Consider the following 143,191-nt stretch of genomic DNA (forward strand, 5'->3'; position numbering starts at 1 on the left):
AAGGAGGACGCGGTCGTAAATATTCGGGCGCCAAATAATGCCGGTTCCGAGCGAGAGCAAGCGACCACGACTGCTGCTCGACCCGTAATGAAGGACATCCTCGTTAATTAGTCAATAAATTATCCTTCGCGCTCACGACGCCCGTGATCTCTCTCTCTCTCTCTCCCTTTCTTTACGCTCTCCGTCTTCCCTGCTCGTTCTCGTCCTTTTTGCCCGAGAGAACTCAAGGGCCGCATACTTTACGACACCTATCTCGCGCGACAGCACGATGCATTTCTCACAATCAGGACCCTCGAAGACGGAAACGCGTCTTGTAAGACGATCCACGAGGTGGTCCGCCGCTGGCTTTCAGCCACGATGAATTTTTCAACGACCGTTTCGACCCCGTCCTCCTCGCCCCTCCGTTTCCTCCGCTTCTTTGCCATCCCCTGCCCTTGCTTGTCCGCGTTTCCGATATCGCGTCGAGTAACGGGAAACGAAGGATAGGAAAATACACTCGAACGGATTAACGCTACTTTATTTGTTCGTTCGTTCGGAGACGTCGATAGAGTACAAAGACATCGTGGACGATGCGGCGATCCACCGACTTTCTGATCATACGAATTACTCGTGAACGTACGCGCGCGAACGGTTTTCGGCAAACTTTTTCTTCGGCGACGACGCCGCGCACAAGTATCGAGCAATAATCCGCGGTACCTCGTTGCGTCGCGTTCTCGACGTTCTCGAGCATAAAGATTCGATCGTATACGCGGTAACGTGCCACGTGACCGTACATCAGTTTAACTATTTCCTGGCGTAGTACGGGTGTACCGGTTCGCGCGACCGCGGACGAGTCGCGGCGCGACCTGTACAACTAACGCGAGTCCGTGCGCTATGTCCGTGACTGGATGCATCGGCGATAATTCATGAACAGCGATCCGTACGATATATTCGAGAGACGCCGTTACTCTTCCGATCGAAACGCTGCGCGTCGTCCGTCGACGATTTTAAGAGTTACACGCTTCGTAAATTCCTGTTCTTCGACCGGCAGACGTTGCTCGCGGTTCGGACTTACGAGGTACACGCGCGTATAGCGTTATGGCGGGAGAAACGGTCGGACGAGTTAAGTCGATTCGTCGTTGGAACCGGAACCTCGACGGGTCTCGAAAATCCGTAGAACGTAGTCGTTCGCGTGACCGGGCGTCGGAAAATCGTCGTTGTGCGCCTCCTGCAGATGAGCCCGTAACTCTTTCACGAAATTCGTCCGAAACGGTTCGACGTTTTCTCCCTTGCACGCGTCGCACTCGTAGATGGTCTTGCCTGGATGTAGACTTGTAGAGAGCACGTGTTTTCGCAGATTTTCCTGCAACGATCAAACGAACGGATTAAAGGCGCGAACAGTTCGGTCGACGCGGAGAAGATCGACTCGTTAGTCGAAACAAAGTCGAAGCAAGTAGCGTCGAAACGGTCGTTCGTATCGGTCCACGGTGAATACCTGCGAGCAGAATCGGTCTGCCGCAAACCGGCCGCGTTCATTGGCTACGCCATGGAGCATTTAAAGGCGCTTTACCCTCTTCGGGCTAAGTAGCCGGCCGTAGTCGTAAACATCTTCCTACCAGGCGGGCTTATACGAGCCGTTGATGGCAACGGCAACATCAAATTTAATTTCCCATAAGTAAATCTTTCTGCACGGCCAGTGCTCCGTGACGGTCTCGGATAAAGACCCGTTCACACCGTGATGGGCGGTCGTCCACCTTTACGCGGAACGCTCCGATCGCGGAAAGCGCGCATCGTCACGCGAATCGCTCGCATGCACCTTCGATTAATCCGATCGATTCCGATTTCTTCTTTGGATATAATTTTCTGTTACATCGGAACTATATTACGCTACCGTATGTACGCTACCGCTCGTAGAACATATCGTTTTACGAGGCCTTCGTTCGAAGATTTCAAATCGTGCCGCTTTATCTTCTTTCTTCTTTATTTCTTTCGAGATTCCTGCAGCTCCGGGTTCATATTAATTTCTCTCTATCCGTAGACTACCGTACCGTAACTCGAACGCGAACGTTCTCGTAACGCGTACGCCCGTAGGAAAATTATCGAACACGGCAATAAGTCTGATGTTCTGTTGCTCGGCCACCGATCGAAGCGGACGGTAAAACTAGAAGCGCTTACGATCGCTATTTTTATTTCGAATCGAGATTTTATCGACGGATTATCGAACGGACGAGCGTTTCCATTTTTCAAGAGAAATTTTCACGCGCGGAGGAAACCGTCTGGTCCAATGGAAAAATAGGTAACTCGGAGATAAAAAGTTGTAACGGCCAGGGAAAGGATGCGTAGAAACGAGAAGCAGATCCGAAAGTAACCGGGGTTGCTTCGGAGAATTAACAGCGCCTTTTCACCGCCACAGCCAGCAGCTACAGCACCCGAAGCAACCGAACCGTAAGTTCTCCGACCGGCAACGAGAGCCAACGGGTATAAAGAAACAGAAGGAAAAGGCAGATGCGTGCGGAAAAACAAACACGAAATGGATCATGGATAAGAACAGTAAAAAAGAGCGAGTAACCGTTGGTGGTTAATCATAAACTGGATGTAAGGAAGGAAGGAAGGAAGGAAGGAAGGAAGGAAGGAAGGAAGGAAGGAAGGTGGAAAAGTGGCGCGCGTAATCTCGTTGACGCGAAGCAAGCCGTTCGCTACGTGCGAGAGAATTTCGTCGTTAAATCGTTTCGCGCACCGATCTCCCGTACCTTCCTTATTAAAGTCTTTCCGAGTAAAACTCGATATTCTGTTGGTACTTAAACGATCCTATCTGCCGACGGTCGACTTACCCTTGACCAACGGACTTTCCTCGTCCTTGAGATACGATTACGCCGTCGTAACTCAGTGTCGCGCACCCGAGTAGGGTATTTTTATCGGGCGCCGAATTTGCGATCGTAATCGTTATCTCGGCCAATCGTTCGGTCGAGCTCGCCAAAAGGAAGCGAAAAAGAAGAACGATTAAAACGAGTACGCGCAAGGTAGGAGGTTTCTCGTATCGTAGCTACTGCTCGGTACAGTTGAAAAGTGCTTACCGTTGTATCATTACCGATGCAAGACGTAACATTCGCAATTCTCCGTACCGCGAGATTACCTTGGCCCGAGTTATCCCGGGCTGAGAGCCACTGGAATGAGTTTATGTCGCTATCAAAGAGACACGGAGCCCTCGTATGCGAGTCGCATCCTAACTAAAGCTTCAAAGGGCATTAGCATACCGGCCGCTCGGTATGACTGGGCCGTGCGTGTGTGGGCATCCAGTGAGCACAATTAACTCGTTATCTTATCGCGTCTCGGTGGCGGCAGAAGCGGCGGCATGGTCCAAACGTTAAGGTGTACTTTGCTTAATTTACGCCACACAGGCTACAAAAATTGAACCGCGAGTCAACCTCCGCTCTTACCGCTTGCACCACCGTACATTGGAACGTAAGACCGATCTTCTCTTTTCGGCCGTTCGAGAAGTTTGTTCGTTTATCGAACAGCGCGTCAAATTTTCGTGGAAAAAACGAAACGCGAAACGTCGGATAACCGGAACGCTCGATCGCTCCGTTCGAAATCCACCGAACGAACGTTTCGCGATTACGCGTCGACTCTTTTGATCTCGTCGCTTTGCTCGACCGCAATCGAACTTACCAAGTTGTTGCTCGCGTAAGCGCAATGACGGCATTTGTACGGCTTCGTGCCCGTGTGTAATCGTACGTGTCGTTGCAGACGAGATGCGATTTTCGTCTTAAAAGCGCAACCGGAGTACGGACAGGTACGCAGCTCCGATTTCATGGCGCTCGCAGAATCCTCGTGCCGAGAGCGATGCCTGTAACGAACGAATCGCGTCTTTAGATAACGATTCGAATCCGAAACGTTAATCCGACAAGTAGAGATTATTAAGAAATATCTTCCTCTAGGAAAGGAAACAGCTCGAGAGGTAAAAGTGACGGAGGGTGTCTTTCCGGTAACTTCATCGTCGCGGCATGGCGCGGTATGGCACGCCGCGGCGAACCTAGTGATCATCAACGATACGATATGCGTGCACGATATTACGAGGGAGCCACTGGCCATGGCTACGTGTATATCAGCTTCGAAATGCGTGACACGTTTAATTAAAATCCCGTGTGATTTACTCCGCCGCACAGAGCGAAACCGAAAGAGACGGACAGAGACAGCCGCGTGTCGAGAACGGAGAAAGAAAGAGAGGAAGGTGACGCGCGGTAGAGGGGATCAACGAAAAAGAGAACGAAGGAGAAACGAGTAAAGCGTTAAAAGGGTAGAGCGAGTTAGGAGGAGGAGGCAGCGGTGGATGGAGAGAGAAACGCGAGGAAGAGAATAAGAGAAAAGTCGGGAGAAGAGACAGAGGGACGCGGTGTGGAGAAGGCGGAGGTGGAAAAGAGCCCGTGACACTCCGTGGCTGCGTTGAGTTCGGCTCGCGTAGTAAGTACTCAATTCGCGATGAAATATCGCGCCGACCATCGCCATGCGGACGATCATAACGGGTTGCCCGCACTTGGCCGACTGCTGCACGCAACTTCCGCTTTCGTGGTTCGCTCTCTGTTCCCCTTTTATCCTCCGTCTCTCCGCCGCACGGTTCGGTTATGTCTCTTTCGTTCGGTTACTCTTCTCGCGTCTCTCTTCTTTCAGCTCGTTTGATTACTCACGGCACGAAATGGGAAAAAGCGAAAGAGGGAGGGACGGAGAAAAGTAGCGAACGAAACGAGACGAAATTTATTAGCGGTGGTCCGCGATACAATACCTTCGATAAGACTTCGTTTAAACCGAATCGCTCGTTTTCGCGCGCGCCCGCGCGCGACCTACGATAAACGCGAGTCGCACGGTTCCCGGTATTCGTGTCTCCGCGGACGATTAAGAATCAATCGATTCCGCGGATAAGACGATCGATCTCTGACCGCGATCGTTGCTCGAAGGGATCCGCGGAGAAATCGCGTAAACGCGTTTCCATTAATTACGAGCAGAGATTTATAACCGAGACGAAACAAATCGTGTCGGAGATACTTACTCGAGATTTTTCATCGGCGATACACGCACTAGCACGCGCGTCTATCTTTGCACGGAGTACCTCGACTCGATGCAATTAGTTCTCTGCTTCCTCGAACGCATCGATCATGTATCGCGCACGTTACGCGAACCGCGAGTGCAATTAACGCGGCGTAGGTTCCCGACGGGAATCTTCGTTAAAATTAACGTCAACCAAAGCGGTAGCGGCAGAATCCGTTTCTTGCCGACGAGAAGCGACGAGAAGCGACGAGAAGCGACGCGAGCGTACGAAATCCTGCGCGGAATCGAATCGTTCCAAGGACGTTCGTTTCGCATTGTTTTAGTCGCCGAGAGAAACGAAGATACCGATACCCACCTACGCAACTGTGTGTTCGTTTTAGCCGCGTAACAGCAGTCCGAGCACTTGTATCGCCTGTCGGACGGCGTGCTGTGGTGCACCAAGTTTCTGTGCGATCTCAATTCGGAGGCTGTTCGAAGCACCGTCGGACAGCCCGGAAGTCCACACTTGTACTTTTTCCCTGCGTGCCGTAACATGTGCTGTCGGAGAGCGTGTCTGAAAGACGGAAAAAAAATAAACGATGAACGAGCATCGCGCAGACAGTAGGTTAACTGGAACGAACAAAGGGATCCTCGGTATCGCGTGCCACGCGTTCGGTTATATCCTGAAAATATTTCGCGAAACGCTAATAATTTTTCGAATACCGGTAGTCGCGAGTGCACCGAGAATAACGATTTGGCCAGTTAAAGGGACGCGTTTTCGTTAAATTCAGCGCGTAATAAGACAGCACAATGGTCCGACGAATGCACGGTACGCGTGTGACCATCGACTGTTCGCACGCCGTACGATCCGATCGCAGCTGTTGCATCCTACATCAACCTGCCGGCGAGCGCACAGAAGAGCTGCGCTTGAAATACTTTCTGTCAAGAGGTGACGATCTATACGGTTACTGAACTTACTGCCAGCTCGTCGACCAACTTTGCGTCGCGCGTCCTTCTCCTTACTCCTGTGTCTCTGCTCGTTCGCGAATTTTTTGCGCCTCGCGTTATCCTTTTCTCGACGTCATCGGCACGCGGAAACGAGCAGAAGAAGAAGAAGAAGAAGAAGAAGCAGAAGGAGAAGAGCGCGAAACAGTCCCGGCAACCTCCTCGCTAATAGCGGCATTCTTCGAGACGTACAAAAGTAAGCGAAAGCTCGTCGATCTTATCGAAATCGGCAGCAAATTTCCGAACGTGGTAGCCACGATCTTCGCGCGCGTATCTCCCGCTCCTGTCTCGAGATCTTTGCGAACGAACCTGGTCACCGTGAGGGAAACCTACCGCGGTAGCAGAACGAAGGACACGGATTTTTCGAGATGGCAGCTCGACGATACCGGCAGCGAACTCCGCGAGCCCGCAACGGATCGAACGCTATACAAGTCGAGCAACAACGAAGGACAGGGAATCGAGAAAGAAAATCGAAGCAACAGAAAGGGAAAGAGGTAAAAGGAGAAAGAGCGGAGCATGGAAGCGAAACGAAGCGTAAAGAAGAGAAGAGAAAAGAAATAAGGACGAAGCAAGGGACAGAAAGAAGGAACGCCAAGAGCAGAAGAGGCTACGAGATCTGGGCCGTCCTAGAGGGAGCCTCGGCCTACCCAATTGGCTACGCAAGTGTAACGGCAACTTTTACAATGTCAGAGTATACACGCCCTCGCACGAGCTTAGGACGTACCTTTCTTACACCTGCATTCGAGTAGTCCCTGCAACCGCGTTCCCGTGTCACCCGCTAGTCTCGTATCGTGCACCCACCACCGGCTACTTCGCTACTCTTCCCCCGCGCTGCTCGCGCTCCGTCTCCGTACACTTTTTCAGCGTAAACCGGCTACCGGCACGCGTGAACCGAAATCGAGGCGAACCGAGCGATCGTTCCCGCGAGAAAAGCGTCTTCCCTCTTCGGCTTTTTTCGCAAAGAAACCTGGCCGGTTCAGCGTTCCAGCGAGTCGACGAAAAAGAGCAAGCGCTAACGACGATATGGTCGTGACGCGCGATGTCCGAGCATGGTATATGCGCCGCGTAATTCTCTTGAATTATAACATCCCGAGGTATTCAGCGACAACGGTTTTCCGCTGGATTCGAGTTTCGATAAAAAAGACATTAATACGCGATCGCGGTTCTCCCTCGACTTCTCGGTCGAGCGACGATGCCTCTACCTACATCCTACGCTCTAACTAGAGACACTCGCGTCGCGACGAAACGATTCGAGACATCGATCCGATCTGACACGTAGTCGACGACCAGAGCGTTAATTTGCCTAAAAATCTATCGGAAATAGGTACGCCGCGCCGTGCCGGTGTCGAGACGACAACGACGAACGTGACGCTCGGTGAATTATGGCATTGGGAAATCTCGTGTTGCCGAGCCATTCCGGGGGATTGGAATTCCGATAGAACAATATTAATATGGTGGCCGACAAAAGCGCGTCTCGCGGCAACGACGTTGACGAAAGAGGGACGAAGACGCGGATAGAGCAGAAGAAGACGAAGAAGAAGAAACGTTCTCGGCGTGTGTGTTTCGGTGGAATGTCGCAGGCGTGACAAGAGGCCGTTAAGAAGAGTCTCGGCTCGATTGGGTAAGCGGATGCGGTCACTCCGGATGATTTAGCGCGACGTCCAGCGTCATCTCGTGAAATATGTGCCGGCCCGACTCGAGGTCATTTAAAAGTCTAATCCGCGTCGATACGATCGTCCTTCTACTCGTCAATAACGCTCGCGATATGTCGCGATTCGCGAAAACGATCTAAGCTAGGCAGTTACGAATCGATCGCGAAACGAACGAAGAAGGGTACGCGTTCGTTCGCGAAGGCAAAGTCAGACAGGATACGGCGACGTACAGGTTAATATAGCCTCGATCGTTCTGGGATGGGAATGGCGGAGCCGGTGAAGCGATCGTGTACTATCCGGGAGGAGGGAAGCGGATGAGAGTGAGCGAGCACGGGCATTAATTAAAAAGGTTGCGCATTAAAATGATTTGTTTTAATTGGCTGAACGCGCTGAGGTATTTATGGCCTCGCGGTCCTTCGCTCGGTCTGTCGGTCTGCGGCCTCTACAACGAACGTCGACTCGGACTTCTTCTCCTCCTCCTTATCCTTCTGTATCTTCTTCGTCTCTTTCTCCTCCCTATTTCCCCTTCCACGATTTTCTCCTTTCGTTTCGTCTCGTCTCGACTCGTCTCGTCTTATCCTGTCTCGAGTTCTCTTCTCTTCGCACCTTCGTTCGCCGACATCTTTCCTGCCGTTCGTGCCAAGTCTTCCGCGGCCTAGTCCCCTCCGCCCCTGACCTCTTCGATTATCTCGAAATCGGACGGACGATCGTTCATTCCGACTAGCCACGAGAGCTAACGGCCGATTCTCTTCTGTTGCGGAGGAGAACCGAGGGCGATTCATAAATATCGAGCCACGACAAGTGGATCTTTATTACCGCCAATGATTTATACGAGACTTCGCCTCGCTCTTTCTTCGACTCTGTCACCGACCTATTCCCCCGGTTAGACGTCGTTCCCGAAAGAGCTAACCCGTGATTTTACCAATACTTTTTCTGACTCGCCGGGAGAACACCGAGGTCCGTATCGAAATTCTCGGCGAGGTTATTTTCGTCGAACAGTTTTTGGACGAGGGACAGCTCGTGGTTCGCGGTTTCGTCTAGCGACCGTCGAGGTCGATGAGGCGAACGCGACAGCAAACTCGAACGGGGATTCTTGACTCGAGCGGAAACGGTTAAAAAGGTAAATACTCTCTCGAGCCTCGGGCTCGAGTACGAACTGCCACGGTGGGTGGAATCAGCGTTTCCAGCGAACGATGGCTAAGGTGGGATCGTGATGGGCCGTGATGGTGGTGTGGCCGTGGAACGATGCCGAAGAGGAGGCTGGACCAAAGTGAACCGAAGGTGATGCATGGCCGACGGTTTCTACGGCGGGGCCGCAGACGAAGAAATAAAGAATAAGAAGAATATCTGCTTCGCCGGGTCCAGAGCCGGCCCCCTGGAGCAAACGCTGTCATAACTCAATCCCACCTTCGTCCGTTCGTACGTCTGTACGTCTGTAAGTTCGTCCCGCACCGGTGCAGGTTGCACCTGCGTCTATCTCGCTCTCTCTTTCTTTGCCTCCACGCCTTTCTTTTTTTTCTCTATTCGTCTTTCTCGGAGTCCGATCTTGATCATGGCCAAGTACCCTCTCGATGCGGAGTCATCGTGATCGCCTTCCTCCGCTCGTTAGATTCCATCGAGATTTCGTTGTTGCAACTTTTTCGTCTTTCCGACGCGAGGACAACCGACCGTACGCGAGTATCGCCTAACCTATACGCGCATCGCGTCGAAACGTAACGGACTCGCGAGATGGTTGCCCCCGATACACGTTATTGCCTTCGAACAGGATTGTTCTCGTAAACGGTTGTACGTTTCGCGTATCGAGACGCGAACATCGCTTCTTGACGCGTTTCTTCGGATGTCGCGATGTCGCGTCGTTGAGTCAACGTCGATTTCGGACAAAACGAATTTCGTCCACGGCTCGTATCGTCGACGTCGTTACCGGCCTCGAGTCCGAAACCGGTTTAACGAATGATTCACGCGTTATTTAAACGCTATAAATTGTCCGATTTCGACCGAGATAAAAACTCGTAAGACGGATCGCGCCTTTAATTATAGATTCCTTAAATTTATGTAAACAAGAGGATAAATCTACGGAGCCATTATTCGATTGGTTCGCGAAGAGATTTGACGGGAGTAGAAATCCTGGAGCCTTTCAACCGTTTCGTCGATAAATCTGTTTGGTCGAAAATACCGCGGCAAACGAGTTCGATCTCGGAGTGGCGGCGTATCGGTTGGATTTGGCAGAAACGGGAACGCAAATCGGGACAAACGATCGTACGAGCAAACGTCGGATTCTCGACGAGCGAAAAAGTCAGCTTCATTAGCGCGTACGTGACCGCGCGTCAAAATAAGTTGAAATTAACGCGCGAATCCCAATCAAAGGCGACCCTACGCCGGCAAACAAAACGGAATTTCGTCTCCAACGACCACCGGGGAGTGGTTTGTTGGTCTCGCGTTTGGCGCTGATGCTGTAAGTTGGCGAGAGTAAAAGAGAGAAAAGCTGGAGGGTGGTGAGCGAGCAAAGTTGCGGAAGAGAGAAACGTACGAACACGATAGAGACAGAGAGAGAGAGGGAGAGAGAGAGAGAAGAGGGAAGGGTAGAAACAGGGGAAGGAAATGGGATAGAGCGAGAGATTCTAGCTGCCGCGTCAGGGAGATTAGGGGATCGTAGGGTTGGTTGTTGCCGGTACAGCGAACGCGGGCAGGGAGAGGAGGGGTGGTTAACGCTTCGCAGCCGAGGCTCAGAATAAACAACAATATTATAACGCGAGCTTAATTGCGCCAGAGGGCTCGGTAACGGGCGCATAAATCGGAGCAGCGAGCGCGCGCGCCCTCGAAACTACCCTCTCCGCGTCTTTCTCTCTCTTTGCCTTCGTCTTCGTCCCGCAGATTCGCCACCCCTACAACGTGTACCAGTCTTCCACGAGCCGCTCTCGGAGTAGGATTCATTTACAATAAACATGTCCTCCGCTAATTTCGTCGGCGGAAAAGGAGGAATCTCCAGAACGGAGGAGCGTCTTAACCGTAACGTACGTCGACGTTTCTACCTTCTCGTTCAGAGGAGACGATCATTCGTTAGAGGGAGATCGCGAGTTGTTCGTTATCGGGGATAACCTTAGCGGAACCATCGAGTTTCCGAATTTCTACGCGGATACCGCGTACTTCTCGACCATTCGTTACCGTTCCGCGCCGAGCCGTGCCGCGCCGCGCCATCCTCGGAGCACGGAAAAAATTTTAATTAAATAAACCAACTCGTTGCTCGACCGGCTCGTTCCTTTTATTTCCTTTCCCCGATTCGGTTTCTTCCCTCGTTACCGTGGTACGGAACGCGCTAGTTACCCCGCTTTCGCCAAGTATTCGCAGACTTATCGAGAAGAACGAGTCGACGCTCGGCGTATCGGACCGCGATTTCGCTCGAACGGACGGATGGACGAGGCAGGGATTGGCCGAGAAAAGGGGCGAGAAAAGCAAGAGTGCGAGGGCGTCGGAGGACGAAAGGTTGGGCTTCGGGGGATGCGGTGTTTCGAAAAGAGTCGGCAAACGGTCGGGAAGGAAAGGAGAGGCAAAAGAGGAGCGGGTTAGGTCTGGGTTACCGGCCGGCGGCTATATCTACGCGTCCTCGACCGCAGGCCTGTTTTATTTTATGAATCGCAATATTTCACGCGACAACTGGACTCGCGGGGCGGTCACCGCTAAACCGTCTGCATACGGGAGCCATGCTTACCGCGTGCCACGCCATACCGAACCGTACCACACCGCGTACCATCGCTACCGACCACCATTGCCACCACGCGGAACGAAGAAAACCCGTGCTTAGTACGCGCGCGTTTCTACACACGCATACGCGCGCCTTTCTGCGCGCATTCTTGCGACACAATGCGCGCACGGCAGACACCTATACGGCGGACACTAATACATTTCGATGCGACGAATGCGGTGCAACAGCGTCGCATTGTTCCTCGGGGGGCATGCAGAAATCTTTCCTCCTTTTTCTTTTCTCCTCGTGGTCCGGCTCGACTCGGCCCGTTGCCCGGTCGAGCCGGTCAGCCCGTTTTGCTCTCGCTAACGCGGACAATCCCCCGCGGTACGCGCCGCACCGCACCAGCCGGATGTTTAAGGGTGCCTACGGGGTGATCCGTAAAGACGACACCGTGCCTCATTAGCAGCGCCGACGGAGGTGAGAGAAAACGATACATGCTCGCGCGAACGCACACTCGCGCACGCATCTACACGGCAGGAAGGAGACAATGGTAGGCCGAGACGGGGACGGTCCTCCTCGGCTCTCGAAATTTACGATGATCGGAGATTTATGTACCGCTTCAAACCGAACATGCTTCACGCTCGAATTAATTGCATCACGATCCCTTACGACGATCGGGTTCGTCGTTATCTCGAATCCGGTAAGTAGTGGTTCGCTCTTTCGTCGAACCAACCGGAGGAGGCGAGACTAGCGAGGATTCGATCGACGACCGATCAAAACATTCTACTCCGATCTCGTGTCCGATCCATCTTTCGCGAGCCATCTCGGCTCGTTCGATTACGCTCGTAAACGGTAAACAGGAGGTATCGAGAGCGTGATCCGACGTAACGTCGACGAGCGGCGAGGTTACGCGAAACTCACCCAGTATGCCTATCTTTACAGCGTTTACCTGACCGGCTACGAACAAGGTGGACGCGCCATTACTGCTACGGAAGATAAAAGATACGCGCGCGCCACGCCGCGGTCCATATATGTAAATACCTCTGGGGAACTCGCGTACACATCGCCGGGCAGAAACGAGAGGGTTGCCGGTGGGTAGAACGCTGGAAAGGACTGACCGGAGCACGACGAACAGCAGAGGCCGTGCTACGAGAGCCGGAGGGCCCGAGGGTAGAACGAACGAAACGTACGGTCAGTAGCTCGCGTATGTAACATACTATCTTGAATATGCGCATACATCGAGAATTGCCCGCTTATTCCGAGAATTGGTTAGCCGATCGAATGCGCGGGAGCTGCCCGTCTTCTCGTAATTATCTCTTTCCTCTTCTTCCTTCCTTCCTTCCTTCCTTCCTTCTTTCCTTCCTTCCTTCCTTCCTTCCTTCGTCTCTATTCTTATTTTTTCCAATCTTGTAGCTTTTACCTGCGTCTATCTTAGTCCGTGTCGTGTCTACCCTTTAATTATCTTCTTTCCGTTCCGAGTGAGCGAACGGCGAATTTCGGCAACAGAAACGATTATTGATAAATCGTCTCGTTTACTCGAAGATACGGAACACAGTCTAAATTCGACGGCGTCGACGATCGACGCGGTATGCTTCTGGCCTCCGTTTTCCACGAAAACGAGGTCGGAGAAAGTCCTAATCAAGGTAACCCGACAGAAGTTTTAACTGCTCGTGGTCGGAAGATGACGCGCCGTTTCAGGTAGGTTACCGAGAAGTCGTCGGGATAGGAAACTGGACCGCGTTCGAGCAGACTTTCGCTTCCGGAAAGTTGCAAGATAGACTGGCCGTCGAATTTACGAGTGAATCGAGATCGGTTAATCTCCGACGAATACGCCGACTATCGAAATAACCGGCACGGTGCAGCTCTTTCCGGCTTTAGATCGAATTTCCAGATCTTGGTCGCGATCGAAATTGCACCGCGAAAATTCGAACGTTTCGTCGTCGAAACGTTATCCACGGAGCGCAGGGAAGGTCGCGAGGGGAAGTCGAAACGAAACGATGGGAACGGAGCCTAATCCCTCGAAATGGACGGAATCGCGATATTAAGCGAAACCCTTGTCGTTTCGGATCGACGCCGAGACTTTTGACCGACCCATTCGCCTCGAAAACTTCCGTGGTTCGACGTCGAATAGGTAGCGTTACGGCGGATAATGCGTGTAAGAGACGGGTGGCACGAGTAGCAAGTGTGGCGGGGATCGGGAGGAAGGTGAAACGGTACAGGAGAGAGCGAAAAAGGGACGAGGAAATCGAGCCGAGCGTACGAGCGAGCATATGTGTTAACGCTTGCTTTATAGCGATCGCTCCGCGCTCGGGCAATGGTTTAATACACTCTCGACGCGCGAGAGAACGGTCCTCGTCCTCGCGTTGTCGTGCCGCATTCGTCTTCGAGCGTATTCGTTGCGAAGAAGAAACGCGCCGATACGACGCGATTTCCTCAGAGTTCGAGCGGCCCTATCGACACGGAAACCCATCGATGCGGGAAAATGTTAACTCTAGCGTGCCTACTTACGCGTACCGTAACGCAAACTCGTTAAGTACCGGAATGAGCCGCGAGCTCGCTACGAGACGTTAACGCGAATCCAACCTCCTTTTCCGACCACCCTGCTCTCTTGCTCCTCGTACGCACCGCGTACCGATGCTAGTTTTCCGTTTCGTCTCGGACACTCGCTGCGAACCGGCTCCTCCCATTGGTTTCCTCACCTCCTCTACCGGACACGGTCCTTTATTTCATAGTTATGCAGCGAGGACACTTTTACTACGACCGCGCGGACGTTTCGTGGTTTCGGTCCGCGACACTAGCTTTTTATCTCCGAACGGTCGAGCTTTCGGCCGGAACCAACCGGGTCTCGTGGCAAATCTCGTGGCAAAACGGTCTCTCCGTTGGAAGATAGAGAACGACCACGCGTAAACGTCGTCGACGAATGCGGTTCTTCTTACCGTTGCTGCGCGTTCACGCACTCGCGGAGGTAACTCGGCCAAAGATAAATAATAGGCCAGTGAAAGGCAGAAAAGACGGCAAAGCTACGAGCACGAAGGCAAGAAAATATTCGTAGCCGGAGTCGGGGGCGGCCACCGCTACTTCGGCGTTACCGATCTACCGTCGATGTCGCATAATTATAGCTAACCGGATACCTCGTGATAAACGAGATCCTTTTCTTGTCGATTATGGCTATACGGGAAATTTTCCGCGCAGAAGCTGTTGTCGACGTAGCGCAACGTTCTCCGCACCCACGACGCGACGCGCGAAATATCGAGAGGTCCCGTACACGTACAAAGTGCTCGAGCAATTACTTTTACGCGGCAGTTTCAGCCGATCGTTTAAAATTATTAATCGGCCGATAAGTTTGCTCGAAAGTTATCGCTAGGGACGCTACGGAGAATAAGAATCACTTACTTGGTGTAAAAGGCGTCGTTGCATTCGGAACAGACGAAGCTGCGTTTGCGAGCCGATTCGTTCGGCCAACCGGACGACGTAGGCCCTGTGCACTCTTTCTGATGGCTGCTCAAATCCGCTCGTCTCGAGAAGGACGCGTGGCATTTCGCGCACGGAAACGGCCGCTCTCCGGTATGACTTCGTATGTGATTTCGCAAGGACACTTTGGCGAACGTTTTGTTGCACACGGGACAGGAATATTTCGGTAACGATTTGCTAGAGTTCGAGCTGCCCTGTTCGTTCTGCACCGTTCCGGCGTGGAGGGCTTCGTGAAAGATAAATTCCGCCCGAGAATCGGTGGAGAAGCTACAGCTGCCGCATTTCCATTCGTCTTCGACGACTGCCGTTTTCGCCTCGTTCAATTTCTTATCGTCGCGACACTTGTTCTCCCTCGTGTGCCTCGTCACGTCTTGCGACAAGGCAAAAAGTGTACCGCATTTAGGACATCTGCGCGGGAAAAACATCGATTACCTTTTCCTCGAGATTCGGAGCTATCGTTCGTCTTACCTGTGGCAAAGCTCGGGATGATTTTCCAATAGATGCGTCTTGTGTTCCGACAGATTCGACTGCTTCTCCGCGCAATGGGGACACTCTCGAATCGTGCTGCACGACGAATCTCGATTACGTTTGCGGGCCTTTACGATTTCCTTGTGTCTGGAGGTTCTTCGATGCAACACGGCCTCTTGCGCCGTAACGAAATTCATCGAGCAAAACGAGCAAAAGTACGGAGCCGACTCCGCGTTTTCCTCTTTCTCCTTTTGCTCGTCGTCTTTCGTCGCGTGACGAGTCAAACGATGACGTTGAAGCGCCACCAAAGATCGAACTATTCGCGGACACAGCTCGCACTTGATCCGTTGCTGGTACTCGTCGGTCGCGGTGAAACTCTGTACGTGACCGGTTTCCTCTACGTGCAACCGAAGCTGCAAATTGTATCGAAATCTGCGATCGCAACTGCCGCAGGGTAGCGCTCGTTGACGACCGACCACCACCGGCACCGAACCGTTCATCATCGAAACGACGTCGCGATGACTCGTGCTCAGCAAATGAGATTCCATGGACTCGTTATCTTCGCACCAAAAATCGCACGGTGTGCATTTGTAGCTGCCGCCGATCTGCGAACAACGATCAACCAGCTATCGCGAGAAACCGATCCAGCTTGCAACGGCATAGAAAAGAAAAGAATACCTGTTCGAGCGTGTTCGCGTGAAGCTCGGATCGCCAGTGACGAAGAAACGTCGCCTCCGTGTTGCAGTAAAACCGACAAGACGAACATTGAAAGGGACACTGCCGAACCACGTTTGCCATATTTTCCAGTAAAAACCGACGCGCCCGTGGCCCACGAGGATTTACGCCCGCGACGCGGCAGTGATAATGAGAGAGCAAATGCTTGCCCATTTGTACCCTTCTGACTCGAGCGTGGCATGTCTCGCAACAAACGATCTCTTTCTCCCGTCTTCGCAAACTTTTCTTCGCCTCTTGCGGCTCCGGTGGTATCCCTCGGATTTTCTGTCGATCAAATACGATTCCGCGTCAGCTTTCGATCGAATTCGAGCTACCAATCCTACGAGATTAGCGCGACTGCTCGATCGAAAAAAGCAAATCTGCCGAGATCGAGCGATTTAACGTTAAACGTTACCGCTAGCGTTACCGTTCCTCTGCTAAGTACCGGTATCAGGAAAGCTATTAAGATCGAGGAAACAGCGAAATTAAGGCAAAATTAACGAGCGTCCCGATCGTTACTTGATTACGAGCCGACGTCTTTTTTGCAACGTGCAGGCTCCCGGTACGAGGCAGACAAAGAACCCCATCGATTTCTCGGATGCTCCTTCTAGCGTGCAAATCAGAGAGAAGATGCCTGTTGTAGACCAATCGAGAGGCAAGTTTCCTGCCGCAAGGACTACACCAATATCCTGACTCGATATCCGTCCGTGCACCCGGTACCCATTTCCCTCGCGTGTGTCCCGGCGGTGGTTGTCCGGCGTTGTCCTTACCCTGGTACTCTTCGAGTTTCTGCGAAACGGTTCGATTTTGATAAACGATCCGCTAAAGCGATACGATACGATACGCGTACCTGCGAACTATCCGTGGGTCGCCATTTTCCACCGGTATACGTGGGCGGCGGATGCTCTTGCTGCTCGTCCTCGGCTTCCGGATCGTCGTCCTGAAGTTGAGACATATTTTGAGGGAGATCCTCCAATCCCGGTTTCCACTTGCCGCCGGTATGACCGTGCGGTGGACGTTCTCGATCCTCTCCGTCCTCGGACTCGGAATAAGAGTCGTCCTCTCCCAAATCTTCCTCCAATATATCGTCCTCCGAGTCCTCCTCCTGTTGATATTCGAACTCGTATCTAGCCAGATCTTTGTTCTCGTTGTTGGCTACCAGCTCGGCCAATATCGTGTCTTCCAGCCACGTTTGATGAACTTGTTCCATTCTTTGCGTATCCTCTTGCCGTTTTCTTTCCGTCTGCTTCGACTCGGCGTGAGGAGACGTCATCAGGGTTTCCAAAGAATTGTCCGTCTCGTGCTTCGCCGAGAAGCCGGCGTTCTCGATACTGCCGGAAACGTGACCCATCGATTGATTTAATTTCGTTCGATTTCCCGCGACCGTCGGCTTACCGCCGGTAGAGGAGACGATATCGGGAAACCCGACTAAAGGTGGCATGCAGAGATGTTCGGTCGGATCTTCCAGTTCCGAAACACCGGGCAGCATACCGTGAAGCTTCTCTTTGCTCGTGGATTCCTCCGCTTCCGCCTGCGTTTTTTCACCCTTTCTCCTCTTGTCGTCCTTTTTCAATTTTCTACTCTCCTCCAACAGACCGGTCGTTCTCCGAGGATTCGGTTTCGAGCTACTCCGTAACTCCAACGAGCTGAAGAACGCGTCCGCGTTCAGTATCTCGGGATACGAAACGGTGGTCGGTGTGGTGGGCGACACGCGAACGGCCACGTTTTTGTCGTCCGGCGGTCGACATCCGGACTGACGATGTCGCACGTAATTCTCGAGGCCGTGCATCGTCAGGTGGCACTTGATGCAAAAATGCGTGTCGTCGTCCTCTTCGTAACTCTCCATCGATTATATTCGACTAACCTGGAAACATAGGTGCGCGTTCGCGTACGGTCCGATCGACGTTCGTTCAACTAGAGAGTCGAATTTTTGTCGTCGATCAATCGAGAAGCTTGTCGACGCATGGATAAGGTCGATCGACTTGTCGGCAAAGAAACGTTTTTTCTAAAACGTAAGACGAACGAGAATGTAAGCGGGAATAGGAACAGAACGGGAAAAAGGAACGGGATGAGTATCGGCAAGGGGATGCGGACGAAGACGGGGATGGGAAGGGAATGGGAATGGGAATGGGAATGGGAATGGGAATGGGAACGGGAACGAGAATGGGAATGGGAACGGGAGCAGAAACGGGACCCGATCGAATGGACAAGTGACGGCCGGTGTATGGATTGCGCGTAAAGGGCAGTGCATCGCGCGTTAGCGAACCGCACCGGGCAAATTGAAGGTCCGATATTCGCGGAACAGAAGGGAAACAAGTTGACGCTTCGTACGAGCTAGGGGTAGGAAGATCGGTCGATGCCGCTTGGCCGTTATTCGGACGACGACACTTCGCCTCCCAGTCCTGGCCGACCCTCCGCCGCCCTCTGCCGCCCTCTGCCGCCACCCGAGCCCGTTACCCACCCCTGCTTACTACCAACCGTACACCCTCCCGCCCTTCGTCCACCTCATCCTCCTCCGCCCGCACGGACACCCTCCGCTACCTCTACCCCCGGCCTTGTTGCGCCCTTTCCGTTTCCCCTTTTCGAAGTCTGCGAACCGGCAGCGACCTCGTGGCTCCGTCTCCCTGCACCCTGTCTTTCCTTTCTTCTTTCTCTCTCCCTTTCCCCCTCATTCTCTCTCTCTCTCTCTCTCTCACTAGTCTTCTTCTCTTCTTATTAAACGAACAAAACTACCGAACGAGATTTCCATCCGGCTCGAAACACGCTCCGCTCGCGATCCGATCGCTTAACGCACGGATCTCTATAGGTGGCGCGTTTACCTTTCGCGTGACCAAAATTCGATTCGTAACGGGGTAGCGGAACTCTACCGAATTAGAAGGAAAACTTAACCGTTCGCGACGAACGCTGTTCTTTCTCGGCGTGACTCGCGAACGCGTCGCGCACCGAATCGAGGATTCCAGCGTTCGAAGGTAGATACGCCAGCGGTATAACGAGACATTTCCGAGATACTAATACGGTTGTGCCGAAGGACTACATCGATCGAAAGTCTTTACGCGGCAATGGACGAACGTCGACGCGTCACGTAACCGGAACAGCTACTTGCCAACGAAAGCGAACGAGCCGAAATAAAAGCGTCCCAATTTAGTTTACCACGGAGCAAGGGCAATCTTACGATTTACGATTAAATCGATCGTGTCGTAGAACGCGCGTACGACACGAGCAAAGGTGGATACACGTTGGAATGAACGAGTCGGAAGAACAGGACTGTATCGAGCGGACGGATTCGCCGAGATTTACGAGTGTTGGCCGGAAAAACAAGAAGGCCCGTTAATTGGCTAGCGATCGTGGACAACGTCGGGACGTCGATACGTCAATATAATATCCAACTTTGATACATCGCGCCGAGACAACTAACCGATGGTCGCGTTAACGTTGATCGACGATCGCATCGATCGCTAATCCCTTATTACCCATCGTCGTTCCAGGAAGAAAAAAACGGCAGGACGCGGCGCGGCGCACCTGCTACCGAGGAAAGGTCGCGTTCGATTCGATCGTCGCGCGCGAAAAATAACGTCGCCTTTAGCCGGACGTTCGACTAAAGGACGCGCGAGGCCACTTTGCGATCTAACTGCAGACGCGAGGAAGGAAGGGGAGCCGCCGAAGGAACAGGAGGGACGGATACTTGTTGAACGCACGAACTAGACGAATTCCCCGTGTTACGATGCCGCGCGAGGCTAAATTACACGTGCCGCGCGTACGATTCGAGAATCGCGCGATCTTCGAGGGTTGAAAGTTCGAATCCCCCGTGTCTACGAAATAAGCGGTTTTTTGTCTCGCAACGATTCGACAGCCGAAGGTTTTCGCGAAACGGGATACATATCGCGCGCGTTCTCCTGCACCACGAATCCGATCGGTGTCGTTAATCCGATCGAAATGGTCGAGGGTTTCGCGTCCCCTTCGTTCTTCCGTATCAACCGCAATTAACGATAATCAACGCTCGACCCCACGCATCCGTACTCGTCGCTCTCGTTGTCGTCGTCGTCGTCGTCGTAGTACTCGTTGTCTCTGTCGTTTCGAAAACATAGCAAATTCCAGGTTTCGACGTTATAGAACGCGCAACGTAGGGAAAACCGAAGAGGAAGAGGAGAAAAAGATTCGTAGTTTTTGAGTAGATTTCGATGGAGAATCGGTGAACGAACGACGAGGAAGACAGCGCGAGAGGCGAACGTGCGTGATCGTCGGACGTACGCGAAATCGAAGGGTCCGAAAAGCGTAACAAGGCGAGAGATAGCCACGAACGAGCGTCCGAGATAGGTAGAGCGCAAAGAGACGAAGGTTGGTCTAGAAGGGAGATGGACCGGAGGTAGACGCAGGGGATGCAAGGTCCGGGGAATATTGAGCCGCTCCGTTAATGTTTATAACGACGTTAGACGTTGGTGTCCCCGGTAGCGTATGTATAGGTGGTATAGGATAGCTAGGTGGCTTCGCCTACCCTTACTAGCGTAGCCTCTGCTCTCCTCCCTTCTCTCACCCTTTACATCCGCGCGTCTCTCCTTCCCTCTTATTATCCTTTACTCTCGGCCTCTCGTTTCGTCCTCTCGTATCTTCTCCTACTCGTTCCCTCTTCCTGCCTCGCGAGCGCACACGTTCTCTCCGTGTTCGTGTGTCCGCGCGTCTCCGTCCCTTTCTTTCCCTTCGCATCGGCCACTCTCTTTCTCGGCGGTGGCACACAACGGTGGTAGTAACAGCGGTAGCTGCCGTGGCAGAAGCAGAAGCAAAAGCAGAGTCAGAGTCAGAGACAGAGGCAGAGACAGAGGCAACGGCAGGACAGGAACTGACATAAGCGCACGAGTGTGTATGTAGAGCACGTACTCGGGGGCTCTCCAGTTCGACGGAGTAGGCGGAGGCGGGTGGGTGGGTGGTCGTGGGGACCTCTCGGTCGAGAGTATGGGTTGTGGGTGGTGAACGGGTGGATATAGCGCGGAGGGTGAGTATGTCGGTGGGTCGACGAGGAAGAGGAGAAGGGGAGGGCTGCATCCTAGCAATGGGACGAGGGAGCCTCTGTCTAATCGATGCCGCGGCGGTGCGCGCTCGCCCCGCTGGCTATTACGCACCTTAATGTCCTTTTCCCTCGCCTCCCCCCCGCGCCAACCACCCTCGCCTCGTCCTCCTCTTCCACCTTCGACGCCGCTATCCCCTCGACTGCTTCGCTGCCTCGCCACCACCGGCTTACCTTCCCGCTCGCTCTCGCGTTTCTTCGTTTCTCCCGCTCTCTCTCTCTCTCTCTCTCTCTCTCTCTATCTCTCTCTCTCTCTCCCTCGCACCACGACCCTCTACGCTCGTTTCTCTTTCTCCCTTCCGCCAACCTTTCTCTCGACGACTTCCCTCTTTCTCTCGCTACCTCGCGTTCTCTCGAACACCAAGAGGCGGCCATGACACGTGTCAATCTACCGCAGACGCCCGATCGATACCGACGGACCTCGGCTTCTCTCTGCGCTCCTCCACCTCTTTCTTCGCCCTATCGTCGACAACCGCCCCGTACTCTCGTCCACCTAACCGCCTCATACCACTTCGCCCCTCGTCAACCACCCATCCACCTACCCTCACCCTCCAAACTTACCCTGAGCCCCCCGCACCACCACACCACACTCTCTGTGTGCCGAACCTTTCGCGAACGCTACCGTGCTACACACGCTTACACGCCGACGCTAACCCTCGATCCGTGACCCGTTGTACCACCGTCGTCGTCACCGTCAACGTCAACGTCAACGTCGACGGTGTCTCTTTCGACTACAAAACAGATTTCCTTCTTCGAGACTAGACCGATCGCGCGGCAAATCTCGTCCCGACGAATTTCCTCTCTCGGGCGACGCGCGATCTCGCTCTTCCTAGTTTATCCAGTTCATCCAGAAACCTGTCCTTCCCGTCGTCCCTCGTGCCCCACGAACCTTCCAAACTTTTTCCAACTCGGTCTACCTACCGGTTCCTTTCGGATCGCGCGCTATTACTACGTTCCCTCTCGTCCCGCCGATCCTTTCGACAACCTTACGTTTTCGTTCTTACCTTACGCGAGTGACGCGTGTCAACTTTCATCGGTACGTGGTTTACTTAAGCGTCTGTCCGATTCCTGTTCCGTGCGCTCGAAAATTTGTCTAAAGAAACAAATTTGTCGACCTAATCGATCCCGTATCCTAGGTAAGACAAAAACGGCGTTATATTTGAACGGATATGCAGGCCTATAAAAGGAAAAATTATACGCCTAAACCCGCCTTAGTTCATTTGCTTCGATCGAATCTGACGATAAGAAACGTAGATTCGTCCGTGGCTCTGTAACGGTTTCGATACCCCGATAATTCACGAGTCGGGCCGAGGCCGATTTCGTTAGGTTAGAAACGCGCGGGCAAAGTTTATCGAGCTCGTAAACTTTCAACGAGCGCGAAAATATGCGAGCGCTACGAGGAAGGAACGTTAAAGTACCGTGATCGTGTGCATCCGTTGGCGTGCTCCGTTTCGCAGGACGTTGATGTTTCGGGCCGACGCGACGCGATCGTGTATCTCACGCTCTCGAAATAATGCATCGAAAACTAGAAGCGGGTCTCGTACTTTGATCGCTGTGAAAAAAAACAGGCTTCCAGAACACGCGAATCGTTGGTAATTCGATTGACCGTAGGGGTTCGTCTGCGATCTCTCCACGTTAAAACACGTTAAAATCATTTTGACGCGAGTCGAGTCTGGTCAGCGGATTGCTCGTCCGCTACCGAATTCTAATAGTCGAACTATTTTTAAAATTTCGAAGGTTATCGCGTTCCGAATAGGACTCGAACAACGCGAATCTTTCGTTTATCCGCCTCTCATTAATCGATCCGCGTGTCGAAACGGATCTTCGAATATCTCTTACGAAAGATGATCGAAAAAGGAAATGCCGGCCCTTCGGTTACCGTTCAACGTATTCGTTCGTTCAGGTTCCCTCGCTCGGTTCTATTCGCTACGACTCAAGGAACGCCTCGGTGTCCTTCGATAGTAAAGCGGTTCGCGGTAACGAACGATCCAGCCTGTTGTCTCCTGGATTACGGAAATTTAAATAGCACGCGATGAAAAAATAAACGTCTCGTACCACGCAGAAAAATTGACTCGATACCAACAAGGATCCGTCGATCTTTTTACGCGAATCTTCGGACGTAGAAAATGTTCGCGAGTCTCGATTCGGTTTACCAATAATATCGACGTTGCCGTCGGTCTTACACGTATTTTACACTGATACGAATGTTCGCGTTTGTCGACAACAGGATTTCTGAAATGAAGACGAATAAATTGTTGTCGTTATCATTATTATTACTATAATTATTATTATTCGAATAAAATATTTGTTTCGAAATATTTGTCGTGGATTCGAATCGTCAGAATCTATTGTCGCGGGCGATTTCGTCTGGACGATTCGCGACTCGACCGACACACGGGGCCAACGCGTTCAAAAACGAGAACGGGTTTACGAATGTATTTTGATCACGCTCGATTACACGTTGGAACCGAGCGGTTAGCGGGGACGCGCTGCCGCCGCAAAAGGTGAAACAAACAGGACGGAAAATATGATTTTACAACGCGGGCTTAGTTCGGGCCCCGCGAGCAGCTGACCGTAGAAAACGCGTAAACGAGCGTAATAGACCCGTGCACTGACCCACATTGTCGTTGCATAACGGCACGTCTTTGGGAATATTCACGACTTTAACGCGTTAGGTCTCGTCTGCCGACGACTGCAACGATCGTAAAACGAACCCCCGTCGTCACCGAGAGACACAAACGCGACTAACGCGTACCGTTCGCGCGACAAACCGTTTTTCGATCTCTTCGATTCGCGATTTCTTGCTTTAATCGGCCGCGTTTATCACGAGCACGTTCGTCGATGTTGCTACCAAAAAAAAAAGAAAAAAAAGAAGCATTAATCGATCCGACCGCTGACCGTGAAACCGGCATCGCGAGAATTTCATTCGGGATTTATATCGGACGTAACAACATACAAGATCGGCGCAACCTTCTTTCGAAGCATCAATATTTATTTGTAGCGTTTCGCGATTTTGAAAGATTCCGAGAAGTCTCCGCGATACGCGGCAATAAGTTCGACAAGATGTAGCGGTTAGCGGTAATCCGGTTCGATTTAGAACTCTAGAGAAGAAGAGTAAAGTCGTTGGATGGAAACGTCACCTAATAAACGATCTCGTAAACGTCGGCCCGCGAATCTCGCTGGCATTGAATTGGCCTGACGCGCGTAGAAACGACGCGATCGCTTTGCGACCCCGGAACAAAAACGGCACCGCGATCGTCGAAATACATAAAATATTCTTTACGACGGTCGTCTTCGCCACCACCGCGTTGCTGCGAATCCCTAACGTCATTCGCGTAAAACTGGAGCGTGACGATAGCCACGAATGCTCCGTGCGTCTCCCCGAGATTCGAAAGCAACCTCGAAAATTAAAGTCCACCGTCTCGAGGGTCCTTCGTTCGTCGTATTTATACGGTATTGGTATAATACGATAGCCGACAGGGTTACGTATTAAATTACACGCCGGCGTGATTCGGATATCGCGAACATCGCCGTTAACAAGATGTACGATCTACTAAAAGAACAAACAGGGTTGTCGTTCGCGTTTACGTCGTCGCGACGAAAATCCCGTTTACGCGAGATTAATCCAGCATCGGCTGTCGTCCGGCGAATACCTTGTCTTCGGTAAACAAAGAACCGCTAGAAGCCCAGAGAGAACGAAGTATCTGTTCGTCGAGCTTATAATATCGGAGCTGTAAAATGTAAAACATGGCAGGGAAAGATCTCGAGAAGGACGAACGGCGAACCGTTCGTAAATCGGGTATCGGTGCAGTTTTAATTGACAGAAATGTTTAGCGGTAATGAGCGCAAGGTGGAAGGAGCCGGATAAGTATCGAGTAGGAGCAGGATAGCCACGCTAACCACGATGCCAACGACGACAACGACGACAACGACAACGACAACGGTAACCAACAATGGTAGCGGCGACGATGACGGTGGCGATGTCGGTGGCGGTGGCAATGTCGGGAACGGCAACATCGGCAGGATCAGCAGCATCGGCAGCAACATCGGTAGCAGCAACGGCAGAAGAGGAACAGCGCAGCACCGGGGCCGCGACTAGATAGAGACACAGCGGCAAGAGCATAAACATCCCGGTGGCGGCAGTGGTGGTGGCGACGACGTCGTCGTCGGCGGCGGCGGTGGCGACGGAGGCGGCGGCGGCGGCGGTGGCGGCGGCGGCGGCGGCGGGGGCAGCGCGCACGTTCCACACCGTGGGCGTCGCCATTCAGTTCCTACCACAACGCCAGGGGTGTTCTATGACGCTATAGATCATGCGGGCTCCGCCTGGTAGGCGGGCACAACCTGGTAGTTGGTACGCCAATGCTCTTTTCCCCTCGACTCGGCCAGCCTTGGCAGCGCCACCACCGGTACCCGCCAAAACGATCTCCGCTCACCGACTCTACCCAAAGCCCGAGCAAATCGCATCCTTCGACCTCCTTTCGATTCTTTTCCGACTCGAATCTTCGCTCCAAATTATCGTAAACCAGTCTACCGAGCGTAACGCTCGTCCTTAGCGTCGATGACGCATCGAACACTCTCGAGGAAGCTCGATGTTTTTCGAAAACAACCGATCCTAGCCACGATGCTCTCGTTTACGAACTCGCCATACCGAAGTGTCTCGTACGCGGGAATATATCGTGTCCTGGCAACGCGACGCTAGAACGCTAGCGACATTAATTCGGAATCCTCGATTCCAGGTAAACGACGCAAATTTACCGCGATACGGCTTAAAAACCGTATCGGATCTCGCGTCTCGCGTTCTACCGAGACTACTTTCAGCTCTTTCAGTAGGAGAAACAACGCAGCGATCGACGATCGGAGTCGCGCGTCGTTTTAAGTCGATAAAATATCGTTTCGATATCGTCTTATATCGAATCTTTACCGTATCCATGGTCGATTCCGCTTCGAATCGAATGAAATTTAACGACGCCTTTAGCGCGTTTATTTCGTTCCTTATTTTTTTCGTTCGTTCGCCGTAACGACGAATAAAACTTCGAACGAACCCGAAGAAAATTTGACGAAGAATAAAGCGTTCACGAAACACGAGTATAACTCGTCGGTAAATTTTGAGGTTAGCTTTTAAAACTGCTCGATATCGAGATAATCGTGTTTCCGGATCGAATTTGCGAGGGCACGAGGAGCGCGACGAAATACGACAACGCCGACGATGCACTTACCCAAGCTTCCGGGGGCTCGGTGAAGCTCGAATGCCGCAAAATCTCGAGAAACTCGTAGGTGTGGCTTCGTGACGCCGTAGTACGGTGGTCGACTGTTATCGCGAGGCAGCGCCTCTCGCGTCGAAAAGAAGAGTTACTCGTACCGAGTGGTTCTCCCCTCTCGCGGAATAGTGCGGGGCCGAGGTAGTTAGGGACCCCGCCTCCTTTCTCGATCATCTCTTACGCGCGCAACGTCAGTCCCTCGGGCCCATCGAGCAACTTTCGTCGCGTCTTTTCGTTCTCGTTCTTCGCGCTTCGTTCTTTTCACTAGAGGTCATAGTGCAAAGGGGAATAAAAGAAATGGAAAAGAAAAAAAAAATCGCGCGAATACCACGACGAAATCTCGTTTGAATCAGCAGTGCGTCCAAAGGACACGGAGTGGTTGTCATTGCGCCGCCGCTAACCTTTACACCAGCCCCCTTCGTAGTTACCGTCGCGCCGTTCAACCGGCGTGCAGACGAAGAAAATCGACGCTCACGGAGAACGCTTTCCCTCCGATTTCCTTCGGTTTGCTCTCTTTCCGTCTCTCGCTTTCTCTCGTCGCGTCGTCTTGCTCGCTATCGTTTTTCGTCGTTCGGATTGTTCGCGTTTTCTGTTCGTCCGGTTGTTTTCGCGATTTTCGTGGATTCGCGATCGGTATATCGCGAAGAGGAGAAAACGAGAGGCGACGAGAAAAGCCGAAACAGAGTAGACCAGTGGTAGAAGCGAAACGGAACGGAGCGAAGCAGAAGCGAAGAGAAGAGAACGGAGCAAGGAAGAGCTGGCAAGCGAGGAAACGAGAACGAGCGGAGGAGGCGAGAGGGAAAGAGGACTACTACTCCTGGGGCCCCCCACCACGCGGGCTGCCGCCGCGACGCCAGTCCGTAGTCAGTCAGCGCTGGACCGCCGCCCGCTCGATTTCGCGATCCACGAACGACGGTAGCCACCGCTTCCACCTCCACCTCCTCCTCCACCTCCGCTTCTTTTCTCTCTACCTTGTTCGCGTTCTCACCCTCTTTCTCCTTCCTTCTCCTTCTCTACGTCTATCTCTCACCGTATCGGTATCTATTCCTCCGTTCCACCTCCGTCCGTCTTTATCTTTCTCGATCTTCCCCGTTTTCCCCCTTTCTCCCTCTTTCTTTGTTCCTCTTTTTCACCCTTGCACTTTCAATCGGTCTCCCAGGTATACGCGTAAGAGCACGCACATAGAGGAGCTTCTCCCTCTTTCTTTCCCTCCCTTTGTCTCTCGTTATCTCTCTCCTACTTTCTCGTTATCTTCGTCTCTTGCACTCTTCCATTTTCCTCTGTCGAGCGAGCTTTCGCTAGCTTCGTACGTACGAACGCGGACACGTACGGCGGAGTGTCGTGCGCGCGTCCCGAGTGGATGCAAGGCGTCGTCGCGAGGCACACGTCCCAGAGAGAAGTTATCGCGCGATCATCGGGATCCACGGTCCTCGATCGGAGGATCCTTCGGAGTCCTTGGAAAAAGCGAATCGTTCCTCCGTATCGCGAATCGCGTCGGCTCGCGTCGCGTCGCGTCGCGTCGCGTCGCATCGCGTCCGGATCACTCGCGAAACGGCACGACGGCTTTCTAACCGGCTACTAATCGCCGACACCGATACCGGTCCACCTCGAAGTCGCGAAAAGTGCACTCGCGACACTCAGTGAGGTCTCTATACGCTGGTCGACGAGACACGCGTTCGAGAGTGTCGAAGAAACGAGATCGACGTCCACGGAGGAACGAACGCGGGTCCGAAAACGCGTTGGTGTTTCCCTCGCGACGCGCGAATACCGGAAGACACGGCGCGCGCGTTTCTCGCTCTTATCTTGGATCCTTCGTAGGTGCGGCTTATCCCCGATCGAACGATCAGCCGAGCGGACCTGCGTTTCGATCATCATCGATCCATCCAGTGAACCGTTCGCTAATGTTTTCGAGCAATTTTGCCACGTTGCAAGAGTGATTCGCGCGTTTGTTGGTGAGCACGAGATCGTTTCAAGTGAATTACCTCGCATCGAGAAAGAAAGAGATAAAGAGGAAAACTGGCGGATTTTCGCGGTCGTGGGAGTGCGCGATCAGTGCGCGACGCCATCGTTGGAATTGACCGTCCCGAAAGAATCGTGGAATCGCTCGAAAATTCAGCTCGTACACGATACGGTTGGCGGTCAGGGTGTCGCGATTAAGCAACGTGCCTCGACAGACGTACTCGCGGCTAATCGTCGACGCGAGAAGAATCGAAGAACGATGAAGCCGATCGTCGAAGCACCGATCGTCGCGAGGAAAAATCGATCCGTCGAGGTCACCATGAGGTAGTCCTCGTCGAAAGCGCGCGAGTGGGTGACTAAAGTGCGAACGGGAACACGGGAAACTTTCGAGTTTCCCGCGGAAGATCTGCGTCGGATCTTCGAGCGACATTACCACGCACGACCGTCACATGTTTCGGATCCGATCGGCCGAACTCACGGAGCGAAGACCTGGAGGCCGTACAGATAATCGAACATCCCCTAAGGACGCAGATGCCCCGAAGGAAACAGCACGCTCCGCAACGTATGAAATGTGAGTGAAATTTTCAAACAGTTACTTTTCCCTCCTCGTGTTCGCGTTCGTCGTCGAGGTATGCCGAAACCGTCGTCGAAGCGAGGCGCTCTATAACTAAAAAAATGTTTAATTCGACGTTTACGTTCGACCGGTATGCGACGTCGACGTTCCATTCACGTTACGTCGTTGTTCGATACGCGAGACCACGTGCATCGCGCGGTCTTTCCCTTCTAACGCGTTTCCCTTCATCCACGGATACGGCCAATATGCTGTCGTACTCGTTCGCTGTGTCGATAAGCAATTTTTTTTATTAAGATTATCATCTTCGTTCTTCGGATCGTCTCGGCGATCGACTATCTTCCTTTGTTTACGCGTCAACGAACGCGACCAAACTGTCGCGGCGTATCCGTCGCTAAATTTCGAGCGAAGATCGAGGAAAAACTCGGATTGATCGGCGGAAACGACGCTCTTTAAAATCGTCTCGCAAAGAGATTCTTTCGGTCCGAATCGTTCTCGGATCGTGAAGGTGAACGATAACGAACGAAGATGATCGCAAAGATGCTCGCGTGAGAACCGCGCGTAAAAGGCAAAGTACGATGAACGGAGCGGGGTGGGGGGCAGCGTTGAAAAATTTCGGTGTAAAATGGTAAACGACGGAGGAAAGTTTGTAGGTAACGGTGAAAAAAGCAGTCGTCGAACGGCGAGTGGATTGGTGCGTTTGAAAGGTTGATGCGCGCCATGCTGCTTTTCCCACGTGGGGAGCCATGAGGCGTAAACAAACTCGCCCCTGGTGGAGGACGCCATCTTGGTGAAGTTCTGCCGGAAACATTTACAATTCACTCAACTTGCCCTACCGAAACTCGGCCAAGCGCCGATAAATCTCGTTGTGCGCGCGCGCGGATACCCGCCGCGTACATAAATCCACGGCAGTCTACGGAGTTTCGGCGCCGTAAACGCCGCAGTTTTTCGCCGGCTTCCGTGCTGCCAGAGCTTCCGAACGAATCCACCTTTCGAGCAGATTCCAGCGAAATTTTCTCTCTTTCCCGTCGAGGAATCGAGTTTTCCGTGGCGAGCGTGCGTCGACGTTTAACGGACAACGAGCAGGAACGCGTAAAATAACCGCGTTTCGAACGATACGATTAAGCCGTCAGCGAAAGTAGGCGCGAATAGGTCGGGAAACAACGAAATACGTTTCGCGAATCGTGCCTAGCGATTCGAGGCAATTTCTCCGTTTAATTTATGACGTCTCGGTGAAAGGATTCGAGAAGCACCGTACAAATCGATCTGCCGTCTATCGGTTCGAGCTACGTACGTACAGTGACCGTTACTCGGAGGAAGTTAATTAACGACATACGTAACAGCGAAAAACAAGCGTCGTTGATTCTCGATCTCGTTCCCCGCGCTTAGGACCGAAGGGATCGCCAACATAATCGGAACGCGACGGATTCGGCTTTTCGACTTGTACATGTACTTCTCTTGTCTCCGAGCAAGTTTGTCCGTTAACCGTAAACGTAGTTTTCGAGGTAATCGATTCTAAGAAGGCCGCATTATTTATTACCGGCCTTTTCGTCTCGGGGAACGATGGGTGATTCAGGATCGCGTTAGTTTAACGCGTTGGCTATTTATCAGAAAATTCGTAGCTGGCGCAACAGGTGTAGTTTAAAGGCACCTCTTCCCTTCTTAATGTCCGAAAAAGCAAACTCGTTTGTAATTCGATCTCGTGGCTGTTTCTCGATCGACCGGTAGCGAGTCGCGTTTCCTCGTCGCGTAACCTCGCGGTTAACGAGCAAGCGACCGCGCGTTTTTATTCGATCCTGACTCGTACGTTCGCGACCAATAACGACACCCGCGATAATCGATCGTTTATCGAATTCGATTTCGAGACCGTACGAGTTCGCGTACGAACGGACGACGACGTTATCGCGAGCGAACCGTGTCACTCTCGACGAAAGACGAAACCGAACGCCGTGCGTTAATTAGAAAGTTCCAGCGGTACAACTGGCGAGTACCGAACGATCGAGTTGGCCACCGTTTCGTGCGTTTCGTCGGTTTCTCCGCGGCTCGCTTCGACTCTTCATCCACGGCTCCATTCATAAAGCAGGAAGAACACTTTAAGTCCGCGCACGCGCGTTCCAACGATCGTCGTCCGTCTTCGCTAGCAGATATTTTCGGCGGTCCGGAATTATAAAGGCAACACGACGATACGCTATACCGTTTCGATCCGAGATTCCGCGGGATTGGTCGTGTGATTTGCTGCAACCTGGATAACCGGACGAAAATGATCGATTCGACGACGGACAGAGCTCGCTCGCGTATTCGCTCGCGTATTCGCTCGCGTATTCGACGCTAAACATCGCAGGCTTTGATTATATTTAGAACGCCGCCTCGTCATCCAGCGGAGAATCAATTTTTGCTTCGTACGATTTGCGCGTTCGCGAACGCGGATAGTCGGCCGGATCCGCTTTCGGTTCAACGTGTCGAGCCATCGTTCACGAAAACAGCTTTTTTCCCATGGCCATAGCCGACGCAGGCAGAGCTTAGAAAACGCTGGACAAAAAATTTATGACGATTCTTGACGTCCTTAAAAGGACTCGACAGGACACCCAGTCCCGTAGAGATACCTGCTCCTCCTCGTATAAGGAGAAATTTCACTGGCCGATCGTAGTAAAATCCCTCCGTGACCCGTGGCGAACGGCACCCATTGCGCAAAACTTTCACCTCAAACAATGCCGACACATTTTTGGGTCTCGTAGTCTCGCTCCCCGACGTCGTAAATCCTTCAGCCCCGTGGAAAACGTTACGCAGCCTTTCCGAGCTCTGGCAAGCTTCTCGGCCAGACGCGGAAACAGGAAAGCGTGTAACAACGTTCGACGCTCGACGTCCAAGCGCGCGAGTTTATCGTCGAACGACCTTCGAAGACGTCGCAGGTAGAGAGAGAGAGAGGATCGGTGGGATCGATGAAAAATTTCATGCCGAAAACAAGACGATTCCATTCGTTCGGACGAGATTCGTCGAAACCCGATAATTCTGTGCGATCGCTTTCGATCGGAGCGGACGATTTCGGTCAGCTTTGTGCGCTCGTATTCGATCAGCTTTCTAATCGGCTTCCATTATTTCTTCCGGTGAGCATGATTTACGCGCGATATCGCAACGAGGAGCAACTACGCCAAAAGCGGTGTATACCTCGAGACAAACGAGAACGTGCACCGATGCTTTGTACTTTTTTTTCTTTCATAATCGATCGCGATCGTGTTTCTTCGGAGCAACGTTTAAATTCGTTCGTGCGCGATACAAATATCTTCGATCGTTCGCGTCCTATCGCTACAAAATTCACTGCCGACGAACAATCGTTGTTCGTTTGTTATTTCGTCGAAGCGTCTCGTCGCGTCTCGTCGCGTCTCGTCTCGCTGCACGTCGCACGGTTGACCGTTTACCGCGAAAGAACAAAAGCTTTGCGGTATCGGTACGGCCGAATTCGATCGAGTCGTTCGCGACATGCTCGTGGTTCGATGTTCTCGTTCGGAATGAATCATTTAACGCGAACAGAGTTTTCATCGCGTCGAGAGCGGAGCGGTAAAGACCGCGCTCGCTTCGCGTCCTCTCACCCTATTTTCGATGCTCGTAAACCGGCGTCGCCGTATCCGACTGATCCGTCTCCCAATTTATACCGAGAGACGCAACGACCGTTCGCTGTTCTCGACTCTCGGCTCTAGCGCCTGTGCTACCGGATCTTTCCTCGCGCCATTCTCTAACCGAGCCTCTAAGCGGTGCTAATAAATTAGTCGGAGAAAAAAGCGGCGGTACGACAGATGCCCGATGCCGATGGCTGCCATAAAGGAGCAGTCGGAGCCGCTCGTCGCGGGTGCTGGAAGCACATCAAAGCGTATCCGTACCGTCCCGATGCGTTGTCGAGCTTAACCTCCCGAGAGGTTTTCTCGACCAAAGTCGAACGATCGACGACGAGACGCGCCCCGATGTCGTCGATACGAGCGCCGAAACGAATTCAAGGTACTCGCGCGTATTCTCGTAAACAGGTCGAGCCAACCCGCGCACATATCGTCGAACGATCTCCGAATATCACAGCGCGAGCAAAATAGCTGTACGTGTGGGATTCGAGGAGAAAAAAGAGAGACGAAAGATTCGCGGAACGGCGTTGGACGATCAAAGTCGGGAGGATGGGAGGCCATCTTACGAATTCCTTTTCCAATTCTCTATCCGCTATCCGCTGCGGCCTCCGATCGGCCCGAGAGAACGCACGGCCTGTCCTCAGAGCGACGACACGCCGTGCCATTCGAGGAGGAACTACCGCTGCCGCGATTGGCGTCGAACGTGCCGGCACGCTTAAGTGACTTTCGGTGTTTGCCCTTTGCGCGCGGCAACACTCTTTTGCCTTTGCGACAACGTTCGGTTTGCGACCACGTTCGCGGACGTAGGTTCGAGCCGGCCGCGGAGCGGACTCGCTCCTTTCGAGTCGACACGCAACGCGTCATTCCGCCACCCTCGACTTTTCTTTCGCGATTTCGCCGACTTGCCCGACTTAATCGTCGCATCGCGTCGAGCAACTCGCGAATTTCCTCGATCGAGATGTCGGGCTAGGTCGATGGACGAACTAGCCCGTTGCGAGGTGTGCACGGAAAAACGAACCGGGCTCGGTGAATCCAGAACGTCGTCGATGGCCCTCGAGTAAATTCGTCGCGTTCGCGACCCTTTCGGTTCGTTCGTTTTTCTTTTTTCTTTTTTTTTTTTTCGTATATAGCGTGAAATTTTCAGAAACGTAGAACGCGTTCGATTCGTTTTACGTCGTAATCGGTCGGCACGCTCGATAAAACGGTCGACGCTGAACGAAACCCGTCTCTCATTAAGAAGAGTGATCGCGGTCGTAAAAGTTGGCCAAAGTACCGAGAGTTCCGGATGCGAGACAAGAATTTGCTCGGACTGGTTCGATGGAAGGTCGAGGAAGAGTGGAAAGATCTCGTCGGAGAGCAGCGATCGCGGCATGCCGAGCCAAAACTCGTAAACGCACACGCGTGCAGCACCGCGTTCGTAGGGTGGGACGACCGCGCGTAAAGCGGAAGCTCCACAGACGCGCGCCCCTGTACCTGCACGAGTATACATATACAGGGACGCGGGAAAAGTACGAGGGTAGAAAGGGAAGTACGATATCGCGGCACACTGGCCAAGCTATCCGGCCATGCACGTACAATCTAGCTACTGTTTCGCAACGAGAAGGCCCCGAAGGGGAAGTAAGCGGTATCTCTCGAGTTTCCTTCGCGACCCCTCGATCCGAGCTTCTCCGTCCTCTTTACACGGTCCTCCGCCTTCTTCTTCGTATTTTCTCTGTCCGTCTCTCTTTCTCCGTTCGCCGAATGTACGATTACCGCTCGTCGTTTCGTACACCCCGACACCGCGACTCCCTTCGAATCTTTGTGGCGGAAGGGAAGATCGAAGAAGCGGTGGGGTCTTCTCCGTTCGTCCGTCCGTACTTACGTAGTAGGTACGTCTGTCCGTCCGGCTGTATCGTCTCGACTCGACTCGACTCGTCTCGTCTCGTCTCGTCTCGCGTGACGGCCTCGTCAGCCGTCAGCCAAGCTCCGTCCGGATCGATACGCTTGCCACCCTTACGACCCCAACTTCCTCCACCTTCTCCTGTGAAAAGCAATGCACCTACCATCCGCGCCCCTCACCATCGCCATCACCTACCCACCCTACTCTCTATCCCTGCTCGCGTCTCCTCGCGTCTCCTCCGCGAACCTTCCTTTCCCCCTGGACCCCGCGTACCACCGCCTCCTTCTCCGGCTGCTGCCTCCTGCCAGCAAGCAGAGTCTAGTTGAGTCGAGTTGAGCCACCGGCCGGGTCAGAAGACGTCTGCTGCCCGGGCGAGCGACAGCTACCACCCAACCCATTCAAACACCCACCTCGAACCACCCTCATTTTACCACCTCCTCCTCCACCTCTTCACCTCCTCCACCTTCGACCGTCCACCCACCCCTCGACCTACTCCACGACTCCATTCTACCGCGACGTGCCGCGAGATGGACAGCCTCGCCTCACCGTCGAATCCGCACTCCAAACTCGCTCACCCCTCTGTATCGTTCACGTAAACGCTACGTTCTCGGTAGTGGTGAACGCCACCGTCCTCTTCGTCAACCACTACCAACGTTGCTTCTCTCGCTACTACCACCGATGCCAACTCTCTTCCTCTTTCTCCTCCCTTTTCTCCTCCTGCTCTTTCTCTTCCTTTTTCGCTTCCTCCTTGTCCTCGTTCTCGTCCTGCTGCCGCTACCGCCGCTGCTGCTGCTGCTGCTGCTACTGCATCACGTCCTACCCCTTTGCTATAACGTATCTCGAGTCCATGCTTTTCGCAAGTATTCTCCCACATCCCGTGTCGAACGAATCGAGGGGGGAGGGGGCATATACGACGACGACAGCGGTTCGAGACTCTGCGGCGTACATCGGACAGTTGCGACGTAAGGTTAAGCGTCTGTCAAATCGGTCCTTCCAAATTCTCTTCGTACGCTTCGAGCGAACAGTTCGACGATCGTCCGCGGCATTCGGAGCACGCGAAAACCAAAGAAACGGTGAAAAACGTCCCATAATATTGATTATAGCTCGTTATTAACGTTTGATCGAACCTACGGTATCGAACGTGTTCCGTTCCAAGTTTGCAAAAGTAGATACTCGCGACGATTAGCTGTCCGCGTCTTTCTTCTCTCCTCTCTCTCCCCCTCGTTCATTTCCTATCGTCGACGATCGTAACGGGCAAAGATCGGTCGTAATGAATCATTAGTAGTCGAGAGTCAATCGAAGATTAATTAATCGTTAAGATTCGAGAACCAATTAAAGTTTTCTCGACAACGAATCCTCTGCTCGCGAGCACCGTAAAGATTCCGATTCGTTTGCTTGCCGGTTTCACCGAGCCTCGAGTTTTCGTTCGCGTCATTTCCTTCGTTACCGAATTTTCTTTTATTCTCTCTACGTTCGTTTCGACGATGCGCCGTGATATCAATCGGTCACCTTTAAACGCGGCGAACCCGTAAAGTTCCCGCGCGTTACTGCCAACTTTGATGGCCCGGTGACTCACGATCAACCGGTGAAAGAGAAGGAAACGAATAAGCCAACGAAACGGAGGAAGAGCATGGAAACGGTGGAAACGAAAGAGAATCGACAAAGAAAGAGAGTGACGGAGAGAGGAAGGAACGAAAGATATTTGGCACGGTGACAGCTTGTTCCTCCCGTTGGAAAGAAGCTGGACACAGCGCCGTACGAACGCGCGGACGGACCAACGATCGAACGAACGAAAGAAAGAATCGGAAGGTGGGGATATAGAAAGGGAAAGAAAGCGGAAATAACGAGAGATTTTAACGATACGCGTTAAAAACGCGCGTCGACCACTAAGGCCGTTAGATCGACTTTGATCTTAGATCGGGATCAGGCGAGCGGTTAAAACTGTGTCCGTCGTTCGAAAGGTTCGCGCGTACGCTGATCGCGCGTCGATTCGAATCTCTACGTCTTCGTTCGACTCTGGCCGTAATCAACGTCGCTTGCTCCGAAAACGAAGGAACGGACGATCGATCGATACGTTGAACGTCGAACGTCGGTCACGCGAATGGCACGACGCAACGTCGAGATTTCTTGTCACGACGAAGGAGCAAAGTTTCGTCGCGTCGCAACCTGCCGCGTCCTTTCTCGCGATTTTCCGACGATTTCCCGACGATTTCCCGACGATTTCCCGACGATTTAAGGAGAACGAGCGTTCGTCGTCGAAAGATAGCGAGGATCCGAAGGGATCCGACGATCGCGTTCGCGCGGTCGAATCGAACCCGTAGCCAGTTAACCGTGCGTCTAGAACGCGAACGAAGAGCTGCAGAGGATCAACGAGAATGGTTCGCGCGATCCTGCGGAGCCATGGCCAGTTTTTTCTTCCAGCGGCGTGACATACGGTGAAAATTATTGCCGTCGTCCGTGCTGCTCCCCTACCCGCTCTGTCCTCTCTGACTCCCTCCGTCTCACTCCCCCGCCTTCTTGCGGATCGGACGAGTCGGAGGCGATCCCTGCCTCCCACGATACGGCACTGACGCCATCGTAGATGGGTGCCAGCTATCTAAGGGGTGATTTCTAATTTATGAGACTGGGGCGATGTGATGAACAGACGTCATAAAGCATGTCGCGCCCCGCGTCTGCAGCCTGCCACTCCTCCTCTGCCTCTACCTATGCCCCTGCCTCTGACTCGACTCGACTCTGACTCTGACTCTGACTCTGCTTCTGCCTTCGTCTCTTACTTCGCCCCCGTTCCCAACCCGGTTACGCCACCCTGCCCCGTCACCCGACCACCCGTCCAACCGTCCAACCCGTCCACCCCCCTGTTATCGCTGCCTCCGACCTCTCCGGCCCTCTTCCACCTTCCGACGAACCCTACTTCCAACGCCTCACACCATCGCTTCGTGATTTGTGGCCTCTCGAATTCTCTTCGCGGGCTTCTCCTTCCCGAAACTTTGCTCCCCTTCGCCCTCTGCCTTTCTCTCTTTCCCCTTTTTCTCCTTCGCCCTCTCGCCATTTCGTCCTTTCCCTCCTTCCGTTCTACGCTCCTTTTCTCTTCCTCGGCTTTCGTTTCCCCCACAGGTCTATTATCTCTCCCTCTCCATCCGTCTATCTCTCTATCCGAGGCTCCAGGGTCGCTCGTCTATCCACAACTTGCTTGAATTCTTCATAAAGGTAGGCAACGCGAACGTTCTCGGAAACGATTTCATCCTCCGTGCAGAATAGTCGAGTTATTAATTAGATTCGGTCGCTGTTGCGTCCACTCGATCGAAAGCCACGTAGACGGTGCGGATTCGCGTATCGTCGCCTTTAACGAGGGCCAGATATCGCGCTGTTTCCTTTCCGCTCTTCGTTTGCCACCGATATGCCACGCCATCGACGTGCTTCCACCGATTGACCCGAATACACGGATAAATCGTCGCGTGCCTTGCAAATTCGCTACGGTTGTCGGACAGTGGGCGAACTGTTCCGACTATTCTAATCGGTACATCGAATTTCAATTCTTACTAGGAACAAGCGATTTCGATTTAACCCTTTTCGGTTCGTCGATTAGATTTTGATCAGCCCCGTTTTATGCCTCTATCGGGCAATGTCGCGTTAATACGTCGTAATTCGCGAGAAATTTTTCGGGACTTGCGCATCGTCGTGAGCCGTGTACAGCTCTCCGGCGCGGCGGTAAGAACGTTCGTCGATCGATCGATCGATCGATTCGAACGTATTAACCGGTACGTTCGATTTAGGCAGGCGGTTGCCGATGAACCAGGCGAATACGTTCAAGCAGAGAGCAGCGGTTGAAAACGTAGCACGCGTTGCGACGCGGCCCATAGAACCTTTGTGAAAAATCGTGTTATAACCCTAATTTAATTTTATGGCCAGCATTACGGCGGATTGTGTTGTATATCGGGGCCTGGGCATAATGGCCGTATATGGCGGCCGCGTATAATAATGGAGAAAGAGAAGGAGCGAAGAATAGATGGAGGAGGAAAGACGGGGAACGAGAATGGGAAGAGAGAAAGACGAAAGGCCGGGGAAAGGTAGGAGGAGGGGCGGCTAATAATCAGTTGTAACGCGAACCGTCGTAAACCGCAAAACAACTAGAATCGAGCATCAAACTGGGTACGGAAGAGAGAGAAAAAAAGTCACGACTGGAAGATCAACTCGGAGGAACGAACGATGCGGTCCAGCGAGGGTGCGTGTTTATATTTAAAGGGGTGGAAGCCGGAGTATCATTATCTCGATATCCGAGGGAGGAGGTCTTTTTCATTTCGTTCCGTGGCCTTTCGTCGCTCTTCGTCGCTCTTCGTCGCACTTGGTCGTTTCGAGTTCGGTCAGCCAGTTTCGCCGAGTTTCTCGTCGGCTCTCGCACACTTACAAGCGAATGCACCCTTGGCGCCGCGAGACTCACCGAATCGATCCACCTCGGACTCGATCCTTTTCTCCTCTCCTCCGACTCGCAATTTTTTCCACGCGATCGATCGATTTTCGCCTATCGTTGTTCGCGACAGTTACGTTATCATCCGGTTTCTCGTTCGACTCACGAAATTACCAAAATGCTAACGACGCGCGTCGCCGAATGTCTTTCGGATAAAAGTTCGAGCTGTGCTCCACGATTTCTCGTTTCTTTGAAAATGTATCGCATTTTTCGTAACGTCCCAGCCAGTCAGTGGACCAAAGTATACGGGGCGGAGGAGTAGAAACCGTGGTAGAAAATTACTATAATACGTCGGGTGTATCGAGTCCGGGACAAGAGCCGCGTATTTCGTTATTATTATTGATCGGCGAGGAGCGATATTAAAGTGGCCAGAGGGCTTTCTCTATATTTACGCTGGTTCTTCCGAAAACCGTGAAATTACTGATAATCACCGTGAGCGGAAAGTAACGCGGCTAGACGCACCCTTAACAATAACCGCGACGCTATAATCACCGATCCTCTATACCCTCCTCGACTCATCCCATTTTCCTTTCCTCCGTCTTCCTCTCCTTCTTCGCCTACTTTCGCGCATCCCACTTTCGGAACAAAGACGCGCACGCAGCGTCCGAAACGGTGCGGCAAGTATCGTTCTAAAACGATACGGATACGGAGGATCGATGTACACGGTGTGACGTGGCATGACGCGGCGCGTAAAGCAGCGTAAAGGCGCGTAAGGGCGCGACAAAACGGCGACGGGACCGACACGTTGTTCGATACGCACTCGAGATCGAAGAAACGAGCGTCGAGCGAGCGGGGTCAGTCGTCGAGCGTCGAGCCGGTGGTAGGCAGCGGCTCGACTTCGGCTGCCGGCCGCCGTAAAAACGTCAATTAAAGTGTTTTATTTGATCCTTCGTTAGAACGTTGAAATGGAATTTTGATTTATGACTGTACCGTGCTCGATGTGCGCGTACGCGTGCGTGTGCGAGAGCAGAGTTTGCCCGCGCGCGTACGCGTAAATAAAATAAATAGGAGGTTATAATTAGTCGACGGATACGGTCGCGCGGCGTACGCGACCGGTTCGCGAGCTCGGTCGTCGCACCACTTCCACCGCTAAGACTAGACGATTCGACGAGTCGCGAGAATTTCGCGAGTTGGTCGGTTTCGCGAACCCTCGCCGAGCAATAGATAACGATTTCGTAATCGGTGGATCTGGGCTGCCTTTATCGCGACGGATTTAATAGCATGGTTATCGGGTAGAAAAAAAAAGGGAAAGAGAGAAAGGAAAAGGGGATGGTGGAAAAAAAAAGAAAAGAGGAGAGAAGTTGGGCGACAGGCAGCAGCGAGATGCCCACGCGCTCGTCGATGTCCTCGCGAAGCGATTTATTATCGAGAACCGGTGTGCGTTCGGGAGCGTCGAGGCCGAGGAAATAACACGTGCGATCGGAGCGTGCGCTGGAGCGAGCGAATGACCGAGTTAAGTGAAGAAGAGTCGTACCAGCCGTCCCGCCAGCCGGCCGTCCAAATGTTATTGTTTATTGTGGCCCAACGACAGCTTGATTTATCATGCGAGCCGGCCATAGCCATGCGTGAAATAGTGGCATAATCCCGTTGATTTGTGGCTACCATTGTTCGCGCTACCACTCCGCTGAAAGTATTTTTTTTTGTTTTTCGCTTTTTTGTTTACACCCGATTATTGTCTTTCCCGTTCGATGCGGCGCTTTCTGTTTTTCCGAGCGTCACCGGTGCGATCCGTTTAAAGGACCTGCCAACTCGAATCGAACGTTATCGTTTGTACGCGCGACGCGCGCGCTTGCACGCGGAAACGCGATCTCTAATTTCGCCCCTCGTTCCTGACTCGTTAAACGCGTAACCGTGAACGGGAATAGGGATCACCAGTTTTCCCCCCGAAATCGATCAACGATTCTATATCTTTCGCTCCGACGATTCGCCGTCAATCGCGCGGAAATGCGTGCATCGTTATCCGAATCGCGAAATCGCGAAACGCGTTCTTTGATCTCGCGATCGGCTCCCGACTATCGATACATCGGTCGGGCAAACGGGTACTCGTCGATTACGATGCTTCCGTTTACCGTCGCCGATACACCGGTTCGCGAAAAGCTAGCTCGAATTCGAGTTCGGGATCGGTGTCGAGACATCGTCGAGGGTCGAGTGACAAACAACTCGCGAGACTTTGAACCCGGTAAGTGGCTTGTTCACCGGTGGGTAAGTAGCAGTCCGGTCATCGATAAGCCGACCTACTGTGCTTCTTACGCGGACGCGTATTACGGCGCGAAACGGCGGGCGGTCCCTTCCGTTTGACGAGAGTCATTCATCCTCATCCACCTACGTTGATACCTACACGGCTGGCCAAGCCGGTAACGCACGCACCCAGCCAGGCACGCGTGTTCCTCCATCGTGCATCCATCTATCACGCGTCACGGGTAACGCGGCTTCGCTGACTGCCGCGATCGTAGTCGAGGTCGACGCGTCTTTGAAACCTTCTCGTCTGATCCCCCTGTTCACGAGCGTCTTTCCACTGTCCTTCTATCCTAGCGCGCTTCAGAGTATTCATAGGGAGTGTGTCCGTAAGGTTCGCGAGCTCTCGAAATTCGAAATCTGGACGGACGAGTACTCGATCCGAGTACCTGCGGTGGAAGGGCCTCTAGCGGCTCGAAACACAGGCCCTTTGGCGATGACCTGCCAACGGTTCGCGCATTAGCTCGACAGATAGCGCTGCCTAATCGGGCCTCATAAATTACCAAATTAATATCCCGCGTTGCCGACGCCAGGCTATCCGTCAGGTGTCAGCCGCGGTGCAGATAGCAGCCGCCGCCTCCACCTACCGCTCCCTGTTTCCATCCGTCGCGCCGCTTCCTCCCTCGTCGCGGTCCGCCTCGGACGTTTCGCGGTCCTTCGTCGATTGCCGGTGGTGCGACGCGACGCGCTTTTACGGGAAACACCGCCGCGGAAAATCGCAGAAAAAAAAAAAAAAAACGAGCCAAAGCAAAGAGCGCCGTGGGCCACCCACGGTGTTTCGTAGTTCTAGCAGAGCTAACGACGATCGAGCTTGTAGACGCGCGACGGAGGATTCGTCGGTTAGCCTTCTTTCCTCCCTGCTGCTTTTCTGCCGCCTCCTGACTCTCCTCCTCCCCTACTGCCACGGTCTCTCTTTGTCGTTCGTTTCGACGCGTTCGCTGTCGAGCTGTCCATTCCGTTTAACTCGCCCACGCGCGACGCGTAAACGCATAAAGGGAAACAGGGCCGAAAGGTGTTCGCAGGAGGGACGACGAACGGGGGATGTACGGTCGGTCAGCGGCGTAGGGCGAACACGCGGCGATAACCGAATGCCAAGATATTTGGACGGACGAGGAGCGACTCGCGGGCCGAGAAACGAAAGAGGAAAGAAGAGCGAACGAAGGGAGGATTGGCTCGGGTGGGAGCGTCCACGAAAGAAGGGGCAAGAACCGCTTACGAATTACGCGACGAGCAGCCAGCTACAGAAACCGGCTTCGAGCTACCTTTATGCGACACGGCTGCCAATTAGCGAGCTGACATCGACCTGACTGACCACCGTGCACTGCCAACCACTCGTTTCTTCGGATCCATCCTCGCCTCCTCTTCCCTCGTGCTCTTCTCGTCTTAGCCCTCGTTCTTGGTTCGAGGGCTTGGCTCACTCCTTACGGCGCGTCTCGATCATGCCATACTCGTCATCGATCTTCGCTCCAGTCGCGTACTCGTCATCGAGTTCGAACCGTTTCCCAGTTTTTGTTTGCCCGTTGCGACGGCGACCACGACTCGAACCGTGAACGCGGTCTCGGGACATCTTGGACGAGTTCCGGCGCATCGGTGTTGGTAATTAATTGACCGTTACTCGTATAATTTAGAATGCGCGGCGAGTATCGGGAATCGTTCGTATAAAATCCCAGAAGGGACGGGCGGCAAGTCGGCAAGTCGGACGGCTTAAAATCGTCGATCGATGCCGTTTTCTCGTGGAGTACCGGTCGCGAGAATCGTTCCATGTATTACCGATCGGTAGCTCGAGCGAGGCAATAATTATTACGTATGTCGGCTGGTATTATTCGGGTACCTTTTAAAATGTCAATAAAAAAAACTTGAACGGGGATCCGCTATCTTTGTCGTTTCCTCTTTCACGCTCCCTTGGCCCCGCTGTCGACCCGCAGCCCTCGAGCGTCGCTTTCTTCTACCCTTTTTTTTAATGCCGATGCAGCTGCACTCTTTTCAGAGGAGGCCCCGTCACGTTGCATTACGGAATGATATTTGCTAATTGGGCACGAAGATAAAACGACAACGGCGTGGCAACTAATAACCGTCTCTGCCGCCCCCTCCCCCTCCTCGTACTCGTCCGCCTCCACCGCCTCCTCCGCCTCCTCCGGCCGGTTCGCCTGCCGCGCCGTTGCTCCCCTTCGCGCAACACCACCTCCGCGTAGTTTCTCTTCTGGCGAGTCGGGCCCCAGGGGAGCGGATAATCATACGTTGAACCGCGTCGCAACTAGCCGGAACACTTTGGGACGATGCGCGTCGTTCCCGTATCAGCCGCGTATCTGGCCGTTTTATCGGTTCGCTTCCTCGCCAACTACCGCTCGAACGGCTCGGAGCTAGTTCCGCGGACAAATTCCAGCGTTTCCTCGTCCCTCGACTTTCCGGCAAATTATCGACGATCGAGAGAGTTGCCGCGCAAGAGACTCGATCGTGGTCTATCGAGAGCGAGAGAGTCGGTGGCGAAAACCGGAGCGGTAGTCGCTACGGCCCTGGAACGATAATAAAAATGAGGGGAACGAGAAACGCGTGGCTCGATCTGACGGCTGATGGAGACGTCTTCGTTCCAGACAGACGCTTCGGACGTTCGCGACGTTTGATCGACGGTTCTCTCTTCCTTCGGCATACGTTGCTCCCGATCGTGCTCGCTTAGTCGCTCTCGTCTCTGTTCGCGCGTTTCGTCTCGTTCCCTCTCGTCCCGTCTCGTTCTCCCGCGTCTTTTGCCAGTCGCCTGTTCGCCCGCTCACCAGCACACCTCGGTCCTCTTTGCTCCTCTTCTGGTTCGTCTCGTTCTCGTCTCCTTCCACCGCTTGATCCGCTCGATTCTCCAGTTGCTTGGTCGAGCTTCGGAGAAGGCACTTCGCGCCCCGCCGTCATCGTTCGTGTTTTTGCCGGGCCGCCTATAAATAGTGTAGCCGCGCGAAGCCTCGCTTCTGCTTCGAACCGGACGTTTTCTCGCGTCACGAGCTCGTCATCGTATTCAAGGTCGCTCCGCTGATGAAACCAAATTCGCTCTTTGTCACCTTCGCGTCTCGCGAACCGCCTCCCTCGACCTCGATCGAACGCGGATCGATCCGAAATCTGGTAGAGCCCGTTCCCCTTAGGCAGAGTCGGTCGTTATCGCGTTATCGCCGGAGAGTCGGGTAGCGCGGTGGTAGAGTAGGGTTGAACGGGCACGTTCGTTCCCATAAGCGGAACTCCGAAACGCCGAGTTACGAATAGAGTTGGAACGGGCCGTGTTGCCGCGATGCCGCGATGCCGCGAGACGAGACGGGAGGAAAACAGCGAGCTAACAGGGTACGAGTTTGCCGCGTTATAGCCAAAGATACGGTCGCGCCGGGACGAGGCGAGGGTCCCGAGTGGAAGGAAGTTGGCGCGAAGGGAATCTCGCTACGAGCGAGAAAGAGAAGAAGAGGTCGGCAAGAAGCGAACGCGCGCTTGCACGGCTCGCGCAACTTGATAATAATAAACTGAAAAAGGAGCAAAGGGCGTTATTTTAAAAGGGAAATGCAGCGCCGTATTTTTATGTCTTCGCCAGAACTTTTCATCTCTGGCGGTGCCGGAAAAAGGGGACGCTCGGGGGTTGCGGAGGGTGTCGGGAGACGCGGGGCTATCCGAGGAAAGCTCGCGAAGGTTAAAGCGAACGCGCGAACGACGAAGAAGAGACGCGGACGAAAGAACCGAAGCCGGTCAGGCGAGACGAAGACGGCGAACGGGGGAACACTGTTTTGCTAGGATAGCGGCCGAAGGGAGGGTGAGTAGAAGGCTAAAACGCGGAATGAAACGGCAGACTGCCGCTGATGAAATTCATAATTTAGATCCAATGCGCTCTCTGTACCTCGTTTAGAATACGCTGCTATTTATAGTCGAAATTTTCCTTCGGTACAAACCATCCCTTCCGACCACTGCGCCGCTTCTTTCTCCCCGAACGATCGCGAATCCGTCCCCTTCCGTGTCTATCGCGTTTTCTCTCGTCTTTTCGCTCGCTCGCCTCTCTCGGCTACGTTTCGGCCGTGTCCCGTTGTCGCCAGCCGTACGAAAACCAACGACCGATTATTTCTTCTTAACGACTCGGAATCGTACATCACCGACGAACGAAGCGACGCGACGCGACGCGACGTCTCGTTATTTCTACTTGGACCTCGTGACGATCGACCGACACGCACCGCGAGGAGTCGCCCCTTTCGTTTATCGTCCGTCCTCGCGTTTCCTTCGGCAGTTATTCCTTCCTAATAGGATGTAATATTATACGAAGAGTCGCGTCCACTCGAATTCGCGGGCTTTAACGGCGAGTAAGCACGAGAAGGTGTTCCGCTCGTTCCGTCGTTGTCGTCTTCTTCTTCGTCGTCGCCTGCAGCGTGTTCGGCCAAACACCCTGTTGTCCGGTCCAGAACCCGAATACCAGCGAATTTCGTCGCTCGACGAGACGACTCGCTAGCGTTCTACCTTAGACCGCGACCGCTAAAACGCGGAGGGAAGCGAGATAAAGCAACCGAGAGGCATCGTAAATTGACCGTAATTGCGTTCAATGTTACGCGCGCACGAACGGATCAAAGTCAATTGTTCCAAGTGACCAAGTCGCGAGGAAGACAGCGAAACCAATTGGCTCCGACTTGAGCCGAGTATACGTCACCGCGCGAAAACTCGACGAGCGTTCTATCGGACAACCTGCGCGATTCGATGCTCGTTCGATTACCGCCGGGAACGATAATATTTTGGAAGGAAACGATGTCGTGAATTTCGCCGATAAAACGAATCGCGTTAACGGTAGGACGCGAAACGGCACAGTCGGCGTACGCGGTCGCGCGTTCCGCTCGCTCGCGGTGAATGACGAGGAGGACAAAGACGGGCGCGTGCAAACAATAAACGTTAAACTCGAATGGGTTGGCACACAAAGCCGTGGCTCGTAGAAGAAAATCTAGGATATGGAAAGAGAGAAAGAGAGAGAGAGAGAGACGGTCTCGACAGGGAGACGACGCGTCGATCAAGCGGTCCACAGAATCGGCATTCAAAGCTTCCTTTTTCTCCGACAGGCAGCACCGATCGTTAGGAAGTCGAGTGTCAAACTGTCCGGCTTGTCATCGCGCGCGCGCCGCCGTAGCTATCGCGGCGTTTACACGCTCGAAAGGGGAATGCGAGATTCTCGCTGTCTCCGGAAGATGAACGCGTACTGCTCGTCGACGATAGCAGGTGCTTCTGACGCGAATCAGGGGCTAGAGAACAGGTTCTTCGACTCGCTAACTCTTTGTACGAGTCCGAAACTCTTTCGCGTACGCGTTTCTGTTCTCGAGGGCGGAAACGCACCTCGAGCCCTCGGCAGCGTCCGAAGCGTCGACGAGCCGGCAATCGACTCTCGTCATCGATCGCTTGCTCGTTCGCACTTTCGCTCTTTCGCTCTTTCGCTCTTTCGCTCTTTCGCTCTTTCGTTCGATCGATCGAATCGTGCGCGTCCAAGCGGTCGCGATACCGTGTATCCTTCTAATTATCCTTCCGTTCGACCCTGGAGACCGGTTGGTGCGTCGCCATTGGAGAAACAAGAAAAACTCGACGGGTTTACCCACGATAAATCTCGCGGTACTCAGGTATAAAGAGGGCTGTGCTTCGTTCGACGATAACGTTTTCCTTCTTCGTCGTTCGCTCGAACGATCTTTCCGCTTCTCTATCGTATCCTCCGGGAACGCGAGTCCTCCTCTATCGAATCTACCGAGAACGAAACGGAGCGAACAGGAAGATGGGGGACGAAGAAAGGAGAGCAGAGGGAACGCGAGGTAGAAAGGGTTGAGAGATCGGGCAGAAGATAAGACTCATAATGAAAGGCATTCATTCCACCGCGAACCCGACACGGTGAACTTGAGTGACGTGGTTGCAGACAGCTGCTCAAACCTGATCGCTCCGTACGCATCTCCGTCCGTTCGTCCGTCAGTCCGTCTATCCGTCCATCCATCCGTCCGTCCGTCCGTCCGTCCTTCCGTTATTCCGCTCGTACCCTCGCGTTCCTTCTCGCATCATTTCCTTTGTATAACAATATCGTATAACTAGCAGAACCAGAGGCACGGACATTCCATGAAATCGATTCGACGCGAAAACGATGTACGACATCCGACGAGATCAACGTTTCTTTCTCGATCGCGATTTTCATCGAGAACCCACCAGACGCGCCTACGCGTTAGTTACGCTTCTTTCCGTCTTTCCGTCGCGATTCGGCTTCGGAATTTTAAGAGGTAGTAAATCTCTGTTACGTGGTCGCGACAACTTCGAAACGGTAGTATTCCTTCTCGACTTAATAAAAAACGAACGGTTACGAATAGTAACGTCCAAGGATACTTTAACGGTGTAACATACACCGTCGAACGCGAATATTATTACGACAACGCCGAATCTAGTCGAATCTAGTTCTTTCGAGAATATCGTAATTGGCGAGGTAAAAGGCGAAGGTCGTTTAACATCATTTTTCCATCGACTCGTAATGCGAATCTAAAAAGTTCTCGGCATCGACTCGCTCGTTCGGTTTCGATTCATCGTCGCGAGCAATTAATCCTCGGTCGATCAACGATCGAAAGATAAATCGATTAATTCGAATTATGCGACTAGTCGGTTAGTATCGACGAAAGGAAGCGTCGAATTTTACGAAGACGGTTAGATTAGAAATATACCTGACTACTAACGATCGGTTTTCGAGCAAACAATTTAGCTGTCCTGTACAGTTGTTTGGGCATGCAGGCTAATAAAAGCATAAAACCCGAAGATCCGTCCTCGTCGTATATTCCCGAAGCGATTAACGCTTTACCATGAACGTCGCATTTAAAGAATCGACTACGTTGGTTTCGCCGATTCCACGCACACCGTTTACCACGAAGGTTGACGAAAGATTCGGGCGGTATCCTCCATTCTTCACTTTTTTCGCAAACTCGTTCAGTTTGCTCGGACGAGACGATTCCTGTAACGGTGACGATTCAACGAATTCCCGATAGAGCCTTTCCACGGGAATATCGATCGATTTCCCTGGAGAAAGAACGAAACGTGTTTCGTCGAGTCACCCACGATGCGCAACTCGACTTTTCGTACCTATTATAAGTGGAGGGCGATAAATCTTTCAACTCGGTAGACCTCCTCGAAGCACGAAGCACCGAGCACGGAGCACGTAGCTGGAATACCAGCATTTCGGCAAGACTGCCGGTGTGTTATCTTTGAAGAGAAAACTCGACGAAAGTCCGGTTACCTCGTGTTTCCTGCTTTCGTCATCGCGTATCGGATACCTATGGTTCTAACGCGAAATCTCGTATACTCGAAAGAAGAAGAGGCTTTCGCGATTCGTTGTCCCAACGGAGAACGCGACGTTAACCTTGACCGACGATAGAACGCGAGGAAACGCGTTCGGCATTGCCTGCTCGAAATTGTTTCGGCGTCGGATTTTTCGTTCGCGTCTTGCACCTTCGCTCGTTCGCCGCTGTTCCTTCCGTTACGCTTCTTAGCAGGCTCTCTTTCGAGGTCGAGCTGACTCGAGAGCGTGACGCTGACAGAATTACATCGGAGCCCTGGTCTTCTACCGTTGCCGTGTAGCGAGACCCAGAGAGCTCTTCTCTCTCGCGGTCGAACCCCTCGACTCTATGGCTCTATGGCTCGCCATAAATATCGGCGGTGACGTTTAGGGAGAAAAAAGAATCTGGCGGCTGGGAAGCACGGATGAGACCTCCGTTTACAAAACGACAGCCAGCAACGGTAGGCAAGCTACCGGTCTCCTATGCTCTGTACCTACTAGATGCCACGTTCGTGTTCTCGCGGAACGCGATCGACGCTGTTTTCGCCACGGGACATTTTGCGAAATCTCGTCGCGCAGATTCTTCGAATCGTTAAAACAGCGAAGTCCTCCGCTTCGTCGAACACCACTCTTTTCCGAAATCGATCGTTTCGTCGACGTTACTCGAAGCTACGGGTTTGCTTATTCTAAATCTTGTTCCGGTTAATTTATCGATCAAATAGAGCATCGTTGGACCTACGCTATTCCGAGCATCTTTTAAATCCGGCGAAGCATTCTTTGTACTCGAGTACGTATCGAATGGGAATATGCTTAAAAATTCGATAGCCGACTCGCGTTTGTACCTTCTCGTTCCTCGTGTTGCGGATATCGATAGCGGAACGACGGGCGTATATCTTTCGCTCGTTCAACCCGTGTCTTTTAATCGAATTAGCGGTTATTTTCTTCGAACGATCGACTTATTTGAAAAGGCGAGTTTACCTTTCAGGCTACCGACTCGTAGGTCGTACATCCTCGCTTCGGAATCGTCGTTGAATAAGCGACAATTTGTATGACAATTCCTCTCGATGGTCCGGTGCATTGTGCCGGCACGTGAAAGTACGAACGTGGGCACGTTGTATCGTATCGTGCTCGTTGTCTCTTTACCTCTGCCCCCCCCCCTGTTTCTCTCTCTTTCTCCGTTTCTTCGATCTCTCTTTCGGAATCACAAATGGACGCGCGCAAACTTCCGAAGTACGAAAGAGAGCTGGAAGGACCAACGAAACCGGCGAAATAAAAGGTAAGGAAAAAGCAGAGGTAGGAAAGGGATGGCAAAGATGAGAAGAAGAGTGCGAGAACGCGAGGGAGAAAGACGATAAGAGAATGGTAGAGAGCGAAGGAAAGGGGAGTCGGAGAGAGAGAGAAAGAAAGGTAGAGCGCAGTCGGTCGAGAGATCACGATCCTTGGAGCAAAAGCAAAGGTCGATCCGTGCTGCACGTTGCAGGCTGACTATACCACGACGGTAGGACGAACGTTTATTAGAAGCGGAGGAAGCGCCTCTGTGACAAATGGCGTGGTTTCATTGTTGCACGAGGACCCCCGGGCCCACCGACAGGGCCGCATGGGCCCCTCTGCGTTGCTCGTAAATCCGAGCAACGCTGACGGATAGAAATCAGGACGAATGGTTGCCGCTGTTTCTGAACGAGACCGAGGAAACGCGTAACGCGCGCGACGCTACGCGGTCTCCGAACGGACCGAATTATTCTCTATCGCCTTATTCCCGTTTCGGTCGCATATTTCCAAACGTTCCGCAACGGCTCGTTTCCGACGTTGATACGTATCCTCGGGATAAGCGGCTTCTGCGTTCGATTCGTCGTTCGAGCACGATACTCTCGGAATACGTCGAACCGTGGTGGCTGAGACTATCGCGCGTCTACGATCTCGACAGCGCAACGGGACAAAGAGGAGAAAAAGGAAGAGCGCATAGGCGCGAAAAGGTAAGAAGAAACGATCGAAGCGTCGCTAGAAGAACGAAAGGAGAGTTCGTTAAGCGGCGATCGGAAGGAGGGGGGGGGGGCATAGGTCTGTCAATCGATCCGAGTCCTCGGAGAAACGAAGGGACCCCAAGATGGCTGCCCGAGAACGTACAGACGGGCCCCCGCTTCACCGGCATCAGCGACTTAGCATAAATCACTCCCGCTCCGCTCCACTCCGGTCCATTCGTTCTCTCGCTCGTTCGCTCGCTCGCTCGCTCGCTCGTTCGTTCGTTCTCCTGCTCTCTTGGTCGCTCGCTCGCCCGATATCCGGCTGCAGAAACGCGACCATACTGCGATCACAGCCCCGTCCGTCTTCTTTTTCTTTAAACGCGTTCTGGCTTCTCGCGATCGCGAACCGTTCCACGTCAACGATTTATCAAAGACAACGCGTACTTTTACGGCGCGACGCTTTCCAACGTTCGCGCGTACGCGCCTGCACGTGCACGTACACACGTACGTGTATGTACATATAGACGAACACGACACGATGCTTCGTTAACTCGGTGGACAGAAAATCGGGGACGATAAAGCGAAGGAAAACAATCGATCGAAACGGCGTCGAAGAAGGTTAGAAGAGGGAGCGATAGATCGAAGCAAATGGCTGAGAACCGCCCAGGATTCGTTAGCGATCGTGACGCAGAAAAGGCGAAGGAGGACAAAGAGAAAGGTCCGCGTTTTACCCTTCTCCGTCTTTTCCCGTGGTGGTAGTTCTTTAGGCGACTAGCTTCGTACGCACGACCTCGATATTACGATCTCGAGAAATTCGGGGGTAAGAGGAAGATAGAGAGAGAGAGTGAGAGACGAGGAGAGAGAGAGAGAAATCGAACGAGCAAGAAAGAGAAGGGAAGAAAGATTTGCAAGAGGTTGGGCGAACAGAGCAAACGGACAGGTCGCTTATTTATGGCAGCCATACTTCAGATATATGAACTGGTTCCCGTCGAAAGTTCGGGACGCCGCGTCTTTCCAGTTCAAAATGTATAGAGAGGTGTCCCGCCGCTCGCCTTCGTCGGAAAGATTTGCGAGGGGTCACCCTCGACGAGATATCGCGCGAGTTTAATTCTCCGTCCGTCGATCTCGAGGAAAATTATCAACCGACCCGTGGCCCGACGCGAAAGCTTATCCGCTTATCCGGACACGTCGGGTAACCTTGCTCGTCGACCAGTTACGACAGCGTCACCTTGTTCGAGAAACTTTTCGATATTTGGCGAACGAAGCCGAGCCGCGTTCCCGCGTCGACGAACGAAGAAGCTCGTCGGACGAACGGCGAGAAGAGAGCGGAGAGAGCGAAGGGATGGTACGAACGGGGATCGGGGTCCGGGGAGAAGAGAGGCGATGGAGTAGATAAATAGATGGATGGGCAATATTATAACTCACCGGCTGTCATCCTGTACGGCGAGTCAGGCTGCTAATCAGACCCTGGCTCGCTCTCGCCCCTCGACCGACCCTTCACGAAAAATGGATTTATTGCCGCTCGCTTCGACTTCGGCACGCTATCGAGCTCTCTGATCCGTAGAACGTAACCATCGTCGTACTATTCGCCGCGTCGGGCCTTTTACCGAGTAAAAGTTGGCCCCCTTCTCGCCCTCGTTTTCCTCTCTTCGTCTCCGTTTCCTGCCGTTATCCGTATTTTTCTCGTCGCCTCGAAACGTTTCGGTTCGTCCGCGGCTTCTAGCGCGCGGTGCTCGATAGCCGAAGATTTTCGGAAGCGAGCGCCGACAAAGGACGTCGGTCGTTCGCGCGATTCGCGAATTCGACGAACGCTCGTTGTACAGCATCGGTGGGCACAGCCAAGAAACGTCGCGGTCGAGACATAGTGGGAGGAGGGAGGGGAGAGCTCAGGTGAGAACCGATGCATCAAGCAAACGGTGACACTCGCCTCTGCGCGGCGTGCATAGATCACGTCGACCTCGTTGCCGTCGGGACGCGGCGTTCCGCGACGAAGAGACGAAGGATAGATCCCAAGCTCGGAGGGGTATGACGGTCACCCTTCTTCCATTCTCCCTACCACTTTACGATCCGTTGGCTTTTCTCTTTCTCGCGCTGGTCGCGTTCGGCGAGCACGGATGTACGAACCAAACGAGATAGACGCGAGGAAGAGAACGGAACTGTCTGAGATCCCTGCTCGAGAATACGCGAATGTACGCGCACGAACGCGCGCGTTCCCGTGTACGTGCTTGTACGTGCTTGCACGTGCGCGCGTGTGTTTTTTCAACGAGATTTATTACCGAACTCCTAATGCTTCGGGGCACGAGAAGGGGGTGGTGCCGCGTTTCCCACCCATCGGCTTTCACCCCCCGCTCTACCCTTACTATCGTCGCCAACGTCGTCGTCGTCGTCGTCGTCGTCGTCGTCGTCGTCGTCGACGGCATGGTCGTTGTCGCGTTGCTCGTGTTCGTCGTCTTCGTTGGCCTCTCTGCGCCTCGCCGACACTTCGTATCTTCTCGCCGTACCACGGTTCGTCTTCGCCCGTCGCTTAATCCTCGGCTGCCACGCTATTACCAGTTGATTTACATTCCTGCGTTAACAAGGGCCAGCGAATCGCGCCTCCGATTCCGTATTCCGCGACTCACCGCGTTTCGCCGTCGTCGCTGTTAAGCTCGTTTCCAACCGGCGGAGATTTTCGAAGCCAACGGAACCGGCGCCACCCGACGATCCCGAATTTCGAACGAATCGCAAGGGCTATCCGTAGACGGGCTTTAATCCGTCGCGCTAAGCGCCGCTACGGAACTTTGATTAGCAAACCCGTAAAGACGGAAAGGGTGTGTACGCGTTACACCGACGCGATAAACGTCGTCGCCGAAATATTTACGACTACGAACGGCATCGTGACCGCGCGATAAATCATTATTAAGCAAATCGTATTACCGTTTATAAATTTCACTCTTAAGGAACAGCTACGTTAACGAGATCGTCGTCGAAGGATTACGTAATTCTGACCGTGGCCGCGTTATCCGCGTATCCTTTCGATTTTCGAGATTCTCTCGTTCGCGGACGACGGATCCTCGCGAGCGCACGCGACCATTCGGTAGAATTCGAATCGAAAGTTGGAACGAAACGCGCGAAGGGACGAAAGGTTAGCGTTCGCTCGAGGGACTAAGACTAAACGGTGCGGCGAACGGGCGCGACAGCGAGAAAAAAAGAGCAGCGTGGTCCGAATCGGGGCTTCGGAAAGAAGAGGAAGAGACGAAAGGAGGCTCACCACGAGGGGTGAGCCTGACCGAGAAACAGGGTGGACACGAAGAAGTCGCGAGTCAAGAAAGAGTCTCCTCGATGAAACTAGGAAGAGTGGGATGGGGGCGTGGGTGGAATGGGGCATTAGTGGGGAGAGAGATACGTGGCGTCGGACCGGTGCGTGCTCGGGGGTGGGGATAGGTCAGGGCCGCGGGCAGAGGGATAAGGGCGATTCGCGTGGACGAGGGGCCAGACGGGGAGATACGGTCCGCTCGGCGCGGTGCTCGGAATGGGACGAGCGCGGCAAGGCAAAGGGTAAGAGAGAAAGAGGCGTAGCGCGTGGAGCGAGCGCGACGAGCCGAGCGAGAACGAGACGGAGCACCGGCGACGGGAACAGGAGGGCGGATAGGGGAATAATCGGCGGGGAAGCGTGGCGAGGGACGCGAGGAGAACTGCCGAGCGACGCGGTGGGGATGAAAACGGCCTGGCGGGGGCAGAGAGGGGATGAATCGTCGTCGTCGTTGTCGTGGTCGTCGGTGGCGGCGGTGACGGCGGCGGCAGCGACGGCGGCGGAGGCAGCGGCGAGGTGGAGGGGGCAGAGGTGGGGAAGATGACCGCGGAGCCGTCAGTGCGCCACGTGCTGTCGTCGTGGGAGGGTCTTCGCTTTCGCTCCGTTCCGTCGCCGAGTCATGCTCGACACCGATAAATCGTGACTAGTCCGTTCGAAGTCGTAGTCGTCGCGATCCGCGTAATTCGTGAAATCCGGGAGAATCGCGATCGGTGAGGTGCGCGCGAACCCGATCGACCGACCACGAACAAACGTTTCGAGGAAAGAGTGACAGGCGGCTAGCGAGCGCCAAACCAGTTGAGTGAGTGGTGCGTTGCGTCTTTGTCGTCTTTGCGTGGGTGGAAGATTCGTGAGGATGACGCGGTGACATGGTGTCGAGAGAATCACGGAGTACACGCGCGTCCCGATGCTCGTCGTCCAAGCGTCGCGTTGCTCCGCTCGTACTCGCGGCGAGGATAATCGCTCCTGACGCAGTCACGGAGCCGAGAACTCATCGGGACTGACGTTTCCTGTGCGCTGGAACCACTACTTCACGGTGAGTCCGTTTTCGCGTAGTTCGCGATCGAACGCGTACACGCCTGGCTATCGCTCGATTTCGCGGTCAAACTCGCCGAACGTCTAAGGGTCGCGAACGTTACGTTTTCGCCGGTAATCGACAGCGAAACGCCGCGACGTCCGCGCGACTCGTCGAGAAATCCTCGATCCCGTTCCGTTTCCGACACCGAACGTTCCGTTCGATCGTCACCGGTTCCGTGTCCGCGACGAGATTAACGATTCGAATCGCGTCGCGTTTCGATCTTCTATTTTGGTCCACGCGCTCCGTTCAGATTTTCGCCCCTCTTCCTCGTTCACGCGTATCTCTCTTCCTCCTCGGCTCCCCCTCCCGCTGTTTCGCGCACTCACCCCACCTCTTCTCTTCTCGACACGCATACGCGCATAGAACGTGCACGGGCACGAGTTCATTCGCACGCACGCACGCACGCACCACCGCACGCTCGTACGCGCGCTCATACACACGACTACGCGTTTATTCCTCGCTGATAGACGATAAACGGCACACCGGTTAACGAATGATTCGATTCCGTCTACGTTAGCCGTTCGCGAATTTCTCGTCGAGAACGAAGAGCGCGGATACGAAGGAGAGTACCCCGATCGGTGATCAGACGATCTAATACCGGCCTCTTTCGGATCGTTCGAAGCCCGCGTCGCGCCCTCGTTGTAGGCCGTAACTATGGGACGCTTTGCCACGTGGCACCGACGATGTCACTTTGCTCGTTCGCGCCACGAATCCTCGCGATGTTCGAACGTATTTATCCAAATTGGACGTACCGATCAACGTCCAACGGTAGGATAGAGAGATGAACGGGATAAGGGGATTCTTTCGTTAACGCCGTCCGAGCCTCTGACGAAATTCTTTCCGCTAGCCGTCTAGCGCGTACCTGTACGACGTCGCGTACGCCACGTTCGAACGCGACCTTTCCATCGGTAACGTTCCATTCAATTTTCTTCGACGAGCCGTAAATAGCTATTTACGCGACGTCGATGGATTCGGACAAATACGATTCACCGACGTAAAACCGAACAGGAGCGACGTCATTGGATACGATTAAAAGCGCTCTGTCATCGTGAGACGTCTTCTGCGCGCATCGCGGCTAGTTCAACGAGTTCATAACGTTGTTTGTTCGAAAATTCGCAAGCGCGCGGCGCTCGATCCGCGCGAGCACGCGATTCGGACAGCTTTTGCATTTTTTTAGCGGACGCCAATTATGGCTTCGCGTTTGACGCGCGACCGACATCGTTGACGTCATCGCGTTCGGAAAATCCGGTACGTCGACTTATGTCGCCGGACAGACCTCGCCGTTTTATTACCGAGTCTTCGTTCCTATACGCGTACAAAGTTTTATTCGCGCAACGCTCGTTCGCGTTCGCGAGCGATCTATCAAGACGAAAGTTGTACCGGTACACGCGGAAGCTCTCTTCTCGAAAGTCAGCCGCGGGAGCGCGAGCTCGAACTCCTCTCTGCCGCGTCAATAGCACACACCCCCGCGATTCAGTAGCGCCTATTGAAGTCTGCGATGACGGGCCCCGTCTGTCAGCAGATCAAAGCCGAAGTAAGCTCTCTTTGTGATGCTCCGACGGGTCGGTATTTAATTATGTATGAGATCGATATTCGGGCCTTCGGGGGCTCTCTTTCAACTTCCCAGTCTCTCGGTGCCTCGATCTCCTTTCCTCTTACCTTGCCACCTATCAACGTACGCGTGTTTTCTCCTTTCCTCTTCTTCCATCTCTCTCTCTCTTTATCCCCCTTTACCTCTCTTTGTCGCTCTTTATCGCTGTTTATCGCTCTTTATCGCTCTTTATCTCTCTCGGTTTCGGTACGCGTTCGTTACGGGCACGCTCTCGCCTCTGCCTTCCTTTTGTTCTCGATGCGAATGGAAAACAAACAGGTGCGAAGCTTCGCAGCTACAAAGTTATCGGTAGTTTAGCTTTCGTTGACGTTTCTCGTTTCGATTTATTCCCATCCGGGGATGCGCGGGAGAAAAATTCGTTGGTTCCGCGTCGAGGAAACAATTCGGGGGTTTGTTTACGAGCTCGTACGCGTTTCGCGGGGTTCGAAAGGGCGGCGCTACGAGTCGCGGGCGCGAGCTTTACGCGCGCATTTAAATCTCGCCCGATCGTAAAGATCTCGTAAACGGTGAACGTCCATTCGCCGAAAGATCCGAACGATCTCGAGAAGAAAGACGGGATTATTACCGAGGTAAACGAACGCGGCATCGGTGCCGTTGTAAATTGTCGGGCGACGTCGCTTCCGTAACGTTTCAATGAACGATCGCGAACGTGCAAGCGTTAATAGCGCACCGTTTCGAATCGACCTTCGTTTCCTCGTTCGACCCTCGCCAAGCCGAGTTTCCCGTTCTTTTGCTCGGCGCGTCTCCTTTCCGACCTGCACCGTGTCGTGATTCACCCCAAGTACACGCGTAGCTATAGGTTTGTCACCTGCAACTACGCATTGTACTTTCGAACGCTGGAACCGTTCGCACCGGCAACGCGGATCCAACTTTACTCGAACAGCCGAATAACTTTTTATATCGTCGTTTCTAACGATTATCGTCGCGGATTAAACGAACGATGCTTCTCGACGCGAGAACGCCGTGGGAAACTGGTCGACGAGCGATTCGTTTCGGATATTTATTCGTTAAATTTCACGACGAAAAACTCTTTGATCAAAATCATACCACTCGATGAATGTACCATCGGTTTTATCGTGATACATACGTCATACAAGGAACAAATTCAAACGAAAACAAAAAAAAAAAAAAAGGGAAAAAAGCGTCACCCTTCGTGGACGCAAAAAAATATTAGCCAGCCGTGATGGCGCTAATTTGCCGCGACCCGCGGCGGTTCGGTTGTTCTTGTTCTCTCTCCATTCCCCTTCCTCTCTAGCCGCTGTTGTTTTCCCTCTCCGTTCGCTTGTCTGCCTATCCATCCACGCGTTCTTCTCCGTCTGTCGTTTAGTCGCGCGGTTGCTCGCTCGCTTTTTCGTTCCAACAAATCCATTTCGCTCGATTTCCATTTTTACGCATCGATTGCGCGCCTCTGCAATCGTACCGTACGACGAATCACCGCGAAAGGTTATCGTTGCGCTTCGAATTACGAGCGATGCGCGCACCTTTCGATTAGAGGCGTCTCTCTACGCCCGTAACCCGTCTATCCGTATCGCGAGCGAAGCGTTCCGTCTTCTTGCGCGTATCCTGTCCCGAAAAAGCGACGAAACCTCGTGACCGAAACGGCTGTTGGTTCGCATTTTTCACCGAGGGAAAGGAGAAACACCGGCAGGGATACGAAACGCTGGAGGCTCGTCGACGATGCGGTTACTCGAACGAAACCGGATACAACGAGGGCGAGTTCGACGGGGGTAGAAAGGGGGTCGAAGAGGGGTGAAAAGGGGAGCTCGATAGAGGAAGAGAAGGAGGGAAACGAGCACGTTTTTGATCGGTCGCACAGAAAATTGTGTTTTCGAAATTAATTAATATCCACGAAATAATAATATATACTGGCTAATGATCGCGCAACCGTGTATAGCCAACTTGCGTTCTCTCTCCTCTCCTCTCTCTCTGTCCGTCTCACCGCTTCCCCTACCTCTACTCGTCTCCCTTTCCCTTGGTTTACTCGCGATCACCCTCGGGCTACTTCCAACTGGATTCCGCGCGGCTCGTGACGCTCGTGATTCGACCAAAGTGCGTTTGACAATTTTTAATTATCGGTAACGAGTTTGACCACGAAGACAGGTCGACTGAAAAACGGTGCATCGTCGAACAATCGCAAAGCCGGTTCTGCTCGATCCACGGGCTCCCCGGTATTCTCTTTACTATTCTGTCGTTTCCGTTGTAAGCATCGAGTTCATAAATCGTCCGCTGAACGCGAACTAGTATTCGTCTCTGAGCCCCGTCGCGTCGACGGAAGCGATCGCGGTTAACGGCTTATGGTTTATGGAAAGAGAAACGCGATAATTGCTGCGCGAACTCGTATTCGCGATAATCGTCAACGAGAAAGGGTACGCGCGACGCGTATGGAATCGGTTCGCTCCTGTTCGTGGCCGCGTTTATCGCGAATCTTTGTCGCGAACGACTCCGACGCCGTGCACTCGGACGAAGATACTTTCCGAGAAATTTCTCGCGTGGAAACGCGCGGTAGGATGGTAATGCGACGGTAGCGTTTCGGGCGCCGCATCGATCAAAGAAGCTGCCAGCTTGACGCCGCAGACGGCTCGTAACTTATTCTCCTTACGCGACCGTCCGAATTTCCAGTCTCGTCGCGCCACTCCGCTACATCCCCCCCTTCTTTCTTCCTTTTCCATCGTTCGCGACTCTCGCCAGAAACTCGAAAATTCACCGAGTTTTTCCCGCTTCGGTTGTTCGATCATGGGCCCATCTATCGCGAGATACCTACGTACAGCGAAACTGGGATAGACGATATCTCGCAGTTAGTGCTCGAACAAGTCCAGAAACGCGACCGACGTACTTTATATATTCGCGATAGACGATAAATTTCACCGCCCTTTCCGCCACGGTACGGAGAAAAATTCTTCCGTGAATCATCCGCTAGATTTCACCTTGGATTTCGCGGGACAGAATCGCGTTTCGTTCGCTTCGCCGCGAGAACGCGGCCACGAAAGGCAACGAGTTGGTCGACGCACGATAAGGCTCGCGAGGCGAGAACGATAACGGCGAACGTCCGTCGCGCGTTTCCGAAAGCGTCGCGTTTTCGCGGCCCGGCCCGAAACGACACGCGTAACGGTATCGAAGTCGCGCGTAAACCGGTGAATCACTGGTACTTTGCTCGCGTGGGAAGAAGAAAGCGGAAGGGGCGAAAGCCATTCGAGGACACCGATATTTCGCGACGACTTAACGTCGTCGTAGTCTGTCTCGCTGTCGGCGAACGATCCGGGCCCGTCGCGAACGGCTGAACCGACGCTTCGAGAAACGGATTGCACGGAAATTGGAGGATCGAGCGGAAAAACTTTGCAGCCTTTCGAATCGTGCTCCGAACGCGAAATTGATTTTTCGCCGCGTTTCTCGTTCGTGGCGGCTCGTACGGATCGCGCGTACGTTCCACGATGAAACGAAAATTCGTGACCGATCGGTCCGGCTGGACGTTCGCGTTAACGTGTCCGGTCGGGTTCGTCGACACGGGGGATTTGCTTTAGACTCGTCAAGTCGATCGATTATTTTTGACAAGGTTGATCGATAGGCGGCCGAGCGAGCGGACGAACGTTCGCTGGTTATGGAACGTCGTATCGCGTGAATCACGCTCGTATCGTCTCCGTTGTTACCGGATAATATAATGCCGGCTAGCCAGTGGTGGTCGCGTCTCGAAGCGCGGAAACCTCGCCTCTTTCTTTCGTGGAAACTCGATCTTGGCGCATAAACAATTTTTTCGTCGATCGACGATCGTTTCACGGTTCCGTGGCGTCGACTCGCCGACCGTGTAACCTAATTTCTCGCCGCGAGATTTCGTCGATGGTCTTACGACCTCGTCACGAAATGCCATTCGTCAGAATTTTATCGACCGACGACGGAGAGAAAGAGACGGCGAGAGAGACGGAGAGAGATAGAGGAAGCTGCGAAGAGGGAGGAAAAGAGAAAGGATTAGTCGCGTCGCGTCGTATCATCGTGATCGATTCGCGTCGATCGTCCGCGAATGCGATTCCAATTAACCCGCTTCCACGCATCGCCGACCGAGAACGTTTCAAGGCCTCGGTAAATTCGAACGTATCGAGCAAAAGACTCGCTCGCGATAATTATGATCGGGAGAGAGATCGTTTTCTCTCGCTGGAAGGGAAGAACGAAGAGAAAAGATCTCGGCTCGTTCGGAAAGGAGAGCACGACTCCTGGAAGTTGTGGAATCGTCGGACAAGACCGCTGGCGGCGGACGTTCGATCGCTAGGACGCGCACGGACTCGCGATTACGCGAGAAAGAAAAGGTGATTGGCCGTATAGGAGACGCGGGAACGGTCCAGCGGCGATTAGCCGCGGGCATAGCTCGCCTGGGCTCGAAGAGGAGGCAGCGGGAACGCGTAATCCAGACGTTCGACCACGTGCCGGATATAAAAAGACTCGTTGTTGCCGACGATACATTACATAATAGGTATGCCCGTTCATAAACGGCGCCGCTTAACTATGAATGAAGCGGAGACCCGTACTCGCTCGCCCGATCGCCCACTTTCAGCCGTACCTACTACCACGGCCGTCCGTGTACCCGGTCTTGACCTGCCTCGAATCGCGTAAATCCTAATCCGTCCTTGCACCGATCGGGTTGCCCGGCTGCCCGCTCAACCGCCACGGCCCACGGATTTCGAATAATTCAAATATTAACGAGCAACACCGACGCACCTGCCGCGTTCGGTCAACGGTTAATTATCGATTGTCGATTCGCGTATTACTCCGCGTTAACGATTAACGCCGCGCAACCTGGGATACCGTTTATTTCCATGGGAATCTCGCTCGACATTCGTTACGCGCGTATCCGATCGCGAGTAGCTCGCAAAATTTCTCCACGTCCGATCCGCTTGTTTCCTCGTGAAGAGCGCAGACGACTAACCGACCCGTTCGATTCTCCAAACGGTAAAAGGGACAGAAAAAACGTCTAAGAGGCTCAGGTGCAGGTATGTCCGGCGTCCGGCTCGAAAGATCGAGTTGCTCGCCGTCTTCTCGAATGCCTCGAGAAATTTAAAACGTCTAAGCCGTCAACTTTTCCGCCCCTGTTGCTCGATGCGCCAACCTTTTCCTTCGCGCGTCGCTCTTCGTCTTTCGTCGTCTTAAGGCACGTTCTTTTCTTTTTACCCTAGCCTCTCGCAAACTGCGTCGCGTTAACGTTGCCTCGATTTATTCGCGCGTTACGCTCAACGGAATTACCGAATTTTCCAAAAAAATTTCATAGAAAATTTTTCGCGCCGAAAACGTTGCAGGAGAAAGGAAAGTTTTCGATCGTGATTTTCGTTCGTTCTTCTCGTTCGTTCGCCGACCGCGAACGATCCGGTCGATCGGAACGAAGCACTCGTAACCAGCTCGAAACGGTCCGAGGCTACGGCCAAACCTCGCTCCTCGAAGATTGACAGCTGCGAAGAGTCATCTTCGACCGCGTCATCGTGATCGTCGTCCCGATCGTCGTCCTTACGGACGGCACCACGATGATTGGCTGAAAGAGCATTTGTTTCGTGACGCAGCAGGGGCGAACGAACAGAACGATTCGTCCGGCATCGGTTCGTGTTCGTACTAGCGGTCCGCGAACGTGTTCGTGCCAATAATACCACGCATCGGCCAAGACGAATACCTTTCGAAGAGAGAGCCGCGGCGCGAAAAATCGTGGAAGATTTGCAACTTTTTGCACGTTCGAAATACGCATATTCGGAAGAGAAAGTATCGGTCAGATAGGAAGGAACGAACGAACGATGGAAATCGTTCGCGGCATCGCGCGGTTCGTGGCTGAAAGGCTGCTTCGTCACCTACTAGCCTTTGGAGGTTGCCGATGCATCGGCTTCGAGGCTGGGAGGAACAAACGAGAGGAAGGAATTGGATGTAAGAGAGAAATAGGGTGTACCTGAAACGAAGTATCCGTAACGGCAAGGATAATAAATAATAAAGGTGTAGGTATAGTTCTAGGTATAGGTATAGATATAGGTATTATAGGTATATAGGTATAGGTACGGGAGATTGATGGCTGCACCATGACTGACGTTCCATCAATCACCTCTTCGCCCTTCTCACGAAGGATCGACCAGCTACGACCCACCTCCGGCTTCGTTTTCTTCTTCGTTCCATTCTCCTTCTTCGTTCGCTCGCTCTCTCCGTTAGTCGGAGGTTTTTTCGTACTCGCTATTATCGTACCGGTCCTTATTAGTTCGGTACCTTTCGCGCGCGGTCCTTTCGGTCCTCGGTTCATCGAGAAACGACTACCTACCGCGGCCGATGTTCTTCTCGTCGCGCGGTCCCACCGTGACCACGCTATTTTTGTATTCTCCTCCTATTTGGCGTCCGCCTATTAAAAAGCCGGCTATTCTCCACGGACGTAGACGCTGCGGCTCCTAATTCTTCGGGATCTTTCTCGTTCCTTTTTGTCGGTTTTCCATCGTTTTGCATGGTCATTCGGCCATGCGATTCGAGCGAAAATCGAACACGTTCGGAGGCGGTAGGAAAGCTCGTAGAAGCTCGCGACGAAAGACGCGCGGGCCAACGAACAGAGCCAAGCCCGGTGAGCACGGTTCGGTTAAGTCGCGAACGAGGACGGGCTGGTGCTGGGGCGGTAGAATAGGGAGACCGAGAGTACGAGAAGGCTGCCATCCGCCAACTAATCCGTCCCCTTCGGCGTATGGTGAGTGGCCGAGACGTATCAATCGGAAGGCTGGTATAAGTTTCCGCCGTTGTGGTCCGCCGGTACGGAGGTTAGCTGTCGTGGTCAGTTTCGAATTGCGGCGATGTCAGTGACAGCTGTGCTCGAGGGCCGCGTATTGAACTCACGTCCAGTCACGCTCCTTTATACCTACTTACCTTGCCCCTTCTTGCACCCGTCCTTCTCTTTCTACCTTCCAGCAGCCCCTTCTCCTCTTTCCTCCGAACCGTCTTCCTCTCTTTTCTCTCGCACCACCCTCGATCGCTTCTCCTCCTTCGCGCTCCTTTCGATCGGCTAGCTGTTCGACTCGTTCGATCTTGCCCAAAGGAATGTTTCCGCTTCGAAACGACGCGAAGCGGAGAAAGGATCGTTCGCTTAACGGACGCTACTGACCAGTATTAAACGCGTATAGTCCTCCACGCGCGGTACGTCAACGTCGCGTTTCCCTTCGACGAACAAAATGAACAAAACGAACAAAAAGAACGACGAAAACGCGAATAAGCAGCGAACTTTTCATCGACGCCTTTTCCCACGGAAACAAAAGTAGAAGGCTCGCTGCGCTTTACCATCGGCAGCGAATCTTTCGACGACCGGTCGTTCGCTCGACTTCTTTAATTAAAGCTTTCCATCCCCCGAGAAGATTCTCTCTTAGCCGTAGTATTTCGGTAGTGTCGGGGAGAGGGGCTGCGAGGATACGCAACGATATCGAAGCGTCGTTCGAGAGGCGCTCACCGCCGAAGGGGGATAAGCCGAAAGGAAACGGGGAGAACAGAGAGAAGAAAATGCGACGGAAAGCGAGAGAACGTCGGACGGTGCACGTCGGAAAGCCGTTTAACTTCCCAATTACTAGAAACACTGGGCCATCGAGGCGAGTATTAAATGGGCTTCCACCCACGGATACCGGCGCGGTACGGCGCGGCATGGCGCGGCGTTTCTATTTCCCTTCGCGAACGCTCTCGCGATATCTCGACTCTGCTCCTTTTGTCGGTACGAAGATAGAGAGAAAAACGGAGAAACGCCAAGGAGACGAAGATAGAGAGGGAGAGTAAGCGGAAGGGTAGAAGAAGACGGAAAGAAAAGGGAGGGATTTGGCGCGAGTGCGTTGGCTTCGGAGCTCTCTTACCGTACCGTTCGCCTATGGACGAACTATACTCGGTAGGTGTAACGGCGCGGCGCGGTGGCAGGAAGAACAGGCGCGATATTACGCCGGAGTTTCGACGATGCTCTGGAGAACGAGACCGGTGGTCGTTACGAAGAATAGAGACGGGGGCAAGAGTCGGGCCATCGGAACGTTTCGGGACGTTTCAGGACGTTCCAGGATGTTTCAGGACGGTCGCCCAGGGACGTTTCGACGCAACGAGCCCGCCTTATCTACGCTATATCCGTTGGTCGGTGAGACGCCGAGTCCGACCTACCTATCAACCTTCCACCGGCTACCTATCCGACTCCTTCGAACGGATAGACTTACCTGTCTCTCCCTTTCTCGCCGAATAAATCTCTTTTCGTTTCGACGCTCCGCGTATCGGTAAATACGCGATATTTCGACATTTCGTTTACGACAGATTTCGCGTTTATCAGTCACGGCGAGGCACCGAGAAACGAAAGAATGACCAGACTACGAAGGAGACGCGAACGGAAAGAACGAACGAACGAGCGAGCGAGCGAGCGAACGGACGAACGAACGAGCGACAAAAAATGAGGAAGGGGGACTTGACGATTTATAATCGGTGACGAATGAGCACGATCACAGGGAGCCCTCTCGTCTCTCTGGCGTTTTATAAATGTCGCGGAGCAATAAAGACGCTCGATGGATTAGCCGTGAGCCTGGCATTCCAAAGGCAGAGCGGATTCTATTCTGGTGATTTGAAACCAGGCACGCGCGTCCAATGAATCAATCGAATCCTCGTTCTTTTTCTTTCGCGTCTAGCAGCTTTGATCTCCGCAGAAACCTTTAACTCGGTTCACGAAGGACGAGCGCTCCGGTCGATTCCAGATTTTTTCGCGCTCGTCGTTTTCGCCGCGCGGATTCGTTCGAGATTCGCGTTTCTCCCGGAAAAGCTCGGCTCGTCGAAGAAAAGTTCGATTCGAAAGGTCGTTCGACGCTGCGTCGCGGTACCGGCGAATCGAGCTGAATTTTCCTCCTGTAATTCTTACGATATCGTCACCGTATACGTATACCGAAGTTACCCCCGGTGAGTGGCTCACAGCGAACCTCGATCGTTCTTTTTCTTCGGCGACGGCGTGACACGAACACGCCGCTGTATCCCCGCTGTTCCAAGAATTCACGTACGCGTCATAAATAGTGGCCCTGCTCGCACTCTGCCGGTTCCTCCACCGCCTCACCCTTCCTACCTTCGATTTCTCGCACGTTTCGACGTTTTCCAATATTCCAAACTGCACCGATTCCATCTGGGGTCCCTTCGAAGCTTCTTCAACGTCTCCCCCCTCTTTTCCCTCGTGTCTCTATCTCTCGCTCGTTCGCTCTTTTTCTCTTTGTCTCGCCACTTTTCGAGCATCGATCCACCGTTTCGAGTTCGGCTTGCTCGTAGAACGAGAGTCGTCGAACTCTATCGGTGCTCGACAGGAAGCGACGTTCCTCGACGACCCGAAGATACGTACGCCGAGAACGGTACGAATCGGACGACGCGGTAGAAAAAATCGCGTGGATCGACGCTCGTTCCCCTCGACGACGGACGCACCGATCTATCCCGCCGAATGGAATTGGCGCCAAACGTTTTACGAGCATGCGCTCGTTCCTCGTTCTCGGCGTGGGTTTGTTGTGCGTCGACCTTTACCTAACGGCACCCTCCGCTCCGAGTCGTAGTTATCCCCCTTAGCTCCGCTCGGCTCCCTTGGCCTCCCTCTGTAACTACCGCCGCGCAGCCACCCCCGTCGCCAACCCTGACCTGATTTATGGGATTCTCCAAGTGTCTACCCTGCCGACGCGCGTTTTCGAGCCTCCCTCCCGTCACGCCGTAACCCCCTGCCCCATTCCCTCCGCCGCTTTCTCTCCGCACGGTTCGCGCAGACAGCTGGCCAGCGTTTCCACGAACTCGTGTTCGCTTCGCCGCTTCTCGGCCCGTTTCTAGCTTAACGCCTCTTCTTACCGATCGAGCTTCGACTCGTCGCGGTTTTTACCACTTTCTCCCCTCCCGCGCCCATCCCCCTTTTCCCTTCGTACACTTCTCGCCGCACGGCTTTCTCCTCTTTCCGTTTTCCCGGTAGATACGCTCGAGTAATATACGAGTCTTGCATCTGTTCCTCGAGTGACGCAACGTCCCGCCATAGATCACAGCCAGGCTTTTAGAGAGCGAAGGCTGTTAAGAGGAGGAGCGCGAGAGAAACGGCTTCGGTACACGAGAGAAAGAGAGAAACGAAGAGCGTCGACGAAGAGGAGAGGATCGGCACGGCGCCGCGGACGGGGCTAGAATACGACGGAGAGCGAGAGAGAAACGCGGACGAGTTTTTAGAGACACGGGGAAGAGCGACACGGGGAAAAAGTGGCACAGGGATAGATACGAGCAGCGGTAAAATTTCGAAAAAGGCCAACGAGGAAATTTTTCAACGGCGATCGCGCGCGATCGAGAGGAGAAGAGAAACGCGAGCCGATCGGCGAAATACTCGACGCGTCGTTGGCGAGAGGAACGAGGGGGGACGCGGATGTACGATACGGCGATAGAAGGCAGCGCGCGACGCACGAACCATTCAACCGAGATATACGAGCGAGAGTTTGTTCGCGCTTATGGCTCGCGTCTCGAAAGAGGGTGGTAGGTTCTGCAAGGGCTAACTGCGAGGGGCGGAAGGGCCGAGGGAGGCGCAGGGTTGCCGGTTTATCGGAGCACCCTTATGCCCATTATACTTCCTCGTCCCTCGACGGTAGAGGTTTAACGGCGAGCATCCCCCGGTCTCGTCGCGCTTTTCGTCGCTCGGTTCGCGCGGTTCGACCCTGGCCGAACAACGCCGAGCGATCCCGAGGCCGAGCGACGCGGTCGAGGCTCGGCGACACCGGGTGACGCGGCGCGCGAATTAAAACGCCTCATAAATATCTGAAACAAAGGCGGCCGCTTTCGAGGGCGTACGGTGGAAAGATATACGACCGGTTAGAATGGCTGGTAACCGGTGGATAAGAGAGGGGTCGGGGAATTGGTTGTGGCTGCACGGGGGACGCGACTCTAACCTTTTACCACCGTTCGGAAAAACTGTGTACGCGGCCGAGAAAGAAAACAAGAAAGAGGGACGAAACGGGAATCTATCGTCGGAGGTTAGAGGGTTAGTCGTCGGATCGATCGGTCGGCCGGTCGGCCGGTCGAACGATCGTGGTCGGAAGAGGACAGTTTTCTGACCATTTTCACTTTTTTCTCTTTCAGGTAAGTAGTGGTCTCCGATCGTTTGAAAAGCGAGCGGCCCGCAGCCGCCGCATCGGACGGAAGACATGCGCAGCAAGCAGCAGCCGAGGCCTTCCTTTCGGTGGCCGCAGCAACGCGGTGATAATCTTACCGGTAAATATTTCAAATTCGCAACATATCAATACGCACGAGTACCCAGCCACTCGCTCGAGCATACACGTGTTTTATTCGTAGAATCGTTCAGCTTTTCGTTTACGCGAGTGTCCTCTATTTTTACGAACGCGTTTTTGCATGCGTACCTTAGCCTCGTGGTCGTCTATTCGACTAGATGTAGCGCGTGACACGCACCTTCTGACGTTCGTCGATCGTTTCATCTTTCCCGATTCGCTTCCTTTTTCGCGTGGCAAATAATTCTCCATCTCGACCCTGTGCGTCGTATCCGTTTTTCCGAACGAACGCGACGAATCGGCCGATATTTGGCCACGCGACCACGGCGTGTAACGGATAATCGCCGAACCGTTTTCATGGAAAATCGTTGTTACGTTCGACGCGCGATAGCTGTCGAAACGCAAGAACACGGACGGATTCAGGTGGCATGGCAACGCTTTCACTTTGTCGAGAACACCGAAGTTAACGTTCGGGATTTATGACGCCGGTAAGCGAGTTCGATTCGTCGTTTCGCGAGGAGAAGCAAAACGATCGCTCGAATTATCGGTGAAAACGACGGGAAATGTCGGAAACGGAGTCTTTCGACGTTCGCCTAAGATTCGGTCGGTAATTCGTTAACAAACGAGCTACGTTGGACACGAGAACCTTCGATGACGCTCCAGACAGATCAGAGGTATCGAGCGATCGCGTCGCGTCGCATCGCGTCGGTGGAAACGAATAACGAACGCGGATAAAGAACAAGTTGGCGTGCGTGTGCTGGACAAACGGGGTCGTCGAGGGACACGCGACTCCTCTCTCCGATAGCCTCTAGCAGGGAATCGTACCCCGGTCTCGACGATAACCCGCGAATGACGTGACAAGCGAAATCCTGTATCCACGGTCCGGCTGGCACGGAATATCGGCGGACGTCGTCTAAATGAACCGTTGTACCTTCTGCTTTGATTTCAAAGAGCGGATCCCTAACAGCCGAGGAATATTCATTTAAATATCTGTCGATACTCGAGTCCGACGCGAGGATTGCACCAATGTCACCGATGGACTTATGTGCCCTATCCCCCTATCACCCTACCCCCTTATTCTCCTTCCATTCCCCCTTCTCCGTCTCGTACTCGTTCTCGTTCTCGTTCTCCATTGCGACTACGCGCGCACCTACTACCTGTCTACCTGCTCGAGTTATATCTATACACGCCCACCACCGGCCAACGTCCGATCTCTGTCGCGATGTCGCGAAATCGTTCGATTCCACGCTTTGTTTTCGCCGCTCCTTGTCGTTCTTGCACCCTTCGATCTTTCTTTCCTCTCTCTTTCGATCTCTTTCGCTCTCTTTCCCTCTCTTTCCCTCTCTTTCCCTCTTGGTTCAACGTTTCGTTCTGTCTCGCCACTGTAACTCGTCATCGCGAATCTCTTCGATCACCTTCTTTCGCGACCTGACCTAACCGCGTTTTACGAGTCGAACGCGACCGAACACATGAACGAACGGACGAACTCGTAGGAAGAGCAGCATTCTTCCGAGAGGCGCCAGTAGACGCATCGTGTGCTATAGCGATACACCGAACCGAGTCGGAACGATCGGTCGATCGTCCAACGCTAGCCGGACCAACGCGAAAGGAGAAAGGAACCGAAGAGGAGGAGGAACGTGGAAAGGAGCACTTTGCGTGCGTCGTTCGAGAGAAGCTTAATGCCACCGTAAAACGCGCTAACGACCGACTCTCGGTCCTACTTCGTCTTTCACGAGTTTTCGTCGATCTCTGCCTTCCGAAATCGTTTCTACTATCTCGGTGCAACGCGCGTCCCTTCTTCTTTCGACGTATGTCCTCCGATAACGTATAGCGTATAATGTAACGAGCTTCAACGCGGCCGGTACAATATATGTCTTTTTCCGTTAGTTTTCGAACTCCAACGCCACGTTTCCGCGTGCCGATTATGTTCGAACGAAAAACGACGGAAACACGAATAAACGCTTAAGAAGCGTTCTTTCCCTGTTTCTTCGAAGACGACTATACGACGTAATCGCGATATCCAATAGTCCCGAAATCGCTGGTTGTCCTGCAACGAGTGCTCGAGTAAAGCGTACTCTGTGATACGCAAGAAGGAACGAAGAAATCGGAAGAGATAGAAAGGAAGGAAGGAAGGAAGGAAGGAAGGAAGGAAGGAAGGAAGGAAGGAAGGAAGGAAAAGGGTAGGAAAACTGTACTTTACTCCCCGAGGGTAACGTTCTGCGCATTCCCCACCTCTGTCGTCGGTTCTCTTTCCCTCGCGTTTCCGCGGGTAGTCCTAGTAGCAGCATTTTAATCCGGCAAACCGACGTCACTCCACCGCCCCGAATAATCAGCCTGAAATTCGTTGCGAGCGTAGGCAGGCGAATTGTCGCGAAACGCAACAAAAGAACGAGATATTAGTCGGCTGCGGCTGCTGGCCAAACTGTACGGCTGGGAAGCGACGCAACGGTGGAAGACATTGCCGACTACGGGGAACTGTGCAGAGCTTGACATTCTCGACCGTATTTGATTTTATCCTTCCGGGCTTCTAGTCGACGACTACCACCGAGCGGACGGCGTCGACGACGCGCGATTAGGCTCTGCGTCGGAGGAACTGGATATCCTTGTACTTTGTCGCGACGATCTCGTCGATTATTCCGATCGACATCCGTCGCTTATCGATCGAATAATAATCCCGTCTTCTAGTCGACGCGTTTGCATACGCCACCGCGCCAGCTAGATCAATTACTAATTTATGCCGGTGCACAAAACACTGGTTTTTCCTACGATTTCAATTACGCGTCCTCGACCGATGCGATATTCAAATCGAATCGCGATAAGAATCGAGTTAACGACGAGACTGAGCCGAAAGATAAGGTTAGAAAGAGCGCACGAATTTGAAGGAACGGGGCTCGAGTTAAAGAACGGTAGATAAGATGGAAGGAAACCGCGACGGAAAAGAGGACGCGGCAAAAGCTTGACGCGGACACTCGGACACGTTCGTTCGCGAGGAGCGTCGGTGCATTCGTACCGGTCGATGCGTTCGCTCGACTCGAAGAAGTGGAAAGACCGAGTGGTACACGGGAGTGTAAGGAGAGCGGAATGAATCGCTGCCACTCAAGCAGCAGCGGCAGACGGACGTGCCGGACGGGCTGACAAGGCCGTACTCGTTGCTCGCTCGTAGCTCGACGCCGCGCCACGCCGCACCGACGACCACGAATACGCTTCCAGCCAACCGCGTCGATATGACTGTCCACTACCGATAACTACGACTTACGGTTGCTAAGTGTGCCATCTTTGTCGAGATCGTCCTCTGTCTCTTCGACTCGACGACTTTTCGTCTTTCGCCAGTTCCTCGATCTCTCCTTCGCTTTCGTCCCCCCCTTCTTAATCCTCCTACTCCCCTTTCTTCTACTCGACTACCACCACTTTTGCTCGCTCGCTCGCTCGTTCATCCGTCTACGCGTTTGTCAAGCGTAACGCGTATCCCACACTCTCGAATGCGGCTTAATTATAATACGGAGATATTTATTACTGGCCGTATCGTCTATTTCCGTCGACGACCGTAGGAGGACCGAGCCGAACGATATCGCGAGGAAGGCTGGCATCGAGCTGACGGACGTCGATCCGGAGCTCGCGTTACGTCGTGTTCCTCGTAGACGACGAACGGAGTCGGATCCGTAAGAAAAATTTCCGAGCGGACGGGTGAAAGTAACGCGAGTACGCGAGACCACGCGGGAGACTCGCGAAACGAGTGACAGCGACACGAGGACGATTCGTGGATCCACGGTGCGCCGCTGCCGAGTCGCGTGTTGTTTCCGCTAGAATTTATGCGAGGACGAGTGATAAGACCGTTCCGAATAATACGGTCCACCTCCACCTGCCAGCGGGCGGCAGTAGCCTCTCTCATTTTTAATTCCCCACGGCCGGCCCTCGATCTCGCTAGATGCTATCGCGGCCAGCGATCCCAGCCGAGCCTTTCAAACGAACGCACAATAGGCTTTCCGAGCTTCGCGTCAAAAGCGTCCAGGTGCCTTTGCTTTGCCTTGCTTCGCTTCGTTTCGTTTTGCTTCGTTTCGCTTTGCTTTCGTCTCTGCTCCTGCTCCTGCTCCTGCTTCTGCTCTTGCTCGTGCTTTCGCTAGCGCGCTTCCTACTACTTTTCTCGCTCGGCTACATAACTCGGTTCATCTTTCCCTTCGCGTACCGCTCGATACGCGTCGATCGTTTCGCCGGATCCCCCTTGCTCGTGTTTCGGTCCAACGTCAATTATTTCGATTATACGCAATGCGGTTATGCTTGTCGGAATCAATCGGTGCGACGCGGTAACGAAGACGAAGGAGAAGAAGCCATCGAAAAGACCTCGCTTTCGCCTCTCCCGTACGCGACGCATTGCAATTAATATCCCCGTCGCGACGACCTCGATCTGTCTCGATGCACCTGGCTTTCGTCTCGTCCCGCGCACTCGAACGATGACTCGAAATGACGGGACTGGAATTGATATTCGGAAACGAGACCACCGAACCCGTTTCGGTTTCTCCGTTCGTTCTTTGCTCGCTCGTTTCCGTCTCGAAGTCGGAATTTTTTTCCCCGCCAATGCCGATTTTTCGCCATTTTTCACCCTTCCGAATTGTTCGCGTCTCGAGCGATCGCGAGCCAACGAGAAACGGCCGCGCGACAAGGAGGACGCGAGCACGGCCCGGATGGAAAGGGAGAACGTAAACAGAGTCAGAAAGAAAAGGGAGAGACAAGGAGAGAAAAGAGAAGCGAGTGGACACGAAGTGGACGGTACGACCCGTCCATCACGTAGCTGCCGTCAGATTATCGTTCCGACACTTTCCAAGTTATTCCGACCGTGTGCCTTTTCGCGGCGTACGCTGTTCGCTCCTCTCCCGTTCCCGCCGAGAGAAGATCTGCCTCTTCGGTTACTCGCTTCTCTTCGTATACGTTCCTCTTACATGTGCACGCGCGGTTCGTTGCTCGTCCGACGAACGAACGAACGGACGGACGGACGGACGCGATACCGTTCGCGTAAACGAGCATCGAAGAAGGACAGAAACGGCGCGCTCGAAGGGTAGGCAGGGATGTCGAGAGGAGAACGGAGAACCAAGAACCGCGTACCTGCGTATTTCAAGTCCGGTCGACCCGTTTGACCGGTGTCGATCAAATTTCCGAGGACGAGATTATTCAAGGCCGTCGACGATCGAGACAAAGCTCCTTTCGCGGCCGTACAGCTCTTCTCACCGTCGACTCTTACTTTTTCTTTTCTCGCCTCGCTTCCTCGGCTTCCAAAGCTTCTTTCGTTTTCGGGACGCGTTCGTCTCGATTTCGTCGTCTGGTTCGTGGAAGCTTTCGCTCTATCCTCCTCTCGTCTCGCTACGCCTCGCGTCTCGTCGAATCGAATCGAATCGCTGCGACGCGGTGATCGTTCGCGGTTACGCGTCCGACCGCGTTTTTCACTGGTTCCGTCGGCCGCATCGCGTCGCGAGCCCTTTTTCCAACGGCGGATTAAAAAGCACGCTAGTTGCCGAGTAATTCGCGACGAATAATCGTTTCGGCGCGGCGTGGACGAACGGAACGTGCGCGCGAAAACGCGCTCGCAACCTCGACCACGCGCGCGTCATTCGATTAATAATTCATCGTTCTCGATTCGATTACCTTCCGAACGAAAATAAAAAGAGAAATAAAAATAAATGTAGCCGGGGTGAGGAACGATGCGCGGGAAACAGTACGGGAGGATGACGTTACACGCACGCGCCTATTCGTTTATCAAATTATTTCAGTTTTATACGAGCGTATCGATCGAGCGAAAACGACCACCGTTCGAACGTTGGACTCGTTTCGACCAGATTACCGACGCTTTTCGCCGCGTTTTCCTTCGTGTCGCTCGATACCGAACCCGCTCGAATCGTTCCGCGAATAAAAGCGCGAAAGATGCCTACTCGCGGCCGCGCGAGCCTCGTTGCTGGTCGGCTAATTATCGCTCGTTAATTGACGCAGCGTCGCCCTCGTTACGCGTCTATCATTAGGCAAGGCAAAAGTGTACGCGAACCGAGAACATCAGCACCGCGTATTAAAATGCAAACATTCCAGTCGGTTCGGACAGTTTAATGCCTCGTTCGATTCGAGCGCACCGGCCAGGTAATTAAATCGAATGAAATTACGAACGATTAATGCTCTGGACGCGTTCGTGGGTCACGAATCAGCGCGAAATCATCGAATTTCCGACAAAAAGTGTATCCCGAAAAGAGTTATTTCTGCTCTTTCTTTTTCCCCTCGTCTCTCTCTCTCTCTCTCTCTTCTTTTCTCTTCGTCGAACTACCGCTTACAAAATTCGTCGTCGAAATTTGAAAACACCGTCGATGAGGAGGGGAAGAAGAGCGGCAAACCGGGACCGAGCGAAGAGCGAAAGAGTAGGCGAATCGATGCGATATTTTTGCGGTGTATTAGATTATACGAAGCGGGACGCGTTTCATCCCCAATCTCCAGCATGGACGAAGGCCATTATCGCGAAGTACCGCAGATGCATTCGCGCACACGACGTCGTTTTCGGACATTAGCATATCCGTGCAGCATGTACGAGCGCTGGCCGCGTCCGATGTGCGCGCAAGTTAATGTGACCGCGCGAGAGAACGACGCGACGTTTCTCTGATGAAGTCGAGCCACGACGCGTAATAAGGGTCGCGAGAGACCGCGCGGATGGACGTCGCTAAAAGGAGAGGAAAGCAGCAGCGACAGCGGCGGCGGTAGCCAGCGAGAGAGCGCGGAGACGCGCGTCGAGGGGTTGCATCGAATCAGGGTTCGGATCGGTGCTCGACGTTACGCCGAATGCTCGTTTGTTCGTTCGCTCGTTGACGCTCGTTGACGCTCGTTGATGCCCGTTGACGAAAGTGGCAGCGAATTACAGGGAACTATCGAAAACGGCAAGACGCGAAACCCCCGATTCGAGGCGTAAAAAAAAAAATGTTGGCACGGTTGCGCGCGCTACGAGTATCGAACGTACGGTCGGTAGCTAAACTCAAGGTGGTCCACTACATCCCTGGATGAAGTTGACGCGCGGGGTGGACCTGTCGAGGAGAAGGGTCGAGGCTGGAAGCGGACGTGACACGGCCGTCTTGTGACCCGTACCGTCCCACCGACGCGACACGACGCGACGCGACGCGACGCTCCTTCCTCAACGTTCAACCCTCTCCCAACCCCGACCCACGACCCCTCCAACCCCGCTACTCAGTCCACATGCCACCACGCCGACCGACCGCCGCTAGTCCAGCTCTATTGTTGTTATTATTAAAGGGGGTCGTTGGGGGATGGTTGCCGGTCGGGTGAGAGGGACGATGACGGAAAGGAAGGCGGCGTCTGCAGGTGACAGATGAAACAGCTACCCTCTCCCTCGCACCCTTTTTAGATCCCTCTTGTTCTCTCTTTACGTTCTCTTTCTTTCTCTCTCGTTCTCCCTCTCTCTCTCTCTCTCTCTTGCTCTACTCTCTCGCGTTCTCCTTTTCGTTCTTTCATCGAATGCACTTGTTCGCTCGCACGCACGCGATCGCTCTTACGGGAGGAACCGCGGTAAACAGAGGAAGAGAAACCGAACGAGGAGGACGGAATATTGTAAAGGGAGAAAGGGGGTAGTCGGAGAAAGAGAACCCTCTGTTTCGTTGCTCGAAACTCACGTTCGCCCATCGCGTACCACACCCCACGCGGTCCTTCGACGTGTCTAGCGAACGTACGTCGTCGAGGCCGATGATGCTTTTCTCGGACGGTGCGGCGAAACTTTCGTTGCGCGTACTTTGTCCGATGCTCGAATCGAGCCTTTCGAGTAACGAAAAAGCGAAGGAAAGAAGAGAGAAGAGAGGCGTAGTCGATGGAAAGGATTCGAGACGAAAGGGTACCGTGCGTTGCGTCGTTTGGAACGAACGAAGACGCGAAAAGCGGAAAAGAAGCGCAGAGGGGTGGTTGGTCGAGGTTAATTTGATCACGGTCCGGCATACTCGGATCCGTCGACGGAATGGACAGTGCGGGACACGCGAGGAATGCGCGTTTCGCGTTCTCTCGGTCGTGCCGGCAAAGAAAGGAGGTCGCGTAGCCACGTACGTTTGCTACGAATTCTCTCGTTTCACCGTGAGGACACATCGTCCCGGTCCGTTCCGAAATAACTCGACGTCACGGATCGTCGTCACCCCCCTTTAATCGCACCCGACCAACACCCTACACGGACAGAACGCTCCGGCATTCGGTCCGTTACCCGTTACCCCGTTACCGTCCTCGACAACTCGGCGAGATTCGAGGATCCAACGGAGATCCACCAGAGACGAAACCAATAAACCGCTCCGGGACACGATATTCGGAAGTCTCGTGGAAACGACTCGGACAGACTGGTTCGACCCACCCACCGATTCGTTTCGACTCTCGCACGGTTCGCGTGCCATCTCTGCTTTTTCCAGCTTCTCTGCCTCTTCTCGGCCTTTCGTTCTTTTCTAACGGAGACTCGGAGACAAAATCCTCCCACCAGTCTAGGTCTTTTCTCGCTGAATATGCAATGAAGCTTACGGGTGTGGTTTCGTTCGTCCTCTCGTTTATTTCTCCCGTTCGTTCGTTCGTTCGTTCGTTCGTTTTCCGATTCCGACGAACGATTATCAAAGGAAAGGAACGAGTCGATCTCGTTCGACCAGGAGACGAGGACTCTGGTCGATGCTCGCGCACTTAATACTCGTCGAGAGTTTCGAGAGCGGAGCAGCCAGCCGCCACGTCCGTCAACTGGATTCTGTCCGACGGAGACGACGGTGGACGCCCAGGCGTCGTCGCCGCTCACGGCATTGATCTGTCGGACGGCTGTCTTGATATCGACGGTGGGGGGAGGGTCCGGAAAGACGGCTACGTAGTTAGTCGGCTACCGGACCTCTTGCAATTTCTTCGCATCGGGAAAAAAACCTGCCACCGTCCGATAGCTGTAGGTACTCGAATATCGAAAGGAAGCAACGCCGATAGAAGAAAAGGCGGCATCTCGTAGTTTCGCGTCGCGTCGCGTCGCGTCGATCAGAGTCGTTTCCTCGTCGCGTCAACTCCGATTTCTTCGGGGTTCCTCCCCGGAGAACCGGCGAAGGATCTCGTTTCCTTCTCCCTCCTCTTATTCTCGATTCGGTCGCGCGCTCGACTCGCAGCTCGTCGGCTCGTTCGTTCGCTGTCACCCGGCAAACGTTAATCGAGGCAAATTGAACGCCGTGCGGTTCTCGACGCTCGATTAAGTTCCCCCTCGACAGAATCCTCCTACCCCTTTTACGGCTTTCAGCGTGTCGCTTAATCGTTCGGTTCGAACCTGTTTCCGGATATCCGACCGATCGAACGATTTCTCGCGCACGCCCGAACCAACCGACTTTTCCGATTTTTCGCGATCGCGTTACGTCGCGCGCCTAAACGATAGCCGACGATGGAAAACCAACAGCGGTAGACCGGCAGTCGCGTTTCAACGGTTCTATAATGAAAGCCTCCGGTTTACGATCTCGGACGAAATTCCGCCAACTAGCCACCGGATCGTTATTGCGGTAAACCCGACGACAAATTGTCAGAGGACCGTTCGGTCCGTTCGCTGGAATCGTCGTTTACGCGCGAACCACGCTTGGTCCTCGAATTAAGCTGCAAATTTTCTCCGGTAAATGGTGTAAATCGATTACCGGTAACCCTAATTCTCGATCGCCGCATCGTCCGTCCGCGTTCGAGCAAAATCTCCGCTCCTCTCGTCCGTTTCTGGACGGTGGCGGCGAACGAGGAAAAAGGTTGGAACGCGGGCCAAAGACCACGCGAGAATCTCGAGAGCGAAGATGGGTGCGAGCGTAGGTGTTCGCGGGTGTGCGAGCAGCGAAAGAAGGCGAGGAGGGTCGCGCCGAGCACAAACGAATACGTAGCGAGCAGCAACGGGACAAGGAGAAGGATAGAAAGGTTTAGGTTAGGTTGGTCGCCTGACCCGGTTGACAATCGATTGACGGCTGTCGCCAAGACCCTCCGCTCTTTCCACCTTCTAACCCGGCAAGCCTTCCCGATCGACTCGATGCCGTCGCGCCGCGTTGCTTCTCTCGTCTGGCAGCCGTTCCTTTCCACGCGACGCGAGGCGACGCGACGCGAGGCGACGCGACGCGACCCGACGCGACGCGCCACGACGAACAACTTTTTCCTAATTACCGTATGTCTCGAGAAGCGGCAAGGAAACGGCGAGAAAAAGAAAACGGTGTTTCGATCGGAGTGGCGGCCGTTTAAACGAATACTCGAAAGAAACGAAGGAAAGAAAGCGTAAGCGAGATGGAAATAAAGAGGTTTCGCGAACGATCGAGTAGCTACGTGGAACAGGATTATGCGCGCGTTTTGCCGCATACAACGTAACGATGGAACAGAAAGTTGCGCGTGCGATCGCACGGACACGGCAGCTACGTACACGCGTTCCCTTTCTCGCGCGCGCGTTAGCCTCTTTTCCACGTTCGAGCGTACACATCGAGACAGCCTCGTGGAGGTAATAGGATGGGTATACACCGGGCGGTGTTGGATATTATTTGCCGAGGACAGTGACAAACGCCCGTCAACGTCATTTCCACTCGCAACGTCGGCTTCCTCCGACAGCACCGACGCGACGCGAGGCGACGCGAGGCGACGCGACGCTGCGCGATATCACCCCCTCCGCGACACCTTCGTCTCTTCCATCTTCTCTTTCTCCTTCTCTCGCTCGTCTCCTTGCTCGTCTCCTGTCGCGGGAGGCGAGCTCGAAACGTGACGAGCGTATCTAGTTCTGGACCGACTCGTCGTCTCTGCCAGCCAGCCATCAAGAGGCGCCTCTGGTGACTGTCACGGCATCGCGGAGAACGATGCCGCGTCACGCCGCTATTCCCGATACGATACGATACGATATCGTATAGCTACACTGGATAGCTACCCCGCCCTTTTCGCCTTTCGTCGCGACCATGCTACGACCCGCTGTCCCTTCGTTCGATCCTTTTCGCTACGTTCCGAGCTCGTCGACCGCTCGTCCCTTCCGCTCGCCTCTTTCGTCCCTGGTCGGTGTGTCGGCATAGCGCGGCGACCAGAAAATCGAGATTGCTCGCGTCTCGAGAAACGCGATCCTAGAAATCGTCCGAGCGCGAGCGCCGCGAAAGAGCAGGGTTAGTTAGGCAGAAGGGTGTAGAGTGTACGGTAAGCGTGCGAGACGGGAAGGGGGTACGACGACTGGAACGGACGGGAGGAACCGTAGGGGGTTAGGGGGGAGGCGTAGGTAGTCATTATGTGGAGGGAGGTGACGTCACTGACGGTGACGGATGGCTACACGTCAGGCAAGTATAAACCCCATGGTACCCAATAAATTATTGCAACTATAAATTACTTCTGTGCTCACGATATAATGCCACGGCTACCGCCGCGACGATAGTGTGCGTGCGCGTACACGAACACGCGCGCGCGCGTGTGCTGTCGCGTCGAAGCCGAAGCCAAAGCCGAAGGTGGGGCGTGCAAACAAAGGTGGCACCATCCTGAACTAACTAGCCTCGATACGAGCACCGCGAACCCCCCCTGTGTATACCCGTTCTTTAGAACGGTCTCGTCTCGTCCCTTTTCGTGGTCGCGCGGCTCTTTCGATCCACCGAATCTACGATACCGCCGCGTCTCTTCGTCTCGATCGAGAACCACTGACGTAACGTAATTCCAAGCAATTCGTAATAAATATCGTTGCGACGGCCTGGTTCGGCGTTATTGGTGTATCTGTCTCTCATCTCGATGCCTTTGGGGGGCTAAGAAGCGAGGCGAAGCGACGGCCGAAGGGATCGGGGGAAGATATTATGGGCGTGCGAGTGAGTTATACGCCTTGCCGCATGTGTGTCGCATAAATCTGCTCCGACCTCGGTACCGACCCCCCTCGCCACTGCACTGGAACAGTTTCTGCGCTTTCCTTCTCTTAGGACAACGACGAAGACGAACACGAAGACGACCACGACGACAACGACGACGACGATGACGACGACGATTGACTGGCTACTCGACTGGCTGGCTAGCTAGCTAGCTAGCTAGCAGCTTAAGCGGCCGGCTGACAGGCCAAACGATCGATATCGAAGCGTTCACCCTTTCTCCGGCTCGGCCGAAAGTTTCTTTCGCTCCGCGGTGCGCGCGATTCGAAAGATTCGCCCGAGTAAATCGCGTTCCGAATTATTCTCGACGTCGATCGCCCGTAAAGCTGTCGATATAGCGTTTCTCTTGGAACCACGTTCCGCTTCGCGTTACGGCAAGATTATTTATAGACGAGCGCCGTCCGCGAAGCGACGTCTCCACGGTTTCGCGACGTTTCGCGGTCAAAGAATATTATCGCGAACGTGGTCGAATGTCGGATATCGCTACACCCGATCGCGGCCTCTCGATTCGAACGTTCGCGATTCGATCGGCTTTAAAACTCGCTGGTACTTTAGTCGATTAAGAGGAAAGCGCGCGCGCGCGCTCGCATACGCCGAAAAGTCGGCGCAGAAACGGTGGAGGAGGAAGAAGCGAGACGCGGAAGAAGGGCGAAGAGATCGAGAACTGCGCGCACCTGTCCTTCCGTACATCAGCCGTCCGTCATCCGGAGGACGGACCGTTCTCTGTCGGTGTGCCGTCTTCGCTCGAACGTTCGCGCGTACCAGCAGACATCGCACTTATTTACGTTGACACAATATTTATTAGGACGGATCGGTGAGGCGGTCGTTCGCTGGTTTCGTACGAGCCGGCAACCTATTTCGGGAGGCCGTGCTCGCGGCGAAAGACTGGCCAGTCGGTCGTTTCGCGGGACATCCACTCTCCTTCGGGATTAAGATACACGAACCGGTCACGCGTCTTATTTTTTGACGGCTGTCACGACGCATCGAGTTCACGACAACCGCGGCAACCGCGCCGATCAAAAGGGTCGTTGTACTCTCCTTTTCGAGCGTCGCTCGTTGCGCTTTCGAGATTCGCGGCTCGACCGTTCCGCGCGGTCGATCGACGCGCGACTCGAGACCTAAGGAACGACAGTCGCGACGAGTAACCGTTCGAAATCCTCGCGAAGAGAGAAGTTCTCGCGCGACCACTTCGCGAGGGGCGCGACACCGGAGGCTGCGTAAACGAAACGATAACCGGACGGATCGACACCAGCTGCTCCGTGTTTGTTGCCGGTTCTATAAATAGCGTGGACCGCTCGTTCCTCCTCGCGTACGCGCCTACTCGTCGCACGATCCTTTCGTTCCTTCTTTCTTCCGTCCGTCTCCTTTCTTCTTCTCTTCTATCGACCTGTCCGCTTCGTTTCACCGACCCCCGACTTTTTCCCTCTTTCTCTTGTCCCGTTCGTCGACCGCCGACCATCGACCGCCCACCCTCGTCTCGAAAAGACGTTACTTCGCCGACAATTATCGTCGTCGCGGTCTCGGCCGCCGATAACGGAGCCGACATTTCGAAAAATGCCACGCCCGGACCGCCGAACGGAAAAACGAGCTACAAGAGTTTCGGCAGTAGCCATCCAACGAGGTTTCCGTTTCTCGAATCGACCTAATCGAAAATGCCACGAGAACGCCAACGGCGAAACGGGTTTGCCGATTTCAGCTTTTTAAGCGGGAGTTTCAGCAACAGCGACAACGGCAGCACCTTACGGCAGCCGCGCATCGATCATCACTGTCGCCTGTTGCACGATCGGACGGACGAACGAACGAACGAACGAACGAACGAGCGAATGAACGCACGCACGCACGCACGCACGCACGCACGCACGCACGAACGAACGAAGGAACGAACGGACGAACGAGCAGTCGATCTTACTGGCCGCGTAGCCCATCATTCATCATCCAGTCGTCCTACCTGCATCGGAGGACGCACCTACGGCGCGACCGTGCGCAACCGATCATTAATACCGTTCGGTCAAGTACGCGGCGACACGATTACTCGATCGGTTGCTCGTGATTCGCGAGTGCTATCTAGGAGCTGTAACAAGAATTTTTAACTCGCGCTCGAATTGTTGCGATCGATCGAAATTTCCATCGATAATCCGACGGTTACCGCATCTCGAGCGGCCGTGTTTTCGTTGGCAAACGCGTCTCGCTGATCCACCGACTCTTTCGTCGCGAGATTCAGCTTTTGCCACGTCGAGTCGCGTTCCGCTCTATCGCTCACCGTCACCTCGACGCGTCTGTCGCTTCGTCATCTCTACTCTCGTCCTTCTCTCGACCGTCTCTTCTTTCGATCCGTCACCGTGCGGCGTCGCCAGTTCTCTCGATTCCCTCCTCCGTTTCTCGTTCGGTGTTGCTCGCCGTTTCGCGAATCACGCCAAACCCGATACTTTTGCCGCGATCGCTTTGTTCGACGCGTCGAAACGCCGAAATCCCCGCGAACGACCTATATCTCGCGCGTAAACTATCGGTACGTACGAGCTTACGATCGCGATCGCAGCGTCCGACAAATTGTCGGTCGTGCGAATTCAACGAATCCTGCGAAATCACCGCGTACGAAAAGTCGGTCGCGTGTACGTTTCGAGAAGGAAAAAGGCGATGAAGCGCGTCGCCGATTCGTTTCGCGTCGGTTTCGCTTCGCGGTACGGCTGGCAAGAGTACGTCGCGGAGTAACCCTCGAAAGCGTTTCCAACGACGGATGGCCAATCGAACGTCTTAATCGGGTGTCGGGCAAACAGGAGGAACGGTCGAGGCATTTTTTATGCACCGGTGGAATCGGGAGGTTCTCTCGAAACCCCTCTCGAAGAACGGGCGAGGAACGACGAAGGAACGTGGCGCACGGGCGCACGGTCGACGATGGAAGGAAGCGATTCGACAGGCTGATGGAGTGAGTGTTGACTTAGGATAACAGTCGGCTCATCGGTCAATCAGTCAGGTAGACTACGGTAGGTCGGTGCTCCGTCTTCGGTTCGGGCCTGTCCTCTCGTTCGGACGGTTAAGTGACTCACGAATCCGACCGACCGACCACCCTACCGATTTTCACCGCGAAGACAAAGCGATCGGACAAAATACGAGAACGAACGCGAGACCGAGCAAAACGCGCGAGAATCGCGAAAAACGGTATTCGTGAAACGGAAGCAGACGACGCGACGCGTCCGTTTCCAATTCGCGAGTCGGTTACTTCGAAAGGAAGAAACGAGTCCGTAAGAGACGAGACGGTGGAGAAAGCGAGAGGGAAAGAAGGGGCGGTGGAAGGAGAATGGATTCACCCGTCAGTCACTCGCTGGCAGACCGCGAGAGAATCACAATGCGAAGCCTAGCCTTCCTTCGCTCTTCGTCTCTGTTCGTCTTTGTTCGTCCTTCTGTCCGTCCACTTCGCTCGTCCTCGCCGCTCCCTTCGCTTTCCTGCTCGTCCGTTCGTCCGTCTGTCCGCCTGTCCATCCGATCGTCTCTTCGTCTGCCTCCTGTCACTCTCCTCGCCAGCCTCCCGACGCTTCTCTCGCATCAGGAATTCATCTCCTGTCCTGTCCTGCCCTGTCCTCCGCCGTTGCTCCTTTTGTTCCGTGCCTTCCCTTCTCCTCGCTCCTAGCGCGCCCTCTCTCCTCCGCTCGTCCTCTAGCTTGCCAGTTTCCTCGCTCTTCTCCGATTTCGCGTTCCGTTTCGCGCCGTTTCGCGCCGCGAGCTCGATCTTCCGTCGTCGAAAGCCGACCGATTCCACCGTTCTTCGTCCGTCCGTACGTCAACGTTTTCCCCTTCGGCTGCTTCGGCCTGTTTACCGAAGATCAGCCACAAAAGATGCGACGATAGCGCGCGCACGGAAAAACTCGTTATCTCGATTTACCCTGCAAACTCGAGTTAAGCTCGGTGCTTTCGTCGTAAATATTCGCGGCGCGCGATGTTTTAACGACCGGTCTAATTACCGGCAAACGTAACCGATTTACCGTGGCGGCGCGGCGATGCGTAAATTCCAGCGAAACCACCGAGCTTATAAAAATCGTGCTCGACCCAGTTCCGAGGTAGATCGAATCGAACCGTCGCGTCGTCGGAAAAAGTTTCGACGCGTTGCCGATCGTCTCGCGACACGCTTCTCTCGACGTTCTCCGTTTCCGTGTCTATCTCGCACGCTGCTAAGAGGAAACCGAAGAGCGCGACCACGAGGACAAGGAAGAGAGCGACGAAAAGAGGCTGTTCGAAGGAAACGGTTCGCCGATAAGACTAATTATTGTTGCGCGGCAAGTACCGATGCCGGATCTCGCGAGAAAGACACGCCGCGAGGGCGTACGAGATCGGCGTAGTTCAAGTTTCGTTCGTAGCTACTAATATATCGGTCGGTCGGCTCGGCCAAGCCGAGTACGGGAGGAACGGATATCGCGCGGTAGCATCTCCGAGGCCGTGTCAGGACTCGGCCGCTTTTAAGCTCGGTACGCCACGCTCCTTATACCCTTGGTATCTCCGTGCCGACTGAATATGCAACCGTGCTCGCTGCCCTACTCGTTAGCGGCCTGCCAATGAGGATACGCGATCTTGGGTCGCGCGCGAGCATTTTCATTTTATTCGATAGGCCGCGCGATACACGGGTTCGAGTTGGTCGGGCCAGGACGCTAGTCGCGTCGGTTCGAACGAATGTATGGACGACCTTTCGGTGGTGATCGGTCGTCGATCGGGGAAGACGAAGAGCCGGAACCGAGACAGGAACCGGGATAGGAGAAGGAAGAATCGCGCGGACGAGTTTGGGTCCGATACGAGAATCGAGGGAAAGGTTCGCTCGGAAGAAAGAAGAGAAGAAGAAGAGGAAATAGAAGAGGAAGAGCAAGGAGCGGGCGGAGCTGTCGGCTACCGGTGGTCCGCCCTGGTCTCTCCGATTTCTCGCGTATCCCTTCGTATCCCTTCTCGGTAGCGGTACATACCTTCGGTTCCGAGCCATCCTCGAACCGTTCTCGTTCGCTTTAGCCCGTGGTCGTCTTCCTCGTTCTCGAGCCGTCGTCGCGCTCGTCCTCGCGGTCGTTGGTCGCGCTCTCCTTTCATCGAGCACCTCCCGTTCTCGGTTGGCCGGCCGGCCACCGCGCAGCCTCTTCCATCGCGAACCGTTCACGGTCGCGCAGGGCTCCGGAGGGCCGCTCCGGCCCCGACAGAGACAATGGACAATGGGGACATAAATCTGCGTAATTAGTTGCCGATGCCTCCTCGGATCAATGCGCGATCTCCTTACCCTCCTCTTGTTCCGTGGCCCATCGACGAACAAACGATCGTTTGGTTGGCCAGTCGGCAAAGTAGGACGGTGCGCTTCGTCCCGTTTGTCCCCACCCTCTCGAAAGGGAGGTGTGTTGCCTCCTGTCCGCCTCTCTTTCGTTCTCCTCGGACCCTTTGGATCGGTATCCTCGTATTCGCGTCTCTCCTCGCCATCTCTCGCGCGAACAAGCGTCACCGGAACAAGATGGCGAGGCCGGTTCGTTCGCCGATCCGCGCCCCTTTTCGGAATCCCGAATCGTCCGCGTTTCGACGATCCGTCCCACGAAAGGTCGACGAAAGCCGATCGAGAGGAAAGAAAGCGCGCGATCGCGGGCTCGATAGTCCAACCTCCGTGTCTCGATAGCGAGAACGACGCGAGACGAAATTCGATTTCCACATTCGTTATCGAACGCGGTGGTCGCGGAATCGCGTTTTGATTAACAGTGATAATGCGAGCAGCGGAAATTCGTACCTCGGTCGACGCAACCTCGCGCGGCTGTACCGTACATCGCGGCGACGACGACGACGTCCGCGATGTCGACGTCGCGTTGTCGTCGCAGACACCGATGGCAACGCGACGACGTCGACGCCGCAACTGCAAAAGACCGATAAATGAAGCGATAACGGCATTGTGTTGCTCGGCATCTCCTCGCGCCTCTTCGCGTCCTTGCCTCGTACGTACGCGTTCGGTGGACTTTGTCCTTTCCAAATTCTCCTCGTCAAACTCGTTGCGTCGCGACGCCGCTTTTCCTTCTCGCCTCTTTCTCGCTGGTTCCGTTATCGTTCCTATTCGCGTTACACGTTTTCGCGCCACTTAAAAGTTGCTACGATTTTCCGTTGCAGGGGAGGACGGAGTCGAAGGCTCAGGGCCTGGCACGGACCTCCAAGGGGAGGAGGGCGATTGCGCGGAGGATGACGGCCCAATTAGCCCTAGCGAAAGGGGTTGTACGGTGGTGGCTAAAGAGGAAGAGGATGGAGACGCGACCGACGAAGAGGACGACGAGGACGCATCGCCGCCTACGCCACCGCCTTCCGCAACCGCGAGACTGAATCCTACGATTCTGAGGGACACGGGACCTCCGGACAGGTAAAGTCGTTGGCGAGACGTCGCGAACACGAACGTAAATTTTCCGCTCGAAACTCATTAGCCGATGCTTTTATCCCGAGCCTCGTCGTAAAACCGCCTAAATCAACGAGGGCGCCGCTACCGTTCCTTTCAAGTCGCCGACTTTGCTCGTCCCTCGCGTGCGTACGCGCGTCGGTGTTTGAGCGTACCGGTCGTTTGAGCGCATCGAATCGTCACGGATCCGTGCCGCGCACGAGCGAGAGATCGCGAAAGAAAGCGAGACTGCACTAGTGGAGGATACGGGGATAGGAGGTTACACCGTTAGAGAAGCGTTGAGAACGATAGAGAAGGAGAGTGAGAGTGGGAGAGAGAGAGCGGGTTAGGAAGAAGGGATAAATAAGCCGGTGCCAGAGCGATATCGGTGACTGCCGTGCAACGTCATACAGCTAATAGAGATAGACACGTGTTACGCGTCGGTTTGCACCGACGATCCCACCAACGTCGACGATGACGCCGCTCCACCACCGTTTCGGTACCGCTTTGCCGCATCGACGATCGCCACGGGGGCGGTGGTGGATGCGTGTGCCGGTGGCGGGCCGTGGCGGTGGCGCCTTGTTGCCCCGCGCACCGCACCGCACCGCCCCGCCAGCCCCGGGAAACTTCCCCTGTATGCGTGCCGCCGGTGCTGCTCCCCTTTTATCTCGCGCTACGTATTCGGCATTCAGTCAGAAGCAGTCAGTTACGAGCGAGCCGTCGACGAGCTTGCTACGACGTATCTCTCCGCGTTTCGGCACGGCCGCGCGCCTCCTCGTTCGATCGCACCGACACCGATCGAATCGACAAGCACCACCGGAGAACGCTTCGGTCCCGCGTTCCTCGTTCGACCGGTATCGATCGTTCCACGCGTCTCGCGAACCACGAGCCACGAGCCCGCGTAAACTTTGCCTTTCTGTTTCATGTTTCCAGAGAGCCAATGAGTCCGCGGTGTCCCTCGAGAGACTCGAGGGAATCGTCCGGTCCGGCGACCGGAAGTCCTCCACCGCCTGCCACGAGGAGCACCGCGAGTCCAGTCAGTCCGAGCGGTATCGTGCCTCTGCCGCTCGGTAGTCATCCTCTTTTACCGCCTCATTCCGCGGCCATGATGGCGGCGTATCTGCAACAAACCCACCAGAGGCTATTGCTCGGTCACTCGCCGCTCTCTCGGGGCTCGGTGTCGCCGTTGGTCTCGTCCTCTTGCTCGCCACCGGCCGCCACCCCCGGCCTGCTAGTCTCCCCGAGCAGCGTCGGCGAAGTTTCGCCGTCCGCGACCCCGTTGCCCGCGGTTCTAGACTTCAGCACGAGGAAGGCTTCCTCGACCGAGGACGACGAGGACGAGCAGATACTGAACCTGAGCAAACCGCCGACTCCGTCCTCCTCGACGGAGACGAACAACGGACCGCTGGATCTATCGGTGCCGAGCAGAAAACGACCGGGACCGGAAGACTCGCCGCCCCCGGCCACTCGGAAATCGTCGAGGTTATCCGGAGCCGCGGTATCCGCGACTCAGGCCCATCAGGAGGTCGCGCAAGCCGCGACCGCCGCCGGCTTCGGCAGACCTCCGGTCGTCTCGCCGTGGACGTCGCCCGTAGTCGCCTCGCACTTTCCTTATTTCGCTGCCGCGGTCGCAGCCGCGGCTACTAGTCAGCAGCAACTTTCGCCGAAGAGCACCGCCGGTGTGGTCGAGCATCATCAACAGCTCTGGAACGGCAAGATGAAGCCACCGTCCGCGTTGGACAAATCCTATCAGCCGAGCGAGGCGACCAAAGCCCTCGAGAAGATGAGCGAGTTGAGCAAGTTGGGCGGCGAGGACCTGTTCAGATCGAGCTCCGGAGTGACGGCGGCCGGAGCGAGCGCCGCAGCGGCGGCAGCTGCGGCAGCTGCCGCGGCCGCCGCGGCCGGTAACGCGACCGGATCGACGTCCGGTAGTCGACACAGTGCTTGGCAGTCGCACTGGCTGAACAAGGGAGCGGATCAGGCGAAAGACGTACTCAAGTGCGTCTGGTGCAAGCAAAGTTTCCCCACGTTGGCCGCGATGACCACGCACATGAAGGAGGCGAAGCACTGCGGCGTCAACATGCCCGTACCGAGTGCCGCTTCCGCGTTACATCCCCAGCAGGGTAACGTGCCGAACATCCCGACGTCGCAACAACCGCATCAGTCGCAGACGACATCGACGAGCAGCAGCAGCAGCGCCGCGGTGGCCGCGGCCGCGGTAGTCGGTGCCGGGGCCGGTCCCGGTCCTGGCGCCGGTCCCGGCTCCGGTACGCCGACCAACAAACAGAGCCCGTCCGAGCTGAATCTACTGATCAAAGAAACGATGCCTTTGCCGAGGAAGTTGGTGCGCGGTCAAGACGTCTGGCTGGGCAAAGGGGCCGAACAGACCAGGCAGATTCTAAAGTGCATGTGGTGCGGACAAAGTTTTCGATCCCTCGCCGAGATGACCTCGCATATGCAGCAAACGCAACACTACACGAACATCATCTCTCAAGAGCAGATCATCTCGTGGAAGTCGTCCGACGAGAATAAGGGTGGCAGCGGTGGAAGCGGAGCGAGCGGAGGCGCCGGCGGGACCGTGGGTAGCGGCGGTGGCGGCGGCGGTGGCGGTACGGGTGGCGGCGGTGGCGGAGGCGGCGGGACCACGGTGGCAGCGGGTGCCGCTTCCGGACCGCATCCTGGGAACGCGACCGGTCCGGGTTCCGGGGCAACCAGCAGTCACGTGAGCGCCGTGCTTACCTGCAAGGTTTGCGACCAAGCGTTCAGCTCGCTGAAGGAACTGAGCAACCACATGGTGAAGAATTCGCATTACAAGGAGCACATTATGCGCTCGATCACCGAGAGCGGAGGCAGACGGCGACAAACGCGGGAGAAACGCAAGAAATCGTTGCCCGTGAGGAAACTGTTGGAACTGGAACGTGCACAGAACGAGTTTAAGAACGGGGACGCTGCCACCGGTCTCACCCACGCTCTCGGTAAACACGCGGGCAGAATAACCTGCGAAAAGTGTGGCGAGAAGATCGAGACGACCATCTTCGTCGATCACATACGACAGTGTATCGGCGCCGGAACGATGGGCGCGAACCAACGAAACTTCCTGAAGAACGCGTTGATGTCCAACCACCTGCCGGCGACCTTACCGCCAACCGAGAGCGGACGCAAGAGCGTCACCGAGGACAGCTCGTCCGTCTCCTCGAGGCATCATCGGTCACCGTCCTCGGCCAGCGACGCGACCACGCCGGGCAAAGACGTTCCGACGCCGACAACCGGCGACACCACCGGCAGTTCCTCTCCATCGGTTCTGAACGCCATCGAGAAGCTGATCGAGAAGAGCTTCGACTCTCGCGTCCGACACAGCACCCCCGGTTTGCATCACGCTCAACCCGGAGCCCCGATGGGCACCAGCATTCTCAAGCGACTGGGTATCGACGAGAGCGTCGACTACACGAAACCCCTGGTGGATCCGCAAACGATGAATCTTCTGCGATCCTATCAGCAACAGCATCAACACCAGCAACAACAGCAACATTATTCGGCCGGTAGCGCCGCGCGAAGAGAACGCAGCGGAAGCGAGTCGAGCTCCGTGTCCGAGCGGGGCAGCGCCGGTAGAACCGAGGCGATGACACCCGAAAGACGCGTCGATTTGTCGTCGGTCGGACACTCGGACGGTAGACATTCCCATCATGCCCGCGTCACGCCGGACAAACAAGTGGCCACCACGCAAAATTTGCCCTCGGTTCGGCATCATCCCGCGACGGAGGAGTCCGGCGACGAAGACGCGTCGTCGGCTACGGCGGCCGCCGCGACCACGGTCGTCGTCAAGAAGGAACCCCGGGACGAGGAGTCGGAGGAACGTGGCCCTAGCAACGAGGAGGAACAGTCGCAGTCTCAATCGAGTCGCGAGGTATTCGTGAAAAAGGAGATCGTGGAGGAGTGCAGAGAAGAGGAGGAACAAGGTTCGTTCAATCATCGACGGAGCAGCTTGCACGAAGGTTCGGAAGAGGGTCGAGAAGCGGCTTCGCCTCGGGTCAATCCACCGACTCCGAGATCGAGCGGACAACCGGAACAGTTGGGTCGTAGTCCTTGCAGGAACAGCACCAGCAGTCCGACGAGCAGCGACCGATCGGTTACGCCGCGCGGTACTCCGGACACCAAAGGATCGAGCAGTCTCGGGGCGCTCTCTTCCATGTTCGACAGCTTGTCCGGTGCCGGTGGCGGCGGTGGAAGCGGCGGTGGCAGCGGCGGCGGAGGCGGTAGCGGCGGCGCTGGCAGCGGCGGAAACGGTAGCGGTGGTTCGAGCGGCGCGGTCGACTCCCAGGGCCGGAAAACGAGTAGTCATCCGTTGGCCGCGTTGCAGAAGTTGTGCGACAAGACGGAGACCAGAGGGCCGAGCGGGAGCGGATCCAGGTCGAGCGGCGGTTCCGGGAGCGCGTCCAGCCTCGGCGCGGCCGCGGGAAGCGGAGTGGGAGCGAACGTCCCTGGATCCGGGACCACCCCGGGCGCGATCTTGGCGTTCAGCTGGGCCTGCAACGACGCCGTGGTCACTGCCGATTCGATCATGAAGTGCGCGTTCTGCGACACGCCGTTCATCTCGAAGGGCGCGTACAGGCATCACTTGTCCAAGATGCATTTCGTGAAGGACGGCGTGATTCCGGACACGTTGACGATCGGTCGAACGGCGGCAGCCGCGGCGGCGGCCGCAGCGGCAGCCGCTGCAGCCGCGGTCTCCCAGGGTTCCAGCATCGGACCGTCGACCGGTCACGTATCTTCCTCGCCTCCGACTTCCCAGCGCAACAAGTCGCCGCCTCTCCCGCAGGCGAACGGCAGCCCCTCTCAGTCAGCGGCTTCTCCCCTCGAGGAGAGTCCGCACTCCAAATTTCTCAAGTATACGGAGCTGGCCAAGCAATTGTCCAGCAAATACGTATAGTCCGAGCCCCGTAAGTAGCGGTGCCACTTGTACATAAGTGTATCTATACTGTAACGACTGTAACTAGCCACGCGGTTGGACACATTTCATCGTCGAACATCCGCCTCGACCGTTCGTCCTCTTTAGCTCGCGACTCCGTCGTCCGTCGTTCGTCGTCCGTCGTTCGTCGTTCGTCGTCCGTCGTTCGTCCGTTTTTTTTCTTTTTTTTCGTCCCTCTCTCTCCCTCTCGATCCGTCTCGTTTCGTCCGTACGCGCGTACACCCCTCGGCGATATTCCTCCTCCCCTCCCAGTACGGCTTCCACGACACCGCCATCACGATCCGGTCTCGTCGTTCTCGATCCGAACCACGGTCCGAAATTCGTTTCTCGGACGGACGATCGGATCCCGCGATCCGAAGAAAGACGATGCGTCCAACGAGCAGGTGGATCTCGAAGGTGCGTTAATTAAAAATTGTGATGCCACCATATCTCGCGACACCGCTGAGTCAAGGGGCTCGGCGAGCGGCCAACTTTGTGATTTTATAAATACTTAAGGACATTTACGACGAGCGAGAGATACAGAGAGAGAATGGGTGAGACTGAACGAAAATCGAAGCAACGCCAGAGTATAGATTATAGGGGATGAAAAATGGTCGAGCGGGCAAACTAGCGGCGCGGATAAACCTAAACGTTTAGAATTTTCCAAGGTGGGAAGACTGGGAACGCATACCTATCGAAGCTGTCGTAAGGTCAGATCAGCATGTATACCTCTAGAACGTAAGAGCGTAGTTGATTAGCGAATAGGCTAGGCTAGGGTCCGCCCTTGTATAGGAATCTCTTCTTATTGCTGCGAAACCGGTGATACAACGTTCGAGATCGAAGCTGCTCGATGCTCGTCGAGCGTCGAACGAACAACGTGTTCGGTACACGATCAACGGAAGATAGAAAGAAAGTAAAGAAATAGAGAAGAAGCGAAAGAAACGAGGAGCATCGAGAAGAAGCAACGAGACGCGGTGCAATAGCGAGGCTCGCAACCGTTCGAAACGCGTGCGCTGCTAGTCGAGCGCGCGCGACCTAGCGTCCTCGAACGATACACAGCCATACACGACCTTTTCCTTCGCTCGTAGCCTACGAGTAGACCATTGTAAATTTTCTTTGTTCGAATTCACTATTTATTGCGCCGTGCGAGCCAACGCGACACATTTTGAGTGTAAAATACTATCATTACTATCGTTCGAAATATCGCGAATACCCCCTGTATATTGATTACGATTACGAGTACGAATACGATTACAATTACGATTACGATTACGATCGCGACATCGCGATCACGATTACGATTATTCTATTACTTACTGAAAGATGAGACGGAACGCGTAGCAGGGTGCATCGATTTACGAATGCGTGAGTGCGTGCGTGCGTGCGTGCGTGCGTACATGAACGAGAAGACGAAAATGTAAAGAGATGCGCGGGGCGAACGAGGCATGAACGAGTCGAATTCGAACTGGTATGGTTGCGCGAGAGAATGGGAAGCGAAGGCGAAAATGCGTGTGCAAGGAGGGATTCGAGGGTGAATCGAGCGAAAGATCGACGGACGACGATCGCGCGCGTTCGAGGACGAAAAAACGCAAACCTGGAGCGGAACACACTTGTATACGTATTTCTTGTAAACTCTAATTCTTCCATCGCGGACTTTAAAAGTATTTATCGATATAACGATAACATTAATATTATTATTGTAATTATATACGATTGCTGAGAGTATGACGTAGGCGGGAGAGACGAGAGGTCTACGTGGATGCGAAAGCCGGCATACGCGCACAAGCGAAACACGGCGTGTACGCGCTCGCGGAAACAAAAGAAAAGAAAAGAAAAGAAAAGAAACGAAACGTGGAATAGCCAACCGTGCGAAAAAAATACGCTCGAAAAGTACCTACCTACTTACAAATGCGCAACCACAAAGATATGCATCATGTATACGCGACTCTTGAAACCATTTTACCAGATTTGTCATTATTTAATTATTTCGGTTGTATTTTAAAATGCAATTAAAGCTCAAATAAATATATATGTTATAAAGTAAGAACGCGCGTCGCTTTTCTCTGCCAGCACCTTTCATCTTCCTTGTTGCGTCGCCATCGCCATCGCCATCGTCATCGTCATCGTCATCGTCATCGTCATCGTCATCGTCGTCGGTTGTTTTCGTTGAAAGATATTCGTAGAAAATTTAAAGAGGCAATTTCAGCGAGGAAACCGTCCGCGCCGATCGTTTGTCAGGAAGGTATAGCGCCGTTAATTCGACGGGACGCGATATCGAGTCGAACGTACGTACGTGCCGGTATCGTAGCTATCGACTCGCGTATAATATCGTCGAAGAATAGGAAGCAGCGATGGATAATTCAGATAAACGGGTAGTTGTAACGCTAACACAGAAATCGCTTATCGGACAGAGAAGCCCATTTCGCGAGATATCTTCTGGCCCGTACAATTCTGCGGTATTCCGTTTAAACTCCAAAAACCGTCACGATTCGGTCGAACTCCGTCAAGTAACTTTTTCACCCGGTTTGTCTATCTTCTCCGGTTCCGAACATTCGAAAAACGGCGACATCTGTAGAGGAGCGAAACGGCGAGAGGCGTAGTGCAGAAGGTTAGTGGAAGGAAAAGAGGAAGGAAAGAGGGCTCTCGGAGCTCTTCTACCTCTAGCCTCCGGCTGGTAATGAATTCGTCTAATGGGTCGTAAAGAATGCGATCTTATGGAGCGGAGAGGATAAAATAAAACATTGGTGGAGAGGCTACCGATTCTCGAACGGTCCTTAAAGTAACCCTCGCTTTAAAGAAACGAGCTCTCGTCCCCTCCTCTCTTGCTCTCCTTTTGCTCCTCTTTTCCTTCTCGTTCTCTTCTTCCTTACCCCGGTAGCGGTCCGCCGGGTCAAATCGTACCGTTTACGCGTCATACGTTCGCGCGGACTCGCGATCGCACGAAACGCGATTCGTATAATCGTCGAATACTTATTTTCCTTTTGTCCCTTGCGCTCTTTCCACGGAGATCCGTTTTTGTTTCCTCCTGCCCATTTTCCGTCGCATTCGCGTAGGCGCCTGCCTCGAGGACGAGAACGAGAGTAAAGGCATTAGAGAAGCCCACCAAAAAGCAGTCGAGAGATCGTCCGATAGCGCAAGATTTGTAGCGGTTCTGGTCAACCGATAACCAACCGACTAGCTGTTTTCGCGTATCGTTCGCTCTTTTTCCTTGCCCTTCTCTCGCTTTCGTCGATCGCATCGCGGTTTAATCGTCCAACGAGCACGACGTACGTTCTCGCAAATCTCGCCCCAAACCGGGATCGCTTTTCTGCCCGTTGCTTGTCACCATTCGAATCGTTCCCGAGCCACGAAACGCGAACGGTTCGGAAAAATTGCGAAGGACGGTGCTCCCGGAGTTGGCCGTTCGCCGAACAGAATTTTAATTCGGTTAGTGCGCGAGCGTTCTCCGGCAAATGATGAAGATGTCGGTCGGCCGAGAACGCGTGGGAGAGCCAGCTGGATACGTCGCGCCGCGATCGCGGCTGGCCGGTGGGTGTTCGCGCGTTCTCCTCTCTCTCACTCTCTTTCTCTCCCTTTCTCGCTTTCTCGCCTCGTTCTCGTTCATTCTTTCCTCGTCCTCGTACGGCTGGACCTTCCTTACCGCTTCTACCTCGCTGTTTCACCTTCTCGCCTTCGCGCTGCCATTCGTTCGTTCTGGTCCCAATTTAGTTTCGCAAGATACGCGCGATCCGTGCATCTATTTTACGTCGATAACGCGCGCGCGCTAAGCGGAACCGCCGCAAAAAAGAAGTCGTACTTAAGGAGTAAAATACGGGCTGATCAGATTATCGAGTCGCGACAAGTACCCGCGATAGAGGAAGCTTCAGGTAAGGAGAAATGAACGAAGAACGAGACGACGACGTTACTCGAGGAAACGACGAAAGAAGAAAGGCGAGGAAAGAGCGAGAGGCGCGAAGATACGGTACAGGTAGCACGGACGGGCGCACGGGTATGCGAGCGCGGGTGTAGGCGCTAGCGCGAGACCGCGGGAAGAAAAGAAGAGGTGGGGCGAGAATCTGTCAGGGCTGGCACACTCGGGCACAGATTTACAAGGCTGCCGCTGTTTTACGAGGCCACAAAGTGCCGCTCGTTCGCTCGTTCCGCGCGTACACGTTCGTACGCTCGACTCTCGTCAAGGGCAAGCAATGTCTGTACTCGTACGCGAACGATCGCGTATCGCTCCGAATTCCTGGATCGCCGGAACATCGTTCAACGTTTTCGAGGGCATCTCGTTCTAACCGATGACGGATCTGCCCACCGAAACGTCAGCCTCGACGATACGGAGCGTCGCGAGAACTTTGCCACGGTACAGAGCCGGCTTTGTAGACGGTTTCTCGTTATCGAGGAAGGAAGACGAAGGTCCGTGTCGAGCCCGCAGGTGTCGGCGCGCGGTGTTTTATTGCGTCGTAATCGAGCCAACGAAGGCGCCGGAAGCGAGCGCAGATAGTCGACGCAGCGGAAAGCAGCCTGCAGACGTCTCGGACGCAACGTCGTTCCTCGAATTCGCGCTGCTACTCTACGACGATTCTATCGAATCGATCGAACGGTTCCCGAACAATCGCTATCTCGACGGATAGCGATCGAATCGATCCGAAGAGGAGCGCGCGGAGAGACAGAGAGACGCTATTTATTCAACTTATTGGCCGATAACTCGTTTATGCTCGTACGCGTTCGAACGCGAGAAACGCGTGGGTATACCGCTTACTTTAATCGACGTACACGATAGATATTAATCCGGCTCGATTAAATCACTTACGGAAAACGGCAGTGGATTTAGCAGCACGGCCAACGCTCTATCGTCATAGGTCGAATAAATTAACTGATCGTAAACGTCTGACCGTTAATCGACGTCGCGTAAGCACCAACGACGATGCGTTTCTTCTTCTCGCGCCGCCCCGGTTCTCGTTCTCTTCCTTGCTCGCGCGTCGTATCTCGAGACACGGTGTCGAGACACGAAAAATACGAGAGGAAGAAAATGTTATACGGAAAAAGGAGAGGGGAGCGAAGAGACAAAAGGGTGCGGGTACGCGAACCAAGCCTCTACACTGGAAAGAGAGGGTACGGGTAAAAAGAGAAAAGATTAGACTACTATTTTGCAGTTTCTTATAAATATTCATTCCTTCTTCTCGATGAATCGAGGAGGGACTGGAGGCTCGCGCTCCAGGCGGTAAGTCGCGTTAAGAGCGCTAACGAGCGACCCCTCCAGCCAGAAGGGAGTTTCCCCTTGGTTTCCCGCTACCCCGCTGTCTCGCTACCTCGCTAAAGTACACCGACTCCCTCTTCCTCTCTCGTTCGCGCTCGCCTCCACTCGTTCTCCTTCGCCGCTTCTTCTTCGTCTCCCACCCTGTTTCTTTCCTCGGAGCAATTCCACGAGGCAACCGCGCGGTGCGCTGAGTTGTGCGAATTTGTTTAATTAGAAGTTAGGCCGGCGATACATTAGCAATGTAAATACCCCTCTCGCCTTCTCCTTCTCGTTTTTCTTCTTCTGGCTGCACCCCCTCCCCTTGGCTTCTTCTCTCGATCTTCCTTCTCGTGCTCGGAGCTGTCGGATCTAGCCACCGAGATACCGCAAAGGGTAACCTCTGCAACGACCAGAAATACGCGCGGTGATTTAGCGTTTTCGATTCGGAGCGCATACTGCCCCTGCGATACCGGTGATCGGATCGAGACCGAAACACGGTTGAGAACCACGCTCGTCGTTCGTTCGAAGAGAAGCGGTATCGCTCTGCTCGACCGTCATCTAATTACGTTTTACGCGGGACAGAGTAATAACTTTCAAGGCTGCGTTCGTCCTCTTTCTTGCCGTTCAGCTTGCTAGTCGGCGCCCGGCTCGCGCACGCGAGTTTAAGATTTTCCTTACTCGAGACGAAGGAAAGGATCTTACCGTCGCGCGATACTCTTTGCTTTTCCGTGATAGTCGTCGTCGCGTTTTAACGTCGGTAGCTCTGGTCGTAATCTATCGATATCGCTGGCGGGTTTTCGACGGAACTGCTCGGATCGTCGCATTAAGGATCATTAATATTTTGGAGATTCCGCGAGACGGGTTGGCGGACGACCAAACGGCGCGATCCGACGTCGTTGGATTAAGAGAAGAGGAGGCGATCGTTCGTGCGTCGACTGACGATGCGACGGGCGAGAAGGGGTTCGAGAGGATCGAACGAAGGACGGATCGAAAGGAAAACGCGAAACGAGAGACGTGGAACGCGGTCGTCGGCGGTCGTCGGCGGTCGTCGACGGTCGTCGGAGGGCAGCCCTTCATTGGTTTTCCCGAGATTAACACCCATAACTCATTCGGGACACGAAGCCGTGCGTCACTCCTAGCTACGCTATAATTGCCGACATAAATCAATCGGCCGATGAGATCATAAACCCGGGGCGATACAGTGCGCCAACAGATCCATATAACGGCAAGTGCACGGCTGCATGTTAAATGTCAATTGACGTCGACTCGACGTATCGGATTACCGCGAACACGGCCGCGAGATGGCACGACTCGGTCCGTGTAGGACCGAGAAAGTTTAATATCGTTTCGATATCTTTGCTTTTTTTCCGAGCGTCGCGTCGCGACGCTCAGCGGCGAGCCTCGGGTTTCTTTGTCGCGGCGGTTCTGGCTCGCGACCCTGAACCCTCTTTAGTCGCTGCTAAAGGTGTACTCGAACGTACGGCAGCTCCCGGCAGGGCGGTTCGCGGGCCTAAATATTGAGACGGTGTTTATTTAGCCGGGAGATATATGATATGACGCGGACAATATAATGCATTGTATTCAAATACGGGAGCCCGCGAGTCGTGACCGGGAGCACCGTGAAGGCTTGGTCCTCGCTATCGTCGAGACCAGCACCACCGGCACAGCCAACACGGCACCGGCATCGACATCGCCACCACCGCTCGCAACCGTCCATTCCACCCTGTCCACCGGTCAGCTATTTCGCTCAGCCCGTATAAATAATATACGTGCCTGGCTCCGATTCTCAGGATTAGACGCCGCTCGCGAACGCTCGGCTATTCTGTTCGGTCACCGAGATACCGAGCCTCGACGATTCCCACTCGAAACCGTCGAATCGTAAAACTAGCGCATCTACGCGCGTTCGCGCGTGCTCGTGTATCCGTTCGAGCAACGGGCCGATGTCGGGCTCGAACCATATATACACCAGCGACTCGTAAGCGGCTGTGTAGCTGCATGACAGCGAGTCCGCGCCCGGCGTATCTTACCTGCTATCTACGGTCCATATCAAATGCGACCGTGTCCTTCTTCCATCGCGCTCCCTTTGCTCTTATCCCCCTCTGTCCTTCTTCTTCCTCCGCCTATAGCGACGCATTGACCCGTTTCGGATTCCTCGAGCTACCGAGGCTACCGAAACGCACCGATCCTACTCCGTACGCTACTCCCTGGAGATACGCGTACGCGTCGCCCCCGCGAGCTAATCGACGTTCTCTCGTTGCGTCCGAAATCGGGCTGTTCCGAGACCGATCTCGGGAGGAAAAAGGGGCGCGGCACACGGTTCGCGCCGACGAAAGCAAGCTGCTTCGACTAACGAACCTCCAGCTTCGGCGAGAGACACGGATAAGAAAGGGTCGACGAGAGGCGAGAGAGGGTGGCGACGACAGCTGAGCGGTACGAGAAAGGAGCGAGAGCACGAGAAGGTGGAATAGACGGGCCAGCCAGAGCGTAAGGAACGGAAGAACGAAGGAAAGAGAGAATTCGGGCTAAAGTTTCGTCATTGCGAAATGACACGAGTGGTCTTTATAGCGGCAACGCCGGCCGAGAGAGACCGTCTCTTTCGACGGTTGTCTTTCTCCTTCGTTCCGCGTGTATTGACAAAAGTGTCGGTCGGCTTCTCCGCCTCTCGTAGTTTCGTCGCGCCATTCTCCGATATTACCGCTCCGTCGAGGGTTCTGGCACCGGGTAGGATGAGGGTGATTGCGACGAAATCATTGCGAGGAATAGAAGAGGTGCCGCAGTTGGGAACTCATAAGACGTAAAACCGTCTTACCGACGAAGGCAGCTACGACTAAGGGCAACAGGGAACGGGGGAACGGAAAACGAACACCGGAACGACAACGACGAGAGCAACGGAGACGACAGCGACTGCGGCTGCCGCTCCGGACAAACGACGGAAACTCTAATCGAACCGAAGACAAAAAGACGAAAGACGAGGCGAGTCGCGACTCTTCGCGAGAACCGCGTCGCTGCGAATTCGGTGTTTTAGACGGTGCATCCTTTCCGAACGAGAATCGAGACGACTCGCGCGTCCAAAGGCTCGCGAGTCGACGCTAGTCCGTTCACCCTCGCTTTCGTCTCGGTCTTTGGCCGATCGAGTCAACTCGCCGATGATAAAGCAAATAGATAATGTCCGAACTTTAATTAAAACTGGACGGCTGAGTGACATATTTGATTATCCGAGAATGTAATTAATCGCTTCGCGAACTCGCAGCGTCGGGAAGGGAGGGCCGGGTGTCACCGTTCCGCGCGGTAGCAGGGGCAGCGTGCAGCCGAACAGCGGAGAGGCCGATAAGTCGCGGATCCGTATTGCAAAATTATCTCCTTTTTACGTTCTCGCTCGTAGAACGGCCGAGTTCGCTAACGAGAGACTAATTAGTCGCGCGAAATTGCTCGCATCCCAAGGCGCGATAAGCACCGACGTACCCGTACGGCTGGACACGCATACGCGCCACTGAAAACGTTCTATCGTTTTCCTCCTCCCAACCGTACCGTTCTTCGCTTCTTCCACCTCGATTCCGATAAATCTTTTCATCGTTACGTTTCTTCGATCGGTGCGCGCTTTCTTCCGAACGGCTCGTTTGCCACATCAGGAGCAACGTTTTCGCCGGGAAACCGACCGAACTAACCCAGATATTCGCTTCGAGTGTTCGACGAGATCGACGAGATCGACGAGATCGACGAGAACGAGGCTGCCGGTCACGGCACCAGCCAGATCCTTCGGTTCGAAGAACACCGTTCGATCGCGCGACGCGGTCAAATCTTGGAAATACGTCCAAGTCGTCGACTCGAGCGATAGAGGAACGCGAGAAGAGCAACGGCGACTCGTCGCGTTGTCTCGCGATATTTCATTCGCTGTTAAGCCTTTCTCTCGTAAATTCCCGCGGCGCGTATCAACGGGTCACGAGACGCGTCCGTTTCCTCTCTCTTTCTCCGAATCGATCGCGTTCGACGAGATCGCGAGGATTTCGACTCGACAAGACAGAAACGCGCGAGAACGCAATGCGAATCGGTCGAACGGAAAGAGACGAAGAACCGCCGTCAGGCTTTCAGCGGCAGGGTTCGCCAGCGACCGCTGATCGTAAATATCGCGTGGCGCATCAGATATTTCGGAGGGAGCGACCGAGAGTTATGGCGACCAGTCTGCCAGACGTAGCGCAAAGTCATAGACAGGGAGAAACGGAGACGAAAAAACAGAGGGAGAGAGAGAGAGTGAGGGAGAGAGAGAGGGTGAGAGAGAGGGGGGAGAGGAAGGAAAAGAAAGAAGAGAGAAAGATAGGAAGGGTGGCGAGAGCTATCAAGAAGAAGAGAATGCGGATGAAAATGAAGAAAGGGAGAAACCGAGAGGAGAAAGAGGCAACGAGAGAAAAGGAGAGAAAAGGAGAGAAAGCGCGAGAACCCTTTGCTCCGCGCTCGAGGTTGGCGAAAAGCGGCGATGGTAGAAGCGAGAAGAACGAGTAGCGAAACGAAGAGGCGCAACGGCAGCTTCGGTATAGCATAACTTCAGGTATATCCAGTGCCAGTAAATTATACGCAAAGTGTACGCGAAGGCCCCCTTCGTCCCGCCGCGTCACCGCCAGCTAGCCCCCCGCCCTCCCCCTCTTCCTCGCCGTTCCTCATCCTTTTCGTTTCCCTTCTCTTCTTCCACGTCCTTCTCCTCGACGCTGCTTCCCACCCTCGGCACCCCAGAGGCCGCGCCTGCCTCACGTACATCATTATGATTGATCGCTTCACCTTACTTTGTAATTAAAACTAGTTGCCATTGTGCCCAGCTCCGTGTGCTCGTTCGCTTGCTCCAGCGTTCCCTCTTTCTTTCTCTTTCTCTTTCTCTTTCTCTTTCTCTTTCTCTTTCTCTTTCTCCTCCTCTTTCTCTCTCGCGTACCCCTATACATACATGTATACTTATACACCCTTTCTCTCCACACCTCGTACATCGCTGTCTTCGTCTCTCGCGCGCATTTACATACTCGGAGACGAAGCAAGTGCAACGCGGTGGCAACGAGCACCTACCACCGGTTATCGCGCAACCAGTCATCTAGCCATCCAGTTATCCGAACGACCAACCAGCCAGACCAGCGACACCGATCCGCGCGACGAGCGGAAAGCGCGCTCGTTGCTTCTGCTTTCGATTCAGCTTCTGTAACTGCCTTTATCCGTTAACGGAGCAACGCCGATAGCGAAACGTTGCTTTTATTCTTCTTCTCGCGCTTCGTTTTCTTGCTCTTAAAATCTCTAGCCCGCTTCCCGTCCTTCGCTAGTCCTTCTTCCCCATCCGTTCTCTCGCGTCATCGTTCCCTCGTTCCTGTATCCTACCTTGTCCCCTTCGTCGCGTTTCTACTCGTCCGTATCAAGTCACTACCGCCACGACCCGGTGAGAGCACCCCTGTCTCTTCCCGAGGGCCATGCGTCATAGTTATCTATGCTTTTTGCAACGGAGACTGATTTAGAGCCGTCTAAGGACCCGGAGCCCTACGAAAATTAAATAATTGCTAATTTATGGCGCGCATCGAGCGGCTCGTTACCTCTACTTCGAATCTCTCTCGGTCTCCCTTTTTCTCGCAATCCCCCCTTCCTTTCCTCTAATTTCTTTACACCCGCGTATTACGCTTCGCGCTTCTTTCTCTCTTTCCTTCTCTTTCGTCCATCCCGTGATCGTCGCTTCGTCTACTCTTCCGAAGCGATCGTTTTCGCGCGTCGAAGAAAGCGGTTCGTGAGAAATAATTTGCCGGCGAAACGTCGAGCTAAGAGACGCGCGACGACGGACAAGCGTTGATGTTTCTTTACGATCCTGTTCGTGGTATGCAAATTAATGGTGACGCGGTTTAATTCGGCAATAAATAGGGGTCACCCCGGCGACGGACGTCGGACCATCGCTCAGCCCGTTCCCCCTTCGCACAGTAACATGGGAAAGATTCGGATTTATTTGATGCGTTTCGAGGATATTTATAGATCCGGTTCGGACCGATCGCAGCGCGCAGAACGCGTCGACGTTGCTCGACGGGTCCGTCTAGGTTCTTTCTTTTCTCGTTCGGAGCATCGAGAATCGTTGACGAACTTGCCTCTCGTGGATCGCACGGATTCGACGAAACAGTGATCGAAGCGGAGAAACGAAATCGGTGGCCGTTGCCGGACACCGTAACGTTAACGCCGCGCCGGCTACCAGATATTTACGAGACTATCGTTCGACGTCGTTGCCGCGAAGATCGTTCGTCGGCCGACAGTTTGCTAATCGACGATAAAAAACGAGAGAGGAGGATGAAATTTATCGCTAAAAAGAAAAGGGAGCCACGAATATAAATCTCGGGTATTATAATGGGATCTGTCTATTATTAAAGAATGAGTGATTTAGAGGGGGGGTGGAGCCGAACCGTCCTGCTTCGCCGTCCAAGTGGGTGGGTTGCCAAAGGATCGCGAGTTTGATCGGCAATTCGGGAGGTAACGGGCGTCTCCTTTCTCCGCGGTTCGTTACCGTCCAGCGAATATCTCCGGAGGAAATTTGCCGCTCGTCGATCTATTAATTCGCGATTCGCGTCGATGAAAAGTTTTCGCGACGTTCGATCGAGTACGCGCGAAACGCGTCGCGTCGCGTCTCCGGCTCGGCTCCGTTCGAACCTATAATTTCCAGTTATCGAGAAAGGTATCTTATCCCCGTCTTCGCTAAGACTCCATCGGAAACAACGAGCTCTCGTCGAAGAGTAATTCCAGGGTACGGCAGACGCGAAACGACTACGATACGTTCGCGCTCGATATCGATATCGATTTCGATATCTACGACGACGAGTGCGACGACTACGATCGGAAGAAAAGCTTCTCGAGCGCGGGTCGTTAACGGAAAGAAGATTTTTTGGCGAGCGACCCGGCAAAGAAACGTCGCGTCGAGTGGATCGGGGCCATTCGGACCATTCGGGCGATTCGGGCCATCCGGCAGGGCCGTCCTTCGTGCTCGTCCATCCGTCCGTCGTCTAAGAGTCTGCCAGGATATTTACGACTGACCGACTCATTGCCGCGGTGAGTCGAGCGAGCGGTCGCCACAAATCACGCCAGAGAAAGCCGGCCTTTCTCTGCTCTGGGAAACGTCTGGCATTTTTCTCTGCCCGGGATAACTTTGACTTATTGGTGACGGCAGCCAGAGGAGATAGATAGATAAATAGATGGATGGATGCATAGGCGGGTAGAAATAGGAAACGAGAGGAGGAAAAGGAACGCGTAAAAGGGCGAGAGTACCTGGAGTGTCGGAGAAAGATGAATCCGAAGGAGAGGTCGGGGGCTAGTCCAAGAGCGAGCGATACGCGGGACTCGCGCGGCGGAAGGCGAAAAGCGAGAAAAGATTAGTCGGAAAGGATCACGGGCGAGAAAAAGGGTGACGGCGGGTTCGTTCGGGAGGCGATAGGACACGGCAGAACTCGTGGTCGGTGTTCCTCGATGGTCGGACGCGGCGCGGAGCGTCGCGGTGCGGTCGGTACGCTCGATGCGCTGGCTGTCCCTGTCGCATAAATCACTGCCGGTATCTTCTGCTACGGCGGCTCGCTCATCACGGCAGAGTTCTTGTCGCGCCTTAATAACGGCCGCGCGTCTCGCCCGCGCCTCCGCTTCGTGCCCCTCGAAGCCCACTCCAACCTCGTATCGTAGCTCTCGTCCTTCTCCGGTGCCCGAACCGATCTGGCCTGGACGCCCTCCGCGCCGCGACTCACCGCCGTACCTCGCTACAAATCCTGATTATATTCTGCCACTGACGTTATACCGCGAGGGGACGATGCCACGTTCGAGTCTGGTTTTTGTATTTCTCCGTTCTGTTCCTTCCCTTCCTTCCTTCTCCGTGTCGGTTCGATACCTCCCCTACATCGTCTTTTGCTGTTCAACCACCGCGTGCAACCACCACCGTGTTTCGCGGTACGGACGCGCTTCGTCGCTGTCCACCTTCCCACCCCGAATCCTCCTCGGCCCTCTGCTATCTCTCCTCCTGTTTCTTCTCACCCTTTCGGTTCGCAGAGTCAGAGTCAGCAGCATCGTCGGCGAGACTAGCAGCCACCCTTTGGACCAGCAGCGAACGAGCCTCCTGCGCTCGTCTTTACTCGGCCAACTCTGACAGCCTGGACCGCGTAAATCAATTTTCAATTACGGCGCAGCCAAGGCAAGCGAGCCGGTGTAACGGAGCGTCGAGGTAAGACAGGCAAAACGGAGCCCGAGCGAAACAACGCGAACCACCGCTTCGAGTGGCCGTTCGGTTCGGATGGCTCGAGAAGCGGAAAAACTCGTCCGCGAGCTCGATTCGTTCTCTTCTCGACGCGGAAGGAGACGGGAAAAGACCGGCGAAAAAAATGAAAGAAGAACACGGTATCGAAGAATTGACCTCGCTGGCGAGGAACGCGATAGGAGACGGGAGACGAGAAGGAGAGATCGAGAAGGGGTAGAGCGAGAGAGACAGAGAGGCAGAGAAAGAGAAAGGGAGAACACCGACGCGGCTCGGTGGATACGTACGTATTATTATACTTCGCTACAGTCATATTTATAAATCAGCGATATAGCACGACGAGCGGAGACGCGGAGGGATGGAATTTATTGCTTCGCTCTCTTTCCTCTACTGCCAGTTCCTGCTGCCCCCCCTCCACCGGCAAGCGTTCCCCTTGCCTTCTTCACCCTCCGACACCGCTCATTCTACGAGCCACCCCTTCCGATATCCTCGCACGCTCGCTCTCCGGAGTATACGTGTCTCTTTCTCCGTCGTTATCGTCGTCGCTCGTCTCGTTTCTCTCCCGCTAGATTCGTAGTCTTTCTGGACGGAGAGTGCGCGGGCATACAAACTGCCAAGCCTGTACGTATGAGCTTAGGTCGACATTTTCCCTCCTCTCTTTGGTAATAAATCTGCGAGTCTTTTGAGCCGACGGCGGCACGGTTTGGGGAAGAGGCGCGGGGCTAGGGTCGTCGTTCCTGGGGTACCAGAGGTCGCCTTCTCTTTCTCCGTCTTTCTACTCGTCGACCTCACGCCGGTTCTCCCCGCCGCGCCGTACCGCTCCGTTCCCGTTCCTGTTCCCGTTCCCGGTCTCCGGCTCTCGCGTCACGGGAATGTATATAATTAGCAGCATTGTGCTTCCTCGGACAGATTTACGGGTCGTATCGCTACCGCGGCTGCATGCATAAGCGCGTTAAATAAGTATTTATCCGCCCCGTGGGGGATGCGATGCCGAGCTTCCCGCCTGATGGATTTGCCGCTCGAACGCCCGAAACTACGTTAAACGGCTGCCCGTTATCCGTCGCGGGTAACTATCCTTCCTTTCCCGCGCTCTTTCTCTTACTTTCGCTCCTTTCGTTTCCGTCTTCTCGACAAACCGCACCGATCTTTCCACCGACACCTTTATCCTTTCACCCTGCCTCGGTTTCTTTCCACGGATTCGCGACAGCGTTTCTCCGAATCGTACAGGCTTTTTCTCGCAAGTTCGCGATCACGAGTGACGAATTATCCGATTCCGGAAACGGGCGGGAACAGCGACGACGAACGAAACGAACCGAACCGAAGCGAAGCGAAGAAAGCGCGAAAGTTATTTAATCTGACCGATACCGTGCACCTGTATCCGTGGCAGCGACGCACCGCGCCGTGCGGTTTTAGAAAAATCCTCTAGTAGACAGAGACAGAATCAACTATTTTCGCGAGTTCCTCGACAGAGACAGACGTCCAACGAGCGAGCCACCGGGCAGCCGAACGAGCGGCGAAGCGTCGAAGCGGATTCAATGGACCGGCGTGGTCGGACCCGTTAAAATCGATGAATTACGAGACAACGCATTAGTGCAGTCCGCACGATACTAATCAGCGAAATTTCCGTGCGATAAATAAACGAATGAAAGCGCGTAACCAGATACCGCGCGGTAATGTCGATGCGATGGAAACGGTAGCCCTCGTAAATCGGCAGATTTTTCGGTAAAAAGGGAAAAACAAATAAATGAACAAAGAACGAAAATCAAAATCTCGGTGGTTGCCGGCAACGATTGCACCGGGAAATGTATACGAGGCCGCGGCTTATTGGTGGTTTCGAGGTGAATTTGCTCGTAAATATGTATTCGTAATATTGATTCGACATAGACGCATAAAGATAGACTAAACGGGATTTAAACGCGGAATTGTAATTTGTGTATATATTATGTTTGCGCGTCCACCGGCCGGAATATCGGCCGACAAAATCATTTTTTAAATTTCGTTACAATTTTCCAGGAAATTTATTGCGGCCAGCGTATACGCGACCGTGCCGTTTTTCCCGGTAGAAAGCGAAAAGCTCGGTGACGCGATCGCGCGATAACTCGGGGCCTCCTATTAAAAAGTCCCTAGTTTTCCGACGGTGTGTTCCGACGGTGCTCGCCAACCGGTCGATTCTCGAACCTCTCGAAAACGATCTCGAAAACGATCTCGAGAACGGTAACGAAACGCGCGCACCCACTAGCGGATCGCGCATCGCGTACCGCGGACCGGAGAATGGCAACGAGGTCGCATTGCTGCCACGCCGAATGTAACGAGCCGCTACTCTTATCTCTTTGCTATTATCTCCGCTCGGCTCGTTTCCATCGGTCTGTTACGCTCGCGTTACTCTAGCCAACCTATACAAAAGTATTACGACCGATAGGTACTCGAGGTATCTGCCTAGTTATCTGTATAGTTAGCTACGAAAGGGCTAGGCGGACGTACTCCGAGACCTTCACCGCGCAACAATGCCACCTCGAATACGTCCCGTCATCTTCGCGTACGCCTCTCATCCGTTTCGTTCTTCCTTCCACTATTCGTCTTTTCACTATTTTCAGCTTTTCCACTATCGGCATTTAACGAGGAAACCGCGTACGTCCGAGTCGGCCAACGAACCTCTCTGCTCCTCTCTTCGATTTCGTTCGGTGACGAACTGACATCGTGACTCGTCACCTTTCGGCGAAAGGGAACGGTCGAGCGAAGGATCGAGACGCGAAAAGAAAAAGAGCGAAGAAGAGCGATTCGAAACGAGCCGGAGGAATAAAAGAACGGTCAGCTAGCGTTTAAACGTTGCCGCGCCGCGCCGCGCCGCGCCGCGACAAACGGATCGATCGGCGAGAATGATCGTGCACGGACAATCTCTCGAATGCGCTCGATGACAATGAGCCGTTCGACGATCATCGTTCTCGTTTCGGTATCGTAGCAAATTATTTCCCCGGCAGGTACCTATCGAAATATCGGACCGATAGAAGGCAGAGAGAGGCAGAGAGAACGAAGGTGAGACACAGAAGCGGATAAAGAGGGTCAGTCGATTCGCGGTAACAGGATCAATCGTACATACGTCACGGATAGATTCGATAAAAGGAGGGAAAATATTAACGGCGCGTGTGCGCCGGTACGGTAAAGGAGCGGTGGAAAAGTTGGAAAAACTCGTCCGCGCGGACAACGCGCAGGATTATCGGACCTTCTGTCGCGAGATCGGACCGAGTGAGGGATTGCTTCGACAGAGCGATTACGGTGGTCGACGCGTTTCAATGGAAAAAGGAGGGGAAAGAAAGGAAAAAAAATCAGCGATACCAAACAACGGGGTCGAGTGAACGTAGAGAGGGATCCGGAGGGGTCGCGCGTTTTTCCGGGGTGAACTAATAGACTCCCGCTAGCTCGCTCGTTCGCTCGCTCGACTCGACTCGACTCGACCTACTCCCTCTGCCTCTCGCTCACCCTCCTTCCTAGTTCCTCTTTCGCCCTCTCTTCTCCACCCTTTTCTCTCGTCGTCTCTCTCCCTCTGCCTATTCCTCTCACGGGTTCCCTCGCTCGCGCGCTCAAATAAAAGTTTCCCGTGACCCACCGCCACGACACCTGTTGAACCGCTGGCCAGAGCCGGTTCGCCGTCCAAAAATACGAAAAAAACTGGCAATTAGCGTATGAAACCTGTCCATCAAGCTTGGCCGGGAAAGATTTACGAGTCGAAAACGAGAGACGTCCGATGAAATCGACGCGTACGCGATTCCTTTTTCCTTCCTCGCGATCCCTTCTCTGTTCGCGCATTCCTTTCGATTATTCTTTCTCGTCGTTTCGATAGATCGTCGCGGCGATTCACGAATCGAAACGATTAGCTCGATTTCGCTCGATTTCGCTCGATTTCGCTCGTTTCGACTGTACTCGCGTCTACGGAGGATCGAAGGCGAGTCACGGGGTTGGAGAGGGTGGTATGTTTATTGCTCGGAGCTATCTCTTCTGGCGAGGGTGGTTGCCGCGTCACACGGGACCATTTTCATAATTCGGCCGTTCGTATTCTCGGCAACCGCGCGGCCCGAATCGAACAACAGCAGCGCGCCGCGAAGGCCGCGCGGGAGCGAGCGAGCGAGCGGTCGACTTCTCTCTTTAGCCGTTTTCCCTTGCTCCCGATCCTAGATCCCCCAATGGTTTGCCGCTCTTCGTTTCCCTCTTGCTCCCGTCTTCGACCTTCCTTCTCTGCACCGTCGTCGTCTTTGCGATTACTTCTTGTCTTTTCCGAAACGTTTTCCATCCTTTCGTTCCATCGTTCGTCCGCCTTTCTGTCCGCGAATTTCCATACCGTGGCGCGGTGGTAAAACGGACGCGAGAGGAGGGAAGCGTAGGATAGGAAAGGGAAAGGGAAAGGGAAAGGAAAAGGACAAGAGGGAAGGAGATGCCGAAGCCAGCATGGCGTCAGTGTCTCCGCTGATCTATCGCTCCCAGCACGGTGGATCGATGCGAGCCAATCAACCGACGCCGCTGGTCCTTCGCTTCTTCCCCGATGACCAACCGAGCCGATCTTCCACTCGGCGAACTCGCCAGGTTCGTCTCGAGGTTTTTACGCTCGAGGCAGCGCGCCCACTAGTCGCGTGTTTCTTCGTACGCCGTCGCTCGATCCATCGTTCTTAATAGGTTTAGCGCGTTTGCTCCTCGTTACCGATCTTTCTGACCCGACGAAAACTAACAGAGGGACTGAACGGCCGGTTAAAACGCGAGAACAGCGAGGAGGGAACGGTGACGAGAAAGCCGCGAAAACAGAGAAGAGAAATCCCGTTGCCATATTAACCCTAATGGCTCGCGAGGACATAAAGCGCATCCCTCGCGCTACGCTAACTCGTTATTATCGCCGCATAAATAACGCGATAATCCTGTCTCGGCGACGAAAGCGGCAGAAATCGGGAGACGTACCTTGTCGGCTTCTATCCCGTGACGCGTTTAATCGTCGACGGGTGCGAACGATCGTAAAAATAAAAGTATCGGACTCGCGTTCGTCGACGCCTCTCCCGTTGCTACCGAATTTCCTCTCATTGCGCGGAGCCGAAAGTGTCCGTGATACGTTCGCGCGTGGGATAAGGGCGTAAAACAGGGTTGGTACGAAGCAGTAACGGAAAGAGAAAAGAGCGAGGTTGTAAGGGTGAGAGCAAGGAAAGAAAATAAAGAGAGAGAGAGAGGAGCAAGACGATCGAGGAAAGGGGGTGCAAGAGAATGTACATCGAGGGATCCAAGAGGGTTTGCCGGAGGCAGCGGCTCGGTCGGTGGCAGGGCGCGCGTCAATAAGCGTCCATCAGCCGTAATGGCAGCGAGCGCCACCTCGGATGCATTTAGATGGCTGTTTAGCCCCGGTTGTCTCGATGTGGCCTGAAATTCTCCTCTCCGCAACCTCCTTCATACCGTTCTTACCGTTCTTACCGTTACCCGAGACTCGAGCGTTTCTCGGTTCCGTGGAAGCCAACGCGCCATCACGGTCCTCTCGCGCCCCTTACCCGCCCGGTTGCCCCAACTTTCGTAGTTGCACCGAACGAGGATACTCGGCCTCGATGGTAATTAGACGGTCCGGTTCGTTTTGCACGGCCTTTTAATTAATTCGTATACGTTCTTCTTCGCAACGTATTCTCCGTGCCCGTATTTTCTTTTCGCCGCGTCGCGTGCTTTCCCTTCTCCCTCGCTCTCGTTTCGCGATCCTACAAAGTACCGGTAATTTCCCGTTTTCTAGTCTTCTCTTCTCGCGATTCGATAATTCGTACGGATCATCCGGTCCGCGATACCCATGTAGTAGTATCTAGCATATATGATCGCTCGCGACGGCAAGCGCTTCTGTTCGTCGTCGCAACTGTCGGAGGATGGGCAGGTTGCGGATAGGTTAGCCGGGTGGTTGTAGGGACGGGGGTCGCGACGTCGGAACGATCGAAACGGTCGTAAAGTAGAGGTCGCGTATCGTCGAAAAAGCTTCTCGAAAAACGAGAATTCGGTCGGTTCTCGGTGTACGTTTCGCCGCGATATATGCAAAAAAGCTCGACGAGGGTGGGAGGATCGCCGCAGAGTTCGGGTTCGGGCTCGAGCTCGAGCTCGAGGATTAAGGACATTATTAACGGGCGTACCAGGGACCGACATACTTACGTCCGGCCGGAATGCCCCGCGATAAATACACCGGTGGCTACGAAACTGGACGAGAACGAAGAGGAAAGGGGAGCTGGCGTTTAAATAAAATCAGCATTTTATGTTACAAGGGCCGCTCTTGGATAGTGGTCGGCCGACGAGGTACACGCCGCTACGAGAACCGCAACGAGTATCGACCGATAGACCGATCTACCGATCCGCCGATCGACCATTCGATCCCACAGCCGCGAAATCGTTCGATTTTTCCCGCCTCTCGATCGATTCGACGTCTCGTCGCAGCCTGTTCCACGATTTTCACGACTAGACCGATCGCGAACGCGTTCGTCGCTCTTCGAAATATGGAGACTCGCCGAAAAGATTCGCCGCGACAGACTTTCTACATATTTCGACGAAGGTCTCGCCTCTCTCTTTCTGTTGCTCGTTTTTCGGCAGTTTCCGCCCCGTTCACGGTAAGCGACACGGTCAAATTTTCATTCTCCAACCTCGATATCGATAGTTGAAATATACAGGAGGGGCGCGTGTACTACACCACGCCACACCAACGAAATATTAGACAAGAGGTCCGCGCGGCTACGAAGGTATTGGATGGGCAGCGCCGCGCCGGCCTGGATACAACAAAGTTGTGGCTGCGCCGATGATTTAGTCCCGGCCTTAATGGAGCTATAAATACTAGGTTTTCGATAACGGAGGATGAGGATGCTATGGCTCGCGTCGCGCACGATACTCGCCAGAATCGTGGCCTCGGGATTTCGCGTCGGACGTAACTCCGTTCGCGAAATTCCGGTAATCTTCCGTAACGAACGCACCAAGCCGACTCTTTCTTGCCCCATCGTCTTGAAATTTTTCGAAAATATCCACCATCCTTTTCGAAGCGACTGGTCGCGCGAACGCGTCCATCCTCGGATTCGACGACGTTTCCTCGTAAACCGTGAACCTCGTCGTTTCCTTTGACGTTAGCAAACGGACGGGACTCGTCGCGTCGGCAACGCTCTCTCGTTCTTCCATCGGACTCTATTTAAATACGCGTCAGCTCGGTGAGTTATAGGACGTGCCACGTGATTTGCGACGAACTCGCTCCGCCATTAATTACGGCGCAACATCTTTCCACGGCTGTGCCCGGTGCTTCGTCGCCGCTTACGAGAAACATCCACCGAATACCTCGACTTTTCGATCGGCCACGCTTCCGAGCAATTTCGACCGATTCCGTGCCAGCTAACTCGCTTCGATGTTTGCACCGATGGTCGCGCCAACCGATTCTTACGTTCGGGATAATAAGAGCGAGAGGTGGGCTCGCGTAAATTGCCGAGCAGACGATGGCGTCGAATTCGATAAGCGGTGCGGCGGTGCACCGATGCGACGTTCGATGAACCGCGAGTCGAACGCGCGACGTCCTTGATCGCGGGCTAAGGATCGCGCCAGGACACTTCATATTTTAGAGTCGAGGGATGTTTGTATGCCGTTTAGATACGAGATTCGCCCATCGTAACCAGATAACGCGCGTCCGCCTCGGATATATCTCGACAGAGTTAGACGCTACTTCGGTATCGCTCTTTATTGCTACCGACGTCCTCGAAAACCTGTTTAGTCTTTCTGCTCGTCGAGCGGCGCGCGTAAACTATTTTGCAACGCGACGGAAAAAAACTGGTCGCCGTTTGCTTTCGAGACTGACGCGAAACACGCCGATCCTTTTTCCGCTCCGTTCACGATACGGCCAATGCCGAATTTTGACGGATCGCGCGAAATTCGACCACTCGTTTCTCTCCGACTACCGAGAAAAAACGAGTATTCGAGCTGTCAAAGGACACCGAGAGAACAGACGTAGGGTCCAGACGATTCGTATTCGATGTCCCGCGAGCATGCACGCGGACTACAGAAAGAATAGGTACGTCGGTACTTGGATGGTCTCGATCAACGATCAATCGTGAAACAGCCGCGATTATTTCACGTCAGTTTAATTAGCACGCGGCGCCGGTACGCCCGATAAAACTCAACGGAGTGAAGCAGCTAGCCGGCTATCTCACGGGAATCTGATTTATAGCAAGTGACCATCGCGCGCGCACACAACCGCCGCAACGGGCGTACGTAGCTGGCTACGGGGTTCTACCACACAGGGCTATAGATCGCGTTCGCGTATCGCGCACCGCGTACACGCGTGGACGCGCGAACGGCTAGTCCTCTATTCGCGTGCTAGAGTATTCTTGGCGAACCGTGCTCGTGCCGCTAAGAGCAGAGAAGGGAACTCGCGGGGTGTCATGATCGTCGATCGCCTCGCGCGTCAAAGTAAGAACGCCGATTTTCTCGAGAACGATCAACGCGGCGACGATTAACGCGAAATCTTTCCGGCCGAGCGTTAGAAACGCGAAACTGCTTCCCAAAAACCCGTTCAAATGCTATTTCCGGTTCTGTCGAACGGGTCACCTTGAGACACTCCGCGCCATCTGTTGGCCCGAGAAGCAACTAGAAAGGCTCTCGCGAGCGATGTAACGCGTTCCACGGTAGAGGAAATGACATTCGCCTTTGGCGCGCGGGCCTCACGAACGAAGTCGCTCGCGAACATTCGTGAAATTCGTAACGTCCGATACGAGGAAATTACGTCGATCGGCGTCGCTCGGCGTCCCTTTGCGAAGAATCGTTCGTTCGACTTCGAACCGGAGCTTTTCGATGCTTTTCTCAAAAATTTCTTTTCCACGAGATCAGCGAGAAAGTCGTCGGATCGTGGACGGGCATTCTGTCTCGCTAATCGAGACGTCGACTCTCGACCCTTCTGTTCGCGGCGCTCGAACTTGGTAGCCGGTTCGACATCGTCGGACCTTCGAAAAAGACAGGGAGCGGTTACAGACAATTTGACTGCGGGAGATCGTGCGTTCGCGATTCGCGTACGATACCGGGCAAGGAAATCATCCTGCGCGGTCGTTGACATCGTTTCTGCGATTCGGACCGAATATTCTTGGCGTATTTTATAGACGAACGTATCGCGACTGCGAGCGGACGGGAGGACGAGAACGATGACGACAATGATCGGCGTAGAAACGAAAAAGAAATCGGCGAAACGGCAGGAAAAGAGGAAACAAGGTGAAGAAGAGGAAACGACGTCAAACGTGACCGCGGACACCGGTGAACCACGAATATAATAAAGATGACGATATAGGAGTCATAACGTAGCGGTGTACTTAAGATGCACCGATGCACCGGCGAGCATTCCGATGGTCTCGCGAGACGAGAGACGAGCGAGAAAGGGAGCGAGAGAGAAAGAGAGAGAGAGTAAAGACAGGTAAGAAGCGAAAAGAACGGTGGGGAGATGGAAAGGCAGCGTCGTCCTCGTCAGGCTCTCGCTCGCTCCTCGAGGCTCCGAGACAAGCTCTTACTAATGGAGGAAATAAATTTCGGATTAAATCGTAGCCCAGCTACTTTATAAGGCTGCTTGCTCTCGCCCGATGGCGAACCGAGGTGCGCGTGTGACGCCATGGACCCCTCCTGACATCCATGGATGGTCCACCATGCCCGTCGAACGACCACCCGCCCCCTTCTTTCTCTTTTCGTTTCATCCGTGCTTTCCGATTCCATCCGCTCCTTCTTCGTCCGTTTCCTCCGATCGAGATCTCGCCTCCTCCACCTCCGCCTCTCGTGTTCGAATCCATCCTGTCGAGCGGTGTGCCCCCCTTTCCAGTTTATTCGCACTCGATTTCGCGAGCGAGCATTCGCGGAAGAACGCTCGAGATCGCAGCGGACACCTATCGGTCAGGTGGAACGAGCAACGGCGACGAAGACGCGAGCGAAACCGGTGGGCGGCAGGGGTGGGTGGCGTACCAGATGGACAGGGAGTTCCGCGAAGGAGGGTCGGGAGGACGGCGGTGGACGAGTGGATAGTGGGGCAGGTTGGCAGGGGGGAGGGGGCCGGCGGGGGCCAGAGAGGGCAGGGGCCAGGAGGGACCACGCTGCGCTGTCCTCCATAAATCTATCAGTCGCGGTTGTATAAATACGACTCAATGAGGCGGCCGTGAATCACCCTGACGTGCTTCATAAGTCCCGGGAGTTTATTAAACCGGCGGGCATTTCTCATGTCGGGGGATAAGATCAATACGGCCGCGCGCGGCCACGGTTGCCCCTAACCTCCGTCTCCTATCCGCCTCCTTCCACTTCGCGTGCCCTCGGCCACCGCACCCCACTCCACCACCCCTTGTGACGCCCGCTCTCGGACCTGTCCCTTCGCCGTCCGCCGCCGCGTCTTCCCCTCGCGCGAAAAACGCGCGGGCACCTTCTCGCGATCAGCCTAAATAATTGGTCGGACGAGTCGATTCGCCTCCAGCCGATTCCCGCTTGCTCGACCGGGCTGTCCGCTTCTTCCTCTTCGTCGCTCGCGCCCCCTCGATTTTCGACCGATCGTCGCTCGTACTCGCGCTACCTCGAACCGTCGCGCGCGAGAAGCGTCGCCGGTCGACGGACGTTGCTACGATGGCTAACTTCGAAAAGAGGACGAGGAGTAGATGGAGGTTGAATGTTTCTTCTAGAAGCTCGCCGCGCGATTTATGGAGCAAAGTGACGGGAGGTGTTTATTGTGCAGCATCTGTTACGTTACTCTGGCTCTACGGTCTCCCTCCGCCCACCCTCAATGTTGCCGCTCTCTCTCTCTCTCTTTCTCTTCCTTTCTCTTTCTCCTCCTATTCCTCTCTTACTCTCCTTCCATCTTTCCACGAATCTCTTCGTCCCCTCGTCCCCTCGGCCCCCTTTTCCTTCGGCGAGCTCGCAGGTTCGCGCCAGCTCGCCATCATACATACAACAGACGCCCTCGATTTATAGTTTTGAATTAGATGGAAGCAAAGGAAAGGTCGCTGGTTGCTGTTGCGTAACTTTTAGATCCTCGAAATATCTAGCTTCCTCCCCGTTTTCCTCTTTATCGTTTTTCCGCGCTAATTTATCGCTTCCTCGCGTGGCTACCGATCGAACGAGCAAGAAATTGACGGTTCGCCGATTCCGTTGGTAACATCGTTACACTCGGCGAACAAAGGAAACGTAGATACGCGCGATATTACTCCGAGACGAGGTTGAAAACGCGTTCGAAAACGAGGACGATCGAGGGGCGAGCAAAGGGTCGCCGTAAAGGGGCTAGAGAGGGTGCCTTGCCAACGAGAGTCGCGTCACTCGTTCGCGTCGTGTCACTTACACAAACAGACGTACATCACGGGCAGAGGCAGGCAGGCAGGCAAGCGGGCGGACGGGCGGTCGGGCAAGCAAGCAAGCAAGCAAGCAAACGGGCGAGCGAGCGAGCGAGCGAGCAAACGAGCAAGCGGGTAAGCAAGCAAGCAAGCAAGCAAGCAAGCAGCCAGGCAGGCATGCAGCTAGCTAGCTAGCTAGCTACGTGTTCCCTTTTATGTTCCCACACGCGCGCTCGCATAAACCTGTCAGTCTCGTGTCACGTGCAGCGCAGTCATTCACTGTCGCCGGCAGCGTACCGGCACTCACGACAGTCCTGTTGCCGGTGACTGAGAGAGAAACCTCTTGCCGCGCTCGGGACGTTCTCGAATAAGAGCGTGAAAAAGACGGACGCGTTCCTAATGGCAAAAGTTTCGCCGATACCTAGAATAGAAAGGAGAAAAGAAAAGCGAAAAACGTTCGCGGTCTCTGGTCGCGGCTCGAGGTTGCTCGAATCGCCGGGAGAAAGAGTTTCCGTTGCAGCGTAGGATCGTCGAGTCGGAACACGCTGGAAAAAGGGGAGGCTGATAATTTCGCCACGCGAGTCGGATCGTGGATTATACGTATATCAAGCTCGTCCGCGGCCGAGAAGAACGGAGGAGCCCCGGAGGTTTTATGAGATATGAAAATGAGGACGGCCGTAATAAAAGTGATGTAGGGGGCTCCTCAGAGTCGTTCCTGAAGGCGCCACGAGTCACTCGTCAGGTTTATGCGGAGACGTCCATCATCCCCTTGACGTGCTTCATTGCCTGCTGGGCAAACTCCGTCGTTCCGGTTCTACGGTTTACCGTGTTCGCCTTTCCTTTCTTCTCCTTCTTCTTCTTCTTCTTCTCCCCCTCCTATTCCCTTCTGCTGCTCCCTCCGCATAGATTCGTACTCCCTTTTCTCACCGATGCGCCTAAACGTCTCTTAGAAACGTCGCTGACTTCTGTAACGCGAACAGAGTACGTTTTCGTCCGTTCGAGATGCGACGAAACGCGGATAAATCTCGCTTCCGTTTCGACCGGTTCGAAAAATCCATCACCTCGAGGAACGACGACTCCTACTTCGACTACCGTGCCGCGAGAACACGGGAAAGTGAAATATCCCCGTGCGAGACACGATCCTCTTTGTAAACGGGCTGAAGGGCCGCCGGAACGCGCCGTGGCCCAGACCGAGACCAACGTCGAGGACCAAGAAGCGAGAACCGAGAACCGGAAACCGGGAAGGGAGAAGGGATCGTGGGCGCAGATAAATCGGCTTTGCCGCCGTAACAGGCAGCTCGCGTGAACGTGTCTCCATTAAGGCAGCCAGAACTCGCGCTGACGTAGACGAGAGGCAGCGTTTGCGGTCTTCCTTCTCCTACTCTCTTTCTTCTTCTGCTCTCGCGTTTGTTCTCCCACCCGCCGATTCTTCTACCGAAGCCACCGAGATCAAGCAAATAAAAGAAACGTCTAAGGGAAGAACGAGGAAAGAAACGGCCAGCCAAAAAGTTGCAATAAGAACGCGACGATTCGAAGGAAGACGAGCGAATCGGGGATTAACTCGGAGGATATTTATTCGTTGTCGATCGATGGGAAAGCAACCGGCCATTCGTTAAACGTACCACGATCAAGTTAGTTGCTATCTTCTCACCGAGTACGCGTGCTCGCGTTCGCGTTTGTCCTACGAGATTCGTTTTCTTTCTTTCTGATCTCGCGTTACCGTCTAGCGGTGTCGTGTTTTCGAGAAGATCTTGTCGGTATCGATTAAGAGCGTTACCCTCCGAAACCGTCGTATCGCTGGGATTTACGTTCACCGCGAGTCAACGACGAATTAGATCGATCCGTTTTCGCCGCGGGACAAATTGTCGAGCAAAGTTTGTCCCTTTTCGTGAAGGATTCGTTCGGGGTGAAAGTTATTTCGCGCCTTCGCCGCGAAAGTCGTCTCGATTCTTCCGTCCGTAGTCGTATCTCGAGAACGAACGCGGGACGTCGACGCGTAAAAAACGAGGGTAAAGAGGAAGAAAGCGCAAAGCGCATTTGTAAACGCGGCACGTTCTGCTTTTAAACCTATCTGCATGACACGCAGCCAGCCAGGCAGGCCTGCATTTTCGAGTTACGATCTCGCACACCGAGTTTCGATAAATGCTAAACGCGAACACGTGAGCTTGCTCGTCGAGGCACACTTTATTGCCGAGTGTCGAGACTCCTTACGAACCACCACTACTACCGCCAGCATCGCCACCACCGCCACCGTTACCGCTACTACCACCGTCTCCTCCGTCATCGCGTGCGCGCCTCGCTTCGCCTTGTCTTCCCTTAGAAACTCGCATAAGCACGGATGATAGGCGCGCAATCGTGTCCTCTTCTAGTGCCGTTAAACACGCGATCGACGAACGAGCCGGTCTCTCGTTGCTCGATCGCTGACCTACGAACCGCGTTCCTAGTTCGATTCGCGATTAGCGAGGTTTCGACCATCATTTCGTCCATCGTCTCCACCTTTCCGAAGCGATATTTCGAGGAGAAAAAAATTTCAACGACGAGAATTTTCCCGTTCCCATCGGGTCGGTCGCGTCTTTTCTTAGGAATTCACGATCGTAAACGGAACACGAGCGCAACCGTGTCGCGTTCGTAAGGTTAAAAGACTCGCTCGTCCTCGCAGGACGAGGAACGGTTCCGACGTTCGGGCGAATCCACGCCACGACGACTTGTTTCTTTATCCGATAGCAGTAAAATCGTATTCCAAACCGAGCGTAAAGCCGGAGGACATCGTCGAGACGCGAAACACGAGGATAGGGAACGTGGACGCGAATGCGAATGCGAACGAGAGTACGAATACGTTTGCGATGCAAACTGGCCGATGGGAGAGTTCCGAGGATGGGGTGGTAGAGGGGGTCTGAAGCGAGAAGGTGGAAGCGAAACGCAACACGAAGGAAAAGAGTAGCGGCGAGGGTGGCGAGGAAGGCAAGAATGGCGGGCAAGAGTGGGAAGAGTAGAAGGGTGCTGGACAGTCGTTCGGTTTGCACGACACGTCGCAGGGTTGACCCAGCCTCTTCTCGATCCTCCACTGGCCAGCTTTCTCCTCGTGTATCCGGCTCTTTCTCCCTGTATGCTCCGTTGCGGCGACCCCTCAGGGCTACCCGTTACTTTAGCATCAACAACAATCTCCACCGTTATACCGTTAGTGTCTTAGTGGTGCAACCGTCGTCGCAACGGTAAACGGGGATGCCGATAGCGCGTCGCGTCGGTTTCGCTTCCTTCTCTCTTAACCGTTCGCCGTTTCCGCGTCTCTTCCTTCCTTCCTTCCTCGCTCGCTCGCTAGCTCGCTAGCTCGTCCGCTCGGAATACTGGTTCGCGTGCGCCTCTCCTTTCCTATCGAGCTTCTCTCCTACTCGCGCGACCATGGTCCACTCTCCGGCCAGTAATTAAACAGCCACGCGGCAGGCAAATTGAATCAGTCGAAGAGACAAGGGAGCGTAGACGCAGAGGTGACGGCCAACCAGCCGCAACTACGGTGTCTATAGTGAAAGGGCTATCGTGGCGTGTTCGCGTACCTTCCAAGTCAAGGCAGTCGAACGACCGGGGAAATGCAGGGATCGCGCGGAAGGAGGACTTGCTCGGACCCATCGTCGACCGCTCGGACATTTACAAGCCCGAACTAGCCGCCCACCTCTCGACCGGCCGCACTTGGAACCATAGACCACCGCCCATCGCGTCCTTCCATCGTCGCACCACGTCGCGCCACGTCCTATCCTGCTACCCCACGCCACGCTTTGCCTCGCCTGACAACGTTGCATTAACTCCCCGTCCCCTTTAAGTGCTAAGTTTACCCCAAGATTGCATAATGCTTCGCTCGCTTGACTGCGTATAGACGAGTATGCCGTTACCTTCGCCCCTCGCCTCGTGTTCTCTCGCCCTTCTTCCGATAGTAGCCGTGAACGAACTTGTCCGCTCCGAACGAATCGGCCCACGCGATTTCGTTTCGCGCGCTTTCGGCAACGCCGAGCAACCACGCGGCGTCCCGGCAACCTATTCTTTTCGCTTCGTCGAAGGCACCCTTCGTTACGGCCACGACCATCTAATGAAAATATAACGGTTTCTATGCCGTGCAGAGTTTGTCTGCTAGACTTCTGCCGCATCAACCTGACACATAAACTCTTATTATGCTATACGTTACCGGGAGCAGGAGGCCGGTGGCGCTAATGGAGCCACAAGTCAGCCAGCTATCGCGGCAACCACCTTACCGGTGCACCCGTCCACTTATTTTATGTTTAAGCGTCGTAAAGAAGAAGCTACCCGCGAGACGAGGGGTATATTTAATAATCGATATCGCGTCGTTTAGTCGACGTAGAGGACGATGGCTAAGCGGCGAAAAACTCCGGTTTTCCGTGGAGCCGGTGAACGAGCGGTCGGCCGGAGGTGACGCGATGCGACGCGATGCGACGCGGCGTCGCGTTTCGGATATGGAAGAACACATCGGAGATTAGCGGGGCGCGACTATCGTCGAGCACCGCACGAAATCGATAATCGCGAGCGAAAACGTATCCATAAATTCGGCGACGCGGCCCGTGTACGCCTGTATGAAAATTACAAAGCTATTAATTACGACCGCGATAAATTAAGCAGCCGAGGGGCCATTATAGAGCGCGAGCCCCGGTGAATTGTTGGTAAACTTGGTCCAAGTACGCAACATGGGCGTTGGTGGTACTCTCGGCCCAACGCGGCTCACCAGGCATATAATAATGGTTGGTTAGAATGCTAATATATGTCCGGACGGGGGTGGCACCGGGGGACCTTGCATCATCGGAGGACCCAACTGGGCACTCGCCCGCTCCTGGCCGGACACCGTATAATCTACACCCCGAGACGTTATTACTCCCCGAGACACTAAAACCCCTCCGATGGTAGCGCCGTCCCGCTGCCCGTTATCCGATATACTGCCATCGCCTACCTAGCGTCACTATCGTCCCGTAGCCTTACCTCGCCTCGCCTCGCCGCGTCTTGCAGCTACCGTCTCCTACCATTCTCCGCTCCTCGTACCATTTTCGCCTCGCATCGTCCGGCTGCTCTTTGTTCCCGGAACCGTTCTCCTACGAACAGGAGCTTTCCTTCGGCCGTTTACCGGCTCCTCGTCGACCAATTCCCGTGAGAATAATTGTTCGACGTTAGACCTCTCGAACCAGATACCGCGCGCATAGGTATCGTTCGCCGGGTCACTGATCCGTTCCACGAGATCGAGAGAGTTCGTGGAAAACGCTCGGATTCATTTTTTTGCCGCGCACGTTCCGCGAGAACGGTCGTGACGTCGCCGAGCAGATGTTAGCGAGCGGTAAGACGATCGGATATCGTCGAGATCGGGTTGAAAGGACAGATGGAAAGCAAGAACGTTCCACCGTTCTCCCGTCCACGCCGTCGATACGACACGCCGTGACGCGCCGCGACGCGACTCGACGCGGTAGGACGAGACGAAAGCGGCGACACAATGCACGCGCCGCCGGGGGTCACAGCCAGCTTTGTGCCGAACTATGCTCCAAGAAACTCTGGCAAACAATCGGCGTAGCAGCTACCTATTCCAGGCTCGCGCGTCCACTCGGTCATCCCAGGCTGCAGGCGAAACGCCTAGGTTTTCGGTAGCTCGCGAATCGAAGCGACGAATTCTCGTGGCTCGAGGCGTTAATCCAAAATACGTGTTGCGTGCGTAGTCGGGGCAACGGTACCAGGGATACCGGCAAAGCACAACGGACGACAGGACGCATAATATAACGGACGTACATAAATCCACGTGCCAGTCAACAATGTGCATAAATACTGGCTCGTTGTAACGTGGTCTGTGCGAGTGGGTAACTAAGCGGGTGGATAGCAGTAGGTAGCACCGGGACTGGCCCGAGAGCCGCAGAATCGTCGACTCGACCGATGCTTTCGAGGGAGGAAAAGTTTCGAGTCGCGGTCGGCTGGTCGAGAGATCGCTACTTTTCTTCGGCGAATTTCGAACGAGCGTCCTATCGCGGTCGTCTCGAGCGAAAATTTACGCCGAAAACGGAAACAAAGAGGATCGATGGACCGAGCCGTTAAGTCGAGAAGCGTAAAAAGGGAAAGGGAAAAAGAAAAGGATCGTTCGCGGTCGTATCCTCTGGAGGCACGGTTACCTTCGTAAATACATATATACGTTTCAATTTCCGGCGTAATCCCGTTCCGGCTTAGGTATTAGGAAAGTTTTTCCTGCCGGTACATCACGAAGCTCGCTCGTTAAGCTCGCGTCTTACCCCTTCTCCTAGGATTCTTGTATTTGTCTTGACCGTCGCGTGCCGCTGGCTCGACGCGAAACCGACGTACGGCGCAACGCACACGCGCCACGATCCGAGACGAACCTATCGCGCTAGCTGGCCAAAAATCAGGAACTACGATCGTCCGCGCTACGTAACTCTGCTGAAACGGATCCGAATCCGTTTCCGGACTCGACCAACGCTATCTTCCTTACCGAAGTCAGGAGCTAAAGGACACCAGGGACCGGAACACCGGTTTCGCAATCTTATCTGACCAGTACGATTCTAGCGTTCCCTCCGCCGCGTACCATCTGGACCAGATACGAACTGCTCTCTCTACTTTCCTCCCACCCGCCGTTCCCCTTTTCCGTTATTTCCTCGTTTCCTCCGTTAGCTCCGTTATCGTCGGCACGTTACCTTCGTACTCGATCCGTCGTGTCGCGTCGCGTCGCGTCGGATTCGCTCCTCGTCACGGTTACGCGACCAACGGTTAGAGAACGATTTTCTCTTCGTCTTTACGTTTTTTTGTCCCTTCGACGTTCGCGTCGTCGAGCCGTCGCGCCGTTTCTCGATCCACGATCTCGGGTCAGCTACTAGCAACCGACGACGCCGGTACAATATTTATATTATCCCAACAGGACACTCCCGGCTAACACGGACATGATTGCAATCCCGTTCATATATCTTCGGCTATACGACCGTACGCGAGTCTACGCCACGCTGGGGACGTATCAAAACCGGCGGCTACCTTGCACCGAGAACACGAACGACGCCATCATAATATTTTCAGATAAACCTACGATTCCTCCCCTCTGTCTTGCCTCGCCATCCGAACGTGCCGCGGTCGCGTCAACCTATTCTTTCCCTCGAAACACGAGCTTTAACCTGCCCTATCCTGCCCTACCCTACCCTCGCGTAGCGGTTACGTTTATAAAAACACAACCGATCGTTTTCGGTTATTCTTGCTTTCGGCACGGTGGTAAAGCGGTAACGACGACGACGACGACGACGACGACGACGACATCGACGAGAATTAGCTCGTTCGGCCCGAGCCGAAGAAAATTCGCGGAGAAGGGATTCGCGAGCACGGATTCTCGGTGCGGTAAATGAGGCGAATCCGATCGTTTCATTGCATCAATAGTCGTAGCAAAGTTATACCAACTTTCTTGATAAATCCCGCTTACTTTGCGCCATAACATAACTTTACAGAATCGGAACCACGGCCATGGAAGAATTGCGATTCGTAACTTTAGATGAGCTCTCCCGTTACGATGCTCCTTCCTCTTTTCTCTTTGCTTCTTTCCGTTCTTCTCGTTCTCCTTAGCCGTATTACCTCGTCGCGACGTGTCGCGTTGCTCGGTATACCGCGCGCCTCCTCCTCGTGGCTCGTACAAATTTTCCTACGAGCGCCGTTTCCGTTGAATTTCGACTTCCCGACGAAAAAGTCCGGTTACGATCGTTCCGATTCTGGCGTCGAACATCCTCCGCCGTGGTCGTACCTCGGTCTACCTTGCCGCGTTCGTGACCCGCCAACGAGTTTCCGAGCAAAACGGATCGATCGAACGATCGATAGACGACCGCGACGCGACGCACGTCGGGAGGAGACGCGTGTCGCGGACCGATCGATAAAACCGAACGATTGTTAACGAGCTGATCGAAAAGCGAGTCGGAGGCGCGCGTCTCGACCACCTCGCCGGAATTCCAGCCGTTCGCTTCAGAATTTCCATTTGGACGCGCGACGTTCACGCCACCGCGAAGAGGGCTTTCGGTAAATTGGCATTCTTCTTTCGAAACGGAGCGACGGCGAATGCGAGAACCGGCTGGTTTGACGCGCGTCGGACTCCTTTGAACGAGAGATCCTGGACACCGCATCCGATGCGAAGCGATCTCCGGCTGCCATCAACAGTTCCCTCTTCCCTTCCCCAAAAGCTTCCCCGCGATTCCCTTTCGCTCTTCATCCTTCACCCTTTACCTTTCACCGTTCATCGTACCCCATTCCCGTCCAGCATCCCTGGCCGACACTTACCGCGCCTTTCCGTGACCGGCTACCGCGTCCTTCTCTCGGCCCCATCGCGTTCCTTCCTGCTAACACGGCCTCTCTTCTACCGCCGTTCACGGTGGCATTGTGCGCGACTAATTAGTCGAAGCGCGAGATCGTCGAGCGAACGGCTTTAATTAACATTCCTGACTCGCCCACCACCACCACCACCACCACCGCCGCCGCCGCCACCACCATCGCCACCGCCTCCTTCTCGAAACCTTCTCGAAACCTTCTCGAAACCTTCTCGAAACCTTCTCGAAACCATCTCGAAAGGGCAAATTGAAGGCTGTAAACGTCCAGAGAATCGTGCGAACGCGACGCTGCTTGCTCCTTCTTCTCGCCTCTCTTCTTCGACAAAATTTCGAACGCGACAAATTTTCGTCGCACGTTACGTTTCTTCGTTTCTTTCGTTCTCCTCCGTTTCCGAGCCGCAGATTTCTATCGCGTTAATCCGCCAACGATGGATCGCGTCGAACGACGAAGGTTAATTTTCCGCGAATAATTGGTCTCCGGCCGATCGATCCGTCAGCCAACGAAGCCGCGCACCCTCTATCCTTCCGATAGGTGGTGAAACACGGACTAAGTCATCTCATTCGTCTTCGGTAAGATAGTCGAGAGAGGAGATCATCGATTCCGACGGCGAGGCTAAGGAAAATTAAATGACGCGGACCCCCGTTGAAGGAAAGTTATTTGTCACGGTCGTTGATGTACCGTTCTCTGTCGCAGTCGCTCCCACGACCGCTCGCGGCTATCGGGCAGAAACCGAACCGCTTTTCTCGCCTTTGCCCGTTCTCTCTGCATCGGCTCCGACTAATCACGCGGTCGTTCGTTACGCGGCTTCGCGCTCTTTTCGCTGTACTTTCTACGGACAACGGAAACGAACGAATTCTATTCGACTTTGTCCGTCTCGATCCCTCTTTCCCGTACACCTTTCTCGTCGAAAGGGTAACGGGTCGGTGCGCCGCTGAAAATAGAAGAGCGGCTGAAGGCGAAACGGGGTGAGCCGGGTTACCCTTTCCAAACCCCGCGATAACTTTTTCCTTCTCCGCTTGTACCGTGCTCGAATTTATGCCGGACGGAGAATTAATGCGTGACAGATTTGTAGTTATTACGAGGAGAAGGCGGCGGTGGCGGCGGCGGAGGTCGGACTGGAAGGAGTAGGAAGACGAGTGGCCTGGACTCCTCACTCGGCCCCAGGGAATGAAAAGGCGAAAGAGAGAAGGCGAGGCGATAGCCGTGCACCCGAAGAAAGGGATGAAAAGAAAGGGAAGAAAGAACGGAACGACGAGGGAGAAGAAGAGGGTGGATTTCGCTCGGTAAAGGACAGAGAACGATCGCGAATAAATAGCGAGAAGAAGGGAGCGAGACGGCGCGGAGGCACGAAGGTTTCGCGGGGCATCGAAGGCATAGTCGGGCATTCAGGCAGCGACGGCAGCGGAAGCGAGCCCATTACTTATTATAACTGCCTGGCGAGCGAGCGAGCGAGCGAGCGGCCGAGCGAGCGGCTGTCAAGCATCCATCATCGCGACGAATGGCCTCGCTGCCAATAACATCCGCCGTCATCGCCAACTTTTCGCGGTCTTCCTTGCTTGTTCCCTCGCTTCCCTGTTCACTCGCTCTCTCTCTCTCTCTCTCTCTTGCTCCCTATATAGACGTCCTACGACTGCGCGTCCGTACGATCGGCCGACTCGACGGTTTCGACGATGTTTGCCCTTCCACCCTTTACCGCGATTTTTCCGTCGTTATTCCGATTCGAAAACAGCGCGCGGAGTACACGAACATCGCTATCGACCACGCGAAGGAATAAACGAGATACGGACTATGAGATAGGAGAACGCGTGGAAACGTACGATCTCGATTAAATTGACGAGACCGTCGGAGATTCGGGGTCCAGCGAGTACGTTGCATATTCAACTGCAGCCCGCTTCGCCTATTTCGGGCATATGGCACATCGTATCTCAACCCAGTCAACCGGACAGTCCGAGTGACTCATGGCGGATTACCGTGATTGCTTGTTTATGGTCATTAACATCCTCGTGGTCCCATAACTACCGGCACGGCATCCCGTTCCATCAACGACCGTCACCGTAGGTGTCGCGTTGCATCTGCGCGCGTGTGCGCGTATCTCTGTCGCGAGCGGATAAGGCGCGAATCGTCTTTCGCCTCTCGTCTCGAAATTACGCGATCGACGGAAGAGCGTCGAGGAAAAAAGTATCCCGCGTACGCTCGTCGAGATCGAAGGTTAATTAACGAAAACGCTCGACGAGGGAAGAGAGATCGCGTTCGAACAATCGGTATCGAACGGTGGAGTCGTGCGATTTGCGCGTAACTGTTTAGCGGCGCTGATTGATGGAAACGGGTCTTCCTAGAGCAACTGCTACCCACCAACGGCAATTATACTTGCTCCGCGTATCGCATCGTGCCCGGTACATAGATCGCCTCGCTCGTTCGGCTCGGCTCGGCTCGGTGACCAGCACCGTTAATACGATCCCGGGACGCGTAACTCGCGTTACCCCGCAACACGGGCACGGGCATCGGCATCGACATCGGCATCGGCATCGACTCCAACACCGACATCGACACCGACCATCGATTCCGTCAACCGACGTTCGCTATCGTTCTCGCCGCTGCCACCGCCGCCGTTTCCACGGCCGGTACTCCGCGCCGCCAACGCCGCTGCCACCCCTTGATTGCCTCATTGGATCGCATTATGTCGGCGCCATTATCATAATTCAGGGATTTTTCACAGCCGTCCCGCAGAGCGCACGAGCTTTGGCTCGAGGCCCGGTCACCCGCTGAGGGGGACACGCGCCGATCGATGCTCGGTTCGTCGCGAGCTGCCTTCAACCTTTCGGTTTCCGTTTCCGTTTCGTTCGGTTTTCTTCGAGATTATCGACCGTTCGTTTCTTCGATTCTTCTCCGTTCCTCCGTTTAAGTCGCGTCCTCGAAACGACCGAACGTCTCGGATCCCGACGTTTCGCGGCGAATCTACGAGATGTACAACGGGATAAGAGGGTCCGCGAAACAGAACGATGACCCCGATACGCGAACGCGTCGACCAGCCTCGGATTCGAACGTTCGTAGACGCGAGTTACGGATAACGCGGTGTAATATGATAATAACGCCCACCGCGCAGGTAGATAGGTATAATTGTCGAGCATAATTTAGGCCGGAATACCCTGGACGTCGGTGATGTACGCCTCGGTAAAGCGCCGCGCCGCACTGTCCCGAACTGCGATCGAATCGAAATCGAGCACGCCGATGACGAGGTTAAAACGTTCCTTACCTCGATTACTCCGCAAGGCCGATCGAGCAGCAAAAACGATCGGGAACCGAAAGATTTGTCAGGTGTCGCGGTATTTCGACTCGAACGCGGTCGAATCGAATGTTTTCGCGAAAACGAAAGAAAAGGAAAGAAACCGAAAAAAAGCTAGTAGGTTAATCGAATAAACGAACGAGGGCGATAAGCTGAACGAGCCGAGCGCGAGAGGGTAGACCAAGCATTGACCGTGAACGATCTCGACGAACGAGAGGGGAATCGCGAGCGGAGAGAAAGACGGTGAAAGGGTCGAAATACGAGGGAGAGTAGCGGATCGCGGAGTGCGCAACCACCGGTACGCAACGTGGCGCAGCAAGTGCGAGTATTAGAGCGATTGACTGCCGGACGTAACCCGTACGTGCCTAGCCGGTAACACGTGTAACGTACTGCCGTCATGTATCTCTCCCTTTCCCTTTCCCTTTCCCTCTCCCTCTCGCTTTCTCTTTCTATCCGTTGTTCTCCATCGAGCTCTATCTCCACCGTTTAACGCGTTTACGCGGCTGGAATCGAGAACGGTGACCACCGCGACGCGTTCTCGCATCCACGCTCACCGTCCACTTTTTCCAGCTTCGACACCCGTCGACGCGACGCGACGCGATTCGACGCGTCCCAGTTTTGGTCTCGAAAGAAACCGATTAAAAAAGGCGAGATGCTCGGTAAAGAGCGACGCGAGGGGTCGGTGAAAGGTACGCCGATAGGTCGGTAGGTACGTGGCTGGTTTATAGCGATGCGACAAAAATGTAAATGCGATATCGTCCAACGAATCCGCGGTATAAATCTCGAGTTAACGCGTGGAACGAGCGACACTCGGCTGGCTACGGGAGCGAATCGGCACGGTGCGGCGCGACGAAGAAAGATCGGAATGGAAAAACGAGATAGAGATACAGAAGAAAAGAGACTCCGTCGTGGCGTTCATTAGGAATCCCTCCGTCTCCGTCGGTTCGCCACCCCCGTCTGCCGAATCGGAGCAAAGTACGGAACGTCGAGAGATCGAGAAGGAGGCAAAGAGACGCGCAGGGAGAGACTCGAAGAGAAAACGAGAGAAAAGAACAGAAGCACGACGGAAGGGTGAGGGAGCTGCGATAGATCACGCGGGTGGCAGCGCTCCTTCGAAAAACATCCATAAAACGCAGTAGGGCGGACTCAGCGACAATAAACTCTACATATAAATCTTGTCCTGTGACGCTGTGATACGCTGATGGCGAGCACGATAATCTCCGAGAATGCGGGCTTCTCCTCTTCCCCCTTCGTTTCATCCCCCTTCTTCTCCTTCCTCTTCTTCTTCCTCCTTCTTCACTCGCTTTTCTTTCCGTTCGATCCCCTCTTTCCAGCTTCCTTCCGTTTCTCTCCGTTGTTTCCTTCGTCAACGTCTAGGACGCCGCTCGACCCCGTTCGTTCCCGATCATTTTTTCCTCGAGCTCGCCGCTCGCTCGCCTTTCCTCGATTACCACCCTTTAGAATCGCGCGACGCCTCGATCTCGTTGATCCGTGAACGCGGTAAAGAATCGAGTCGAGAACCAACTAGGAGCGATGAACAGAAACGGCGTTTCTGGAAAAGGAACGGTTAAAGGCAAACGCGATTAATCTCGTTTCGCCACGCAGAATCGAAATCGAAGCCGTTTACGAGGAAGAATCGTTGCTCCGTTAGCCGGCCGATGTAGCTCGGAATTAAAGTCTCAGCAACAACGGCAGCAGCCCCTTACATTGTCCCTAAGTTCCTTCACCCTCGACCGTTCCTTCACGGTATCCCTTCGTTGCTTCGCCGCATCTCGCCGTATCTTCGACCGTAATTCACCTTACTCGGTGCTCCCTAAATGCTTCTAACTGCTATTCCTTTCGCGGAATCGAACAATGGCGCGTGAAATTTCAACTTTGAGTCCTCTCTTCCCTTCCTCGCTTCCACCTTCCGTTCTGTCATTTCGTCTCGTTTCGTCCCTCGTACACGTTTCTCCGTTTTCCTCCTTCGCGACTGCACACCCTTCTTCGCTTCGACGCGAGATCTTTCGGCCGCGTGATTTAATTATTCACTCGGGAGGCAAACTCGCCGGATCTTGGCCAACTACCGTTCGTCGTTCGACCGCCCTGCTCGTATCCGACGTAAACTCGGTCGCGGAGCACGCTACCCGATTCCGACCCCGATCTCGCCTTCGATCCCGATCTCGATCTCGATTCCGAGTCGGAGTACCGTTCCGCGCGGACGACAAGAACCGGAGGAAAAAAGGTGCTCGGAGAAACGAGCTCGAATATCTTCCTCGCGGCGACCGGTATCTTCTTCCGGTAGCGCGTCGCGTAAATCTTCGTCGTTGCTTAGTCGCAAGAACGATCGTTCTCCGGCAACTCGCCGGATAGATAAAGCAACGACGAGACGTGTCGCGCGTCGCTCGTTCGTTGCTCGTTCGCGACCGGTCTTCGTCCTGGTCTCGTTTCGTTTTCTCTCTTCGTTCTCCAGAATCGTTTATTTTTTTCCACCGTCACGTTAGGACACGGTCTTTTCCCAAAGAGGACCGCTCGAGAACTCGTATCCGCTACCCTCGGTTGCGTCGCGACCGACGTCAACCAAAACGTACGTCGATAATCGACGTACCGCGTCTAGGCATTGCCGCGGTTAAGGCAAGATGGATTTGTCACGCATCGCTGTCGTTTAGCCGATAAAGTGACGAGAATCAGCCGGTGGCGCGAGGTGCTAACTAGACAGAGCGGCACTCAATTACTACCGTCAGACCTCGTGTAGTTTAACTCATCCACCCCATTCCGGCGAGTCCTCCTCTCCACCTGCCTTCCCCTCTGCTAAACACTTTACGAGCAGCTTGCCTACGCGTCGCGACCGATCAACGTCGTTCTCGTAACCTCTCTTATCGAAAATGGCAGCGCGTTAACGGAGTGTACCGTACCGCGTGTACCGACGCGACGCGACGCGACGCGACGCGACTCGACGCGACTCGACGATGATACGCGCGCTCTAGCGTACACCGCATCCTCGAGAACGCGCGATCTCGCTCGAACAGTTGCAGCGCGATTGCCAGATTCCCGTCCCGTCTTGCCGCTTCTGCTTCTTCCCGTTATTTTTCCAACCGATTACCGCCGCTCGTCCATCTGCCTCCGATCGAACTCGCCGCGGCGAGTCACCGTTTCCTAGCCGGTCTTCCTAGCCGGTCTTCCGACTAGGAAATCGACTCGAGAAATTCGTCGAACGCGGAAAACAAGGCAAATTTCTTACCCGCCGCACGACGCATCACTATACGATACGATGCGAAACAAATTCGTCGATACAACAATATTCGATGATGCAACGGTTCCGGAGATTTCTCCGAGGAATTCGCGAGAATTTCGTCGGTACTCTTACGTTCTCGAAGGATTCTCGCGATTCTCGCCGTTCATCGCGAGATCGCGCTACGAAAATTGGATACGAAGCTTCCGACGAGATCGAGATCGAGTAGCATCTCGTTCCGCCTCGACCAGCCTCCGATCATTTTTTCTCCTCTCGTATCGACGGATCGGTGTGCCCGCGATTTCGGTCGCGTACCGGCTTTCCGCGTAAAGTAGTAGGCTACTTCTTCGAAGTCGACGGTAAAACGTATCGCTATTTACGTTAGATTTCTCCGCGCTGCCAGCAATTACTAGCAGCCGTGCTTTCGCCTCCGACGATCTACGTTGCCGGTTGCCTGCAGACAACGAAACAATCAATAAACAACACGTGTAGATAACAATCGTGGGATGGAAACCCTCTATTTTCCAGAATGGTCGTTGTAATTGCGGTACGTGTTTCGAAGAGCTCCGGCTCGACTCTGCCTCTATCTGGAAATCGTGTCGCGCGCACGCATATCTTATGTCGATTCATCGTTCGTCCGTTGTACTTTCTAGCCCGGCGGTAGGCGCGTTCGATCCATGCTACGTTCCGCTTATTAATCGCAGCCTTCCTCGCCAACCACGGTGTCGAAGGTTCGTTCCCGCGACCGCTCGGAACTGACCGTTTTCGAGACGAAACGCGTTGTCTCGTGCGTGGTCGCGAACGTAGAAGAGCGACGGAAACGGAAACCGAAACGATGGTGCGGTGGTTCGACGGTTTGGCGGGTCGGCGGGTCGATGGGTCGACTGGTTGGGACGGTTGAGCTGCAGGGTAGCCGGGATCGCATGCAAATACGAGAGAAACCTCGAAACTTAGCGCCAGCTAATTACAATCTTGACTTCACCCTTGAGCTTCATAAAGGCTAACGGCACCCGCCATGCTTCCCTTAAACCAACTTTTTGGCTTATTGTCCTTACGTACTGGCCGCGAGGGATGCTCGACCCGCTCCTAACCTGTCTTAATCTCTCCCACCCCGGCGACAACCACCCTCTTTTGCTGCGGAGTTACTTTCGAACTCGTTCACAATTTCTAACTCGATTCGCCGTTGGAAAAGGAGAACGCGCAACGTCCTCTTTTCTAGACGTCCTCTTAATCGTCGAAATTCGATCTCGCGATCGAGACGGTCGCGATGCTCCGATCGCGCGAATCGGTGATCGTACTCGGCGACGAAGAGACAAAGATTCGACGCATCCTCCGTTTCGGACTTTGAAGCTTTCGTCGATTCTCCGAGAGAAGTTTTCCTGGCAGCGCTTGCGCGACTTCGAGTAGCTTCTGTCCAAGGGAAGACGAGACAGCGGACTGACGGGACAGCCGGTCCACTTAAAATCGATACCGAGCTGCAGCCGTCTCCGTCGCGTGCAATTCCCATGCAAATGAATTGCACCGGCAGCAACGTTACGCGAACCCTGGCTGGGATTGATTTTTCCAAAGTTTCGGCCCGCTCAACCGACCAACCTTCTTCCTCGGCGAAGATTCGTCGAGATCTCGACACCGAGTACGTCGCTTCGGCGATCCTGCTCGCGTCCGTCGGGACGCGAAAAAACTCCTCCTTGTTTCGTAGTCGATCGTTCGTCGAGCGAGAACGCGACACGTACGTGGACACTCGTCGTCGTTATTATTCCGAGCGACGATTACAAGCGCAAACACGGTCGTGCTAATTATCCGGACTATGATGAATCGTTTCCGTACGGAAGGCATGCGCCGAAACAATACTTAGTTATTTCCATTAAACGGTTAGTCCAGAGATCGTAACACGCCGGTGCAACGGTAATTAATCCTCGCTTATTAGCGGACAAGGTACGTTTAAGACGACGCGAGCTTTCGAGTTTACAGCTTTCGGCGACGCTTCGCATCGGATCAACTCGGAACGCTTTCGAGATTCGTTCGTTTTATCGGAAACGATGAGTCTAGTAAACCTAGTCGCGAGCGTGTACCGAAAACGGTCAGCTTGTTACGCGATCGTTTTTATCCTCGAGCTCGTAACCAGAAAGGTATATATTTACTTACGTAGAGCGTGCGGTTTTTTCGAAACTCTTTCGCCGCTCTCCTATTCCCCTTCCGAACCATCTACCGTTGCCTCCGGTTTCTATCGCTTTAGTCTTCGTTCGTATGGTACGCGCGCTTCGACTTCGCAAGGTCCACGCGCGCGAACCTTCTCTTCTATAATTCCGAGAGGATACTTCCAATATTTAATGCCCCGGTCCTCTTCGAGCCGGAAACTACGGATCCCGTTGGCTGTAGAACGAGTGTACGTGTCGGCGACGCGCGATAAGTACGTGCTACCTCGATTAAGATTTCACGAGAACCAACCGAGATCCTCTCGAGTGCGTCGTTCATTCGATATGCACAAACAACCGTGTGACGGTACTCCCTTGGCTGTTACGGCCTCGCCCGAAAGGAAGTTGACCGTCTCGCGTACGCTTCCAGACCGGCGACTATCCTATGTTCGATGCTCCGAAAGGACAATACGACTCGCGCGAAAATCCTCTGCTCCGTACGTTTCTTTCGTTCGCGTTTTCCTCGATTCGTCTACCTCGATCGATCCGTATCCGAGTCGAACTCTGGCCAACTGTAACGCGACGAGAACCGTCGGAGCAGTTAACCGGAAGAAAATCCAACGAAATTCGTAAGAGAGCAAATACGAGGGCGTACGCGCGCGTACGCGATATCGGTTCGCGAGCGCGCGACAGAGTCGGAGATGGAGATAGAGACAGAGATGGAGACGGAGATAGAGAGAAAGGGGCGGCGAACAGAGGGGCAGGGGGGTGGGCTAGAGAAGTGCCCTAGATCACCGGACGTCTAGCAGCGGAGCTGTGAGTGCAGATAAGGACCGCCACGGCGACGGCCAAGATGGACGGCCGACCGGTCTCAGCACTAGCCGGGCTTTCTACTCGGCTACCACGTCGCTACCGAGCGAGGATCTCCTCTGCCTGCTGTCCCCTTACCCCCACAAGCTTCCTGGGGATCCTTATTTATACGCCGTCGGCCCAGACTAACGCCCATTGTCCCATTTCACCCCCGGGGTAATCTGCCGGACGCAAATCTAAGGCCCTGATCCTGCGGGCTACCGCGAAAATCTATGACGCCTTTAATTTACACGCACCTCGACCCGCTATATCCTAGCGTCGTCGTCAGCGTTGCCACCGTTTTCCCCGTTACCGTCTTCTTCTTCGTCTTCTTCTTCGTCTTTGTCTTCGACGACGACGACGACGACGACGACGACGACGACTACAACGAAACCGCCCTTTTCCTTACTTTTTCCCTCGTCTTCCCTCGCTTAAGCGTTCACGACTCCTAACGAGTCACGAACGAACGCGAATGTTACGCGAGAAAGCGAATTTCCACGAATTTACCGAATATCGAAGGTAACTAGACGACTCGACGGAGACGCTATAGCCGTGGGTCAAATATTAACGTCGTACCCGATAATTGCGAAGTAGATCGTAGGAAGGGCGGATTTCGCTGCGCGATCGGACAAACCCGGGGTCCTCGTGCGCGATAACATCTCGTCCTCTCCATAAATATGTCGCAGCGAGCTTAACCCCCTCGCCTATCTGCCGAGCTCGAAGTAGGGGAAGCATTAACGTCAAACCGAGACGGGAATTATGGCTCCCCCGTCAGTTCTCAATGAATCGAACGTTTTCCTACGGTTGGCTACGAAATCCAACCCGAAAACGAACTCTGCTCGCACCGGCCAACCGAACCTTCGCTCCTACGCGATACTACTCCTTCCCGTTTCGCGTTTTTCTTTCTTCTTTCTCGCTAACGCGTCACGAAACACCGACAGATACGTAAACGAATATCGAACGATACCGGCGTAGAAACGCGAACAGAAACGTTCGACTCGCGTTGTCTCCACGGTAGGTGATACAACAAATAACGCAATCAGTATGCGGAAGGTTCATGCATATTTCACGGGGAGCTACAAGGGTGGCCGGTGCTAAGAAGGGTTTATGACGGGGGTTGATCCGAGGATCCCCATCAAACCGCACCACTCTGAATATCGAGCTAAGCGGCCAGGGAACGGTGAACGGAGAAGGGAGACGGACCTCTTAACTCCTGCAAACTCATTACAATAAATCAAGCTTTGTTCTTCGAACGAGAACGAGCCTTTGTTAAATTCCAAAGTCGATCGTCAACCCTTTTCCACCATCCACCGTGTCTTCGCTCCCGTTTCTTTCTTCTCTCGGACCGGCGTTTCTTCGCGTCTTCTTTTCCCGCTCCTAGCTTCCACAGAAATTTTCCTTTTCGCGAAGCGTCTCGTCGAGTCGAGTCGAAACATCGATCGGCGATCGAACGAACGACCGGTTCTCGATGCAGATTACGTACACAGAAATGACCGTGACTTTGCGAGACCGGAAATCCGTGGCTCGGATTCGTAGCCGAGATACGGAAGGATATCAAGCAGATGGTACATTCTGCGGGATCACGCGCTACGGGCGTCGACGTTGACTAATGACGGCGTAACAACGAGAGGGCGAACGAACGAGTACCGGGCGGGGATGAAAGTAAAGGAGAAAGCAAGAGAGTGTGCGCGCCCGAGAGAGAGAGAGAGAGAGAGAGTGTGTGTGTGTGTGTGTGTGTGTGTGTGTGTGAGAGAGAAAGAGAAAGAAAATATGGTGTACGTATGTAAGAGGGGTGGGGTGTGCAATATGGGGATTGAAAAGATACGAGCGAGAGAGAATAGAGGCAAGGACGGCGGGGGTGGTTGGGCCGATGGCGGGAGAAGGCGGAGGTGCGAAGGGGTCAGAGGGAATAACAGGGGGAGGGGAATGCAGGAGGGCCAGACAGCGCGGCCTGGAACAGAAAATTCACCCAAGTTCACGCGACCTGTTGCACCCCCTAGCTCACCGTTTAACCTATAACCTGCCCGCCAAACACGGGTTTAACCTCGTCTTATCGCGTTATCGAACTGCTTGGACCGCGTCTGCCGCCATCGTCTCGTCTTTCGGATCCGTCTTTTACATCTTTCCTAGTCAGCCGTCAGCCCGATTCCAAACGAGTCACGCTACTCCTTCGTTCAGCGGTACCTTCGGTGGTTAATCGATCGACGACGCAACGCCGAACGACGTTACGTCCGAAATCGTTGTAATCCGCGTGCACGCGAATCGCTTTTAACAACCATGCGTTAATTAGTCCATCTTCGTCGAAACCGTAACCGCTCGTTCGTTTGTTCGTTCGTTCGTTCGTTCGTTCGTTCGTTCGCACCGATTCGTGAGCCGAACACGTCGTCGGGCGACGAGTACGTCCGACGAAAAACCAATTAAATTCAGCGACCGCGGTAACGCGATTACCAAACGATTCGATAAAAATGCCAATCGTTCGCGTAATGCCGTTTAACGAGCAGATCTTTCGATCAGTCGGTATTTCGTCGTAATCGATAGCCCTTCCCGCGCTTTCGTATATTCTCAACTTGTTCGAAAGACGATCGTCATTTTTGGGGGTAAATTCGTTCCCCGTTACTCTCACTTTTTACCTCTCTCGGATCGAGCTGAACCTGCTCGATTGCTCGATTACGCGGCGGTGGTAAAGTATCAATCCGCGACGACGGATCTAAGAACGTCGGACACGCCTTCTACGTGCTCTTCCTTATTGGCCATCCTTTCCGGTGGCTTCAGATTCTCCCTACCAATTATCGCGACACCGTTTTACACGAACGAACTCGAATCGTGATTTTCGTCCGTCCGCATCCACGAATTTAGCTGTACGTTCAATCGATACCTCGCATCTTGTTAGGCTTACAGCAACGCTACGAATGTACGCGAAAATCGGGTAAAATCCGTGAAAATTGGAGAAAATCGCGAGTTGTTGCGTTCATAGGGGTCTGGAATAGGTTACTCGAAAGCGGACTCGTAAGCGGACTCGAAACGAGAAGAATCAGCGGCGAAACGTTTTAAAAGCGACTCGGCATGCCCGCGAGTTGATGAATATTCATGCAGCTATATAATAACATTTTTGAGCCACTGTTTAGCTAATCCTCCGGACTCATTTATCGTGGCTGGCAAGGACAGCAATAATTCTTGAAAACGTTCCAACGGCGTTACTATTATTATTATGCGAATAAATACCCCGGGATTAAGCAAGACGGGGTAAGGCGTACAACTGCTCGCGAACGGTGCATTTACCGGGAACAACGCGTGACGATTTCAAATTTTTCGACGAATCTAGGCACCTTCTGGCAAATGTTAACTCGAACATCGAACAAACTGCGTTCGTACGCGGTACGTACGGTACGCGAGCGAAAAACCGAGGGTAGTTCGTTTCTACCTTCCAACGAAATTTTTCCGCTATATTTTACCAACGAACAAGAGCTTTCTCCCTGCATCTTGTTCTTTCTTTCGTTCCTTACCTCGAACCATTATCGCAAACCGTGAAGCTAATCCTTATCTAGGTTTCGTTAATGGGGAAACGCATCGAAAAGTCGTGGCTAAAGTTGTCTTCCATTTCTCTCCGCGCAACTAGTTTCTTGCTCGTTCGCTTTTGGCCCGCGTACGTAGCAACCTATAGAAACTACGAAACAAAGGGCACGTCTCTTCGTTTAATGTTACCGCAGTCGAGCCTCCGAGAGATTATAATAATCTCGGTTTACGTAGCGTCTCCCGAGCCGGTTAATTTGAGGAGGAAACTTCTGCCGTCCGTGGGATTCGCGAATCTCGTGTCTCTCGTGTCGTTTCACCAGCTTCCCTTACCGCGGTACTCCTCTTTCCTCTTTCGTACTTTCGATTCGAGCGATTTCCGGCTTTTTTTACGTTCGGCTCGTCGGGAAAACTGCGCGTACACTCCGAAAGGAATTTTCGATCGATTTTTGTGTAAGAAGGTCCCCCGAATCCCGAACACTCTCGGACGATCGTAAATTAAAAGCGTCTTTTTCACCGTCGAACGAGTCCGCATCGAAAGGTTCGATAAGTCGCGCAACACGTTGCAAACGTTTGGTACGATGACGGAAAGTTCGAGCGTAGTTTAAGCCGGCGTCGTCTCGCGACGCAGCCAAGAACGAGGCAAGTCACGCGACCAAGTGATATGTGTCAGGTCCACGATACTCGGGTACGACTACGTTGCTAAGTAAACGCTACTTCCGACGGTGCATAATTGTGACCGAGTCGCGACGCGTCGTCACGTAAACGTCAAGAAAGACTGGAGGCAAACGGAAGCCGAAGCAGAGGTTGGCTTTCCTGAAAAAGCTTCAACCGAGATACGGAGCGCGAGAAAAAGGAACTGGATGAAACGCGCGAGATTTTCAGCGGACGTTGAGCGCGCGTTAAGAAAGCATTAATTGTTTTTCATCGGAATAAGTAATTTCGAAGCGGAATCGGGAATGGAAAGGGAGCAGCGTAGGTCTGTTTAGAGGGACGCGGAGCGGTAGGTAATCATCCGTAGATGAAAGAGCTGTCGGAGTCCGTCGAGGCGAACGAAAGGGAACAAGAAGAGAGAACGGGCACGGAACAGAGCCACTCTCTGGCTTTGCCGCGTACCGCGCTCTCTTCCCCGCCAGTTTCCTCCGCTCCGCTCCTCTCTGCTCCGTTCGCATCCATTCTCGTTTTACCCTCGAACGAAGGGCCCCGCGGGCTGTCGTTCCCCCTCGTTCCCCTGCGTTCCCAACCTGCACACCTCCACCCCGGCTTCTTACCGTCCCTTTAAATTAACCGATCAATCGGCCTACGCCAACGTTTCCTTCGACATCAAACACGCGTCGTTTCGCGATAATTAATCGTCAAACTTTGTACGTTGTACTACTCGCCACGGACCTTTAGTTATTGGCAGTCTAATGGAATTTTTTTCCCGCAGAGGGAATCGGTCATCGAGAGAAACGAACGAACGAACGAACGAACCAACTAACTAACGGTTCGACGCAAGAAAGCAGCTTTTTTTCGCGTCAACGGATCAAAGGGAGCTGTACGTACGATCGTTACATCGGTACCGCCAAACCGTATACGTTCCGATATACGCCCGTTCATTGACTAAGGGTAGCGAGAGCCGGATAAAGACGAGCCGAGAACAAACGACCGCGGTAACGCACCTTCCGGCTGGAAAAAACCGTAATCGCTTTTCAACGACAACGACCAAACTGTCGCGGATCGAATTTACTTTGTTCCCGTTTTATTCTTCTTTCCGCTGAATCTTTTCGCGATCCTGCTTTGATCGTCTTCTCTCCGACTGTTCGCGCTTCGCGAGGAAAAAACGTTCGACTTGTTCTCGATGAACGAGGCGAGAACCTGGAACACCGATGGAACGCGAGCGGTGTTTGAAACGCGAGTCGATCTCCGAAATTCGAGGTACGGTTCATCCGATGCTTACGGATGCGCGAAAGGAAAGCGTACAGAGCGGAGAAAGGGGAAAAGCGTTACGTAGGTGTTTAGACGCGATGGTCGGCACAGTAGTCGTGCAGCATTCTAATTATTCAACGACGTACGGCTTACCGGAGGTCCGTGCACAAGGTACTTGCTAATAATGGCCGTCCGGCTTGCGGTTAACGTAGCTGGATCCCTGTACTCGAGAGGTTCGCGTAATCTCTCTGTGAGAGCTCACCCTTCTCTCAACCGGCCAAGTCGAGGGTGACAGCGGACCAGCATCGCCCGTGCCAGCTAACGCTTCTGCTTCCGTTTTCTCCTCGGCCTTCGCTCTCGCTGCCTCGAAACCGACTTCAAACGGAATCATCAAAGGTTCATCGGCTAAAAGTAATGTAATTCCCTCCTTACACCGTATACGTATACCTGATCCGTGCAATTGGAAATTTTGCCGGGACGCGCGCCGTTTTCCTTCCGGCAACCTCTCGATCTCTCTCGTCAACCGATCGCGACGATCGAGACAAGAGTGTCGTTCGTTGCCGCGAGAATGCCAAGGTTCGTCGGTCTACCGCGCCTATCGTTTAATAAAAACGTTATTGCGGCGGAAAGGAAGGACGCGCGTAGCAGCCAATAACGTTTCCGAAAGGGAAAATTGGCGTCGGGTTCGTGGTCGAACGCGATACACGGACAAGGCTGCTACGAGACACCGGAACGACCGATATTGACTCGATTCTCTCTGTTTCGCGAACGCCTTTCTTTTTTTTCCTCCGTTTCGTTTTATTTTTCTCGGCAACGTCCACGATTCACGCGCGGTGCGAGCTGTCCTCTCGCCCATCCGCAGCTCGCGACTCGGTCAAATGCTCCTGCTCGCAGATGGCAGCATCGACCGTCGAACGCCTTTCTTTCCTTCTTTTTTTTTTTTTCGCAATTTCCTCCCTCCTCCTTACTTGGACGAACGTTTTCAAAGCGTTTCAGAACTGTCGGAGTTTATCCGTTGGTACGAACGCGCGAATCTTGGCTCGATCGAACTAATAGAGAGATGCCGCGTAATAACGAAACGAATGACCACGATCGAATTGGACGGCAGAAGACCCGGACGGGCTGTTGCGCGAACATGGGATCGCGTCAACGGTAGCCTTTCGTTTTTGCGCGGCCATATGTTACTTTAATGTTTTAATATCGTGTCGCCACGGCCATTCGAACAACGTGGCGTCTGGATCGTTATCGATGCACTTTGCTCCGTGTTCGTCGCGTGCTGTCCCGTCGCTGTGTCTTCCGTCCCCAATTTCTCGGACACTTTTCTCGTCGGTAACGCAAAAACTAACGCGCGGCTAACTAAGAGGACCAGGACTTTTTTTCGATGTACGCGCATTAAAAGGATGTAACGAGACGCGATGCGCGATCGAAATCGCGTCGATTTCGTAGGAAGGAAGGAAGGAAGGAACGAAAGGCGAATCACGGTTTTGGTTTGAATATTTTCCGTAGACGAGATTTCGTGGAACGCGATGCCAAGAACGAACGGAGAAAGCGAATCCGAAATTGGTTCGATCGGTACGCGTCCGGTGTCCGGCGTTCGGCGGTCGGTATTCGCGTATCGACGGGCATATCGGTCGGAACAGCGAGCAATGGAAAAGGAAAAGTACACGAGTCGTCGAATTGTATTCTCGCGGCTCCTGGTTCGCGGACGATTTAACATGGGGCCGATAACGACCGGGATAAATCAGCGCCCGTCCGAACGAGGCGCGGTCCGAAATCAATAATAATGGGCAGGAGCCATTAGTAAAATTAATAAATTATGCCTCACATTATGTGCGCATTGTGAGTCGCGCGCGCTACCACGTCGGGGTAATACGTCGTAAATCATATTAGTGAATAATCCGCATCACGATAACCAGCCGTGCGAGCAACGAGATCGTTCTACGCCAAGGCAAAAATCCCCTCGGTCCTCAACCTATTTTCCTCTGCTGCCGTTGCTCGCTGTACGTCGTTCGGCCGGATTCTACGTTTCCTAACGTATTCTCCTACGAAACAGAACGAACCGGAGAACGTTCGTCGACTTCTCGATTCGCCGCGGCGGTTCGTTGTTTCCGTGACCGTAAGATAAAAAAGACATCGAGAGATCCTCCGAAACGATCGTCGCGTTCGCGCCGGTCGATCGAGCATGTGCCGGTCAGAGTCGTGTATCTATCGGTGAACGCGTAGCTTCCTATTAACGGAGCATTTCCTCCGAACGAGATCCTCCTAGGTTGCTTCGGTTCTCGTTCCGCTCTCGCTCCTCCCCACCCCCCGTACCATCCGATTCGTGTCTCTTCACCGTTTCGCGCCATGCCGCGCCACACGCCGCGCCACACGCCGCACCGCGCCACGCCGCACCCGTGCCCGATATCGTATAAATGTGTCGTTAATTACTTACCCCGCGGCCGCGACACCACCCTCCTCTTCCACCGCTGTTTCTCCTTCTCTAACCGTCTCACCCAACCTTCGCTACACACCTACCACCTCCTCCTCCTCCGCAATCACCCTCCTGCACCACGGACCCGTCACCTCTACCACCCTGCGCCACCCTGAATCACCCTGCATCACCCTGCGCCACCCTGTCTCCCGACTGCACCACCTATTTACTTCCCTCTCTCGCCCTCTTTCTCTTTCTCTTTCTCTTTTCCTACCTTCGATTTTCTGCATTCACTTTCTCGCTCTGTTCGCCGTTACAACCACTACCACCACCCATGCTTTCGTCTCCTCCTCTTCTTCCTCTTTTCTGTCCCTTTCACCGATCTTCTCTGTTCCTCCGTCGATTTGCCCATTCCTATCTTCTTTCCGCTATCGACTGCTTCTAGTTCCTCCTCGTTCTCCTTCTCGTCCTCGTTCTCGTCCTCATCCTCCGCCACGTTATGGCGCCGCGTGTTAAGGAAACTAATGTTTATTTGAAAAACTAATTGAACGGGACTCTCGCGTCTACAGCCGGCAATTAAACGAGATTACTGCAGTAGCGCTCGAGCCCCCGTGGGGATTAGATAGCACAGTAAGATATGGAACGCGTAATGTTTAACTACGGCTACCGGCAGCCCTCTGAAGCGCCGCCAATAATTAATTGTTAGCTCGATACTGCTACCACCGCGAAAACCAGCCGATATCAAAAAACCGGAATAACCGCCGCCGCAACTGAGACTCTCGCGGATCGTTCCGCCTTTCCTCTTTCCCTACCATCCCCCTTTCTCTCTCTCTTCGCCTCGTTTTCTCTCGCTTTCCTGCGCCCTGATCCGCGCCTCGTTACAGAGCTTCGTTTCTTCGCCGTTACGCTTTGATCACGATTCGCGTAATCTCCCAAGATGAAACTGTATGCGCGGCTCGGCCGTTTCGCGATTTCGAAGCTACGCGTAACGCGACGTCAACGACGCCGCCGCCGCCGACGACCGGCCACCTTTCTCCGATCCAATTTTTCTTTCCGCTTTCCGTTCTCTTCCATTTTTCCACGGATCAGTCGCACGAACGAGAACGCGTTCTGCCCGTAATTACGCCCGATAGTCGATAATCTCCGCGTCGGCTTATCGTTTGCGTCGACGCGCACAGCCCGTTCCCGAAACAAAGCGAAACGAAAGCTCTTTGAATTATTCGATCCTTCGCGCATTCAACGCCGACCGGTACTCTCTCTCTCTCTCTCTCTCTCTTCGTTTTCATTTACCCGCCATTTCACCGTTTCTTTTCGCCTCGTTCTCGGATCGCGAATTCTTGTCGCGCCATTTTTTCCGACCGCTTCGCGGAACTTACACCTTGCTCCTTGCCAATCTCCTACTATCTAGTCGTATCTCTGTGCCTGCCGATGAAATTTCTGTGTCTTCTCGTTTCGCAGCGGCTGACTATACGCAGCTTCTACTACTAGCGCGCACCCGGCTGCGCTCGACACCGAACATCGTATACCGCGATCCCTACCTTACGAGGAGCGCGTCGCGACTTTCTTCGGTTCTCGCGTTTGCACGACCAGTTTTTCGATTATAATCAAGAAATTTGTCTCGGCCGTTTACTGACCGAATAGTCGAACGAGGAAGAAACATCGAGTTTTTATTCACCGGTCCGCTTCATCCCTGGAACGCGTAGCACCTGTTCGGTGATCGAACGACGAAAGACAAAGACGAGACGCGTCGAAAGCGCGATATTTCGAGCATAAAACAACGGCAAGCGCTTGACCGGCGTACCAACGGTCGCGATAACGAATGGAAGCCACTCATTGGCTCGCGATTTACAATCCCTCGTATAGCTGCTGCACTCACGCACGCTCGCACCCACGCGCGTGGACGCGCGAACGCGCGCGAACGAAACAGCTAGGCCACTAGTTCGCCATAGAACGAACGAACGAATGAACGAACCAACGAACGAGAGATCGTTCTCTCCTTCTCGCTCGCGCATTGTCTGCCTCGACTCGCGGGAGTGTAGAGACGCTTCCGCCAACATCGACATTACATTCCACATTAACCAAATTATGATTTAAGGTCTCGTATTGTCGGCGTGCCGATTGTTCGCATCCAAATAGTTCTTGCACAGAGGCGCGGAGATAAATTATAATATGCGAGC

The 143,191-nt window shown here is 54.0% G+C and overlaps 2 protein-coding genes across 13 annotated transcripts; one reads left to right on the plus strand and one right to left on the minus strand.

Moving 5' to 3' along the window:
- Positions 1-499: 499 nt before the first annotated feature.
- Positions 500-26,406, minus strand: LOC105662708 (uncharacterized). Of its 5 annotated transcripts, XM_076532305.1 has the most exons (10): positions 26,269-26,360; positions 20,525-20,747; positions 16,844-17,857; positions 16,513-16,782; positions 15,958-16,278; positions 15,280-15,905; positions 14,734-15,219; positions 5,378-5,575; positions 3,649-3,826; positions 500-1,342 (listed from the first exon to the last, which is right to left on the minus strand). In XM_076532305.1, the coding sequence occupies exons 3-10, from the start codon at positions 17,837-17,839 to the stop codon at positions 1,103-1,105; spliced, it is 3,315 nt and encodes a 1,104-aa protein (XP_076388420.1). In that variant the 5' UTR covers positions 17,840-17,857; positions 20,525-20,747; positions 26,269-26,360; the 3' UTR covers positions 500-1,102. The 5 variants fall into 5 exon arrangements, with proteins under 5 accessions (XP_076388420.1, XP_012142668.1, XP_012142666.1 ...); XM_012287278.2 differs by lacking the exon at positions 20,525-20,747 and having other exon boundaries at positions 15,280-15,884; positions 26,269-26,404; XM_012287276.2 differs by lacking the exon at positions 20,525-20,747 and having other exon boundaries at positions 26,269-26,404.
- Positions 26,407-27,176: 770 nt separating this feature from the next.
- tio (zinc finger domain-containing protein tiptop) lies at positions 27,177-92,667 on the plus strand. Of its 8 annotated transcripts, none has more exons than XM_076532297.1 (4): positions 28,703-28,840; positions 67,314-67,445; positions 85,420-85,663; positions 86,609-92,667. In XM_076532297.1, exons 2-4 carry the CDS (start codon positions 67,379-67,381, stop codon positions 90,600-90,602), a joined length of 4,305 nt encoding a protein of 1,434 aa, XP_076388412.1. In that variant the 5' UTR covers positions 28,703-28,840; positions 67,314-67,378; the 3' UTR covers positions 90,603-92,667. The 8 variants fall into 8 exon arrangements, with proteins under 8 accessions (XP_076388417.1, XP_076388412.1, XP_076388416.1 ...); XM_076532301.1 differs by lacking the exon at positions 28,703-28,840 and adding an exon at positions 43,873-44,802; XM_076532298.1 differs by lacking the exon at positions 28,703-28,840 and adding an exon at positions 54,089-54,592.
- Positions 92,668-143,191: the final 50,524 nt, after the last annotated feature.

The sequence above is a fragment of the Megachile rotundata genome, chromosome 6 (genome assembly GCF_050947335.1).
Source record: "Megachile rotundata isolate GNS110a chromosome 6, iyMegRotu1, whole genome shotgun sequence".
Lineage (NCBI taxonomy): Eukaryota > Metazoa > Arthropoda > Insecta > Hymenoptera > Megachilidae > Megachile > Megachile rotundata.

Bases quoted from the DNA above. Each gene is read 5' to 3' on its own strand.
- LOC105662708 (XM_012287276.2), bottom strand. From the start codon at position 17,839: ATGGAGAGTTACGAAGAGGACGACGACACGCATTTTTGCATCAAGTGC. The intron at 16,279-16,512 runs GTAACGATCGGG...TTTGATCGACAG, and splicing joins AGACGTCGGCTCGTAATCAA to AAAATCCGAGGGATACCACC. The intron at 15,220-15,279 runs GTAAGACGAACG...TTTCCCGCGCAG, and splicing joins CATCCCGAGCTTTGCCACAG to ATGTCCTAAATGCGGTACAC.
- tio (XM_076532297.1), top strand. From the start codon at position 67,379: ATGCGCAGCAAGCAGCAGCCGAGGCCTTCCTTTCGGTGGCCGCAGCAA. The intron at 67,446-85,419 runs GTAAATATTTCA...TTTCCGTTGCAG, and splicing joins ACGCGGTGATAATCTTACCG to GGGAGGACGGAGTCGAAGGC. The intron at 85,664-86,608 runs GTAAAGTCGTTG...TCATGTTTCCAG, and splicing joins GACACGGGACCTCCGGACAG to AGAGCCAATGAGTCCGCGGT.